At 38.3% G+C, this 144,179-nt stretch overlaps 6 protein-coding genes and 1 non-coding gene across 12 annotated transcripts; 2 read left to right on the top strand and 5 right to left on the bottom strand.

Moving 5' to 3' along the window:
* The first annotated feature begins 7,864 nt into the window (after positions 1 to 7,864).
* LOC133871128 (LOB domain-containing protein 38-like) lies at positions 7,865 to 8,824 on the top strand. The gene is made up of 2 exons (XM_062308503.1): positions 7,865 to 8,114; positions 8,241 to 8,824. Exons 1-2 carry the CDS (start codon positions 7,931 to 7,933, stop codon positions 8,672 to 8,674), a joined length of 618 nt encoding a protein of 205 aa, XP_062164487.1. The 5' UTR covers positions 7,865 to 7,930; the 3' UTR covers positions 8,675 to 8,824.
* A 15,986-nt stretch (positions 8,825 to 24,810) lies between these two features.
* Positions 24,811 to 32,817, bottom strand: LOC133870861 (QWRF motif-containing protein 2-like). Its single transcript, XM_062308106.1, has 6 exons — positions 31,107 to 32,817; positions 28,219 to 28,338; positions 27,627 to 27,743; positions 27,455 to 27,544; positions 25,416 to 25,523; positions 24,811 to 25,220 (listed from the first exon to the last, which is right to left on the bottom strand). Exons 1-6 carry the CDS (start codon positions 32,532 to 32,534, stop codon positions 25,167 to 25,169), a joined length of 1,917 nt encoding a protein of 638 aa, XP_062164090.1. The 5' UTR covers positions 32,535 to 32,817; the 3' UTR covers positions 24,811 to 25,166.
* An 8,658-nt stretch (positions 32,818 to 41,475) lies between these two features.
* On the bottom strand, positions 41,476 to 43,303 carry LOC133870057 (uncharacterized). Its single transcript, XM_062307093.1, has 3 exons — positions 42,867 to 43,303; positions 42,344 to 42,405; positions 41,476 to 41,722 (listed from the first exon to the last, which is right to left on the bottom strand). The coding sequence occupies exons 1-3, from the start codon at positions 42,961 to 42,963 to the stop codon at positions 41,528 to 41,530; spliced, it is 354 nt and encodes a 117-aa protein (XP_062163077.1). The 5' UTR covers positions 42,964 to 43,303; the 3' UTR covers positions 41,476 to 41,527.
* A 218-nt stretch (positions 43,304 to 43,521) lies between these two features.
* On the top strand, positions 43,522 to 43,594 carry TRNAA-CGC (transfer RNA alanine (anticodon CGC)). The gene has a single exon. It is a non-coding gene; the product is annotated as a tRNA-Ala (tRNA).
* A 4,178-nt stretch (positions 43,595 to 47,772) lies between these two features.
* LOC133871347 (small ribosomal subunit protein uS14z/uS14y/uS14x-like) lies at positions 47,773 to 49,066 on the bottom strand. The gene is made up of 3 exons (XM_062308779.1): positions 48,904 to 49,066; positions 48,279 to 48,378; positions 47,773 to 47,950 (listed from the first exon to the last, which is right to left on the bottom strand). Exons 1-3 carry the CDS (start codon positions 48,963 to 48,965, stop codon positions 47,942 to 47,944), a joined length of 171 nt encoding a protein of 56 aa, XP_062164763.1. The 5' UTR covers positions 48,966 to 49,066; the 3' UTR covers positions 47,773 to 47,941.
* A 6,081-nt stretch (positions 49,067 to 55,147) lies between these two features.
* Positions 55,148 to 61,666, bottom strand: LOC133871346 (uncharacterized). Of its 2 annotated transcripts, XM_062308778.1 has the most exons (5): positions 61,235 to 61,666; positions 56,278 to 56,313; positions 56,085 to 56,142; positions 55,796 to 55,920; positions 55,148 to 55,557 (listed from the first exon to the last, which is right to left on the bottom strand). In XM_062308778.1, exons 1-5 carry the CDS (start codon positions 61,592 to 61,594, stop codon positions 55,474 to 55,476), a joined length of 663 nt encoding a protein of 220 aa, XP_062164762.1. In that variant the 5' UTR covers positions 61,595 to 61,666; the 3' UTR covers positions 55,148 to 55,473. The 2 variants fall into 2 exon arrangements, with proteins under 2 accessions (XP_062164762.1, XP_062164761.1); XM_062308777.1 differs by having other exon boundaries at positions 55,152 to 55,557; positions 56,085 to 56,313; positions 61,235 to 61,665.
* Positions 61,667 to 63,293: 1,627 nt separating this feature from the next.
* LOC133871751 (probable LRR receptor-like serine/threonine-protein kinase At1g56140) lies at positions 63,294 to 129,162 on the bottom strand. Of its 5 annotated transcripts, none has more exons than XM_062309164.1 (24): positions 129,001 to 129,162; positions 126,985 to 127,168; positions 122,631 to 122,702; positions 122,401 to 122,472; positions 120,945 to 121,016; positions 113,958 to 114,029; positions 113,762 to 113,833; positions 113,550 to 113,621; positions 113,296 to 113,367; positions 112,552 to 112,623; positions 112,352 to 112,423; positions 112,202 to 112,273; positions 112,059 to 112,124; positions 93,286 to 93,351; positions 78,924 to 78,968; positions 78,157 to 78,218; positions 74,947 to 75,329; positions 74,613 to 74,808; positions 74,351 to 74,512; positions 72,024 to 72,142; positions 71,678 to 71,888; positions 69,958 to 70,189; positions 64,071 to 64,221; positions 63,294 to 63,983 (listed from the first exon to the last, which is right to left on the bottom strand). In XM_062309164.1, exons 1-24 carry the CDS (start codon positions 129,122 to 129,124, stop codon positions 63,576 to 63,578), a joined length of 3,129 nt encoding a protein of 1,042 aa, XP_062165148.1. In that variant the 5' UTR covers positions 129,125 to 129,162; the 3' UTR covers positions 63,294 to 63,575. The 5 variants fall into 5 exon arrangements, with proteins under 5 accessions (XP_062165148.1, XP_062165149.1, XP_062165151.1 ...); XM_062309167.1 differs by having other exon boundaries at positions 63,295 to 63,983; positions 128,929 to 129,046; XM_062309165.1 differs by lacking the exon at positions 93,286 to 93,351.
* Between the last annotated feature and the right edge of the window lie 15,017 nt (positions 129,163 to 144,179).

Here is a 144,179-nt window from a genome sequence, read left to right as displayed (position 1 = left end):
CCCCGGCATGGTTACAGGCTCGCGAGGATCTCGGAACAGACGATGACACATTGAGATTCAGAGGGTTCGCCATTTCGAAGGAAGTTAAAGGAGGCAAGAAACAAGTAGATCTGGTTTTCTCTGAGGGTGAAAAGCACAGGCAAAGTAAAAAGTGAAAAATGAAAGTGAATCAGTAAGAAATTTATAGGGGGAAGGAGCTTTAATGCTCTCACACGTGCCCCAAGAAACGCCATCATTAGAGAATCTTCAAAAATCCGAAACGCCATCTTTAATGATCTAACGTTTGGATTCCCCACCAGAGCAACTCCTCGAAAGTTGAAGCTCGAAGTCAGAAAATCGGCGCCTGCATTTTACTCAAAATCTCAACATTTAATATGACAGACACCTAGCGATTGACAGGTGATGGGCACGGATATCAAAAAGATTTTCTGAAGATTTAAAATTCAATATTTAAATTCACTTATTTTCTAAATTCAAATAAATGAATTGGGGGTAACTGTGGGTGAAATAAACAATTACTGTGAATAATGGGCCCGAAGTCCAAAGACATCCATACCAAGACACCTCGGTCCGAAGACCATCTCTGGTTTTGAGGGAATCCAAATGAAGGATCCGCCCCGAGAGCCGAATCAACTCGGACAGGAACCTTTTTCGGGATCAGGATCATCTCGGTCAGAAATCAAATCAAGTTAGAAGACTTCGAGCCCTCTAGCACGACCTTATAATTCCAGAAATCTTGGTTCCATCAAAAGGCAACGAAAGTCCCGGATGATCAGCAGTTATCATGATATCACGATGCCCCGAAGTTCTGCATATTACAACCCACGTAGCCACCAACTGAGGAGTTCCAAGAATTCAGGAGGGCGAACAGGATTTCAAACCCACGTAGCCACCAACTGAGGAGTTCCAGGAATTCATGGCACTGAACAGATTTATAACCGCCACCCAAATCCTATAAATATGAGGTATCTATGAGAATAAAGGTAAGCTTCTTCTTTAATATAAAAGAATTTCTCAATTCTCTCAAACAGTCTCTAACTTAAGCATCGGAGTGGAATCGTTGGCATCCCCCGACGCGTTCTCTCTCTTTTTCAGATACCTCCAGGGAGTAGATATATATATATATATAAGATCACTTCATTAACTATATATATGCTAAATAAATCAAATCTGTACTGGATTTTGTTCTCTTCTTGCATTGCACTATGAGACAGCACAAAACAAAGCTTCCAGTCCAGTCCAGGAGGTTTGGGATGATGAACATGCTATCAGACCATCAATGTGCTTCAATTATTTTCCTTGTAATTTTAACACACTTGTGCTTCAGTATTTTACTGGGTTTTATGGAGGATGTTGCTGGTTTACTTAGTAATTTGTTATTGTCATCTTCAAAAGAGATCAAATCTGTGGATAAACTTTTTTTTATCTCCTTCAATCTTGCCCCAAGCTATCGAAGGTGAATTATAATATTGTCTCTTCTCTGCACCTTTACCTTATTATGTTCCATAAAATCAATATGACTTCTTTTTTTTTTTTTTTTTTTTCCTTCTGTGTGCTTATTCTGAAGCATTTAGTTAAATTTTGAAGGGGAGGGCCTCTGCAAACCGTTTTGAAAATGTTCAATCTTTGTTGCCACCAAATTCATGGCTGCAGGGATTCTATCCAGTTCCTGGTAAGTTCGGCTTGATAGAAGCTATTGTGGTTTCTTTTCTATTTAAATCCATGAATTGATGGATGCAGTAGCTAGTTTAGGCTTCTGGAGTTGTGGAAAGTGTGCTATTTTTCTTTAAAGTTTATACTCAAGAACCCCTTTTCTACTATAATATTCTAGAACAATTTTTACATTTAGCTTAAGACTTGGGCTAGCTTACTGTTGGCCTAATTTAGGCATTTCTGCTTCCTGTTGGTGCATTTTAATAACTTTTTCTTCTATATGATTTCCAGCCTCTTCTCTACTACTTACAAAGGTAATTTCGTTGCAGGATTCTGCGGGATAGTGGTGCAGCTGGTGCTGTTAGAGTGAACAGAAGATGTATAGCACCCCCAATAAATCCAACAGATCCAGAGTGCTTTAACATGTTAGTGGGATCTTAAAAGAGTATAGCCTCTTTTTCTTTTTGTATGTTTTTTCTTCTTTTAAGGAATTCATTTCAAAAGCTTAGAGGGTAATTAACACGTTTTAATTCGCTATTTACTGTTGATTACTATATATCTTTGTACGTCAAAGTTGAAAACACGTTCTCCAGCTCAGTAAGCTAATTAGTATTAAGTGTAAAGTGCAGGCTTTAAAGTGCCTTGATTTAGATGTGGTGTCACGTGTTAATGTGAGACTAAGACTTTGCTTTGCTTTGCTTCTTTAGATAAGGATTCTTAAGGCTTTATATAAAAATAGATGACTTTTTCTTTTTCCCCCCACTTTTTTATGTAGTTTTGGAACTTTGATTAATGTGAGTGTTGTGTTCTTGAGAAGCTTTTGATTGAATACTTGTATGATGTAGGAGTTTTAATAATTAGTTGTTTTCTATCGAGTGACTGCCAAAAATCAATGGCAATTGAAAATTATGTGAATAAAATAAAAAATTTATAGCGATGACATAGTGCGTCGTCGCTAATAATGAGTTATCAATGGCTAATAATTATGCTGATAACTTATCATCAATGAAGACATGTCAGTTTAAGTACTTAAGCTATCTGCGATCGACGACGTCAAATATTGTCGTCGTTGATGACCTTTTTAGACGGAACAACTGTAACGACTTATTAGTGGTGACTTTTAGACTTAAAGACCAAAATTCTTGTATAGTGTGATTTTATATGAGTTATTTTTGTATTGTTACAAACCAAAGAATATAAATGATCATTCTATTCTAGCTTCTTGTATTCGTGGTAATACTCATTTCTTTATTAAGTAATCATCTTGTGAGTTTATCAAATGTATCCTTGTACTTAGATCTTTTGAGCTTCTATGGCCGGGCAATTATTTGCATTAAATTTTGAACAAAATTTTTAACGCAGAGGTTTATTTTCACTCTTGAATTTAGAAGTAATTAAAATACAAATCTAACAACTATATTTTTCATGAGAGAAATATAAAACCAATATTTTGGATGATGCTATTTTTGTATTCATTCTTAATTTCTTAATCAAAATACATACATGTACAATGTGTACTAACAAATTATGCTGTGGCAAGAAACAAACGAACCTAGCTAGTGGGTCATCATGTGTAAACAACAGTGGCAGAATTAGAATTTTGGTTCCTCTTTTACAATGTGATGTTCCAACTAATCAGTATGTTCTTTGAACGAAATTAGATTAAAATGACTTAATATTTTTTCAAATTGTCTTTGTAGAAAATTATGTCCTCAAATTTAGTCTTTGTTATTAAGATGGTAATTAGAAATTTTTCTTAGATGTATTGAAAAAAATCACTAAATTTACCTTGATACGAGCTCGTTTAAAATTCCGTTGGGATTTACTAGAGTTATTGTTCTCCATAAAATTTCAAGTAACTAAAATTGTATTTTTCATACAAGCAAAATATGTAATATATATGCATCAACAATTTTATATTTATATATAATAGTAAATTTAAAAACAAATCAATATAATAAAAATCTTTGAAAAACTTCACTAAACCCCCTGGACTTTCATCACTTTTGCAATTTCTCTCCAAAGTTAAAAAACTCTCCATCTAGTGTATCAAACTTTCAATTTTTTACAATTTTACACAAACTTTTATTAGAATTTTCTTTTAAATCTTAATAGAGAACATGAAAATGACCAAAATATCATAAATTTTTTTTTTTTTAGGGGAACGATATGGTAATTTTGTAATTTTATAAAATTTACAGGAATATAAGAGTCATTTTACTATTTGACCACTCACCTAGGTCCGATCTGCTTGAGCGCAACTTCTCCAAGTATCAGTTAGCGAACAGACGATCATTCCCATAACAGCTCACATAACAACATTCTCCCATACCCCCACTGATCTTCCTATCTGCTCGGGGAGAGTAGAGGCACCCTAGCTCATAGATGGATGCCAGGCCATGACCTCTCCAAAAAACCCTAGAAGACTCTAGAAGATTCTAAATGTGTGTATACAAGGCCTGAGGTACGCATTCTACACATTAGATCACTAAGCGAAACACCACACACCTTTCCTCTGAGTGCTCCCTACTGACCCAGACGTCGAAGCCCCACCAGTCCTCTGGTCAAAATAAATTTACACAAGAGACCCTTTTGTTTTTCAAGGTGGACAATCAAATAAGTCTTGTTTTTCAAGACGGGCAATGAGATCGTGTAACACCCTGGTCCCATATTGTGAAGATTGGTAACTCATATAAAGTGGGTGGTTTATAAAGATAGTCATGAGTACTAATTAAGTCCCACATTGCTTAGTTATTAAGTAAAACTTATAGGTTTTATAAGGAATTTTAGGGAAACTCTAAATTGACTAGTCCTTTTGAGGGTGATAGCGTAGATATGATTAACGCTTTTCCCTGAAAAACTCTAGCCGTTATATCTTTGTCCCTCCAAAACTGATATCTTTTAAAATCACAATTTGATTAAAATTTAATAGTGATCGATGATCTATTATAAATCAAACGGTGAATTAAAAAGCACATCAATTTTAATAGAACACAGAAAGACATGAATATAATTAGGGTTGACAATTCGGGTTAGCGGGTCGGGTTCATGCCGACCTGGCTGACCCGATTACATATACGGGTTCAACACGAACCCGACCCGATTATTAATCGGATCAGAACACACAACTCGATTGTGAACTGGGTAACACGAACCCGACCCACTTAAACACGATTGAACTCAGTGTTATTTGGAGACCCGTTCTGAACTTCTGGTGGATCTTGTTTCTTGTGGTCATGACCCCAGACCCATCATCACCCACGGCTTGTAAGGCTCTGTAGGAGATGCAATTGGGTCATCTGGTCCTTGGAGTCTTGCAGATTGTCTGGGTAGGAACACTGATGGCAAATAATCTCTCACACCGGTGAAGGCGCAGGTGGTCGTCGAGGACCGAGAGAGGGATACCCAGTTGGAGGGCTTGCTCCTCGATGCGTTTTGAGGTGGGAATTCCAACGATGTTGGATAGCTGACCGGTTTGGAGGAGGTGGCCGAGCTTGGCGACGACAAAGGCGGTGGTGGATCCGGAGCCGAGGTCGAGGACCATGCCGGGCTTGACGTAGTCACACGGCCTTGTCGGCGGCGAGCTTCTTGAGGTCGTCTTGCGTGAAGATTGGAGCGGAGAGGGCTTTGATGGAGATGGGTTTGCTGTTCGCGGTACTGGGTGTCGTGCCGCCTGTGCGTAGGTGAAAGGGGTTTTGGGTTGCGTGGGTTAAGAGGGCTGGAAGTTTGGTAACTTTGGTGGGGCAGGGAGGAGAAGTTGGAGAACAACTGGGAGAGGGACAAGGAGGAGGCCATTTCTGGGTGGAGCATTGGAGATGAGAAACAAGAGAAGCGTGGTGGAGATTGTGGTTTTGAGATGGGGCTGTACTCTGTAGTCTGTAGGTGTGGTGATGAAAACACTGAAAATGGCCAAAAGGAGTGCGGTGTGAGAAATCTGATTTGAAATTCTGAATTACTAATTTTTTATTTCTTTTTGAAGGATTCGTGTCATAATTGTGTTTCGCGGGTCAACCCGCGAAACACTATTATAAACGGATTGACCCGATTATGATCCGAACCCGATAATAATAAATTCAAACCCAGTTTTTTCATGTCGTATTTGTGTCAGATTTGCGGATCGTGTCAAAAATTGTCAATCCTAATTATAATGTTTAGAATTACCATTTTTAGTGGTTACATATCGTTTGTCCCATCTTGGTCCCCACTAACTCCGCCTACGTTACTAGGTGTAGAAGCAGTACACGTGGCTGTATCAGCGGCGCAGCAGTCAGTGAGTCCTGATTCTTTAGCGTCGTTATCCGCATGGAATAGCTGACCAGGTGTTGTACCGAAGAGGAGTACCCGCATGCAGTTGCTAGCTGGGGACTGGGAGTGGGAGGGCAGTGAGTGAATGGAACAAATGGATAAGAGAGGCGGGTCCCACCTATTTTTATGTCTTTAATTATAAATTAATTATATATGGAAACGAAATATGTGCGGTGCACGTCAGCCACCCCTCCTCCTATGGAAGTAGGTTCCACGGCATCCTCCACCAATTTTATTAATTTCTTTAGGGAAAAGCTATGGAGAATATTAAATAATATAATAATATAAAGTTGAAATAAAATTGGACAAGGACGCACACCACAAACAAAAAGATATGGCAGATGGCTTCCAATCCCATTCGTTTCGCCGCGTCTCTCACCTCTGGATCCGACAATACCTTACCCGAGGAATAATACCCGGTCAAAAACGAAAAATCATATTTTAAGGTAAATGCCTCCTCCGAACCAATCAAATATTCTTTCCCAAATCAAAATTAATATTGAGCCCTCCTTGAATTGGTAAATTGTCTTTCAAACCAAGTATATATCCTGATTCTAAATAACATGATAATTAATTAATATAAGATTATGGTTTTTACTCTTGAAAAGAATGACAAATTGTTTTCAATAGTCTCTTAAAGGTAAAATCAGATATTTAAATTAGGCCGAAAGAAGTCCAAATTAAGTTTAAAGCTATTTATGAAAAATAATATTTTCACAGAAAATGTATAATTTAGCTTGGAATGGCACCAAGAGTACTAATGATGCTTTTATCATATTCATTTATTCCGGTTGACGTAGAGTGTTTTTAAAACACTTTTTTTTTTTTTTTTAGCAATTGATATAGAAAGCCACTTAAACACCTCGCGTTAGTCAATATAAAATAAATATAATAAACAAGTGTAAAGAATAACATTACTAGAGAGAAAAATAGAGAAATGTGCGAGTAAAAATTAAGCGGCCCGGAAATTATTTTACTTTGAAATGATTCAAATATACAAATCATGCTATAAGTGGCTTTTTATTTATCTTAAAAATATCTTTTTACCTTGCCAGAGATGTTATTAAATTTCTTTTCAATCTTCCTTTGTTTTCAGTAAGTAAGAGAGTAATTACAATGTCCATTTTCTCTCCTTATTCTACACATCAAATTTGTCATTTAGCTACTCAATTTCCACATAGGTCCTGTAGAGTGTAGATCAGACTGATTATACAATTAGAATTAGAATCACAAAAGCATTTTTCTTTAATGAATAAAAAATGACTAAAATATTTGAATATATATATATATATATATATATATATATAAAGAGTAACATCAAAGTGGGACAGTGAGGACACTACACCAATAAGGCGTAAACATCATCTCTTCATAGGAAGGCATGTCATAGGGCTGCTGCTAAACTCCAATAGATTTGCTTCTTACAGCTCACCTGCCTCCTACTCGAGAGATTTTACAGAAAGTCCCATCGATTTTTTCATGGACGGTGGAAAACAAGCAATCCAGTGGGGCTCCACTGTCCACTTTATGGGACTTGGGAATCTTCACCCTGCTCCCAGTTGCTACACAAAATTATCAGAAGCAAAATAATAATAAAGAAAGAAAGAAGAAATCCAACGGTGTGAGTTCGTTCAATATCTATTACCATGGCTGAGATCCAACGATTAGATGCACATGAAAGAAATTGCGGAAACACGGAGCCGCTCTTGCCCAGAGTTTGGAAGATTACCCTCGACCTCGACCTCGACAACCCCACCCCCGCGGGCCCCGCCACACCCCAATGCCCACCCCACCGTACACAAAACAAAAGTCCTTCGTCAAACTACCTTTTAACTCGACCATAGTTTGTTTTTAACTCAACCAACGCACGAACACCAGTACTCTCTCTCTCTCTCCTCCTTTCTTCTATTTATTTAATGCTTAATTCCGCACTCTCGCCCGCTTGCTTGATCGTCACGACTAATCGGTCAGAATGAGCTGCAACGGCTGTCGAGTGCTGCGAAAGGGGTGTGGCGAGGAGTGCGTTCTCAGATCGTGCCTGCAGTGGATCGACTCTCCGAAAGCCCAAGGCAACGCGGTCCTATTGCTCGCCAGGTTCTTTGGCCGGAGCGACCTCATTTCGTTCGTCTCCGCCGTCCCCGAATCCCAGAGGCCCGGTGGGTATTATTACTATTCTCTCTCATGACCTGACTTTTTCTCCCTTGGAAAAAGAAAAGAAATAGCGTGTACGTTACACAATTTTGGTTAACTTTGGTCTTTAATTTTGTGTTTTAAATCTTCAGCTATGCTCCAGTCCTTGCTGTATGAAGCGTGTGGGCGTACGGTGAACCCGGTGGACGGTGCGGTGGGACTTCTATCACGTGGCAAGTGGCACGTGTGCCAGCAGGCGGTGGAGACGGCGCTCGCCGGTGGTTCTCTGACGCCTTTGGTGGAGAATACTAGCGCATTCGGTACCGACGAATCTGCGGTGAAAAATCTCTCCTGTCCATCCGCTCCGTCCATGCATGAAAATCAGCCGTCCGATCTTCTCACTCTCTCACTGGCGCCTAAGTTCTCCAACGAGATCCGTTCTGCCCTGAGACCCGGCCCATGGAGTGACTGTCAGAGAGTCAAACGGTCGAAGGATGTGAAGATGTCGTCGAATTCCGAGGAGTCCATGATGACGAGCTTTGGGAGTTCTGGCAACGATCGGAAGCTTCTTAATTTGTTTGTGTGAGAGAGAGTTAGGTATAGAGAAAGTTTTTGTCTCCGATGAAACCCTGCGGTTTAGAGGTGACTGAGAGACGATGTAAGAGAGAAATAATACTGGTAATAAGAACCTTTTAGCTTCATGTGCCGGAAAGTTCTCCGGCGAGTTTTTGGACAAGTTTCACGGGAATGTTTGTTGTTTTATGAGTTTTTGGGTTTGTTGAAAATTATGACGTCTGACGTTGTCGTTTTATAAGTAGCGTTGTCTGCTTGCATGGATTTGTGCGGGCCGTACATGTCCACTTGGGGGCATTGGGGGCACCTGAGGCGAGATAAGCCGGTGGTCCCGGCTAAGATTGCGCAAATGGTTCAATTAATTTTAGCCATGTGATTTTTATCATGGATTTTTTTTTTTTTTGAAACGATTTTTATCATGGATTTTAAATTATAAAATAAAACAAAATAGAAGAAACAAAGCAGAAAACAAGAGATTTAGGTGGCTCCATTTTATAGAATGGATAATGTTTCATAAGACTACATTTTTATGTATTCCAATAGATTTTTTTTTTTTTTTTTTCAAGAGCCAATAGATTCTATTTATAGAACACAAAATGATATGGCAATGTTGGTTACGAGTAATTTTAAATGTCAATCAAATGTCTATCAAGTGTCTATCAAATAATGATGTGGTTTTTAAAATCATCATTGAGCGTGTGATTGAACAAATGAAAATTTGATCAAATTGTTATTTTAAAAACTACCTTATTATTTAATGGATACTTAATTAATGGATATTTGATTGACATTTAGAATTACTCATTGGTAAGTCTTAGCCATTGGATCCAAGGTAACTATTTATAAAAATAAACGTGGATATTAGTGTACACGCACCTTATATTCTTCACTTCTTTTTTCAATGGTGGTACGTCACACAACATTATAATTCTAATTGGGAACATAATTTATTTCATGAGTATCACAATAAATATCAATGCTTTTTCATGTCAACATTTATAAAATATTTGAGCTCATGACATATTTTCAAGAGAAGCATGCACGTAAAAAAAAAAAATGCACAATTTCTAGGTGAAAAATTCATGCTTGATGATAATTTATTTTGGTATTTTCATAGACGATTGCTTATCTCGAGAGCTAAAATTCTCACGTGAGCTTCTTGTGAAGATACTAGCTCATTACTCTGCATTACACTTTAATATTAGACAAGACTCTAAGCAAAAATCCGAATCTATGCTTAAAACTTGATTTACACATTCTACCATAAAAACGTTCGAACATTCCTTGAGTGTCGTTGGAACAGTCTGCGCCGTTGGAATGGTGCTTGACACCATGTGGACATTTTTGTCTCAGAATGTGTTTTTCCCACTTTTTATTTAACAAGAATCTGATCTACCACTCTCCCTTCACTCCAAGAGGTTCCACAACCCTTTGAGGTGGTCCTAACGCATGAAGCAACGTTGAAAACAACCAAGGTTACAACTTACCTATCAAGAACACAACTTTCTTCTCATTTCTGCTATCTCCTATTGTTAAACAACCTATGAATGTTTTATATGTGTTGAAAGTTAAGTGTTTAAACATTGACCTAAGGTCAAAACAGAGGCTATTCCTCAAAGTTTTGACCTTTCATGCAAAGGCCCAATATATCTACCTAAAGGACCCGACATTTAGTGATATTAAGAAAATACAAGCACGCATACATACTACTACCAAAATTAGGGCTCTAGTATGAAACATAACACATAAATCAAGACTAAATCAAGGTTTCTTACCTCAAAGGTGAGAGCTCTTTGTTCTAAGGACACAAAATCCCAAGGAAAAGCCTCTCTCATTCTCTCATTTTCTCTCTCTAGGGTTGCTGTAATGAGAACCAAAATGGCTACCCTAGGGTTTCCTTAAGCTTATATAAGACCTCCATATGTTTCCTTTAAATTTGGACGTATGATAGTCGCATGCACAATGTAACCAATCGAATGCTTATCCTCAATATTTAGAACAACTTTCCCAAAAATTTCATTACCTAATACTAAGCACTAGTCGAACGTTGCACGTAAAACTTGGAAACCCTAAATTTTTTATGTCCTTGAATCAAGCATTTTAACGCCTTAAGACTCAATTGGGTGTTTTATTAACACTATCTTCTACTTTTGTATATAAGGTAATATATTTATACATAAAAATGAGATTTGTCACATTTAAAAAAGAAAAATAGGTCATACACACGCGCCCAAACATATTTAAAAAGATAATACATATATACAAATGCTTGAACCGGTTATTTGTAAATGAGAATTGTCACGTGTTTGTTCGGGGTATTATATATATGATGGGTAACAGAAAAATAGGTCACAAGGAAGTGGTTATGATACTATGTTGAATTATAAAATAAAATAATGTGACCACATCGCCTGGGAATGAGGATGCATGTGCTTATATGTATAAATACATCATTTATAACACAACGCGTTTTAAAGCCGTGATGATTATGAACCTATCAGAACTCCGCAGTTAAGCGTGCTTCTGCGAGAGCAATCCCAGGATGGGTGACCTCCTGAAAAGTCTGATTTGGGGAGCCAAAAACGGACAATATTGTGTAATTGGGGGGTGGGTCGTTACAAAATAGCATAAGAGGATTTTGGAGAAGAAAAAAGAAAAAAAGGAAGACAAGAGGGTTTTAAGTGGTAAGCCTTAGAGACCTACATTTACCATAAGTAATACCTTGTTAAAATAAAAACAAAAAATGAAATTAAAGTACATGTGGATGAGTATTTTTGGGAGAAGAGAAAATGAAAGGAAACAAGATATTTAAGTTGGTTGCAAGTAATTAATGCCTAATAGGACTATATTTTTTTTATTTTTTTTTACATGATATTTTTATTGAATTGCTTGAATATATTGTATTACAATACATCTTATTTACAAATAAGATATTGTTATTGTTATTGTTATGTGAGGAAAATATTTATTTATGACATTAACAAAGGACTTGATTGGTTCTTGTTAGATACGTTAGGATGAGAGAAAATAGATTTGACATGAAAATGCAAAGATTATCATTTACATCGATCAAGATGGAATAAGAGAGATGAGTTGGGAAGATAGAACACAAAGAATAATTTGGTTTTCTTATTGATGGCATGGCTTACATCCATGACGCACAAAATGTTTCAAAAAGTGGTTAATTATATATTTTTTATTCACTTTAAAATAAATACCCATATAATTACAATGGCACAAATAAGATATGTTAGACATCATTATACAAAATCACAATATTATTAGAGATCGATCATGATTGAAAATATCAATGATATTATTTAGATATAAAACACCTACATCTTTGAGTTTAATTTGTTGGAAATTTAAAAGAAAGAAATCCAACATAATTATTTAGATATAACCGGCTCTTTCTAAGGAGTAATGCTATAAGGAGTACCTATGTCTTATTTTAATCATTTCAAAATTGATGTGGCTTTTAAAATCATCATTGAATCAAAATTTTTAAAATGATCTATCACACATCTAATGGTGATTTTAGAAGCAACATCAATTTTAAGAGGGTTTAAGAAAGACATAAGTCTTCCTTTTAATTAGTATTGTTCCTTTTTAGGTACTATATATAATATTTCCTAAACGTGTTTTGGCACATTTATACAATTATTGGGTTTTCGCAATTTATTCCATCCCAAGACAAAAAACAACAAAACAATTTTGTTGCTTCGAGTACATCGAAAAAGGCATCTCATCTTTTTAGAATATAAGAAAACGTGTCAAAAATATGAATGCCGTAGAAAGTTGCTGGCCATTTTCTGCCATCGTTCGGTCATACTAACCATAACCGTCGCCATGCATGTCTAGGTTGGGTGACGCAACCTAACCACTTTTTTCTGTTCTTTTTTAATTTTTATCCGACGAGCATAATTATGTTTTTATGTTGACGGGTCTCGAATTTAGAATGTGTTTAAACTCACATCTTAAATCTATCAAATTGAAAATTGAAGTTTTAAAGTCAAAATAGTAAAAAATACAGTGGGTTTGTGACCCGATTTCCTTAATAACTTCCTTTCCAAAAATAATTCAATTAATAACTTCATTATCATGAATACATCAAAAAGAAAAAAGAACAATAATTTTTCAAAGTATATATTGTCTATACTGTCATCAAGACTTATCTTAACCATAATGGAATAACAATATTGGCATGGTTGTTTATTTTTTTTAGGAAATTTTACATTGTATTTTTTTTTTTTTAAAAGTAATTTGAAATTTACAACTTAATATTTAACACATGATATCCTATATGCGCAAATTGGTATTGATGTCATGCATGACAGAACTACTGTTGACTTTGGGGGCACTACCCCTTAAACAAATTTTAAATATTTTTATTTCTAATTTTTTATTTTTTAATGAATTGGACCCCTTAAAACTATTTTTTTTTACGTCATGGAATTTTTTATTGTTTTTTTTTTTTTTTTTTAATTATTATGAATTTGAATAAACCCTAATTCCTGCTCACTAAAAAAGTGGAAAAGGATCTTCAATTCAATCACGGCACTCCAAAGAAACGCTTCTATAAAGTTGAGGTGCTTTTTGGAGTGATGCTGATCAGATGCTCTTTGTATTGTAGCCAAGCAGGGAAATGTAGAAGGGAACACCGTAAGCATGCGTGCGTACGTGCGCGCCTGAAATGGGGACCCGACCCACGAGGATTCGGATTTGAAATGGGAAGGAATACAAGGACCCCGAAAATGGGCGGCGTTTGTAAAAGACGCAGTTCTCGTCCACCGGTAATGGGTCCCACGGCATCTCCACGTGTATGTATGACGAAAGCTGACATTTATGAAAAGGACGCCCCACTCAAGTCTTCACATCCCATTCGCACCGCCGCGTCTGCTGTGGACCCTACCACCCAACTCCTCCTCCCTTAGATTTTACGTGTAAATGCTCGCACCAATCAATCATCTTAACTAAGGATTAACGTAAGCTACATGCTCATACCTCTCTCTATATAATAATTGTTAATATATATATATATATTTCTTTTCTTTCTTTTTTTTCAATTTTTAAGGAAATGGATGATTTAACATAATATTTCTTTTTTAAAAAAATCCTGAATTTGAATCTTATGTTGAGTTTTACTTTTTAAAAAGAGATTTGAATCCACACTTGAAATCAAGGGTCAAAATACTAATTAAATAATTAAATTCACCTTTTTTTGCTAGTTTAATCTTGAGGAAACTATGTGTATCCCATCAATCAACCGCCTAATTTTCAATGCCTACCAAATCTTTGAATTTGGTTAATGTACTATACTAATCTACTATTAGGTTGGAATGTCTCCCCTTTTTCACCAAAATCACAAAAATATCCTACATAAAAAACAAAAAAGTGATATTTTATGTTTTGTTTTTACTGATTTTTTTTTGGTCTTATGCAGGGTATTTTTGTCATTTTAGGTTACAGAATTGAGACATTGCAACCCAATAGTAAATCATCAGTAGGGTACGTTAACTAAATTAAAAAATTGAAAAATATTATAAATTGAATGATAGCTTGAGGGGAATGTAGTTTCTCCTTTAATCTTTTAAAAGAACCAGTGATTTAATACGAGTAATTCTACATGTCACTCTATATTCTCTCAAAATTAATGTGACTTTTAAAATTTCAATTATTTCAAAAATTTAAAATTCAGTTTTAATTTATCATAAATTCAAAAATAATTTTAAAAGTCTCATCAATTTTAAAAAAGACATCAGGTGACATATATTATTACCCATTTAATTATAACAAAAAATTTAATAAAGAGGGTCGTCGTTGTGCATCAATCTTCAATTACCACAAAGGGTTCCTCCATCATGATTTTCAAAGGCCACGTAAGTAATGAAACTTGCCTTTCAAAAAAAAAAAAAAAAGTAATGAAACTTGCAACACTTATCTACAAGAATTGATAAACTATTATTCTTTTACGCCTAATAAATTCTATACACGAGTGGGTGACGGCAGTAACCATAACAGGTGAATTTCTATTTCTCTTTCTTTTGTTTATTTTTCATACTTTTTTTCTTTGAAAATAAAAATAAAAAATCAATCATTAGGTTCGCAGGATCTAAACCTTCACCCATGTGGGCCATAAAGATTTAATGGACGATTTTTATTTTTTAAAAAAACTGTATAAAAAAAATACAGAAAAAGAACATCCAGGGCCTTCCAGGCTTTATTTCATAAAAAATAAAAAATAAAAAATAAAAAATAAAAATGCAGAGAATTAAGAACAGTCAAAACTAATGCTATTCTTTTTTTCTTTGCCCAGAAGAATTCAAGAAAATAATGTATTGATTTTTCATTTTGAAATTAGTTTTTAGACACATAAAATTATTAAATTTCCCAAATAAAGGATAACAAAACATTTTTAAAAACACAATCAAGTAAAATCACGACTCAGCATTTAAAATCACGGTTTGACTTCTAAAATCGTGTGTTGTTAAAAACGCACATCTTTGCCTATAGTTTGAAAATGTGAAAAAAAAAAAAAAAAAAAAACCATGTTTTCAAACCGTCATTTTTTTTCAAAGGCACTCCCAAACACAATATTTTCCGTAATTTAGTTCAAAAACCCATTTTTAGCTTGGGGGCCAACACACCCTTAGAACCTAGAACTTTGCACACATAATTGAGTTTTAAACCTATAAGAAATATATTCAAAACTGACAGGCATTTTTAGTAAGAAAAGATTTGACTTCTCTCTAAACTCCTCACCCTAACTTTTTGCCATTTGTCCCAACTCTATCCCTATCTCCTTTATTCCTTTACTTCCATACCTCCCCTTTTTTCTCAAACCATCACTATCTTAGTACGAAGTAGGTTGATTCTATCCCACCATCATTCCTTTTTCATTCACTATGGCTTTGGCCTCAACCACTCTACAAGCACTCATCAAGGTTACTGCAGCTATTAACTGCGATGATCCGTTTCCCCTTGAGTCAGTGCCTCTCACTCTTCCACAAATAGCAGGTTTTCGTCTACTTGGTCATCTCATATCACCAAGCCCACCTTCAGTTTTTACAGTACGTGACTTTCTTCTTCATGCTTGGAAATTTGCTAATCCCTTCACAGTTGATCTCCTTTCGGGTGATCGTCTGCTTTTTACTGTTACTTCTGAGGATTTGGTTGGAAAGATTATGAATAATGGACCGTAGAATGTCAAAGGGGCTTTGATAGTGGTTAAACCATGGCCACCAGAACTCACTATTGAAGAGGTTGATTTGTCCACTTGTGCCTTTTGGGTGCAAGTTCAAGGCCTACCTTTGCAAAATTTGATAGCAGTTAATGCTATTAAGATAGGGAAGTTTATTGGTATAGATGTGCTTAATGTTGAAAATGGTGATAAAGAGGGGATTATTGCTCACCATCATCTCCATATCAGAATTTTGATTAATGTTTTACAGCCTCTTGTTCTAGGTTTCTTTCTACCTCGTCAAGATCTTCCCTCTATTTGGATTAAATTCAAGTTTGAACGTTTGGCAGATTATTGTGGTTTGATTGGTCATCGAAAGTATTTTTGCCCGGGTCTTATTCCACCATATCAACAAGAGTTGTTTGTTCATACTCTCAGGGGGTATGTTTATCCGGGTACAAAGTTTGCACCTTCCCGACCAGCTCAAACTCCAGCAACGTTTTCTACTTCATCTTTGCTCTGCACAGAGGATCTTGGCACCCTCTTTCAGACCCATCTGGAAGCTTCTCATCGAGGTAAGCGATCTCATTCGTTTCTCCTGCTTCTTCCCTGCACGTTGAAAGTGTGTTGCATGGCCCTCCTTTGGCCATGTCTTACCAGCCAGAGTAGGACAGGTGTCCCAAAGGAAAAGAAAAAATCTCCTCTCACTTGGGTTCTCAATCGGGGTCATGCTGAGTATTTTACCCATGCAGGTCTGGATACCTGGTCCATGAGCAGCCCAGTCTCACCTTCTTCCCCACTAGGCTTTGGACCACCTCATATCGCGTTGGGGCCTTCTATCACGGGCCCTATTCTCCTCCGGCCAATCGATCAACACAGCCACACGGGCCATTTGCAGTTGGCCCAGCATCTTACAGGTGTGATGGGGCATTCCTCTTCGGGCTTAACTCTCGTTGGGCCGTCAGCTCTTCATTTCTACCAAGGTCCACCATCAACGACCCTCTCTCTTTTGGATTCGAAGCCCATGATCCCAAGCCCTCTAATGACTCGTGACAATCAAGTAAGTTGGCCCACACCTTCACCTTGTCCATTTCCTAATATGATGCCTGATATACCTGTTCTATGAACACTCCCATGCATGCTCAAAATCCGGTTTCTCATATTAATCCCATGAATGTAGCACCCCAAGTTTACACCAACCCCATCATCTCCCTGCCACATTTACCATTTCAAATTTACACCACACACCCTACTAATCTAGCCTACCCGAATGCACCAACCACACACAAATTGTCCTCTCCATCCTCTAGGTCAACCATCTGACATCACCCCTACCAAAGGAAAGGACAAGCTTTGGCTACTCGGGAAAAATCACAAATTGAAGATATCTATCCGTCTCCTCTCTCAGAGTTGAGCAAAATTACTGGTCAGAAAAGGATGGTTGTTTCTGAACTTTTCACTAATCCGTTCAAAAAACTAGCCACTTCTAGTAGCTTCTAGGACAGGATGATGTTCGCTGCTCACTCTCTTTCGGCCTTGAAGAACTCTCCACCAGCTCCAAATACACCAGTTCTTCAAAAGGTATCTTCGGCCAAGGATTTGGTTCCATTTTCTATGACTCAGTCATCATATGCATAGTCCTTTCCCACAACCAGAGTTGACACCATGGGCCTCCAAACTGCTCTTATGTCTTCTACTTTGGCAAGGAAAGTGTATAAGGCAGTAAAGAAATCCAGATGTGTTACTCAACTGATTTTGATGGATGCAGATTCCGGCTAAATCCTCTACACATTTTGAGGCGGCTGGCTCAGCCATGCCCCCTCCAGATTTATGATCACTTTATCCTGGATTGTAGAGGTTTGGCCCAAGCCTATACAATTCGCAGTCTTAGGGTCCTTATTAGGAAACATAACCCTGATATTTTATTTTTATCTGAAACAAAGATTGAGCCTTTTGTTTCTACCTTTATTTTTCACCAACTGGGGTTTACTTTAATGGTTCGTGCCCTCTGGCTCTAAGGGAGGACTTTTGCTTGCTTGGAAAACTGACATAAACATCGTCAACTTTTATGTATCTTGTAATATAATATGTGTTTGGTACTATTTGGATGATCCTTGCATTAAATGTTTGCTTACTTTTGTGTATGGCCCTCCTTACAAGAATCTATGTTCTACATTTTGGAATGCTATGGATAATATTAGGGCTTCTTATAATGATCCATGGGTTTGAATAGGGGATTTCAATGCTATTACTTCGCCTGATGATAAATTAGGTGGTCGGCCTTTTGACTCTTGTTCTTTGAATCTGTTCACAAATTTTATGGATGGTTATGGTATGATAGATTTGGGTTTATGTGGAAAAGTGATCATAAATCTGGAGGGGGCATGGCCGAGCCAGCCACCTCAAAATGTGCAGAGGATTTAGCCAATGCATGGGAACCTGCATCCATCAAAATCAGTTGAGTAACACTTATGGATTTCTTTGCTGCCTTATACACTTTCCTTGCCAAAGTAGGAGACATAAGAGTAGTTTGGAGGCCCATGGTGTCAACTCTGGTCATGGGAGAGGACTCTGCATATGATGACTGAGTCACAGAAAATGGAACCAAATCCTTGGCCGAAGATACCTTTTGAGGAATTGGTGTATTTGGAGCTGGTGGAGAGTTCTTCAAGGCCGAAAGAGAGTGAGCAGCGAACATCATCCTGTCCTAGAAGCTACTGGAAGTGACTAGTTTTTTGGACGGATTAGTGAAAAGTTCAGAAACAACCATCCTTTTCTGACCAGCAATTTTGCTCAACTCTGAGAGAGGAGATGGATAGATATCTTCAATCTGTGATTTTTTCCCCGAGTAGTCGAGGCTTGTCCTTTCCTTTGGTAGGGGTGATGTCAGATGGTTGACCTAGAGGATGGAGAGGACAATTTGTGTGTGGTTGGTGCATTCGGGTAGGCTAGATTAGTAGGGTGTGTGGTGTAAATTTGAAAAGGTAAAGGTGGCAGGGAGATGATGGGGTTGGTGTAAACTTGGGGTGGTACATTCATGGGATTAATATGAGAAACCAGATGTTGAGCATGCATGGGAGTGTTCATAGAACCAGGTATATCAGGCATCATATTAGGAAATGGACAAGGTGAAGGTGTGGGCTGACTTACTTGATGGTCGCGAGTCATTAGAGGGCTTCGGATCATGGGCTTCGGATCCAAAAGAGAGAGGGCCGTTGATGGTGGACCTTGGTAGAAATGAAGAGCTGACGGCCCAAAGAGAGTTAAGCCCGAAGAGGAATGCCCCATCACACCTGTAAGCTGCTGGGCCAACTACAAATGGCCCGTGATAGAAGGCCCCAATGAGATATGAGGTGGTCCAAAGCCTTATGGGTAAGAAGGTGAGGCTGGGCTGCTCGTGGACCGGGTATCCAGACCCGCATGGGTAAAATACTCAGCATGACCCGATTGAGAACCCAAGTGAGAGGAGATTTTTTCTTTTCCTTTGGGACACCTGTCCTGCTCTGGCTGGTGAGACATGGCCAAAGGAGGGCCATGCAACACACTTTCAACGTGCGGGTAAGAAGCAGGCCGAGTTGCACTGTGCTTTGCCGGAGGTGGTTCAAGGAGAAACGAATGAGATCTCTTACCTCGATGAGAAGCTTCCAGATGGGTCTGAAATAGGGTGCAAAGATCCTCTGTACAAATCAAAGATGAAGTAGAAAATGTCGCCGGAGTTTGAACTGGTCGGGAAGGTGCAAACTTTGTACTCGAATAAACATACCCCATGAGAGTATGAACAAACAACTCTTGCTGATATGGTGGAATAGGAACCGGGCAAAAATACTTTTGATGACCAATCAAACCACAATAAACACAATAGTCGGCCAAACGTTCAAACTGGAATTTAATCCAAATAGAGGGAAGATCTTGACGAGGTAGAAAGAAACCTGGAACAAGAGGCTGGAATGCATTAATCAAAATTTTGATACAGAGATGATGGTGAGCAATAATCCCCTCTTTATCACCATTTTCAACATTAAGCATATCTATACCAATAAACTTCCTTATCTTGATAGCACTAACCGTTGTCAAATTTTGCAAAGGTAGGCCATGAACTTGTACCCAAAAGGCACAAGTGGACATATCAACCTCTTTCAATAGTGAGTTCTGGTGGTCATGGTTTAACCACCATCAAAGCCCCTTTGACATTCCACAGTCCATTATCCAAAATCTTTCTAACCAAATCCGTAAAAATAATAGTAAAAAGCAGACGATCACCCGGAAGGAGATCAACCGTGAAGGGATTAGCAAATTTCCAAGCATGAAGAAGAAAGTCACGTACTGTAAAAATCGAAGGTGGGCTTGGTGATATTAGACGACCAAGTAGACGAAAACTTGTCGTTTGTGGAAGAGTGAGAGGCATTGACTCAAAGGGAAACATATCATCATAGTTAAGAGTTGCAGTAGCCTTGATGGGTGCTTGTAGAATGGATGAGGCCAAAGCTATAGTGAGTGAAAAATGAGTTATGGTGGGGTAGAATTAGCCTACTTCGTACTAAGATAGTGATGGTTTGAGAAAAAAAAAGGGAGGTATGGAAGTAAAGGAATAAAGGAGATGGGGACAGAGTTGGGGACAAATGTCGAAAAGTTAGGGTGAGGAGTTTAGCTAAATATAATCTTTGGTCTGGCCAGTCGATGAATGTGGATAAGTCAAACATTATGTTTAGCCATATACTACTCTTTCCACTGAGGCAAGCATTTTGGAAATTCTTCCCTATGCTGAAACTCCTTTCTCGGCTAAGCATTTGGGTCTTCCTATGTTTTTTGGCAGATCTATACAGTCTTCTTTCATGGACATTCTGGAGAAAGTGAAAAGCAAAATAGAAGGTTGGAGATCTAAAACCCTCTCTCAAGCTGGAAAATCTGTCTTACTAAAAGTGGTGGTGATGTGGTCTTTTGTTTACCAAAATATATTAATAATAAAAATAACCACTCACAATAGGACGAATTCTTGTAGGATAGGGCTATATTGAGGGTGTCGAACTTCAATGACTGCGTAGGAATTGCTATCGAGTTTTTCAAGATTAAATATAACTTAATTTAAAAGATGTTTGATTTGGATTTTAACTAAGTTAAATGCATAAAAATAAAGAGAGTTGTGATGAGAGAAAGAATAGGGGATTGATTTCACCACTCACCGCATAACAATTGTCAATCATAAATTAACAAGGAAAATTTATACTATGCCTGATATAGAGTTCGTCTCACTCGAGTAGTCAAGAAATTACCTCTAAAGAATAAGTATAATCCATTTTTGGTTGGCACAGACCGTCTACCTAGCCACTAAGATGCGATACGACCCGTCTTCCCTAGGTATGGATTAGCTACGTCTTTAATAAGATACACACAATCAATGGAATAGTATAACCCATCTTTGGTTGGTACGAACTGTCTACCTAAATTACACTAAACTAGGGTGTAGTACAATCCGTCTTCCCTATGCATGGCCTATCTAAACCTCTTAATCATATGTTAATTAAAACCGTTGTATAACAAACATTCACATAATCACAGAAAATATGACGGATTGAATTCAATCAATATGAAAGACTTTCTAAGATAAGATAAGAAATTCATAATGATTGAATATAAACATTAAGATCAATTCTCACAGTTATACAACCATCATACATAAAGAAAATCCCAAATTAAAATACAATTAAACCATTATTACTTGGAAAGGGCTACATCAACACCCTTGTATGAATTTAGCCGCTCATCGTGGTGCTGAGATGGCCTTCTGCCATGTTCTTCTGCCATGTTCTTCTCCTCTTTAACTTGTCAAGCTTCTAAGAAGAATTTTCTGTCTAAAACTAAGCACAAACACCATTCTCTTGAAGCTTAAGGATCTATTTATAGAGACTAGGAGAGACCTAAAAGCTCTAGAAATCTAATAAAAATCGAAACTTAGTCTCTTAGTCCAAGTAGGAGATTGAAAATTCAATCAAAGTAGGAAAATGATTCCAAATTCATCCAGATTTGCAATCTTTTATTGCGGGAAAATTTTGACATAGTAATCGTCCGAATTAGGAAAGAGATATTTCTGACATATTTGTTGAGTTTTTTATTAGATTTCCAACACCACCAATTTCATTACAATCTAATATCTGAGTAGAAAGTTATGATCAAAACACTGAGATGTGTGCAGAATCCAAATTTGAATCCAATCCGATTTTGGCTCTTATTGGAGAAATTTCGATTTAATCATTCTCTTGATTTGATTAAACTTAACCACATCATATAGGTCTTCTATTATGATTGGCTAAGCTTAATCATATCTTCTAGGTCTTCTCAAAGTGTGCTTTAAGCCTAAAATCAATTGAATTAATTGTATGTTTATTTAAAACCTGAAAAATAATAAAACTACACAAAATCAAATAAATAATAATGCTAAATAATTAAAATATGCAAGTTAAGGGGCTTGATTGTGCATTATTCGATGCTTATAAGGCGGCATCTTCTATTCCTTCATATGTTATGAGTTCTTTTATGTTCTCGGATATTCTTTGTTATCGTCTTGACACTGCTTTCAAGAATTTTTTGTGGGGTTTTCCCAAAGGAAAGAATCGGAATCTCACCCTAAAATCCTGGAATTCTTTATGTTTGCCTAAGGATCAGGGTGGCATGGGTTTTCGTTTAATGAAAGATATCAATGTTTTCCTTATTACCAAACTTGGTTGGAATATTCTTTCGAATCATGGTAGTCTTTAGGTTTTTCTATTCAAGAAAAAATATGTCAAGTATGGTCCTTTGAGTTCGGGCTGCTATGTTTGGAATGGAATTAAATCTATTGTTCCCCTGTTGAAATCAGGTTCCTGCTACATTCCACATGTTTTGTGCTCTCTGGCCATATGGTTTTCTCCATGGATTCCTACATTGCCTAATTTTCGACCTATTCCACGAGTCTCAAGATTGATTGCTCATCATCCTATAGCAATTTCAGATCTTACTAATCCTGATTCTTTGACATGAAATTTGTCCCTCTTAACATTTCTTTTTGATTCCTCTACTGTGACAGAGATTTTAAGTATTAAAATAAAAGCAAATTATGATGCTCTTCTTTGGACCGCTTCTTCCTCGGGGAGTTTTACTACAAAATCAGCTCATCATCTTTATACTTCTCATAGGCCTCTCCAATCTTCACCGGTGATTTCTACAAGTTGGAAGGGTCTCTGGAAACTTAAGTTGGAAGGGTCTCTGGAAAATGGTATGGAACATTGTTCCTACAAAGGATCGTATTTCTTTATCCATCAATTCTGTGTTGGATACATATTGTTCTCTCTGTTCCCATTCTATAGATTCCCTGCTTCATTTATTTTTCTCGTGTCCTATTGCACGAGTTATATGGAGAAATTTTTTCTGGCCTCTGGATATTACAGCTTTGCGTATTTCTACTATGTCTGACTGGTTGAATTTTATTTTGCATCCGGAGACTATAGGTATTCCTCTGGCAGATTCACACATATTTCAAATATTTGCTATGGTTGCCTGCGATCATATATGATTCTTATGCAATAAAGCTTTTCATGAAGGCTTGGTTCCAAATGCATTATCTATATCTTCTGCGGTTAATCAAGCCTCTCAGACTCATTTCTCTACCTGGACAAACAAAAGTATCTTAGTGAAACAAGCATGGAAGAAGCCAGAACCTGATTGCTTCAAGATTAATTATGAAACAGCCATCAGGATTAGTTTCTCAACACAAGCTGTTGTTTGTAGGGATTCCAATGGAGCCATTATCCAATGTATTACTAAGATTAGTCCACCATTCATCCCATTGTATGGAGAAGCTACTACAACCCTTTTTGCTGCACAACTCTGCCTTTCAATGCAACTGTCTCATGTCATTTTCAAAGGAGATTCTCTCACAGTCAACCTTGCCATCAACAATCCGACAATCACACAACATTGGCGTATCTCGTCAATTATCTCGGATTTCACTTCCGCCATCCCACCTTCAACTAGCTGGTCAGCCAGTAATATTAACCGAAGTTCAAACTTCTATACCCATCATGTGGCAAATTAGGCTGCGACTAAATTTTCTTCTAACTACATTCTCACCTCTTCTTTATCTTTACTTTCTGCAACCATTCCTCCATGTTTTGGGATGGACTTCTAAAAGAGATTTAGAGTTCCTTAACTTTCTATTTTTTTTTATTTTTTTTTTCTGTTGTACTTCGAAAGAAAAAAGAAAAAAGAAAAAAGAAAAAAGAAAAAAGAAAAAGAAAAAACCCTATAAGAAATAAGGAATCAAATGTCCATCCTACTTATGATCATGCCACCACCAGCATATGGCTGATATTTTTATGTTTACATATGGAAAGCAGAGAGGGCCAAGGCCAAACTGGGCTAAGAGATTGATAGAAGCATATTGAGGTCTCTTTCAACTCCAATGATTTGGAGGGGTCTGCAGTTCCAAAGATTCAAACCATTTATTTGAATGAACGGTTTGGATTTAAACACGTAAATTAAAAAAAAATATATAAAAAAAAAATAAAAAAATCAAAAGAAGCTAATTGGTGGCTGGACCATTCTTTCAGGTGGTTTGTCATCCATTGAGGGAGTGGTCAGCCACTCCAAAGGCGTTGTTGGGATTGGCCAAACCACCCCTAACTAAGGGGATGGCCAACCACACCCCCTCAAACTTAAAAGGGGTAACCAACTACTACCCCTCAAAGGTTGAAGGAGGGTGTAGTTGGGGTAGCCGATCACCCCAATTGGGTTGTTGTAGTAATCCGACCACCGCCTCAAAGGGTATAACAGTAATCAGTCACTTCTCAATGTTTAGAATTACATCGGACCTCAATCCAATGGAAGCACCGTAGTAGCCCATAAAAAAATGATTTTATTAAAACGCTGTTTGTAACTAAATTATATACAAAGAGAACATTAGGGCAAAACAGAGTAGGAGACAAAGTGAATGAGAATTTAAGAAAAGAACACTATTGAATTAATTAAGGAAAGCTGGAACCATCATTACACAAATTTACATATACATTCCTCAGGCCTATAAGAAAATACATGTATGCGATCTAATTTCGATATTAAGAACGTCCATTTCCTGCCATTCATAGGAAATACCATCATACCGCTAAATTTTATGTACCAACAAAGGGCCAAAGATCAGCACTCTTTTATGCCACAACCAAACATAACTCTCTTTTATTGCCTCTGATTCCAAGGATCCAAGGAAAAAAGGTGTGATGTGATGTTAGGTATTAAGGTAGGCAGTCAAATGGTAGGAGCTTTATACTTTCGTTGTCAGGTTAGGAGCTTTATACTTTCATTGTACACGCTTTACTTGTACAATATGTGTTCTCAGGCTACATTCCGTCACCTGGCCAAAATTTACAATTGTCATGACAGATATGTTGTTTATTCAATGAAGAAGCAAATTAGACTTTTACTTTTTCTTGGGTTTATTGGGAATGGCGGCTACTCGCACAGCCATGGCGGCAGGGGGACATGGCTGTGGGAATAGCTGTTGCCACGTTCCCGGGATTATGCAATGACTACAAAATAGAACAATTACCTGCATGGCTGCAACTGTTGACAGGAAATCCTTGCACTGATCAAGCAACGCCCGCTCTTTGGCACTTACATTTGCAAGTTCGTCAACCAAAGAGTTCACATCCCCAACCTATATCAATAACAAATTGTTTTAGGCTTAAGGAAAAATAAGCTAGGATTGTACTAAATGATTCCAAACAGGACGATTCAAAGTTTGTTGAACTAGGGTAATATGTTGTCATTCACAAAGCGAGTGGCAACTTTATCTTGTCGGATGGACTAAAAAAAGAACTCGCAATTGTTCTTTATCACCTAACTAAACTGAAATATATATATATATACATATACACACACACATCTTTACTTCTAAGAAATCAAAAGACAAGAAAGATGGGATTAAGTTGAGCATGGTTTGCTGCATGTCCGTTGTGTATGAGGACTTTAAGGTGCTAATAAAGGCCCATGATTGCAGGTGCTAAATGAGATTGCTAGACTATAAAATCTTTTGGCTCCTGCAGTATAGATGATGAATGATAAACAGCGTAACTTCTTTTACTAGAAAGAATTGCATAGGTGCACACAGATTCTTGGATAAGGCTAGTTGGTGTTGAACAATGTTTTAAGTAGCAGGCTAATTTAATTGCTAGACAAAGTAAGACTTCAATATCCCAAATCATTAAAATGGAAAAGAATTTGAAGAATATACAAGGATGAAAATTCTAAAGGAGAGAAAAAGTAAATTTGCAGAAGACATTTGCAATATCCAAGACAATGTAAGCGCACACACTCACACAGATTAGCAGTGTGTTTTATTTTCATTTACCTTCAAAATTTCATTATGTTTACAGTGTTTGTAAAAGCCAATGTATGTGGCTGTACAGAAATTTTACATTGAGGGACCGATACAGATTAATTAAATAAGTTGAATACATCCGGAAATTAAATCAGACACATGCATGTGCAATATAAGTGCTTGTGTGAGTGTTGCAAGCGTAAAAGCATATACAGTATGCAGATAAGATCGCTGACTGGAGACAAAATTGACATACAACATGGCATTTATGGATTAAAATAACTCCAACTCCAATTTGGACTTATCAAAAAAATAACTCCAATTTGGCTGTAAGGAATCCTTTGCAGGAGATGTCACAAGTTGAAATGTAAAATAAAAAACAATCTAACCAAATTAAACAAATAAAAAAGACAGATAAAAAAAAGGAAAAAAAAAAAACTAGAATTGTCTAGTGTTATTTCGGAATGACATTAGAGTTTCTTCCCCGGGGGGGAGGATATAAGGAACAAATTGAAGAGATACGAGGAAAAGTGGAGGTGCCATTAATTAAAAGAAGAAAAGCAGAAAAGTTGAAACACCCACAACGAAGTAAATGACCTCCACATCTGCTGATATAAGAATCCATGAGGACCAAAAGAGGAGGATATAATAAGGAATAAATTGAAGAGAGGGTGTGTTAAGAGGAAAAGTGGAGGTGCCATTAATTAAGAGGGTGAAAAGGCAGAAAAGCTGAAACACCCGCAAGGCCGCAACGAAGTAAGAAGATAGGATTTAGATGGAAGTGACCTCAAGGGTTATAGTTATAGCACCCACTCAGAGAAGAAAATGGTCTTCACTCAAAGAATCCATGAGGACCATAAGAGGAGGATAAATCAGTCATGTATGAACAAATTATTACATCTCCATGGACAAAATTATCTGTTGCTCACATCTTCACCAAGGCCATGGAGATCTGATTAATGCCATTACTAGGGAAAGCAACAGATTATTTTATAACCTACTATTTCAACCATGACATATTCTATAAAATTAGTTTCTTAGGGATTTTATATTGTATTTAACATTTTTGCTAGGCAAGTTTCAAACCTTAGACCTACCACAACCACCACCTATGCACACAGCTTAGCTTATGCTCCATTTAAAATTAATACAACATGCAATGTTTGCAAATTCCTGCATATAAAATCTTTCTATTTTTTCCCCCTCTTAAAGAAGAAATTAGATGCAACAACCATAGAACAACTCGGGATTAAAAAAAAAAAAATCACCTTTGATAACAATAAACAGATTGAGGATGCCATAGCTTGCAAAACATCAAGAGCTGAACAAATAGCATCCTTCACATTTTGGACATCAGCCTGTAGAAACAAAAGAACCAAATGAAATTTTTATTGCCAAAATAATGACAACTTTTTTGGCAGCAGAGATGTTAATGCTTACCTTTGCCCCAGCAACAACTGGAAGGCGGAGAGTGCTAGCCTTCAATGCTTCAGTAGCCCCTGACAGAGAACTGCAGTAATCCTGGTCCACAAGACCCCACTCTTCCAAATATGTCATCTGCACTCATCAAGCATAATTAGAACAAAATGCAACACTTAGACAGAAAGCAGTGCTAACAAACCCTCTTATTTACAATCATGCCTCATCTCAACATCTTCATGACATCAACGGGAGAGATTTTTTTTTTAAAAAAAAAAACTAAGAGTTAGCTGTTGTTAACATTTTTAAGCAAGCGTGAATTATAGAATTGCATTCAAGCCAATGACCGAGGAGAGAATTAGGTGTATCATAGACCGTTTTGTAAGAATTTGCTTCCCTAGCTCATCCAGCAATTATTCATATTTTATCAAATCATTCAATACCAGTTGCATACCTATTAACTGAATCATTCACAAACAACTATGGAAAACATGGATAAGCCAAACTAAAAATAAACTAAATGACAACGGCAATTCTCTTAAACAGTAAATGACATTTAGGCACATTTAACAGTTGATTATATACATAAGAAAAGTGTAGTCACAAAACTTACTTGCCCCTTTAGGATGGAAGTTAGCTTCAAACTTTGCTTCAGCAGTTGTAACTCAGTTCTCTTGGCTCTAACAGATTCCCGTAGTTTTAAGGTAGTTACTCGTGCGTTATAAAGGCTTCTCTGATACAAAGAAACATTAATACAAGAAAATTGCTCTTAATAACTTGAGATGTTAAACTGAATAGCTAAAAGTAAAACATTCGAAACACTAAAAAAGTGACAAGCAAAACAAGAAAATAAACATATGCTCTGTTTGTGTGCACGAGCACATGTGCATGCGCATGTCACCTCAACAGGCATAGATCTTGTCTTCAAGATATAACCATGGCATATTTGGAAATCCTACATAGCTTGAGTTCTTTGGCATAAACAGAGAATTTTTCCGGGGGGTCCACACACATATGCACAACACCAAGGTTTTGGCTTGCATCTTCTACGAACATAACACAATATGGTGGCATATACATCTTACATAGGACCCAACCTATGCATATAATGCATGGAATGTGAAAGAACGAGACCTATTGAATGCGATCATCACCAGATTACCATTTGTTCATGCACATTTTCAATATGATGCTAATGTCCGAAGCCTATCTGAACAACTAATGACTGGGTTGCAAGACAATCTGTCACAAATTTATTGACCCCATATATATCACACTAGCATGAACATGTGGCCTACTGAGGAGTGATTAATCAAAATCATGTATGTAGACAATAGTTTTAAGCTTAAAAATTAAAACATTAATGATATTATATGGATTATATTAAAGAGTTTGAAAAGTAAGAAGTAAAAGATTTTCTTACGGTGTAAGGGAGGATTCTCTTATACTTATGGGCAACTAAAACGAATAAAGAATGAAAGGAAAGAAAAAATATAAGGGGGCCTAATCTAGAAACTTTAGAGGCTAAGTATAGTGAAGCCATTACAATAAAGGAGGAATTTGAAAAGCCGCAAGGGGAAGGGAGTGCACCGCGCCCCAACCCCCCGGCCATAGGAACACATAATTTAGAAGAACAATGTCAAGTTAATGGTAGGGAGATTAACAGTTCATGGGCAGATCGATCCATTTTGTGAAAACAAAAATGATAACATGCATTTTGGAGAACTAATTTGTACTCACAACAGTTGATGGTAATTATAACAAGATTATTCTGAAATGAAGCCTTCCATATTGCTGGTTATCAGAGGAAATTGAAAATTTTACTCTTTCTATAAGACCAAGATGAAACTCAACAGCTCTAATGAAGGATCAATTTGGAGAAACTAGTGCTACTGATGAGTCACTGATATGGTGCTATTAATAAGGGCCACTTACTAAATGACTCAAATACTGCAAAGTGATTCTCAGTTCTGTTGATTCAGTTATAAGTAAAATATAAGAGCATGAAGTTTTGAGATCACTAGTCAATCCACTGTTGATCACTATTCAACCCTTACTCTTTGCTAACTTCATGTTCGACCCAGATGCTAACTAAAAAACATAGCAGCATGTGCCCCCTTTGACTCAGACACTAATGGAATCTCCAGGTTGCATATTCCCAAAATCTATTCTCTGCAATCATAGATAGCACTGCTTGAAACCTAAGAAAATCTAAGTTTTTCCATCACTCTAAAACATTTTTCAAGACAAAGTTGTGTTTAGAGCCTTATTCCTCTAAAAATAATCATACAAATGCAACACTACAGAAATTAACCACCAAATATTTCAACAAGAATTACTTTAATTGCATGTAATCTATCCATGAACTAAACTTAAACTGGCCTGTAATCTTCTCTCTATATGTACAGCCTATAACATTTTAAGGAACTAAAAAATATTCATTCAGTCCCTTCTCGAAATCACACCTTTACAAAACTGACAATTGATATTAACTCTTAACAGAAGTGCACAAAATATTCATGCTGCTCCTTGTTAACACATCATTATCTAACTCAGGACGAAATTTGTCTCCTTTCTCTTCTACATTTCCATCATCCCCTCTACAACAACTTCCCTCCCCAGCCACCTGAGTTCAGATATTACAATTGTTTTTTTCTTCAATCATATGAAATTAATAAAAGCTTCATTTATGTTGAACAATTCCATTTCTTCACTCTTTACTGCTCATTCACAAATTTATCACCAACTACCAATGTGATCAACCATTTAACAAATAATAGCAAGATGTATAAAAAATTGTAAGACTGCTCTTTTTAAGCCAGATATCCCAAATCTTTGCCTCCTGCAATTCCTACTGCATCAATCTATTGAACACACCTTTCAACTTCTTCCTCAGAGCAACTTCTCCTTATAAACCAATCATTCTCCCTCCTACACATTCAACTTTTTTAACCTTCGACCTCCCTTGCCTCCACTGAACTCTCCACTCCACCATGCTCATTGCTAGTTCCACACAAAGTATTGCACGAGACACTTTTTCTTTCGTTCTTTTTTTTTTTTTGACCCACCTTATTCATCTGATCTATCCAGCATTCAACAAGCATACTGCATATACTATTCTCTTTTTCTCGCCTACCTCATACTGCATCCTTTCTCCCCTTATCATGAGTTTTTCATTTTGAAGATAACATGGTACCAGATCATAATATGGTACAGCTTATACTTTCCGTGGGTACCAGAACATGAAATCAATGCCACACTATATTTTAAGTAATCAATAGTTTTTGCAAGCAAAAGAATCCTAATGATGAACCACAAAAACAAAATAAATTTTTATGGAAAACACAACAACAAAAAGGAAAATTACACCATGTATCAACTGATAATTGAATTTCCACATTCAACAAAAAAAGACCACCATTGAAAGAACAATGTAGCAACAGAGAAAATAGAAATATAATACAATCAACATCAGCTCAGGATTAAGTTCAGGACCTATACCTCTGCATTCGACCTCTGCGCAGAGAGGGCAGCACCAGCTCTAGCATTCACAAAACGCCATTGCAAGAAACGGTTATGAAAGATCCTCAACAAATGCGCATCAACCATCCGGTTGTCCCCAATCCTCCCTCTCCGAACATCAACAGCAAAACTTAAAATCGACGGCGTGTTGCTCCAACTACTATTGGGTGTACCAGCCACCGAATTCCGCATTTGAGACGGGCTCATTCCCCTCAACGGCGACGATGGTCCAAGCTTACTCGGTGACGCTGGCCGAGCCGCCCCTCGAACAGGAGACAATTGTCCCCTGCTATTTGCAACCCCTCGGGGGGAAGATACTGGACTATCAATGGACAACTTCTTGGGCGCAATAAGCTTTGGTGGAGGAGGGGCCATAGTTTTGGTGCCAACAGTCTTTGCCGTTGACACCGAGCAGGGCTCTGGTTGGCGCCGCAACCGGTTGTTAGTCTCTTGCCAAAACCTCGCCGGGACTACTATCCCACGAGGCCCACAACGCTGCCCTTGTGCTCCACCATCACCACCACCACAGTCCTGTGCTCCAGAAGTACTATCAGAAGAGACGCTTTCGGTATCAGAAGCAACTATGCCTGAATCGCCCTCAACAGCAAGCTCAACTGCCTTCTCCGATTCCGAACAAAGTCTCGCGCTAACGTCCACCGTTGAATTTTGCAATGCCCTAACCACACTACCGGCGGATCCATCGACCTTTTTCCTCTCGTTGGTGAAATCCAAGCTCCGACTCATACAATTCGGTTGCCTTAACCTCCCAGGCCATCGCTGCTGATCCGTTACCGGCCTCGAATTCTCGGTATGATCGGCAGCTCTCGCCGGCGTCGTAGCCTTCCTCCTCTCCGGCGTACCCTTCCTCACGCTCGGCGCCGGCGCCGACTTCGTCTTGCTGACCTGGAGCGAGAACGACTCGCCCTGAAACGACACCGATAAGCTCCTCGCCGATGTGAACAACAGCTTCTGAGCCGCGGACACTTCACCATTGGCTCTCAAATCCAGAGAATTAGGCCGCGGAGTGGCCATCCGCCTCCGCTCCACCGACTGAGACCGCTTCGCCAGAGTCGAAACCGACGGCATCGGCGTCATCGTAGCCGTTCTCGAAACCGACGGCGATGGACATCGTCGAGAATTCGAAGCCGAAGAAGAAGTAGAAGTAGAAGAAGAGGAGGACGAGGAGGAGGACATGTAGCGAGAAGTGACTTCTCGGGCTTTGGGCCTGCGGTGAGGAGCGATGCCATTGTCGGGCTCGGAGGGCAACAGAGGTGGCCTTGTAGGGTTTTGCAGAGGCCCACCGCGGGTCGTTGTTTTCGGGTTCAACGCCGTGGACACAGCAGCTACCATCTTCAATATCCCAAAATCAACCCCAATCTCATTCTTCCAAGTCTCCTCAGCTCTCATATACCAGCAGCCGAAACCTGCAAGCTTGGATTGGAAACCGAGCGACACAGAGAGAGAGAGAGAGTAGAAGAAGAAAGAATTAGAGAGAGCGAGTGCGAGCCAAATCTTGATGAGGTTATCAGAGAGGCTTTATTGTAGTAAAAAATTTTAAAGAGACAAATTGACCGGAAATATGACCGTTAGTATCGCCGGCGAGAGAGCGACTGGGAAAGTGTTTAGGCGAGATTTGAGAGCATAACTGTCATACTAAGGAACGGTGCTTGGGCCGGAGATTTTAACTAAATTCTTTTACTTTTTTAAATCACAAGAATGAAATCACTACTCGCGCAGTTTATAAAAATTGGCAACTCGCGTGTTCAAAACGCAACGTGTGTAGGTGAAGGGTATTTATGTAAATGTGGTTAAGTGTTTTGGTGGGGTTTTAGTGAGAGGTTTTAGTCGTTTGCACGGCACACGAGCAAAGCAAATCCCATCCGAAAAGATTGCAAGGAGACCCGTGGGCGTGGAGTGGGATGTCGTGGAGTGTGAATCTTCGGAGAGACGTTACGCAAACGACACTGGAATTTAAATTATTATTATTAATTTTTTTCTTTTGGGGAAAGAAATTAAAAATAGCCGTTTTAGCTTTTGCTTTAAAGTCTGATTCAGACCAAAGCGCCCCAAATTGAATCAATCTAATGTTAATTTGAAGAAATGATTAGTCATGATTATAGTCCATGGCCATCCAATCTACGGCACACATCAAGCTTAACAAAAATAAATGTATGAGATGATGATATACTTAATAGTTAATATTGTGATGTTGTTATGAAGAGGAAAATTAAAAGAATATGGCATGTCTATTTTGATATTATGATTCTATGAATGGTTGCTTTCATACCTTTTTTTTTTTTCTTTTTTTCTTTTTTTCTTTTTTCTCACTATACATTGTAGACATTATTATGGGAGAAAAAAACAAGTACGAAAAAAAAAAAAATCAATTATGACATGAAAATATTTTTGAATAGAGTAATGTTATTCTTCATACTCATTCGGTCACTTAAAACACGTTACATCAGTCAGTGTGATATAGTGTGAAGAGTAACATTACTCTTCTAATTAATATGCTTTTAAAATATGTAAAAAAAAAAATCGAATTGAAAAAGCTAAGTTGGATGTGTTTTTTCAATCCAAATTAACCCCTCAAAAAAAAAAAAGACATAATACATTGTCACCTCAAGATACAATTCCTAATCACATTTGCCCACGTGGTAACTTTTATTTTTATTTTTTATTTTTTTTAAAAGAAAATCTTAAAGCTAGCTAAGGGACCACTTTGCCACATGGGATGTGGTAAGGTGGTCAAGAGTTGTGTTTTGAAGTAGTAAAATATCATATTTAAAAAAAAAAAAAAAAAAAAAAAAAAAAAAACTATAATAGCCAAAGAGATATGATATTTTGCCACCTTAGGACACAACTCTAATTAGATTTAGGGTTTTTTTTTTTCTATAAAAATAAAAATAAAAGTAAAAGTTGTCACGTGAGCAAATATAGTCAAGAGTTGTAACTTGAAGTGACAATGTATCATATCTCATAGCCAAATATTATAATGCTATTCTTTTTAGGTTAAGTTTAAATCGTAGTTAGTGTTACACTATCTAATACCTCAACAAACTCATTCTTGTCGATTATAACACCTAGATGTCAAAAAAAAAAAGAAAAAAAAAAGATTATAACACCTAGAAACAATTATCTTAGAAAATCTATGATTATAATGATTTTTTTTCTTTTTTTTTTTTTTGGGTTGATGGGCGATTATTGACCAATAACATATGCGTGCTAATTTGCTATTTCTTTAATTAGTATAATTACGTTATGAGAAGATTAAGAATGATGCCACCACCTAATTAAACAAGTATAACAAAGTCACTTAGCGTCAGCAACAACCAAAGGCTAACAAACTTTGAATCTTATAAAAGTGAAAAGGACAATCATCCTCCGATCCCATCTTTTAGGTTTAGCAACTAATTCAATATCTTTAAGTTAATCCTAAGCCACACTGGCTAACTGCCTTTCTACCAGTGGGATATCAAACCCAACAAACTCCTTCCTACCCCAAACCCCTACATTTCTAATTACAATTATTATTTTAGATGGAATAGCATCTTTTTCATTTTAAGTTAAATAAAAGAATTCATTTTACGCTCAAGATTTTATTCCGTAGTATCTAATGGTGTACATGTTCTTAAAATTCTGGCTTCGTCCCCGGCCATATGGCAACATATTCGCCATTAAATCGGTGAAATTTAATCTGAAATATGAAATGGACCGGTGAATATCCATCACCAAATATTAAATGCATACTTATATCAAGTTATTCGATAGCTTGACGGCTAATACCAGGATCCATCATCAACTTTTCATTACTAATTAATTAAGATGCCTTTTCTACCCTAAGCATGTAAGTAAATTGTCCAGTTGAATGGCCTACAAGCAAAAATGCCCCAACTGCTCAGAAAAGAAAAGAAAGGCACAAATGCCCCAACTTGCACTGACTACCTACTAAAGAAAAGGGGGGGAGAAGTACTTAAAGCTGCAAACCCACTTTTCCCTATTCTTCCACAAGAGTGCATTTCTTTCTCTCTAGACTGCACACCAACTCTTATCTATCTGCCCACTCTAAAACTTACGAAATTCTAATCATGTCAACTATTTATAACATATTACGTCAGCCGATGTACAATTAGTGTGATAAATAGATGTGAAGAGAAGCATATATTATTATTTTTCCCTATGAGCAAACGGGTAGCTAACCTGTCTTTACAGAACAATGTTCTCCATATGCGTTGAGGATAAATTTGTGCTTCTCAAAAGCCCGGCAATACAATCACCTTAATGCAGCAGTAATAAGAATGCCTCCATTTATGAAAAGTATGTACATGCATCAAGCTCTCTAACTCAACAGTGAGAGGATGTGTAGAAAAATTTTAGTCATGCATAAATATGACACAACCCAGCTGGCCATTTAATTCCATCTTTTACTCATAATTATGTGTGCCCCTTTGATCTACAATTGATCTGATAGATTGTCTATGCAATTATAACTCAACTCTTTTCAGTCTGTGGTTAGTCTGAAAAGATAATTCACAGATCTGCCCACAATATTGCCCAATGAGCTTCCCTGTCACTTAATTAGTTACAGGCTCCATTGAATCTCTTTCCTACCTTCCTAGCTCTCAATAGTTCTCTTCCTTAATTGTATTCTTCCCTTCTATCTGTTAATTAATGCATAATTTGAATACAGATGTTGAGACTGCTTGAATGCATGCGTGAGGTCTATTAACTGAAATCACATATAGTGGACAATAACACCTGCATGAGTGAAGGTTAACGCGTAAAAGGACCCCCCCACATAGTGCTTTTCTTCTTTGGCACTCAATCCATAAAAGTTTCTTCTTTTTCTTTGCATCTATCTGCAAACATGAACCCCATATTCCCACTTCCAGTGAAAGCACGTTTTATTCATCTCTTTCTCTGGAATGTGTAATATTGTGCCACTTCTCATCAACTTTGATACAGATCAAGTGGACAAAGTTTTACTGTTCTGATGATGTTTCTTCACAATTAAATCGCCAATGAAGGAGTTGAAACAATATTATATAAGATCGAGGGAGACCCCCAATTATAAGAAATAAATGGGAAGTCATGATTCATAATGATGATCAGATAGCTTTCTCCAAAAACTACTGATGGCAAGTAATCATTGTTTATGCAGATAGAATCATACGACAGTGAGACATGATTACCTGCCTAAAAGGATGCAACCAAAGCCAAATTTCCTTCAATTTGTTCGCTAAGTACAACACCTGATCCGTACTGTTTTATTGCAAATGCGAGAAACCTGATTACTGTTCTATTGGAACTATAATGAAGCCTAATCACCCACTTCCCCACATGAAGATTAAAGAGGGGCAACACTTCAGTGGCAATGATTTTGCAAGCTAAGCAGAAAAAGAAAAAAGAAAGCATCACTTTCTAGGATTCTCCGTCCCATACTGTCTGTTTCTGTCTCTGCCCCTCGATCTTTCCCCTTGCTTTAATTTGTGACTCTTAGGGGCCCTACGTCTCTCTATTGTCAAAGGCACTGCACTCAGACTCACATATTAATTACTGAATAATTATATTAATCCATGTTATAGCATGTCAACATACCAAATTGGAAGGATAAAGGATGATTGCCACTCGACTTATTCATCACATTCTTACAGTCCTACGAAGTCCAATATTCTCAATCGGCCTAATTGATAGGATTTCCAAAATATTCTCCATAATATTCCCATGATATGTCCCTTAATATTATTCTTCTAATATTTTTCATAATCATAATGATGGCATATTATTGCAATCTCCTCATTTTATGCATTATTCTATAACAATTATTTTCCTAAAATAAGTTGTAATGCTCTCTATAAAATGACATAGATGCCGTATGACAATTTAATCAATGAAAGTTTATTCACAAACTACGTGTTTATCAAAAGGTCTAGGTTCCCTCTAAGAACCTAATTTATTCCGTTATCATTACAAAAATTTCAAGAATTCTGGATCGTTTCAAACTGTCCAGAAATTGCAAAAAACCGTACAAAAAAAGGTCAAGACGGTTTTTTCTAGACGGTTTCAAACCGTCCAAGAAAATGTGTCGTTAATTCGGGTTATGGACGGTTTGGGCCAAACTATCCGCAATTACAGACGATTTGGGCAAAACAGTTTAGAAAAATTCTGAAAGGTTTTGCCCAAAACCGTCTAGAATTTGTTATTTTTTTAAAATAATTTATTATTATTATTATTATTATTATTATTATTATTATATAATTAGAATTATTACTATTTTTTTTTAATATAATAATAATAATTATTATTATTGTCCAGCGGTCAAAGACTCAAAACTTCTATGTTCTACTGGAGTCCGGAAATATCCACCGAAAATTAGTCCCGGTTGCGACCATCCACAATCCAACCGTTCATCTGCACCAAACCCCCATCGAAGCTAGACATCTTCCTCTGTTTCTCTTCCACTCCGAGAGAAACTAAGAGAGACAAGTGGTAGCCCATATCTCCTCCCTCATTGCACAACCCAACAACCACAGCCACAGCAAACACCCCCCCTTTCACCAATCAACCAAAAAATATAGTACCTCAAATAATCAAAACAAACAAAGGGTGTACCTCAATCAATCAATAATGAATTTCAAAACTCCATAACCCAAATCAAATAACCATTGAAATTATAAAACAACCTAGAAACATGGAAACCCACCCCAATTACCAACCCGTTAGCACCAACCCAAAACGACCTAGAGCCGGTTTCGGACGGAAACCCCAACGACCTCGCCAGATCGGCCAGTGTGCGTGGGTTTGACAGATTCGGCACTCCATCTCGGGCACTCTCCCTCCGTTCCGTTCCTGTCGTCCCGATCCCGTCGTTCCGTCTAAATCCCATCGCCTGTCTTTAGTACTCGCCGACCGGAGAGAGAAGAAGAAAAACGAGACCTGTGCACCCTGCCTCTTGGGAATTCTTTGACCAAGTCTGTGAATAAAGTAAAGAGAGATTGTGTGATTTTGGGGTGTTATGAGTCGTTGATAAATTTGAAAGAGACGGTTGAGATGTAAACTTTATTTTGTGGTGCGGATCGATGACATGGAATATGGATGAGTGGTATTTTCGATGAGTGGTGCGGAGTACTCCTTTTTAAAAATCAAATTGCAGACGGTTTCATTAAAACCGCTAGGAAATTTACATTTCCAGACGGTTCATCTAAACTTACAGACGGTTTTATTAAAACCGTCGTAATTTATTTTTTTACGGACAGTTTTCAAAAAACCGTTTGTAAAAATTTAATTATAGACAGTTTTTAAAACCGTTTGAAAAAAAAAACTGTCAATAATTGAGGTTTTTTTTTTTGGAGTGTACGGATTTAATATTTAGGTTCGTGACATACTTCTACTCAATTTCTTCTCTTTGAAGTAATGATTCATTAAACGATGAAAAATCAGATGAAGATATTATGAAATCGGGTCTATATATGTTGAAAATTGAATGTCATGTCGTACCACACCCTCCAGCCGCTGGTTTCTCTTTGAATAATTTAGTACTAATAATAGACAACTCACCAAATGGGTATGTTTAGAAGTGATTTGATTGTCGTAGTTCTAGATGATTCACTAACTCAGATTGGCAACCAAACGATAATCCACAATTTGGTCGCAGAGAAAATGATTAGCGCGCAGAATTTACATGTACATGTGTATATGTTACCACTTCAAGTAAAATCAAATATACTTTGCCGTTTGTTTGGGTGTAAAATATTTTTTTATCAAAAAAATGTTTTCAGTTAAAAATATTTTTCAGAAAAAAGTGGGTATTTTTGCTGTTTGTTTGCAACCCTGAAAATGATTAGAAAGACATTATATATCTAGCGTTTGGTTCGAATGAAAAATCGCCAAAAATTTCTTACTTTCATATAATATGAGGAGTTACGAAGAGGAGCTATGAAGGAAGAGACTGTATGAAAATAGAAGGCCTTCGGCGGTGGGATTGAGATATAGTGTATGCCTACTGAGATAAGAGTTACAAGCACTCAAGAGATAAGAGTTATAAGATGATAAATTAGATTTATTGTTGTTAATGTAGAAGTATAAGAGATTTGTAATGTTCAGACGTACTATTTATCTATAAATAGTCTTGTATACAATCAAATAATCAAGGAAAGATGTAGCTAAAGAAAAGGCTTTGACATGTGGATGTAGGTCATAGGCCGAACCACCTCAAATCTATGTTTTCTCTTTTTCCTTTGAGAAATGATACATACACTTATTTTTCACAACAGCCCCACAACAAGTTGATGTGGCTGATAATATTTTATTATTTTTTTACAAAAAGAAAAGAAAAGAAAACAAAAAAAATAATAAAATATTACCAGCCACGTCAGCCTTTTGTGGGGCTGTTGTGAGAAATGAGTGTAGGGATCATTTCTCTTTTCCTTTATCTCTCTTTCAATTATCATTAGTTCTTACAATGTCCCTATTACTTGCAATTTGAGCAGAAAATTGTGAGAGAGTCATTGTGTAACCCACCTGTCGAGACATGCTCCGGTAGATGTAGGCTTCATAAGGTACATTCTTACAATTGTCTACCCGAGTGTTTGGAAGAGCGGCGAAAAATCCTTAGTCAGCTGAAAACATTTTCAGGTTGATTAATATTTTACGCCACGCCAAACACTTAAAAAATAAGAAAAAACTTCATTAGAAAATAGAAACGTATATATCTTGCTTCAATTTGATCTGCAATCAAGCAAAAGAATTCCTTCATTAGAAGCGATTAAAAAGAATCGGAAAAGTTGACGAGGACGTACAGCATATGGGCGGAGCTGAAATCTGGTATCAGTCAATAGGCTAATTTACTATTAATTTGATAAAGATGACATTTAGTAGAACAAGACCTTTATTGATAAATAATGTTCGTTTGTTAGGAGTTGGAGAGCATCATCACTTGAGAGACACTTCATATTGTAATTGGTTTGTTACTTAAAAGTAACACAATCATAAGTAATGTTTCTGAACTTAAGTATGAAAGTGACTCTAGGCTTAGGAGCAATGATATTCTTGCATGGTCCCTATTACTTTCATGACTGTTTTCACTTTTAGACTAGTGTGACGGTAGGGACTAAAACCAGAAAGACTTCCTTCTAGCAATTCTCATCATGAAAGGGATAAAAGCAAACGAAGCACAGAAGCAGAAGAAAAGCACATAGTATGATCATGTGGATTGAGATGAGGTTCTCAACTCCCAAAAGTGTTTATTTTGGTGGTAAAGGATTGGGTGATGATATTTGAGGAAGAACCAAAATGGGTGGTAGTCTTAATTTGGTGCCTGAAAAGAGCACCAGACAGGAGGGGGTACGTTATTGTATAGGTTGTTATGTCTAATGATTCTTACTATGTTTTCTGATGCTAATTAGGCAGCAGGCAACCGTATTGATAGACAGTCTACATCTATTTATTGTATGTTTCTTGGTGGTAATTGTGTTATTTGTCTTAGTAAGAAACACGTTCCGGTGCGGAAGCTCAATACGATCGATGCCAATACGATGCCACGACTCATATGCGTGTGAGATGTTATGGGTTCGCTCTGTGCTTCATGATATAGGTGTTGATGTACCTTATCCTATGCGAATGAAATGTGACAATTAATCAGGCCGTTTATTGTTAGTAATCTAGTGTTTCATGAGCGAATTAAAGTTGATTGCCATTTTATTTGGGATCTCTTAATGCAAAAGCAAATTGTCATTATGTCAAAGTCCGAGGATCGATTGGTGACATTCTTACTAAACCATTGGCTCGTTCTCTCTTCAGCAGTCTTTGTTCCAAGTTGGGCATGCTTGATCTCGATCTATGCTAGCTCCGGCTTGAAGGGGAGTGTTGGAGTTAACTAAGTTCTTGAGTTAACGATTATTGTTGCTTAATCAAGGATAATTGTGTACTTCTATTGCTTATAAAGATAAATAAAAGGATGTTTGTGAAGGAAATTATGTCTAGCACAAATTTAGAAATTATTTCCCACAATTCTCAAACCTAACCCTAGATAATAGATATTCAATTTGTGCCTTTTTAACTGAGGATCTATAAGAAATTAATCTCAATAGAATGATTACCCGGCCCTGCACAAGAATCTGTTATTGTACCTTAAAACCATTACCCTTCATCAATTAGAACAAAAATAAAAAATAAAAAAAATCCACATTAATAAACACAAAGAAACTAGTACACCAGAAACATAAGTTGGCCGCATAAAGCATAACACAATATACAAGCAAGGTTTGAACAATAATACGTGCATATTAAGTTGCAAGATTTCTTCTTTTTTCTTCTTCTTTTTTTTTTTTTTGGGAGGGGGGGCTGGGGGGCATATATATCTACTACTCCAGAAGAGATCTTAAATAGGGTAATTAAGTAGATCATCCATTTATGGGTTGAGTAGGAGTAGGAGGGGAAGGTCTTGGAATATACGGCATGAGAGGAGTCCCATGCTGGATAGGTCCGGGTCTTATGGAAGCCTTTGAACTTGGAACTGGATCGATCGGGTGGTAATCATCCAGATTCACATTGCCTACGTGTCTCTTCTTCTCAGAACCCGGATTATTGCCATTTTCCTGCATTTTTTTTTTAAAATAAAAAATAAAAAAATCAAAATAACAGATTCCAAATTTCAATAAAACAAAAATATAATCAGTGTGAAATGCTAATCCAGTATATATAGCCAGACTCTTCTGAGTTATATAAGAGTACGTTTTTTTTTTAAAGAACAATTTAAAATTATTAAAAAGTTTGCGTTTTCAAATCGTAAATAAGGAATTACTTTTTTTAAAGGTTAAATTATAATTTTATTAAACATTTAAACATTATTTTAAACATTTAAACATTCTATTAAACATTTAACTGTTTTTTAAAACATTATTTTTAAATAATACATTTTAAAATTACTATTTTTAAATCGCACGATTTAAAATAGCAAATTCATAAGGAATTTAAGTTGAGACAAGTTGCTGAATAGGTGAAAATGATGGAAAATGCTACACATCTCAAAAAATTTCGTTAAAATTTAATTCTTAAATAATGTGTCACAATCTCATATAATCTTTCATTTTGAGAAATATGTCACAATCTTGATATATCGTTTGAGAACAAAGTTTTGAAAGAAAATTTTGAAAATTCTAGCATTTTTCCGAAAAGGATTGCTGAGCCGTAAAGCCCTGGAGTTACAGTGAAGGTACCTTCAGCCTCCTGCTTCTTATGGTCATTGCCATACCATCACCATGGTGAGCCAATACCGTTTCTGGAATAAATTCAGGATACTGTCAGTACCTTAAAAAGAATAATTTTGAAGTCCTAAATGAGTAAATAGTATGAGAGGAGAAATAGATATGAGATTCCATGTGATCATATTCGTTTTAATTTCATGAATTTGGCCTTTTTCCGAAGAGAATTTTTTCTTTTCAAAAAGCACATGATCATTTCAGCCTGCAAAACCAGTTAAGCCATCACAAACGCCATAGCATGGCTGGCATGTTTATATATATCAACCAACAAAACGTATAAATGATCCAACAAGCAAGGGATCTCAAGACAAAACCATGGTAGAAAAATCCACTAACTGCATCCAACATCTCATCATATATATATCATATGTAATGAGAAACAACAGCAATAAATTAGAGAATGCAGTATTTCCCATTGCATGAATCCTTCACCAACAAAGGAAAGGAACATTGCAGATCGAAAAACAAAAGTATTTACCGGGAATAAAGGAGCCAGTTAAGCTGCCGGAGAAGTTAAGGAACAAGAAAGCTGTCCCAACCACGAAGAACAAGACCCACAACCCAGAAAGCTTCATAATGTCCAAATTAATGTCAGTGAGAATGACCTCCAGAGAAGACTAGTAGTAAACCCTGGGTTTTTAAGCAAGTTAGCCCATCCGGGAAATAGACAAGAAATATCAGAAGCACCGGCCTTTCGTCACCCCAAGGTTGAGAGAACCCGAAAGTCTACCAGAAAATCCGTGGAGATAAGGAGGAGAAGAGAGCGCGTAGAGGACTAAACACCCATACCTTGAAAAAAATATAGTTATATATATATATATATGATTGTTTATGAAGGAGTGGGAAGAGAGAAATAAAGGAGACCATGTGGGTTTCATTGTCTTTCGTAGCCATTGAAGATGCGCAGAGTAGTTATTGCCCTTGTTTAGTGTTTGCAGAAACAGTGGGGAATGTGGCGACTTTAATTGCGCAGAGTTGCGGTGGATTGCGAGCCGTTGGGCACGTCTCGGAGCTGCTTGCTGTTGCTGACAGTAAAGTCAAGCACTTCGCCCACTCCCAAGTCCCAAGCGGTAAAACAACACAGTAATTTGTTGCCCACAAATACGATTGTTACATTAACAAGACCGGCGTGAGGGGGTGTAGCTCATATGGTAGAGCGCTCGCTTCGCATGCGAGAGGCACGGGGTTCGATTCCCCGCACCTCCATATATCCCTTCATTTTTGTTCTGAAAAATATAAGGTTTAGAAAAACAATGAGAGAGAAAAAGGCCCAACATGCTCTTTCTTCTTCTTCTTTTTATTTTTATCATTATTATTATTTTTATATATCTTCTCAGTCATGGAGAAGATATTGATTTAGGGTATGTTTGAAATTGCGATTTCCTAGATAAAAAATACAATTTTAATCCATATCGTCAAAAATTAATCGTTTGAAAATTGCGTTTTTAAAAAATTATTATTTGAAAATGTAGAAAATTTGTTTTTTCAAATCGCAAGCAAGTGAATCCTTTTTTGAAAACACGGAATTTTTTTATGATAACTTGCGATTTTAAAGATTATTGAAATATTAATTAAGTGATTAAATTTACATATTTTTATCTACTTTTGGAATAAGTGGTAATTTAACATGGTATCAGAGTCAAAGGTCTTGACTTCGTCATTCACCTCATTTCAATTATATTTCACGTATTGGGCCTCACCTATTAAAATGTAGTTTGAACCCACATGTGAGAGAGGAAGATGATTGAAATATTGACTAAGTGATTAAATTTACCTCTTCTTATCGCAATTTCGCTAAACGTTTTACTGCGCTTTCATAAATCAATTTTTGAAATCGCAAACTTAAATCGACCCTTAAAGTGATGAGTGTTACCGTGCTACATAACTTATTGACGTAACGTTAAAAATTACCGTATGAAACAATAAATAAAAGTATACTTGGCACATTAGAGTATGGATAGCATTTCTCTTTCCAATAATATGGTTTCCTCTCTTTGCAATTCTCGTCAAGGGTTCCCCAAATCTGTTGGTCAAAGATTGTATAGCGCACCATTGTAGAAATGGAAGTGGTTGAAGCGGGAATGATGAGCGCCACCTCATTACTTCCGGCTTTCATTGTTTCTCACCTCAGGAAGAGGCATTAGAGTTGTCTGGCGGCGATTATGAGCGAGATGGGCATGAAATGGAGGGAACGAAAGGTTGGCTTAAAGTGCGATTATTACGACGAGTCCTCCACTCCTGCAGCCGTAGACCGTAGTGGCTAATGCGGACCCTAATAATGTGGCACAATTTGCGGAACTACTTGACAGTTGACTGTTGGTATACTGTATGCGGATAGAGGAATTTGAGGGAAGGTATCTAATGTATTCATGTTTGATAACAACCATTTAATTGTTAAGGTGCCTCCCAAATTATTAATTGTATTAATATTTTTCTCTTAACTACTAAACAATGTTAATGTCCCCCTAATGACAAAAATATCATTTCTAAAATTATATAAAAACAAAAAAAAAAAAATAAAATTTTGAAAAAAAAAAAAGCAAATAAAATAAAAAACCAAGGTTTTTCATTTTTTTTTTTTAAGATTTTGTTTTATATAATTTTCAGTTTGGCCAGTCCCTTGGATTTTTATTTTTCAATCTTTCAATTTTCTTTTCTTTCTAATTTTTTTTTTTTTTTTAATTTTTTACATTTATAAGGATATATTTGCCTTATTGAAACTTTTTTAAGGCTATTTTTGTCTTTTTGTTGGCTTTAGGGAAAACATTGACATAATTGATAGTTTATGGGACACATTGACAATTGAGTGGTAGTTTGAAAGAGTTATGTATACTTTTTCCCCTCTTAAAATATGCTACGGACAACAATATAATCACAAATGTTTTTCACTATCATATTAATAATGTAGGGCAGGAGTGATAAAGGTGAGGACTGTAAGGTAAGATAAGCTGTTCAAAAGAGGAGCATATTTACACTGCAGATCAAAGTTCTTCGTCCTGACATGCTTATGACATAATATTTTATTTTATTTTAATTAAAAAAAAGGCAGGCAAGAGAGACCAATTGTAACTATTCTATCTGAGCGTGATCATAATAACACGTACCCACTGAGAGTCACATAGGATGGGCCTAGACACTTAGAATCGTGCACTCCTCTAAATTCGATTGAGCCATAACTTTGACCCAATTACATTAGGGCATCGCTGAAACTTAAGGTAGATAATACTTAACTATCGTACTTAGTTAAAAGTACATATGGGGTACTTGATTTTATTTACTAACATGTTAACATGTAATAGTAAGAAAAATCAACTGGTCCTACTCCGAGTAGGCCCCAGTTTTTATTGCCACACATAGGCATGACGCTGGCACCCCGAGTACATAATTTTGAATTAATTTGCCAATATATATATATATATATATATATATATATAATTTTTTTTTTTTTTTTTTTCCTTGTTTGCAATTAGCTTAAGATGCTACTTACTATTTCCTATTTACGATTTGTTCCTGGCACAGATGAAGGAGCTCTTAGCAGAAGCCTCCAAAACACACAAGGGGTAGGAAGTGAACCGGACTTGGGCTCCAAATGATGCCCATGCACAAGTGATGGGCCAACGCGGCATGGCCATGTAAATAGATTAGGTACGAGTCGTATGACCGCCATTGACCGGCTTCGCCATGTAAAAAATAATCACTATTTTCTTTATTATTTTCTTAAAACTAATTTATAAGTTTTATTTATTTATATTTTGATATATTTATATTTTTTTATTATAATGTACATGTGTCATTTTGTTATTGGATCTGACATGACAAACTAAAAAATTATGTTAACTTAGTAAACAATCAAAATACAAGTTCAAAAAATTATTCGTAATTCTAGTTTTCCACAAAAAAATCTTCCATAAACTTTAATTTGTAATTTAAGCCAACTCTAAAGACCAATAATATAATTATCCATTTTTATCTACCAAAACATCATTTTGAATTATTATTTTTGTCCTTCAAAATGACGCCGTTTGAGATGGCTAAGTGGTCATTGTTCTTGACACATCTCATTTCTCAAAACCTAATCCTCTTAGTCTCGATCTCTCTGATTTCTTTGCCACTCATGACCGACATTACCAACCGCAACTGCCGCCATATTCAACAAGTCGATGACAAAAACATTGATTGGCGAAAAAAGTCCTAAGAAAATTCCAACTTTACCGATTGGGGAGGGAATATGCAAAAATGGCTATCCCGTTACCAAGTTGTTATTTGACTCGCAACCTTAAGTGTACCATGCTCTAAGTTCAAATGAGTGTACCATAAGGCTACCCATCGGTCTTGGCTATAAACGACTGGTGTGCACAAACCTCTACGAGAGAGAGAACATAATGGTTGGTTTGGCAACAGAGTAGAATAATTATTCCATTCGGATTTTTTCTAAAAGCCACCCACCCGCCTAAAAATCCGAATTTTGAGTCCACTCAAGGCTGTCTTTCAGATTAATGGTGGGACTCACGTACAGGAAAAGTAGACTCAAAAAAACGCGTGAGTCCCACATTTAAATAATAAAATATTAATAATTTAAATAAAAAAAATAAAAGAAATTAAAAAAAAAAAAACAGAAGGGTGGCTGCCGGCCGACCTTGGAGAGCATGGCCTCCCCCGACTACTGGGGGTGGCCGCGCGGCCTCCCCCGACTACTGGAGGTGGCCGCGCGGCCACCCCTGACCCTTGGGAGAGGCCGCGCGGCCTCCCTCGAGTACTGGGGGTGGCCGCACGGCCACCCCCGACCCTTGAGAGTGGCCGCGCGGCCACCCCCAAAAGGGTGGCTGCCAATCGACAACCACCACTTGCTTCATTTTTTATTTTTTTTTTAATTTTTAATTTTGATTTCAATTATTTTTTTTAAAAAAAAATTATTTATTTTTTTAATTAAATAATCAATATATAATAAATTATTATTATTTAAATTATTATTTCACACAACATTTTAACTTCCAATCATTTCTTGCCATTAAAATATAATATTTTTCAATCTCAAAATTCAACACCCAAACACAATTTTTTACCTCATATTTGTAAATAGAATTACAATTCAATTCTATTTCTCAAAATTCAATACCCAAACACACCATTAACCATTCGAGGATAGGATTCCCACGATGGCTTCCCACAAACATCGTCACTTTCGAATATGAGACAGAACAGAGGCCATTCGAGGCCAACTCTGCATTTGTTAGTCGTAGACTCGTAGAGAAGCTGATGCAAACAAATGGCTAAACATCTACAAACATATCAGCCCATAAAAACTATAATGCAACGTAGATAAATTATGTGGCTCTTATTGCAAGAGCTCAACTCTATCAAAACTATAATGCAACGTAGAGAAATTATACGTCCAACAAAAGGCCACTATTAGATAGGATTGGTTAATAAAAACACAACTTCAAGTTCAAGCAAAACCGACTACAACATTTATGGAAGAAAAAAAAGTGATTGGGCAGAAGCTAAGGAGGAACCATATTCCGGGGACGAATACTTCATCAATGTAGCCAGTCTTCAGCGGTACTGCAAACCATAGAAAACAAGCATGAATTCCAGAGAAAATAGACAGATAAACGAATAAATACAAATCAAACAAATGATGGATCATGAAATTAAAGTAGAACGGCCAAACTTCAAGCAATTATATCCACAATATATTTTCTCTGTTAAAAAAAATGACTTCACTTGCCATTTCCATTGGGTTGGAACATAAAGAATTAAAAGTATAACCCCAAAAATGGTGGGTAGTGAAATTAAAGTAAAAGAGCCGAATTTCAAGCAATCGCATGTGGAATAATTCAGTCCATATATTGAAGAAATAAATTGAAACAAAATAAAAACAACAATTTACCTTAATAAAGCCAATTTCCTTGGCATTGCTGCGGAAGCACTGCCTGCAGCACATCAGCCCGTACTTCCGGATCAATCCATGAGGGTTACCGCATACACGGCTGCGAAAGTGATAAAAAATTTCCAGAAATCAGTATTCCATTAAAGGTTCAAATCACATTTAAAACAATATCTCAACACATTTACGAAAACCTTTTCAACAGAAAACAGTTCAGAGACGAGGTAAAATATGATGTATAAGAAGTAAGACATAGTGAAAATCAAACATCAAAAAGAAGAGATTAATCCAAGAAATTAAAAGGCAGCAAAAGTTTTGTCACAGCCTTGTTGCCATTGATCTTGGTTTATATGAAGTCAAATAGAACCAAAACTACCTCAGCTCTTCCAAATGGAACAACATGATACGCAAGCAGACAAATCCATACAAGCAACTTAAACGTAAGGTTCTGCGATGAGTGTGAACTATTAAGATTTAAGCAGTTTCTGATTAATCAACATCTTTCAGAACCTCTAATTAGAAAACTAAAATCAGGGAAAAATAAAAGAAGAAGATTGGACCGACAAAAAAAATACACCTCAATAGAGATTTCAAATTGATAATGGGAATTTGGGAATCAAATAGTTACCAGGTACGAGAACCAGGACCGTAGGTTTTGGGATGCGAATTCCAGACGTTGGTATGACCCATTTTTCCTCAGAGAAACTCCAACGTTTTGCGCCGCTTCGGTAGCTGGAATAAAATGAAGTCCTCTAAAAACCCTAACCCTTTTGGATACTCTTATATACGAAGTCTCGGTTTGGAATAGTAGATACCGCCTAAAGGTCGGCATCGCCAAGCCGAATCGCACCGTTTCGTCTATCTGTCCACAATATGAAACGCATCGTTCAATCCTAGCATTCTCTCTCTCTCCTTTTCTTTTTCTTTTTTTTTTTTTTATATATTTTTTTTTTTTGTAATTACATCACATAAAACGAAAAGGGTTATAATGAAACAAAAATAAAAGAGGGCGAGCGTTCCGACAACAAACCCATACGAAAGAAACCATATCAAAATTGGAAACCAAAAAATAAAAAAGGGTTTATAAATGATCTCAAATGGACTATAAACAACCGATCCTCTATATTTTGAGCAAAAATTAAGAAAATATCCGCATAAAGCGGTACAAGCACTAATATAGAGGACAAACAAGGTAATGACTCTCGTGAAACCTTTCAACCCTATCTGAACTTTCAAAAAAGGAGACCCAAGCAGAGGCATAGCCCTCGAAAGATATTATTTCTGTTTGTTAATACTTCTATTAAGATTTATATATATATTTGAAAAAATGTTCTGACATGATTAAATGTAAAAATAATTTAGAATATTTCATGTTTTGGATTATTTATTAATGTTTTTGTTTTGAAAAAATAGAAAGAATGAAAAAGTATTATCAAACAAAGTCTGTATTTTCTTGTTGCCTCGTAACCTACTTAGAATGTAAATGAGAAACATACCTCTTCTTTGGAATATAAGGTTAGTCAATTTTGAAGAATACATTCCTAATAATGTGTTCTGATCTTTGAATGCCTCCTAATTATAATAGTCATTTTGATATTCAATTCTATGAGTGAATTATTGCACTTTATATCTTTATTTGAAGGGTTATAAACTGTTGTACAGTTTTTAGTATGGTGTAAACATAACACATTCTTCAATGTTCTTTACACTTTTCAAAAATTTGCAAAACAACTAAAACTAAAAACCCTTTTTTAATCTCGTTTCAATGCCTAAATTAGTTTATGAGAGAAAAAGTCTGCTTAATCCAAAAAATAATCACTCTTTATACCTAGGGTATTGGGCTATTTATAGGCTGTGTGATGAGCACTATTACTGCTAAGGTTTCGTGCTCTTTGACTTGAGAATGCCGTTAGAGTCTAATTTAGACTCGGACTCTCCTTTCCTCCAATATTGGGATTCTTTACTTATAAACCTCCATGCGAGATTTTTGATAGAAAACCTGAAATTTATCTTCAATCCCGAACTTCCTAAGGCTGAGTGCGATTCCATGAAATCCAGGTTGCGACTCATTCCTTAATTGGGGCTGATGACTGAGTCCTCGAGACATGCTTGTCTTGGGCCTTGACTAGCTAAGTTGACTTTGAGTTCCAGGTAGTCTGCATTCCCGAGACCTAATCAGAGTATACATTTTGTCGCGTATTTTTTACAATAGCTGCTTAGTGTTTATCTCTCGAAATATGACTTTTCCGGAAGTCTTGTTATTGTCTCTTCTTGGGCCGGTACTAACTTGAAGGTTGGTTTGAGTGAGATTATTCCTAACAAAAACCATTTGGGTTGCATTGAAATTTAAGGATTTGGAATCAAGTGCTTCTCATTATGATTTTAAATTGTCTTCTATAAATTGCTTAATGAAGTTTGACCAATACACGACCATCGAGAAAAGGAGAAAAATAGTAGTGAACGGAAGAATGAGACAAGCCATTGTTTTGACCAAGTCACCTCTATAATGCATTTGAAACACACTATGCATCTACTTCATTCAGGCAGCTTCTAGTAACTTTTACGGCAGTTTGCATAATTGAAGCATGATCCAATCTTCTGTGTAAATATCTTTTGCTTGTGCGATATCACCATAACCCAGAAACAGTAGAGAATGTTCAAAACAGAACAAAAAGGCACCATTCATTATTGAGGGTCATTTTTTACCTATTTCTTACCGTTTGTATGCATTATTTGCACTGTAATTTTCATTTTGGATTTGTTGTTTGAGAGATCACCCTTTTTAGGTCCTCCACTCTCTTTCGGATCAAGAGTGGAAAAGACCATCATTTTAACCTTTTTCCCATTTCAATTGGAAAAAAAAAAAAAAACCATTCACAGTATGCAGGCATAATATGTGACTGTACATACTAAAATATGAAACACTGGCACATAACACATATACTAGTTCATTCCACACCGGAAAAAACATGGAGAGAAGAGATGGTTCATGTCGAACATATCTACAGAGAGCTGACTTGGTAAGGAGAAGAGACCATGATATATGCGGAGCACTTCGATACCTTTTATTGTTGACGGAACAAAATCCACATCCATACCGTTCAGACACAACAAGTGGATTTTGTGAGCTGAGAAGATTCATACATGACACGATCAAAAGCTGCGGCAAAGATACGGAGTACACCTAGTCCACTCAAAGAAATTCAAATAGAATCTCTTCTTGCTCCTTTCAGGCGATGGCTCTGTTTCATTTCTCTTAAGCATCTCCCACATCACTTGCACATCTTCATATTCACAAGCCCTTACATCACGTCGCAGCTTCAATAGCCCTGTTCAATTTCCAGACATTAGCACTGACATACAAAGCTCGAGTGTTACAACAACAGTAGCAGCAGCAACTTTTAATAGCAAGATAACTAGTTTTACAATTCATTACTGACAGATCTTTGCTGTTTAATAACCAACTGAACTGTCAATTAATTTCTTAAATGTGCTACCAAAGAAGAAAAAGGTTTGAAACATATTTCATCGAAATAGATAAATTTAGAGAAAACAAAACACTGATTTAGAAAGGGTCTGAATTGAGCATTATGATAGCTCAAACTAACAGCTGCACAGGCAACATTTATTCTTATCTACACCACCAACATGAACCAGAACAATTTTTTGGTTTAAATTCTGTACCCAATAGGAAACATGATCGCCATATCGAATGCCTTAAAAGCACTCTACCTAGACCATGTTTCCAAATTTACATTCTGCCATCATAACACAATCCCCAACACAGTAACCATTCTAAAGTGTGAGAATGCCATCTACAGCGGAGCATATGAAAGATTCTCTACAATTATTTGTCGTACAGGTGACTATGAGAGATTACTTATAAAATCTACCTGGGTTATCCAATCACTTATCCAGTAAGGTCAATCCATAAATAGTTTTTTACAATAAATTGCCTATTTCACTCAAATTCCCGCAAACAATAGTAAAGGATCCTGAAAGCACTCAGGATGGGTATACAAGGTTTGAATTAACAAAGTCAAACAAATCTAATTTCTATGAAAACATAAAGAACAAGGAACAGTTCCTATGCAGTGTGCACCGACAGCTTCAATAATCCACATGGTCACCAATAATACACTAACATCAATAACGCACCGACACCTAACTTACCCCATCAACCAGTAAGAAAAACAAAACAAAAAGAATAACTAGCCGCAACAATTAAATCAATCACAGAAACATTCTATTCGGGAGTGATTCTGTTCAAGCGCATATATGAACAAAAACACCCTGTTAATTAATGTGAATGACTACATGGCATTACGATGATCGGACGGCAGTCACTTACCGCTTTTGCGAAGACCGAGACGAGTGGCCATGCCGCCCCAGGCTCGCCCCAGGGGAAAAGTCACAGAATCCCACCACTCCATTCCACCAAGAACTTTCCAATACAGTGCGAGGAGAGATCTCTGAAGAAGGAAGGCAAATCGACAATACTCTTGACTCTTAACAGATCAACATATATCTTAAATCCAAACAATATTTTAAACAAACATATATTAAATGCGTAAGAAATCTCTCTCTCTCTCTCTCTCTCTCTTTCTCTTTCTCTCCCTGTGTGAATCTCGGTGGCTGAACTAACTACTACTGGCTCACGTATCCCAGATGACAAAATCGTATCGTCCACGCACGCCACGTGTCGGATCGAATGCTTGTTATATAGCGTCGAAAGCAAAGTATTTTTTTTTTTTTTTTTTTTTTTGTAAGTAGCAAAGTATTTTTTGGCGTGCCGATTTCCCGCTCGTGGTGAGCTTCTGAGGCAGTACGGGGCTCGCGAAGATATTTATGCATCGAGGGACACGTGTTATACGAAAGAGGGGTTGGACGGAATAAATATATGAGTGGTGTACGAGAGCACGCGTGGTCCCTGCACTACGTTGTGGGTCCCCTCATCAAAGATAGGCCGAGCGCCGAGCGCCGAGGCACCCCAGTTGCCGGCAGTCGGTCACCCACCCACCACGTATTTGCTTACCTCTATTTGTGTGTGAATATTAATTTCTCGTTTCTCGACATGACAGTTGACATCCTACCAATCAGCCAATAAATTGATGGTAATTGATTGGTAGGACGTTGAACCATCATCAACCAAAGTAAAGCTATGCCATTTATAGGGATGGGTCGGCTATTTTTATTAATTAATATTAATTAATCACAAGCTTCTCTTTCACTTTACTCTCTTTGTGGTGCTAAAAGATGCCACGACTTTTTCCGATGACGATGCGGCAAACGTTACCGCTATACTCTTAAAACAGTAGAAGCGTTTAAATTTTGAATCAAAATGAGCCACATCATGATCATTATCCTCAAACATTAATCATTTATTTTAACGGTACCATCCGCATCAACGACTTTAACTCCTTTTTAAGTGCTCATTTTTTTTTTCTTTTCTTACGTGATAATAAAAATTAATTTTAAAAGAAATATCAAATAAAAGTACATGTATTATTTAATAGTAATTTTTATTAAAACAATTCTAATTGGGTTTTGGATTTCAGTTTTTCTTTTGATTATGGGTTGTATCGGGTTAGTAGAGTTGAAATCTTAATTGAGATCAAAGAGTAGTAGATTAGGGAGTTTTTTTGATAACTCCACTCCAATTTGGGTTAGAATAAGACTCTACTATATTGGATTACAAGTCTCTCTACTACCTTGGATTACAACTTTAGAAGAGAGATTATGTTAGTATTTTTTTTTTTTTTTTTTTTAAAAAAAAAAAAAAAAAAAGATAAAGAGCTTGAACGTATATTTCAAGAAAGCACTCTACATCTATAATCACTATAATAACCATCATAAGCCTTAGATTTTGAAGTATGAAAATTTTAAAGAGATTGGACGGTAAGACAAACAACAAATCCGACCGGCAAAAGATTCATGTGGAGAGAGAAATATATTGTATATTGAATAACCCTCGTTTTAAATTAAGATTGTTTTCTTTATAGGAGTAGCTAGAACAAGTGGTCAGTTCGCATCTTTCTTTGGCCAAGAGGACAACATTTTGGGTTGAATATTTCACAAAGAATTGAGCATATTTTCTGTAGCTGCAATATATTGGTGGTGGAAATGAAGGAAAGTCGCACCCACACAATAACTCTAGCTAGTCTGTCTTTACCGTAGAAGCCTAAGAGATCGAATAGAGGCTCTTCAAATACCAATAGCGATTGAAGCCCCGTCGGAGGATCTCCGTTGCTTGGGGAAGCTTCTTGTCACTATGGAGAGTCCTTTTTCTTTTTCTAAATCTTTTTTAGGCTAACAGAAGTCGACGTTAATGAAAAGATGGAAAGAAAAAAGAAGTTTCACCGCTCCCATAATCTTAAAATTAAGAAATATAATACGTTTACAACTTTTTTAAAATCAACCGTCGGATGTATAGGACCTACATGTAAGAAAACAGATCCAATGATTATTTCTCATCTTAAAATATACACTCTTGTTCTTGTTTGACAAACCATAACTGCAAAAGAAGAAGCCCAAAAGCCCCCCCCCCCCAAAAAAAAAAAAAAAAAAAAAAAACATAAGTGTATCGCTCTTCACGTTGGATTGTGATCTAGTCAATTACCTACTCGAATTACTTGAACAAGTAGATACTATATAGGCTCTCTTATATTACCTAAAATTCGAATAAATAATTGTCGCGAATTCTTATCCCTATACGGCACTCCCATGCCGACTCTCCCTAGCTCCTGGTTTCTTCTTCCAAAAAAAGCAAAAAAAGCAAATGATAAAAGCGACTCGTCTCCCATCGCATTATCATAATTGAAGTCAACAAGTAAAGAAGATGACCGTTGAGATGATTAAGATACATTAAATTCATGTCATAATCAGTATATCTCCTAATCCGCGTTAGTTTCTTATCAAAATACGTACGGGAATGGTTATAGAATTACAGATTTCTCAATCTACAGCCGACAAATTTCAATTTCAATTTCAACGGCAGTAAAAGGAATTGTGTACAGAAATGTTTGAACAAGTTATAAAATAAAACATAATTCTGTAGAACTAAAAGCATTTGAAAAATAAAAGTAGACATGCAATTTCCGCAAATTTATACCTGAATTGCGTGACCAACAAGCCTTCTTTTCTTCCCTTGGTAACGGATGATATCACTCTACATGAGCAGAAGTCAAAAATCCCAACACTAATTGTTGCTCGCTTTTTTCAAGCTTGCCATGTATGTCAAATAAACTGTCCATACATATGAACACGAACTGTTCACCAATGGCTACAAACATATATTAGGAAAAAATGTTAGCCAATTAGCTTTGAGCTAAGTCCAAAAGTAAAGGCCTTTTTTTTTCTCTGTCTTTTTTTTTTTTTTTTTTTTTTTTTGTGGGTGTCCAAAACTAAAGCTGTTAATTCAAGCACAAGAAAGTTGCAAAAATTGAAATATAATTTTTCCTCAAGACTCTGGTCAGACCAACCATGTAAAGAGAGGAGAGAGAGAAGTGACCTAAACATACCTGTAGATGAACAGGTATAAATTTGAATGTAACAAAATCGCAGATCGGCCAGTATAAAACACCGTTTTTTAATGTTGGCAGCAAATCACGCTTCAATCTTCCAACAATCTCTTGACCACTTTCACCTAAGTTTGGCATCATGATGGTAACTCAGTAAGACCACAGAAGTAAAACCAAATTTACCACAGCAAAACCAGAAAACTTGGTACTTGGTATATCTGGAGGTGGTCATAAACTAGTAATGATAGGAGGGTCCAAAAACTTTAGTAAATGTAAAAATTTTGTTTACCTTGTAAACCTGCATTATAGGAGAAGAAAACAGTGGTGATTGAAGGTCCATAAATAGCCTGTCCCATGAAAATTTTCTTCAAGGTTGTCAGCATATCACGCTCTGGTAAAATCTTTGACAAAAAATTAAACCACAGATGCTGGCTTGGCCCTAAAATTAGCAAGCCGTATGCAGCCATGCGGAATGTCCTTACTTTGTCAAAAGAACCTGAAGGTGGTAGCGTAATCATCTAAAAAATACGTTTCTCATAATCAGTTCACCATTACAAGCTGGGGAAAACTATAGGCTGCCAAACACATATATCAGAAAATGTCGTAATTTAGAACCAGAATCAGAACCAAATATATCAAAAGACTATTGAGCTAAAGAATTTTTTTGCAATGAGAAAGGTTTGAAGGTGGAGATTGAGCAGGAAGTAAATAAACAGATCAAAGAAAGTATTGAAAGGAATACTTGAACAAAACAATCAATTAAGTTGCCCGCTGCTTTCTCACACACTACCACTAGAGCCAGAGCAATCATAGAGAACAGAAGCCAACACAAACACCGAGAGGGTGCTGGTCAAGTTGCTGACTTATTATGTTTTTTTTTTTTTTTTGGCTCATTGAAGGTACTTGGGTCAATGGCATTACAATAAGAGGTAGCTAAATCCCATCTATTAAATCCAGCATTCCCTGTGAAGCAGTATTTGACCCTAAGTCTGGTATAACAGCATAGACATTACATTGCAATTTTTTTACCAGATCTCAAGCATTTTTTCAATGCCAAGAAAAAGGATTTTAAATAAACAAAGATGAGAAAGAAAGATAGTGAGTAATTGAAGACAGAATATATTCTCTCTTTATGCAGATACACTTCTTATTAACTTGTTGTAAAGAAATCTATCCCCTTATAAGGATGAGTGTGCCTTGGGTGGTGTGGATAGGAGCGGCCCTCTAGTTAATGTTTCACCGCCTTTTTGGATTTCAAAGTGCTCCATGGGGAGGAGCCCCCCCCACTGAGCTCTTGCCCTCCACTTGCGATTGAGACAAGTGCTGGGCAGGGGCGGAACTAGAATTTTAAGTGGGGGGTGGGCAGAACTAAAAAGAACACTTTTTGGGTGCGGTTAAAGGCTGAAGGTTTTGTGGAGGTATTCATGGTGGTAGAAGATATTGCAAGTTCGAGAATATGTGGTTAAAGGCCGAAGGTTTTGTGGACAAAGAAAAAAAGTGGGGGTCTTCCTATCGTTTCCAAGGCTCCCTGTGTTTCATTTTGGCTCGCAAACTCAAGGCATTGAAAGCTGATTTAAGAGTTTGGAATAAGTAAGTGTTTGGTAATGTTGAGATTGAGAAGAAGAACCTCTTGGATGAGCTACGTGTTCTTGATGGTATGGAGGAAGAGAGAGCCTTATGTAATGAAGAGAAGTTGAGGAAAGAGAGAGTCATTAGTGATTTGGGGAGGGTTAACCTATTGGAAGAGACGAGTTGGAGGCAGAAGTCAATGACGCTTTGGTTAAGAGAGGGTGACAAATGTCTAAAGTTCTTCTATCAAGTGGCTAACTTGGGGAAACAACTCCATCAAGTTGCTATTGGTAAATGGCTCAGTTACGTCCGAGCAAACTCAGATCATGGATCACATTGCGCAATTCTATGATAGATTGTTTACCAAATAGTTTGGTTGGCAGCCCAAGCTGGATGGCCTTGCTTTTGATACCATTGATGAAGACGAGGCCACTTGGTTTCAAAGACTGTTTGAGAAGTGTGGGGTTCTTGAGGTGATGAGAGGTATAATCAGTGATAGGGTGCTGGGTCCTGATGGGTTTACTATGGTTTTCTTCCACGCTTGTTGGGATGTGATTAAAGAAAATATTATGAGGTTGTTCCATGATTTTCATGCCAAAATCCAGTTTGAAAAAAGCTTTAATGCCACTTTCATTGCTCTCATCCTGAAGGAACCCGGGGTTGTTGATGTCAAAGATTATCGATCTATTAGTCTAGTGAGTGGAGTTTATAAGATTCTTGCCAAAGTCCTAGCTAATAGGTTGAAAATGGTTGTAGAGAAGATTATTTTGCAGCCTCATAATGCGTTTGTTAGAGGTAGGCAAACCCTAGACTTCGTACTTATAGCTAATGAATGCCTGGATAGTAGGATTAAATCGGGAGTTCCAAGGGTGCTTTGCAAATTGGACATTGAAAAGGCCTATGATTGTGTCAATTGGGAGTCTTATTATACTTGTTGAGGAGATGTGGTTTTTGGGTGAAATGGCGTTGTTGGAAAGCGCATTGTATTTCTTCAATGCGATTCTCTGTTTTGGTAAATGGTACTTCTTCTGGATTCTTCAGTGGCTCCCGCAGTCTAAGACAAGGGGATCTTTTGTCTCCTTTGCTCTTTATCATTGTCATGGAGGCCCTTAGTAATTTTTTTTTTTTTTGGCTACTGTAGATGAAGGCCTTCTTTTAGGCTTTTTTGTGGAGTCTAGGAACATGGGAATGCTTCACATCCCCACCTCTTGTTTGAGAATGACACCTTGATATATTGTGGGGTAAACCCAGAGCACCTATGCTATATCTGTGCCTTATTCTTATGCTTCAAAGCTATTTCCAGTTTTAAAATAAATATGGCCAAGTCATAATTAGTTCTTGTGGGTAATGTCAATAATGTTGTTGGATTGGCTAGTATTTTCGGATGCAGGGTTTCTTTCTTGCCTATGAAGTATCTTGGCCTCCAATTGGAAGCTTTTTTTAAGACCAAATCTATTTGGGATGGTGTTATTGAGAAGATAGAGCATCGGTTTGCTGGCTGGAAAAGGATATACTTGTCTAAGGGTGGAAAGATTACATTAATCAAAAGTACTCTATCTAATTGGCCCACGTATTTCATGTCTTTTTTTCCCCTACTTGTTGGTGTTGCTAATCGCATAGAAAAGTTAAAGCGGGATTTCTTAAGGAGTGGACTAGATGAAGAGTTCAAATTTCATCTGGTAAGCTGGTCCAAAGTTTGTTCCCCGATTTCTTAGGGAGGGTTAGGGGTTCGAAACTTGCTTTTGTTCACCCATGCTCTTTTTGGGGAAGTGGCTTTGACGCTATTTGCATGAGAGAGGCCTTGTGGAGAGTCGTAGTAGATACTAAATATGGTAGCACGTGGGGTGGGTAGTGTTCAAATAAGGTCAACGGTCCTACGGGGTAGGATTATATATATATAACGGGATATCTGGGGCTTCGCCTCGACTAGATCCCCGGGATACCAAACAAAGCACCCTTTCCACACGAGTTTGGTAAAGCTCGAGCATTCGCCTACGGGAGTGGCCCCAATGAATTGTTTGCACTCAAAGGGGGTTGAACTTTAGATCAGATTATTCATGAGGCACCAGGATCAAGTGACTTACCACTCGAGAATTTCTCTATTCATACCAGATTTGAGGTGAGAAATGACTCTAAGATTAGATTCTTGCATGACTTGTGGTGTAGGGATCGGACCCTTAAGGAAGCTTTTTCGGTTTGGTATAGTATTGCTTGCGTTAAAGATGCTTCCTTGGCAGATTACTTGGAGTTATCTACCGATTAACATAAGTAGAATGTCAGCTTTCTCAAAGCTGCTCACGAATGAGAGATGGATGCATTTGCTTCGTTCTTTAACCTGGTGTACTCCCTTAGATTGAGACAGGTTTGGCCCCTTCCAAGAGAGGGATGTTTACCGTTAAATATTTCTTTAATGTCCTTGTACCTCATGAGAGCACTCCCTTCCCTTGGAAGTGTATTTGGTGGAATAAGGCCCCATTGAGAACGGCATTTTTTGCTTGGACAGCTGCCCTAGGAAGATCCTCACCATAGATAACCTTAAAAAACATGTCATTGTGGTTGATTGGTCATGTATGTGTAAGAAGAATGAAAAGTCTGTGGAACATCTTCTACTCTATTATGAGATTGCCAGTGCCTTAGAGAATGCTATTTTCAGCCATGTTGGGTTAGCTTGGGTTATGCATAAAAGAGTAGTAGATCTCCTTGCTTGTTGGAGAGGGGTGTACAGTAGTCCTCAAGGTGCATTAGTATGGAAGATGGTTCCGTCCTGTTTTTTGTGGTGTCTTGGAGGAAAAACAACACACCACAACTCATTAGGATTAGGAGCTTAAGGCCATTGTCCAGAAACTCGTGACATCCCATAGTATTCAAATTCAAATAAACTCTAATTCTAATTAACTAATCTAATCCTACTTATCAAAAAAAATTAACTAATCTAATCCTAATCATTCCAACTCCACCTCTTACCCTAATCCCACCCCTATCAAAAACATGATCAACAGAGACTTGCAACTAAAACCACTAAAATTGATGATGAAACTGTGTACAATAAGCAGCTCCATATTATCACCAACAAACTTCCACAGTCCATGTCTGGCAGAACATTCGATATCACGTTTCTGTTGGAAAAGGGACTAAGGGAGGTTTAGTTCATTTAATAAGTTAAAGTCTAATCCCATGATAGAGGAAGTGACGTCATGTACACTTGGACACCATATTTGCAAACAATGGTCAAGGACAGTCCACGACAATGCTCAAACAAATTGCTGACCCAGTGAATTGGAGGAACAATATGTGGGTCTAAATATGAAAAGAATTTGAAGCACCAACTATTGGGGTCTAAAAAGGTAAGAGAACTCTAAAGAACTTAACCACAAGAAACAGTTGGGAGGAAGATGAGCCAACCAATCCTCGTCTTGTCCCCACTACACCCCCTGGCTCTTTTAAAAAATCTAAATAATGTGACAAAATGAACACAGTTATATACACCAATTTTAAATCATGACTTAAACATCTAAATGATGTTATATAATGTACACAGTTAGATACACCTAACTGTAAATCCTGACCCCTGGCCTGAAATGGAGAGGATCCTATTCCCTATCCTCCCTTCTCTAAAGCTTTCGTATGAGAAGTGTCCACCCTTATAAGTTATAACCTATCGCAGTACCTTTTCATCAAACAAAATGGCCCAATTGAGCTCAATTCGCAGTTAATTAATGCGCATGCCATTATCTCAGTTCAAGATTCCATGTTAGAGAGGACTAACATAACACAATAGTCATTATCATCTTTATCACGGATTTCAAAAAAGCAACTTGCTAGAGAACTTTCAAAGACAAATAAAAAGACTGCAGGTTTAGAGTTCTTTACTTGGGAAGTCAAGTCTGCGGCTGTATAAATAAGAGAAGATGAGATGCATTTCGTGATAAGTGGCCAAGATTCAAGCTTGCCCAAATACCATCCCACAAAAGCAGCCTTTGAATACGAGGAATGGGATGAAGCCGAAGACGAAGGCGACGAGGAACATGGACGTGAAGGCGATGACGAAGTGTTGGCACCTCTGGTTTTGCTGGGTTGAGTAGGAAATCGAGCATAGGCTCGCCACTGTTGGTGTTTTGAGAGGCATTGAGCTTCGGCCGTGAAACTTCCGACATGGGCGATAAACAATCTTGTCTCGTGCACTCGGAGTCGGCTCCACTTACTGACGTTCCTCAAGAAATTGCAGCCCATTTCTGCACGAGGATCCCAGAGGCCTAAACATTGCCCACTATAAGGGAAGGATATTTAATGAAACAACAAAAGTATGATGGATTATTTAGTTTCTCGGATTTTTAATTTGAAACATTTTATGTGAAAAGAAAAAAGAAATAATGATGCAGCAATTAGATTATTAATAATAGTTAGGGATGGGCACGGGGCGGGGTGGACTTCCGCCCTTTTTGCCTCGCCCTACACCCTTGTGGGTTGAGAATTTATCACCCGAAATTCACGTAAAAATATTTTTTCTAAAGATATCAAAAACTGATTTACATCATATATATATATATATATATATATATATATATATACATCAGAGACTTCTCAGTATTACCTTCTAATTAATAAATAACATGGATGCTTTGTATTATAACTCATACAGATAATTAAACTTATCATGATTGGATTATGATCTCTTACAATTTTAAAGAAATTGTAAATTTTAAAATTATGTGAATTCAGGTTATTTCTTGCATCAAAATACTACATATTAAAAATGTGGCATATTATCGAGGCAGTTAAAATAAATTTTCTTTTCAAAACATTTTTTCTTAACTTTTGAAGAGATGCTTCTTTTTCATAAAATTAAAAGATAGTCTTTGACTCAAAACTTTTTTACGACATAAAGCGCAAAAACCTGATGAAATTGAAATATACTAAATTCTCATTGATATCATGTTACTTTTTTAATATGTATCATTTTTTCATGCTGTTCGATACAAGAAATGATTTGAATTCATATAATTTGAGAATTTATGATTTATTTGAAATTGTAGAGAATCATTGTCCGGATCTCTTTTCATTTTATTGTTTTGATTATGTTGTCTATTTGTTTTATTGGTTGTGTTGATTTCAACGTAATTTTTTTTTTTTTTTTTTTAATCAATTTTAGATTCTAGAGGAATTGAAAATAAATATTTCAATGTCTCTCTTTATCAAAGTTAATGGTTATTTAAATGGAAAACACAATAGAGTAATGCCATATATCATGCAAACACCCCATATATATCCTACAAAGTTGACCTGGTAAGATATAATAGTCATTAGATTTTTTCTTTTAGTAAAGGCTAATGCAAAGGCTATTAAACCTTATCAGGTTAGCTTTATGGGATATTTGTGGGAGGTTTACTCAAACACCATTTATTTTCTTTCCACGTGAATTGACCAAAATACTTTCGAATAATTGTTTAAAAATGTTCAAAAAATACCCGCCAATAGTTGGTTCTAGTTTTTGTATCCGACAATATTGAAAATTTCAAATTAAAAAAATACTGTCAAGTAAACAAATTATGGATAAATTTCAAAATTGAAAATTAAGTAAATCAAACCTCAGAAGATTGAATCTATTTTAAAATTATCTGAAATTATTGAACTATTTTTTCTTGCAAAGTAAAAAAAGAAAGTAAGGAGAAGAGGGCCCTGGAGAGCCTTTCCCATTATCCCCTCTCCCGAGAATTATTAACTAATTCTCTAGAGCTCGTGCAGAAAACAGTCTGCTTCTTGCCTTTGAGCATAACACAAATATTTACTCCCCTGAACGGGGCAAAAACATCGGGAGTCCAAAATCTTTGAGGGAGAAGGCTGACCAATAACCACATTGTAGTCTCTTGAGCAAAATGACCAGAACCAGATTTACTAGCGCTCTATAAAATTTAACGGAGAAATAAAGGATTTCTGAAGTACATTGAACTTTTGTACAACAAACATGAATAGTTTCCTTATTAATGTAACATATATTTGGCATACAGATTTCTGTACAAAATCAAGATATGTATAAACTCCAGTAGTGGTTTAGAACGCTGCTTATATGGGTTGCAGTCTATAAACACATGTTTCCATTTGCAGATACTTAAAAAGGCAACCAGTATGCATAAACAGAAGCAGAAGTCCTCCATGCCAAGGCAAAGGGAATACCCATGAGTGACACGATTATAAAGCAAGGACGAGATACCTTTCACCTTCCTTCTCCAATAATATCACTGATCATTGATTTTGGGATGTTTGTAGGTGAGGGCATTGGATCATTCGTTAGGTTTAAGTTGGTTGTGTTGCCATCTTGGATTTTCGGCTGGCTGTTACCACTAGGAGTAGCTAACGGAGTAACTTCTTGACTTAAAAAGTTGCTTGTTACATCTTTGAAATTATATTCTGTTAAATAACTTGGCTTTGATGTAACGGCGCCCACTTCAATATCTCCAGCAAGCATGGCCACGACGCGTGACATGGGTGGGCGCATCATTGGTGATGCTTGAGTGCACAAAAGAGCCACTCCTATCACTCGAGTGGCTTCATTTTCATCAAACTCCAGTAATCTGGGATCCACCAGTCCCAAAGCCTGGTTATTTTCATGCAGAGCCCATGCCTGAAAAACATAATAGAGATTTTATCACAAGAAAAACAAGTTTTCAATTAAGTAGTAATTTGATAGAGAGATACTCATGTTGTATACCCATTCTAGCAGATAAATCTTTTCGGTCTCCACGCTATTGTCTGTGTTTGGCCTCCCACTGAGGATCTCCAAAGCAACAACACCAAAACCGAAAACATCTGCCTTTTCTGTCAAGTGCCCACGCATTGCATACTCTGGTGCTAGATAGCCACTACAAGAATAACATCAATTAAAACAAACGCCGAGTGAAGAAATTTTGGATGCTATCTCCTCAATTACATGGTGAAGTGTGGGATAAGAGGCTCACGAAATAGCAGGCTTAAAGATCAAAATCAAAATACCGAAAAGCATTGTATAATTTCGAATTTGGGGCCTAGTCAACACACTCTGCAGGCAAATCTTAATTTGGGGCCTCACCGGCACCATCTGTAGGCCATGCTAGTTACTTTAAGTCATTTTCATGCTTCTTTAGCATTAAGCTGTTGGTTTAGTTTATTTATGTTTCCTTAGGTTTTTAAGTTAGCATTCCCAGAACAGCTCCACGGAGTAGTATTGCTATTCTCTTTCTTGCTTATTTCAAAGCACAAACCATTCCTCTCTTGTGACACCATAAAATAACCATAAACCAATATACAAACCATTCCAACCTTTTCCCACAATAGATCCTAACCTAGCTATCCCAAAACCCTAGAAATAACCTGCTAAACAATACAATTCCTGCAGGCTCAATCTGAATAGCAATCAAGACTCAATATTTCCAAGCCCTTTTAAAGTTGCATACCCATATTCACTGCTCCCTTATTTGACCTTTAAAGCCACAATTTTTTCCAAAGATTTTGCACACCATATATGTCAATTCGTAGGAAGCATATTGAATAACTAGTGCTGTACTATATCAGTCAGATTGCTGTGGACAGATTTGGAAAATAATTCATAAATATGACCAATGCTATACCTCTGAAACCCATCCTATTTTTACTTACAAATGCAATGTGATCAGGTACCTGGTCCCAAAAAATGTAGTAATTTTTCTGAACTTCGAAGTATCAGATGACTAGACAGCTATAATTAAATTAAGGGTAAATGTATCATAACTCCTTGAATCGGAGCGCGATTTGAAAATTGTCACTTGCTTTCTAAAAATTAATATTAACTCCTTCAGTTTTTCGCAAATTTGAAATCAGTCCTTTCCATCACTTTTCCGTCCATTTTCGCAACTTTCGTTAGTGCTACGTCAGCATTTTCGCCACATCATCTTAAAATATTATTTGTTTATTATATTATAAATTTAAAAACTTAAATGTTATTTTTTAAATGAAAAAAAAAATTGGAAAAGGGGGGGTTTTGGGGGGTGGAGGTATGGGTGGATTCAGGGAAAAAAAGGACAAAAAGAAAAGAAAAGAGAAGATGGGTATGAATGTGATGGAGGCCGGCTTGATGGTGGTTGTGCTTCAGGAATTTTGTGGTGTTGCAAGGATCTGGAGTTGGATTCTGAGACTCTAGCAGCTTCACCAAACCTTCAATCTCAGTTTTCTTCGCAGATGGGATTCCAAATATACCTCTATTTACTCCTTGCGAAGATATTTAGATGAAATCCATGTTAAACTTCACCTCAAATTGTCCACCATTTTCGTTACAGTAAAGCAATATAAAAGGAATTATATGTATTTGATCTGGGCAAGTGTTTCATCCCCAACTATGCCATTGCCAGAGCTCTGTTCTGTAACTTTGGTGGTGTAAATGGGAGTAAACCCAGATGGGAAGTCGCCGAAGATTGTGCTCTTGGTCCATGGATGTGTGGCTGGGAGAAATCTCTGAGTTTTAATCATTTTTGTGGTTCTTGGGTTTGGAGAAATTACAGGGGAAGCTTGGATTGGTGGCTGGAGAATCTTAATACAGCAAGCTCAGCTTCTATTGAGGTTTAGTCAGAAGGAAGAAGCCGAAGGTCATGGCCAGCAAGCTGGGAGGATGCGATATCTTGCTCGCTATAGGCCAACCTGAACTTCCACTCTCGCTCTCTCATAGAGCTCACTCTTCTCCACCTCAATTACCAGCTACGAAATGCAGCTCAAAACCCTAGCTCACCCTTCCCACACTCCCATCCCAAACCCCAATCTTCAACGACGGCTCTCTCGCCCTTCAATATCCTTCAACACCCAACTCTCTCGCCGCCTCAGCAACCCCATTGCTCCGCCGAGCATTCGCATCTCTCCGACGAAGATTCATCACAACAGGTTGGTAACTGCTTGCGTTGGTGCCCATAGCAATGAACTCATCGAAGATGAGCTCGAAGCTATTGTGAGTGAGAGTGATGGTGATGGCAATAACAATGGCAATGGTAGTGTCGTGGGATCGAAGAGTGAGGAGTTGGCGAATCAGAGCTTATGGAGCAAGATGAAGGAGATTATGATGTTCTCGGCCCATGGGGGTGGCCGCGAGCCACCCTAGAGGTGGCGTAACAAAAGTTGCAAAAATGGACAGAAAAGTGACGGAATGACTGATTTCAAATTCGCGAAAAACTGAAAGAGTTAATATTGATTTTTAGAAAGTGAGGGACAATTTTCAAATCATGCTATGACTCAAGGAGTTATGATACATTTACCCTTAAATTAAAGGGGTAATTACCTTTTCTCCCATGAACTACCAGCATGCGTCAATATGCTCCCACGAATTGACACTTTCACCACCTGACCGCATTGAACTACCATTTACTTACCAAAACTCCCCTTCCGTCAATCAACCACGTTAAAAAACTTGAAATGACTCAAATACCTTAACTTTATAATCAAAATTTACAACCCTCAAAATTAAACAAATAAAAATAAAAAAAAAAAAAAAGGAAAAGAAAGGGGATGGCTGCCACCCTTGGGGGAGGGGGCTGGCCTAAGAGCCACCCCTGAACACGCCACCCCCGGCTTGCATCCTGGTGTGGCTAGTGGTCCACCCCATAAGTCAGTGGTAGCCACCCACTCTTTTTTTTAAAATTTTTTGAGGTTTGATATTTTTCATATATTTGTATATTTAGGTTTGATAATTTTTTATTAAATTATTTTTTGAGGGTGTCTTTAAACGAAATTTAACGTTTAAAAATAGAATATTTCATCTGATTTAACAAGATTCCCCAATGGCGGGGGGTTTTGGTAAGTTAATGGTAGTTTGATGCGGTCAGGTGGTGAGAGTGTCAGTTCATGAGGTCATATTGACAAAGGCTAGTAATTCATAGGAGAGAAAAGTAATTACCCCCAAATTAAAATACCCCGTAACCTTACATTTGTATATGATGGTTACATAATTATACTGCTAATAAAGCTATTTTTCTTATCTTTTTTATTTATTTATTTTTACATTTAGTGAAATATATAATTCAAAACAGTAGTTATGAACTATGTGGACCATCCCAATGGGGTGGTGAAGGGAAGGACAAAATTGGTAGAAAAAGAACTTGCAACCCCTTGGGATTATCCTGCACTTCAAAGAAGTAGAAAAAGAATCAAAAAAATAAGGGGTAATTACATTTTTTTGAGTAATACTACACATCATTCCCTTGTCCTCCTTTTGTCCCCCCAAAATTGATGTGGCTCTTAAAATCACCATTGAATTTTTGATATATCACTCTTGGATTTTGATCCAATGGTAATTTTAAGAGCCACATCAATTTTGGGGGGACAAAAGGAGGACAAGGGGATGACGTGTAGTATTACTCCATTTTTTTTTCCCCACGAACTATCATCTCCTCTTCTCTCTCTCTCTCTCTCTCTCTCTCTCTCTCTCTCAGTTTATTTCTCTCTCTATCGCTTTCTTCAAGAGATCGTGCTCCAGAGCGTCATTCCTGGGAGCGAAGATGGCGATGTTGCTCTTCCAATCCAACCCAAATCCCCCTCTTCCATCCCCACTTTCTTAATAGACTGAGCAGAGGACTGAGACCCACCAACCCACACGTGAGACTTTGCCGTAGCTTGGAAGCTCTTTGCCGGAATCTGGTTCTCCTTTAGCGACTTCGTCTGAGAAGGGTACATCATCGGAACTTGACGGTGCTCCACCGTAATTGTAGCTGGTCTTACCGAAGCTTGGGTTCTCTTCCCCAGAACCTGGGATGCCTTCGACATCATCGTCTGAGAATGCGTCTTCGCCTCATGATCAATCGGCCCTGTGGCTGCCCTCGCCTGAGTTTGAACATTCTCCACCAGAGGATGGAATCTCTTCACAATCTTCGACAAAGCTTCCTTTGATCAATCTTGTAACCATCTCGGCACCGTCGCTAACGGCAACGAAGAGAACCCAAAGCTCTCCTTCATTTGTGGCAGTGACGCGGACAAAATCTCTGCGTAGCTCCTCTTGCCCCTACCCTCCTCAGCCTTTGGGTCTTTCAGCACGTCTTGGTCCAAATGAAACTGGTTAATGGCCAGGCGAAGCTCTGAAGCAAGGCGAGCCCAGCCTTCACCATTTCTCCCTTCCGGCATGAAGACCGATCCACTCCTTTTCCTTCCATTGAATTCCTCTACCACCAGGAAGTAGCCATGTCACCAAATCAAAAAGAGTATCAAGCAACCACTATGTCTCATCTCTACCCAAAACAATGGACCGACGAAGACCTTTGCCCTTTCACGGATCCTCAAACCTGTATCTCCTCCCACCACCATCTCATAATCCTTGGATTCTACGGACCACAAACTCGAATACCTCATATTTGTTGAAGGGGGTTTTTCTGATCACTCCCTAGCAGTGGTTAATGTTGGTGAGTTTCAAGCTTTGGTCCCAAACACTTTGAGTTCTTTGGGTTTTGGGCAGAGCATGATTTGTTTTGTCTTGGGTTGAAGAAGGTTGGAGTTGTATTGTGGATGGTATTCCTATGTTTCGGGCTTATAAGAAACTTAAAGCTGTGAAGAAAATTTTGAAAGCTTAATATATAGAGGTTTTTGATGGTATTAAGCAGAGAGTTTTACAAGCAAAAGCTAGGCATGATTGTGCTCAAAGGGAGGCGTTGCTGCAACATGGGAAGGCTGGCTGTGTGAAACGTGAACATGACAACTCTTTTATTTATAAGAAAAGAAAATATTGGCCGGTTCATGTGTTCGTTGAGCCTTTCAGATTTCCTCCACAGATGCCCTTTTTGACCGCGTGACTCCACTAGTCTCTAAAGAGCAAGAAACAGTTAACCTCGATCGGACTTTCTTTTATGCTTAACGTGAAGGTTGTGAGATTGAAAGAGAGGCTTGTGGTTGATGCCTTGGTGGGAAGGGAAATAACAGTGAAGGATCTATTTTGCAAAAAAATTATTTATGGTGGTGTTGGTGGCTTTGCAAGGATGGGTGGCTATGGGGTGCTGGGGGCCTAGGTGGTGGTGCAGGTGGTCTGGCTGGTGCCGGTTAGCGTGTACATATAATGCAGTGAATGAGAGTATATATGTGCTGCATGCATTTCATTTTTCCATGGTGACCACATCTACAACACTGAGCAAGTGCCTGTATTTTTGTTTCTAATGCCTAACTACGGTACTCTCATGGCCAATTATAATTTATTCGTTCCGTTTTTCGAGAAAAAAGAAAAGTAAAAACTAGTTAAAATGAGAAAAGATGAAAGTGAGGGCAAAATAGGGAGAATAATTTTTTTTTAAAAAAAGCATGTGAAGCACACGTGATGGGTTGACCTTTTGATTTAACGAGGTTGACTGACGGAATGAGGATTTTGGTTAGTAAATGGTAGTTCAATGCAGTTGGATGGTGAGCGTGTCAATTCATGGGGACATATTGACGGAGGCTGGTAGTTCATGGGAGAAAAATGTAATTACCCTAAAAAATAAATAGTGATAATTTGATTCTTTGTCACTAAACAATTTAAAATTTAAAATGTTCTAATTAATATTGTGTTTAATTATACATTATAATACGATCTAAATAAAAACATTAGGAAGAATAGTACAATATAATGGTTGAAAGAGCTAGCTTACATGGTCCCAGCTACTCGAGTGCTGATGTGTGTTTTCTTATCATCGTATAGCTTTGCCAATCCAAAATCTGAAATTTTGGGGCAGAGTTCTACATCAAGCAAAATATTACTAGCCTTGACATCTCTATGTACAATTCTTGGCCTTGACTCCTCATGAAGATAAGCTAGCCCTCTTGCAGTTCCTAAGCATATGCTGAATCGGGTTGGCCAATCAAGATGCAAGCCATTGTTACCTGCATAAATAGTGGCTCCATCTGATAAAAACTTAAAAAATAGTTGCAATTTGTGGTCAATCATTTCTAGCCAAGAATAACTTGGGGTGCAAAAAGCATTGTTAATAATGGCATCTATGTAAACCCTAAATCACTAAAATAGAGGACTATTATCATTTGAGAGTTGAACTACTTCAAATCATGTGCAAATTCTCCATAACCTACAAAAAACACTTGTGATACTTTTAGAAGTTGTGAATAACCCCAAGATGTAGGTTTGAATGGTAGATATATAGAAATCCATAAAACTATAATCAGACAATCAACACAAACAGATTAGATATAAATGATTCGGCTCTTGAGCTGAATCCTCATACAAAGTGTTAAGTCCCAACATCGTATTAGTATATACTTTTGATAAAACACTGGTAAAAAATAGGTTGAAGTCTTAAGTAAAGGGATTCATGTAATACTCCATTGAAGAACTTTTGCGCAAGTTCACGGAGACATCGTCATACATGAATTGATCTCAAACAACTTATGACAGTGACTTAGAAACTTAAGAATTCAACCTTCGGAGGACATATTGGACCACCCCAAGACCTAGGGCTAAAGCATTGTGAGTTGGCTATGAATGGTGTTAGTTTTTATTTTAAAAAAATTTGATTTTTACAAAACTATTCAATGGCATTCGAATGGCATCCTTAGTTTTCTAACTTTTCTTTTAGAAGTGATATGATTTGAGTTGGACTAGGTCTCAAGGTTTTTCCCTACTTAAGAGTTTTTTATGTAAAAAAAAACCGCATGTTTCAGATGTTTGATGCTTTTTACATTATGTGATTTATGCGGTTGATTGTTGATAACTACACATATTAATAGCTAAATAGATTTGCAATTCTCATTCACAATTATTTAAGCGAGTGTTATACCTGTAATGATCAATATTGTTCAATTCTGCAGCATATTATTATTGATTAATTAGCACTTGAGATTCATTTCATTTACAAAAAATTGCACAAAAATTGGTATATAAACCAATTAGTTGGACTTTAGACAAAGGTATAAAAATTCATTATGGATTATGGATACCACAACATGGCTCTCAAGAAGTTCAAACCCTAGCAGTAAACACCTAGACGACTCGTTCTCTCTCTCAAGGTCTAGTAAGAAACTCTACAACAGTCTCTTGTAATAAACCCAAAACCTAATCTGAATTTAATGAATCAATCGGTATAAAGTTTCTTCCCTATCCCTATTGCAACGATAAGTCATAACATTGAATAATTTGTGACAAGACCTGATAACATGAACTTCTGTGGTCTTTTCTTACAAACAAACTACGAGAAGAGAGTTTTTGTAATTTAACTATGCAATATAAGTAAAATCCTTTCTTCTTCCCTTTTTTCTTTTGTCTTAAGAAACAATTGTACGCCAAAAATATTAGTAATATCTGATACTTTAATAAGCACAAAGAATGCTTGATCAAAGAGTGGTTATTTAGAAACATACCAAAGAGTGCTTGATCAAGGCTTTTGTTCTCAAGATATTCATAAACCAGGAGACGTCTATCTCCTTCGATGCAGCATCCATACAGAGTTACAAGATTGCGATGTTGTACTGCAGATATGGTAGCAATCTCGGCTATAAATTGACGATTCCCTTGGTGAGATAATACTGAAAGTTGCTTCACAGCCACCACCCTCCTGTCAGAAAGTTTACCCTATAACATAGCACAATTAAGAAACATAAGACAGAGGCCCTCTTGGTGAGATCTAAATGTTGAAATAACTTATTTTTCTTTTTGAAATGTTAAGTCATCATGTATAATGTGGTTTTGTAGTAAGATGAAGTTTACCTTGTAAACAGGTCCAAAACCCCCCTCTCCTAGCTTGTTAGAAGGAATAAAGTCTTCTGTAGCAGATCTCAGCTCAGCATAACTAAAAGTAGTTGGTCTGGGGCCAATGCCAAGAAGCTCTGCAAAGTCAAGCAAGGATGACGTGAGATATAAGTTCTAGTATAAGGTACATAAAATGATACCTGTAGCACTCATGAGGATTTTAAGGCATATATGTGGTTCATCAATGATTGGTACATAGATCCTGCACATTAGAGTGTTATTTTTTTGGATGAATAAATATTATTAAAAGAAAAATAAAGAGAATACAGAAACAGCAAGGCCACACATGAAGCCCCTAAGCTAAACTCCCACTCAGCAGGGTGACAACCCAACCACCCAAAGAAACTACAAGGGTCAAACAGCACAAAGGAAAACTACCACCCTAAGAAAACAATCAGTAGGGCCACACATGAAGCCCCTAACCTAAACTCTCACTCGGCGGGGCAACACAACCACCCAAAGAAACTACAAGGGTCAGACAGAACAAAGGAAAACTACCACCCTAAGAAAACAATCAGCCAAGCACAAACATCAACTAATAACATTCTCAGAAAGGGAAGACTGGATCCCAAGCAAAGAATTTATCCTCAATCTAACCCAGAAGAGGATGTCCAAGAGCACATTGACTACATTTCTAGTCTTTCCACATAAGATTCTAGTGTTTCTCTTACTCCATTTTGCGTCCACAGCAGCCAAAAATATCAACTTGGCAACAAACATAGAAGATAATTCTATTAAATCACCAATTATCCAAAAGCTTAAGCTGACAAGGGATGAATTTAATCATTTAATATTCTAACACTCTTAGTCATGTGTGGTTTGAAACTCCCCCTTTATAAGTGAGATCGAACACGAAAAATATTTAATTGAAATGAGAGATGAATGACGGAGACAATGTTTTTTTTTTTTTGATAAGTAAGATGATTTCATTAAAAAAAGCGTTAGGCGTCCCTAAGTACACAGGAAGTATACACAAGAACAACTCAGCTAGCCCACGTAAAAAACCCAAGAAAACCCACAAGGATCTACATACCCACAACACCCAAAACCCACATGAAACCCAAAAACAAGAAACCCCCAACAAACACCATCGACCACCCAAGATACAAAAGAAAAGAAGCCCCCATAATACAATAAAATCCCCTATCAAGTACCCAAACCTGTCCCGAAAACCCCCAAAACCCATACAACACCCCGAAAAACCAACCACAAAAACCACAGGCCCAAAACCCACGAGAAACACCCAAAACCCGAGCCGACCGAACCCGAATTACAAAGCAAACCCAAATTACATAGTAAACCCAAAATACAAAGCAAAGGAAAAAGGAAAAGAAAAAGAAAAAAAAGGCAGTAGCGGGTGTCCACCGGTGACGGCGCGAGGCCGCCACGCACTCCAGCGATGCGCGGAACCACCCGGGGATGATGCGGAATCAGCCGGAGAAGCCACCTGAGATGCGTGTGCGCAGAGAAAATGCCCCAAACACCGTAGATCTAACTCCCAAGATTCAGAACCTCTCTCGGCCACACGTGCCAGTATGGCACGTGGCGGCGGCCTGCTGCTGCTCCGACGAAGGGGAAGGGCCGGAACACGACGGAGAGTGCCCCGGTGAGGCATGAGCTCGGAGAGGAGGTCCCATTAGCCGTAGATCTACCACCCAAGAAAAAGACCCAAAATCCACCAACACCGGCACGGCGGCGAATCATAGAAGCAGCGTCGATGGAAGCAGGCCGGCGAGGCCATAGGCGGGACACAAGAACGCTGAAGAACACCCAACCACTGCATATCTAAACCCAAAAACAGAGAAGCCCAAATCCAAAAGACCAATAAGCAGAAAAGAGACCCCTAGACCTAAACCTGGAAGAAAACAGGAAGAGGATGGAGGGAGGAGAGGCCTCTCCTCCCTCCACACTAGACGAAGATGGAGAAGTTACCAAGAGATAGGCAGAGAGGGAGACGAGAGAGAGAGGTTCAAAGGACGGAGACAATGTTCCAACTCAAAACCTTGCTTGATACCATATTAAATCACCAATTATAACAAAAACTTAAGCTAATAGGAATGGGTGAATCTAATCATTTAATTAATATTAAAAAAAAATTCTCTTGCAACTTCTAAGAATCTACTAGATGGATTCTTCCCAGCTTCTAATAAACCAAGGGAGGTTGCACTGGTCACAAAGGATGCACCAGATTTTATAAGAGAACGGGATGAGGAAGAAAAAATGGTCAAGTATGGGAAAGCTAGATATTCCAAGGCTTTGTGTGAAAGAAACTACTATGCTCTTACCTTCCTCATCACTGCTGCCTGATTTTCTTTTCAGAAAACAAACTGCAAATATCAGTATCAAGCTCACAACTCCTACAGGGACTGCAATACCAACAATCAATCCTGTCCTGCTCTTCCCTTCAGTAGTACTTGGTGGAATCCCACTAACAGTTGGCTGGAAATCTGAGCAATAAAAGTTAGTTAATGAGCGGTAGCAGTTGCCAGTAGATAAGTAAATTATACCATCTGATACATAAAGATCTGCAACTATCATATACATTACCTGAAACAACATGGAGGGCTGAAATCATTGGCCCATAGTCACCTGTAACTGGTGTGCAGCAGGTCCCCTTACCAGCCCAAAACAAATGAATTTCAAGGTAGTTCTCAGACACAGTAGCATTGAAAACCTTTGAGATTGCTTTCTCAATACCACCTGCCTCCTTTGATATGTCAAAGTCCTTTTGTCGAAGACTCCCCTATAGAACCAGCAGACAGGAGCATAATTGATATATTCAATTCTAAGAATAATTTGCTGAAACTTTTATTTGACGAAATATTTGAGAGTTCCTACTTCAATATTGAGCAGTTTAGAGTTTTGTTTATACTGTTCTTACCTGAATATAGATATCAAATACACGCCGTCCTAGACTATCCCAAGTTTGTGCACTTTGATCTTTAAAGACTGTTTCTGCAAATAGCATGTATACAGTGTAAGGTCCATTCTCAAGACCCAGGCCATAGTATCTAAGTGATCCAGGGGATATTCTCGACGTCTGGTAAAGCCCTGGGGTGTCCGTCCCAGTTACTTGTGCATAGGTATATTTCACATATTGTGGATTTTCGCGGTTAAAAAACAACCCCACATTACTCACTGCCCATTTTTGAATACTGGTGACATTGAATGATGCTGCACCAAGAGATGTGTTTTCAGCCTCATACACTATGCCATCAGCAGCTCTAATCATTTCGCCGCCACATTTGATTGAGAAGTTCGCGTCTGTAAGATTCAATATGAAAGCATTTGTGTTGATCTTATGCATAGGTAAACCAAGGTGGACTGACACTCTGAGAAATCAAAAAGGAATTCCAAATTCTGGTGTAACAAATATGTGTAATAGAAAGAATGAAACTCCCAATTCCTACAAATCAATCATATAAAAAAGTAATAATAAAAACAACTGAGAGCCACCGCAATCCATTTCTAATATAAACCTTTTCTTTGTCTATACTGAGTTATAAAGTATGCCATGCTTGCGTCTAGATGCCCATAGTGAATATATTATCATATATATATATATATATATAAAAGCTGAGTTCTCTTTTGGAGAGGGCCTAAATTCTGTACACGTGGCATGAACCGATTATTTTGAAAGGGTGAACCGTGTACTGAACCCATAGAACCGTGCGTGCGTAGTCATTTATGTGTTTCAATAAAAACAAAACACTCTCACAAACGCTCCCTCTCCCTCTCCCTCTCTTTCTTTCTCTTCTATTCTTTTTCTCCTCTTTCTTCTTCTCCCCTATTCTTTCTTCTTTCTTCTTCTGTTTTCCTTTTCTTTCTCCAGACACTCCCTCTCCCTCTCCTTCTTTCTGTTATGTTCTTTTTCAGGGCAGATTCTGGCAACTCGTTGACTGTTCCATTGATGACCTTCCGGTGGGTGATTTAGAAGAGTTTTCCGGTGATTTTTCCTAAGTTTCAAGCATGAAATTATCAAAGGTAATCCTAACAATTTCTCTTGATTCTTTTGGGTTATTGAAATATGAAATGCGTTTTGGTTTGCTGATTGTTGGATTTGTGATTCACGGCTGGGTGTTACGGTTGAGCCATGATTATGGGTTGATGGATTTTGGGTAGAACCCGTTTTTTATCCTCCCATCTGCATTATCCATGTGATCTGCAGAATTTGTTGGTTCAGGATTTTCTGCTGCATGACTTTCGGGACTCTTAGTTGCTGCTGTCTGAGGCAAAATTCTGCTTCCAAAATGTTTTAAATTTCATATTCAATGTGAGTTTCAAATGACATACAAATACAACGATTGATTTTTTCTATTTCAAACTCTCATTTGAATAAATTGTTGTAACCCTTTTTAAAAAAATTTGGAGGGGCCGGGCCTTTATCCTTTTTCTAGGTTCATTGGGGTTTTTATTTGTTGGAATTTCCAGTTATCTTGGTAGGAATTTTATATCTTTATTTCCGTCTCCACAAATAATTTTTTTTTCCACAGGGGATTGTGATGTCTTTCTATGGGATTGCAGGTCTCTTTACTAGCAAACCTTGATGAAAGTTTTCTGAGAACACGCTGCAATCTTGGCTATAGAGCAAGTCGCGTATTGAAACTTGCTCAGGGTATTGTTGAAGGCAGAATTCAACTAACACAACTTGAAGAAGCCTGTAAAGGAGCAAGCTTATCCAGCTACAATATGTTGGATGACCAGTTGAAAGGAATTGATGGATTTGGTCCTTTTACATGTGCCAATGTGCTTATGTGCATGGGATTTTACCACGTCATTCCAATAGATTCTGAAACTATTAGGCATTTAAGACAGGTATTCATTTGGTTCTTCCTCTGGCTTTATCAGAAGTATTGAAAATGTGCCTGATATGATTGAAGTTTTTCTTAATAAAATGCAGGTCCATGCAAGAAAACTCTCAAACAGTGTAGAGAGATGTTGAACATATCTATGGGAAGTATGCGCCATTTCAGTTCTTGGCATACTGGTATATGATACAACAACTCTAATTTCGTATGGACTATAGCTTCTTCATATTTTCCTATCATGCTTTTGTAATCCTTCATAATTATTTTTTTTGATAAGTAAATATTCAGCCTACATATAATTGCAGTTGTAATCCTTCATAATTAGTTTCACTACATAATATCTCCTCTGTTTTCTATTAGGTCTGAACTCTGGCACTTCTATGAGAAAAGATTTGGTAAGCTAAGTGAAATGCCATGCTCCAATTATCACCTAATCACTGCCAGTAATATGAGAATCGCAAGTGAAATGCCAACTCTCTTACATTTTTTTTTGTTTATTATTACCAAAAATAAAATGATGTGAGATTACATAGAGTTCTATAAAAAAACACATGAATGAATATTTGCAGTAGATCAAGAGAACCAAGTAAATCTAAGATTACTTGGTTATTTATTTGAAGTTCAATGCTTAATTATTTATTTAGTGTTTCAAAACTGTTTCTATTCTTTTTTTGTACAACCGTTTCTATTCTTTATTTTTTTTTATTCAACTGCCTTATTTTTCCTTTTGTAAATTTTACACTGAATTCAGAGAAATGATGGTGAGAGAGAGAGGGAGAGTTTCTTATCATTGTTTGTAATGCACATTGTTTACATTCTTAATTGATGACCAACATTAGCTTTCAAGGTTTTATAATGTATTATGATTTGTTTTTATAGTTTTTTTTATGTTCGTACACCAATATAGTTCATTTCGTTTTAGACTACATCTATGGGAACAATTATTTAACATGTTCCAATTTATAAGGATATTAAACTTTATAAATTTTTAAATTTATTTAGTATGTGTGTTTATACTATTGAGTGAAAAATTGTTGTTCAAAATGATCTTATAAACAATTTTTTTTATATATTTTTTGGTAGCAATTAGTTAAATGAGTGAAAAAAAAAAAAAATTTGAAAACTAATAGTCCCACTCTTCGAGCGGGTTTTAAGCTAGTGAATATAATAATGCAGTAAAAATGGGAAAGAAAAGTATAGCAGACAAGCCGTTGCTTTTCCCACGAGTTGGTATTTGTTAATTACCCAATCTAAAGAATTAACTTTAGAACAAAACAGCTTACAGCGTGGAGAATTCCTATTGCACGGAAAGTTCCTCTGAAGACAATCCAATCCTAGCAAAATACTGCAAGCAGAGAGAATTATTAATGCTCAATCTAGACTGAAATGCCCATTCTTCTTCTTCTTCTTCTTTTTAAATTTTAAAAGGAATCATCACCAAAAGTAAAAATTGCAGTTACTCTGTGTAGCTCCTGTTCTTAAAAGCAGTTTTTACTCTTAGATTCACAAAGAAATCAGTGCAGAAATGCGTAACAATGCATTTTGTTAGAAGAGTTTATTAGGGTTAATATGTTACATTGGTATTTTGGTTTTTGTATTCTATTTTACAATATATATATATATATATATATATATATATATATATATATGGATTATGAGGGGAGAGAGGCTACGCGAGAAAACTAGCCTCCTTCTATTTTGCATGGAAACCTCTTAACACAAGTTTTCAAAATTATTATTCTTAAAGACGGCCTATATCAAAGAACATCATTGTGATGTTTTCTGTTTCCTTCTTCTGTCCCATTCAGGATAGATGAAAGCACTAAAAAAAATGTTTTTGAAATCAGTGCAGAAATGTGTTACCACACACCAGGTATAACCTAAACCTAAACTTCTAAATCTTCGTCTTGTTTTGTTTTCAGAAAACACCCTAAAACAGGTTTGCTTCTAAATCCTATTGTTTTTTTTTTTTTTGGGTAAATAATCATTCATATAGTTAGTACTGGTTTTGTTATGAATAGATAAGAGATACCATAACTCAATTACTAACCTTCTGTTTGAGCTATCAAAAATGAAATTGTTGGCCACCAAGTTCCTGCACAATTCCATGAAAGGACAATATATTACTGTCTAAGCAATAATTCTTAAAGATGCAAGGACAAAGAAATTGATTAGGGTGCATCTCTTAGAATTAGTACTCTAAAAACCAATTTAAAATTTGACATTATTTCAGTAAAACCATTTTATTTAGAGAATCTGAATATTTTTGTTTAAGCAATTATAATTCATGAGATGAATTGCTATCCTCAAGTTATATTGTATATGATTTAGGTGCATTGAACGTGACTCACACATAGGAGATCTAAATCACAAATTCCTTGTAAAACTGTGTTCATAGTCAATTGTTGAAGATAGTGACTCATATTCACGAGTGTTACATTATTTCCTAGGTTAAATGGAACTTACGGCATGTTAAGCTGTAACGACCCAAAAAAAACAATAGCCACATCTGCGCTATCACACCCCAAAAGGACTAGCCAATTTGGAACTTCCCTAAAATTACTTATAAAGCCTAGTTTCATCTAGTAAGTAAGCAATGTGAGACTTAGCACCTATAAGTGTCTTTATAAACTATCCACTCTATGTGGGCTACTCATCTTTCCAATATGGAACTGGGGTGTTATAATCTCCCTTCCTTAAACCCCTGACGTCCTCGTTAGAGCCACGTTAAGCAGTGCTCTAGTACCACATAGCGTATGACAGCAAGTTTTGAAGAAATGCAGCTTCATGACAGCAAGTTTTGTTATTGGGGTATGAAGTCTCTTCTCGAGGAATTCGAGTAGATCAATCAAAGGTGCAGGCCATTCTAGATTGGCCAACTCCTACAAACATTCATCAGATACGAAGTTTTTATGGTTTAGCTTCTTTCTATCGGTGTTTCATTCAGGATTTTAGCTCTTTAGTTGCACCTATTACTGATTGCATGAAGAAGAGGGCATTTAAGTGGGTTATTGAAGCTGAATAAAGCTTTAAAATCATCAAAAGAAAGCTGGAAGAAGCACCGGTTCTTTCTCTACCAGATTTTGCTAATGTTTTTGAATTGCAATGCAATGCTTCAAAGCTTGGCATTGTAGGAGTACTTAGTCAAGAAGGGAAGGCTGTGGCATTCTTTAGTGAGAAGCTAAGTGGTTCAAGGCTGTGAATTTCAACTTATGACGTGGAGCTCTATGTTCATGTGAATCATGTTATCTACCATTGGAGAGAGTATTTATATCAGCAGGATTTCATTTTATATTCAGATCATGAGGCTTTAAGGTATCTGAATGGGTAGCAACATTTGAATCGTAGGCATGGGAAATGGGCAGTTTATTTGCAACAATTCTCTTTTACATTAAAGCATAAATCGGGCGCACAAATCGAGGTGGCTTTAAGTAGGTCTCTTTTGTTATCAACTATGCAGGTTCAGGTTGTTGGGTTTGATAGCTTCAAAGATCTATATTCAACTGAACCCTACTTCGGACAGATTTAAGAGGAGGTTTCCAATGGCAAAGGGAGGCTTAAAGATTTATGTTTGCACTCCGGTTTTCTCTTCAAGGGAACAAGATTGTGTGTTCTTAATTGTTCTCTTAGAGAGATCCTTTTTCAGCTGCATAGTGAAGGGCACTTTGGTAGGGATAAGACTTAGCATTGGTTGTGGCAAATTATTTCTGGCCTAAGTTAACAAGATATGTTCATCAACTTACTAATTGTTGTCACATCTGCATTGGAGTGTACAAACCCTACCAATGCTGGTTAGTACACACCATTGCCCACTCCAACCAGTTCGTGGACTAATGTTAGCACGGATTTCATTCTTGGTTTGCCTCGAACACAAAGGGGTTGGATTCTATTCTTCTTGTTGTGGATAAATTTTCTAAAATGGCACATTTTATACCATGTCGAAAGACTATGGATGCTTCAAACATTGCCAAATTATACTTCTTTTTTAATAAGTAATTGACAATATCATTAAAAATGTAAGGCGCCCCTAAGTACATAGAGAATATACAAAAGGAACACCTAACTAGAAGAAGCAAAAAGAGTAAGGAAAACACTAACGAATCAACAAATGAGTTACATAAGCAATTGTCCACAAATACAAAGTTCTAAAGAATAAAGATAAAATCTCCTCCATTGTCTTTTTCCGGTTCTCAAAACTTCTATCATTCATTTCCCTCTATAAACACCATAAAATGCATGTAGACACCATCTTTCACATTGCTCTATGGACTGCCAGAAATCCACAAGCAAGCATACACAACACGTCAAAGCATAACCCACAACAACCCAAAACAACTGAAAAAAGCAATCCAAATGGCATAAGCAATGTCACAATGAAGAAGGTGGTCTGCGTACTTCCCATTCCTCTTACACATGCAACATATGTCCATCACAATGACGTGTCGCTTCCTGAAATTTTTCATGGTAAGGATCTTACTTAGAGTCCCAGACCACGCGAAAAAGACCGCCCTTAAAAGAAGCTGAGTCTACCACAAACTCTTCCAAGGAAAGTGACTCCCTTCAGTACAAGCCAGGGAGCTATAAAAGGATTAGACCTTAAACAACCCTCTTTTGGATGGGATCCACCACAACTTATCTTCACTTACTATTTTCACTCTAGCAGAGTGCAACACTTGGAAGAAAGAGGCAAAGATATCCACCACCCAATTTTGCGCCGCTCTAGCAAACCTCACATTCCACTGGTTAGAACCACCAAATAACTCCAAGTGATCCGCAATAGATGCATCCTTTACACAAGCAATAGCATATAAAACTGGGAAAGTTGCCTTAAGAGCTACATCCATGCACCACTTATCATGCCAAAAACTAATCCGGGATCTATCTCCCACCTCAAACTTGGTATGACATGAGAAATTCTCCCATACTTTCCTGATATTCTTCCATAACCCCACCCCGAACACACCAGCAGGCTCAAGAGAACACCACCCATCCCATAAACTGCCAAATTTAGAGTCCATCGCAACTCTCCACCAAGCTTCTCTCTCAAGCCCATAATGCCACAACCAACCCTCCATCAAATTCTTAATACCCAACCCTCCCTCAGAAATTGGTGAACAAACCTTGGACCAACTCACCAAGTGATATTTGAACTCTACACCTAACACACCCCACAAGAAATCACGCTGGAGCTTCTCAATGCGTTTAGCAACACCCGCCAAGAGAAGAAAGAGAGACATAAAGTACATAGGCAAATTAGCAAGGGTACTCTTAATGAGGATAACTCTGCCACCCTTTAATAAAAATACATCATTTTCCAACTAGCCAACTGACACTATCTTTTCAATAACGTCATCCCAGATATGCTTGGCTTTATAGAAAGCCCCCAACGCCAAATTGAGATACTTCATCGGCAAAGTGGAAACCCCACAACTTAGCAGTCTCACCAACCTTTCCACCTGATCCACATTCCCCACAGGAACCAACTCTGACTTGGTTAACTTAACCTTTAAGCCCGAGGCAGCTTCAAAGCAAAGGAATAAGCTCTGCAAAAGATGCAGATGTTTTGGAAAAGCACCACAGAAAATCAAGGTATCATTAGCAAACAAAAAATGAGAAAAACCAATGTTGCCCACTGAAAAACCATCCAACAGCCCCCACTAATTGCAACAGAAATCATTCTACCCAAAGCCACCATCTCAAAAACAAACAACAAGGGGATAAGGGATTCCCTTGTCACAAACCATGGGAACTACTGAAGAAACTTGTTGGAGTGCCGCTAACCAAAACTGAGAAACGCACAGAGGATATGCAATGAGCTATCCAAGGGAATCATTTCTCCCCAAAGCCACACTTCCTCAGCATATACAACAAAAAGTCCCAATTCACATGATCATAAGCTTTTTCGAGATCCATTTTGCAAATAACACCTAGCTCACTAGATCTTAATCTACTATCAAGACATTCATTGGCAATAGGGAAAGGATCAAAGATTTGCCTACCTCTAATGAAAGCACTCTGTGACTTAGAGATAATCTTCGCCATCACCATCTTAAGCCAATTTGCAAGGATCTTAGCAATTATTTTGTAGATAACCCCCACAAGGCTAAATCGAGCAGAAGTCCTTGAGATTGATAGCCCCTGTATCTTCGAAATGAGAGTAATAAACGAAGCATTGAGACTTCTCTCAAACTTGCCTCTAGCATGAAAGTCACAAAAAACCTTCATGATATCTCCACTTTGACCACATTCCAACAAGCTCGGAAAAACGCTATAGAGAAACCGTCAGGGCCCAGTGCCTTGTTATCCACTACCTTCCTCACCTCCTCTTCCTCAAACTCTCTCTCCAACCAACTTGCCTCAGTCTCCAACCATCCACCATGGCCTCCAACCACCTTGCTCAGAATATAACTAAAGATAAAACCAGCTAATGTGCACGTTAATCTTTGTCTGATTGATAGAGAGACTACCACCAATCAATAAAGAGTCTATAGAGTTCGTCCTTCTATTGGAATTAGCTATGGTGTGAAAGAATTTAGTATACTTATCCCCCTCCCTTAACCACAACACCCTAGATTTCCGCTCCCGCCAAATACACCACATTAAACACAAAAGAACTAACCGCCAAACTTCCTTTGCTGGACCATACCCAAACGACGCGCCCCAACTAGTCAACAAGTCCAACACCATTTGTGGCATAACCCACTCTACCCCAAATAAAGTAAGAATATAACTCCATAGATCTCGGGCAACTTCGCAATGAAGTGACAAATGTTCTATTGACTCCCCACTCTTTTTACACATACAACACCATGACATTCCACTTTCGCAAATTGTCATGCGTCAAAATTTTACCTAAAGTTGCTGTCCATACAAAGAAAGCCACCATTACCGAAGCCTTAACACCCCAGATACTCTTCTATGGAAATGAAGGGTCATCTTTCCTATTTAACACTTCATAATAGGACTTCACATCAAATAAACCCCTTTTGGAGAGGTTCCAAATCAATCTGTCATCCTCTGTATGTTGAACCGAAATAGAATAAAGTCGAGCGAAGAAAGAAAGTACCATCTCCATCGCCCAATCCTGAACTGAATGCATAAGAATAACATTCCATTGAATAACTCCATTTTGAACAACTAAGTTTTTTGCCACCATCGCATCTTTATTCCTCACAATACTAAAAAAATCTGGAAAACATTGCTTCAAAGATTTCTCCCCACACCATCAATCATGCCAAAAACTTACATGAGACCCATCCCCAACCTCAAAATGAACAAAGTTGCTAAACTTATCCCACCCCCTCCTAATATGTTTCCACACACCCAAGCCAAAAGTACCCAACACCTCTTTTGAACACCACCCACCCTTTAGACTCTCAAGTTTGACATCAATCACCAATCGCTATAATGCGTCTCTCCCTACCATACCACCACAACCATTTCCTCAGAAGAGCTTGATTAAATTGGATGGAATTGTGAACTCCCAACCCACCTGAATGCATGGAGTACAGATCTTGTTCCAATTCACTAAATGAAATTTGGCCTCATCTCCAATGCCACCCCAAAGAAAATCCCTTTGAAGTTTATCAAGACAATTAGCCACGCCCACTGGAGCTAGGGTTTGTGTCTTCTTTAGATCTCTTTCCTAACTTAATATAAAAACCTCATTTTAAGGGGTGGCCTGCCACTAGAAGCACAAGACAAAACAAAAATTCTTTTAACAAAAATGGTCAACGTGAAAGTGAAAGAAGGAAGAAGAGAAGAGAGCCCGCTGTCTCTTGGTCCAAAAGAAATTGAGACTAGAATAAGTATACATTGCAAATTGCGTATAGCGGCTGCTTCGCATACAAATTTGTACCCTCAAATGTAACATAATTGGTGGGTGGGAGCCATGCATCAGAATTCTGTTCGTCAAGTTAGTTTCTGGCACGGGGAATACCATTTTCTTGGTATTGTGATGGGTTATTTAGGTTTCTGTTATGTGGACTCTAAATCCTTTGAATTTCGGTATGATGTTAGCGACGGAGTGCGACTAGCCGAGAGGAGTAGAAGCATTTTCCCGGCGGTCATCCTTGGGTGGTCAAGCATAGTATGGTTGATGAAAGCAATGGAGGGATTCACTAAGGGTGATGAGTCCAGTGAGAATTGGCGAACCTTTTGTCTAGGAAGTACCACCTATGTTGTGCTACGAAGGACAAACAAGCATGGTCAGTATATTGAGTTGTCGGAGTATGGAGGGGGAGGAAGACGTAGTTTTGTTGTTATTCTAAAAGGCAGCGATGGGAAGGGCTGGATGGATTGTAGGGTTCAATTGCAGAGGTTGAGAGCATACCATGAGAAAATACGTCTAGGAAGAACATCTGATAAGATGAAGCTGGCTGATGCACCAATGACGACTAGACTACGAAGAGAGGGGCATTCGTATGTAGCGGCGGTGGAAGGCAAACCGACCAACGACATGCGTCCAGTTGATGGCAGGGGTAGTCTGGGCAATACGGGGACTCAGCAAGCACCAAATATGGTAATCCCACAATTGCAGGCCGGCGATCATGCTACAGGAGCGGGTGAATCCTCATTCAAATTAGGAGACGTTATGCAGTATAATTTGAAAGGTGCAGAAAATCTAAAAGAAATGAAGAGTTTCCTTAGGTGTTTTAAGGTGGAAGCTGAACGCTGGTTGGGCTTGTTGGGGTTGGGCCGTGAGCATAAAGGTGAGGAGAAGTTAGGTGGGCTGCATGTTGGGGCGGCAGGTGTGGTCAAGGCCTAGTGTGAAGCTCGGTTGAAACTTAAAGCCCCAATGATCATTGACACACGTGTAGCAAACCCCACGAATAATTGGCAAGTATACACTCGGTGGTCTTCTCGCAAGGTGATGACACAATGGCAAGCTAAATCGGCCCCAATGATCATCGACACACGTGTAGCAGAGCCCACGAATAATTGGCAAGTATACACTTGGTGGTCTTCTTGCAAGGTGATGACACAGTGGCAAGCTAAACCGGAAGTGCAGGGAAGTTTTCGGATCCAAACCATCAGCTAGGTATGGAGGCGATGTAGTCAGAGAGGTCCAACCTATCTCCGGGCAGTAAGACCGAAGTGGTTGCTGGTGGGCTGATGTTGGCAACTTCGAGTTCCACTGGGAATCCGGCAAACAACACTGAGAAGGGGACAGAGGATGCTGACGAGCTGTTTGAAGGAGAATTACTAGCCGAGGAGTTAGAAAATGAATTGTCAACACGTGATGGGGGTATGATGGAGGTCAGAGGTTGTGGGTTGGGACTACACAACACTGCTACTGAGGCAAAACAGAATGGGGTACTCTCAGACCTTGCCGTAGGGGCGATGGGGAACTTTGGGGGAGATACAAACAAAGTCGATGTCAATGTTGGAGGAGTTTTGACACTGGTGCCAGAAAATGTGGGCTTGTCAGACGCGACTCAGAGTGAACAAGACTAGGTTGAAGGGAGAAAGGGAGATGGCAGTTTGGGGGGTGATTTTGAAGACCAACAGTTGTCGGGCCAGAGGGGAGAATTATTTCCTAAGGGCCATCCTAGAGAGACGGAGGGGTCTAAGTTTTTGTCTTCTATGGAGGTTTATGTTGTCAAAAATGAACCCCTCTTACAAGATGTGGATGATGGAGAAGGAGAAGAATTGGGGGACAGTGGCCCATTATCTCTTGTACCTTTGGTAGTAAGTGTGGGCACGGAGTCTAGTTCTAGTGAGTCTCCAATATGGGTGGTTGAGCGGGTGAAGGGTTTCTACAAAGTAATAGGTTTGTCATGTGATCCGTTTGAGGATAAATTGATGTCACTGTTTGAAGAAATTGAAGCTACGCGGGATCAAACAATAGCTGAAACTATGGCTATGGCTACCGCAGTATCAAGGATGAAAGGCCAACGGGAAATAAAACGATTGGATTGTTCCATCAATTATGATAAGAAGGGGGATCAATCCAAAAGAAGGAGAGCCAAGGGAAGGGGGTATTCTTGTTTTAATGAAGCCTAAAATCATAACTTGGAATGTAAGAGGGCTCAATGAGTTGAATAAAAGATTATGTATTAAAGGGCTCCTTAGAGAATGGAAGGCAAATTTTGTGTGCTTGTTGGAAACAAAAATGGAAGTCATTACTAGGGCGGTGGTCCGAAGTTTATGGGGATGTCAACATGTGGATTGGTGTTATATGGGGGCACGTGGGGCCTTGGGTGGGATTTTGATTATGTGGGATAGGAGGTTTGAGGAGAAGATTGATGAGTATGTCAAAAGATATACTATTGCTTGTTCTTTGCGTAACACCGAAGACAATTTTATGTGGGCGTTTTAGGGGGTGTATGGGCCTAATGATGATGGGGAGAAGAGTGTTTTGTGGGATGAGATGGCTGGTTTGATGAGCTGGTGGGATATGCTGTGGTGTTTTGGGAGAGATTTCAATGTGGTGAGGTTTCCTAGTGAGAGATCGGGTGTGACTGGATTCCCTGCAGCCATGGAGGAGTTTTCGGAGTTCATTTTCGTACAAAGATTTGTGGTTATACCTCTCCAAAGAGGTCAATTCACTTGGTCCAATAATCAGGTATGGTCTAAAATTGATAGATTTCTATTATCTCTGGAGTGGGAAGATCATTACCCTGAGGTGTCACAACCAAGATTGCCTAGAATCTTATCGAATCATTTTCCTTTACTGTTGGATTGTGGGACGGAAAGAGAAGGGAACAAATATTTTAAAATTGAAAATATGTGGCTGAAATCTGACGGTTTTGTGGAAGACATATGAGTTTCATGGCCTGCCGAGTTATGTTTTGGCAAACAAGTTGAAAGCTTTAAAGGTGGATTTAAAGAAATGGAATGCGGAGGTGTTTGGTGATGTAGGGAAGAATGAGGAGTTATTGGAAGGTATTCGAGAATTGGAGTGTATTGATGAAGGTCAGGGGTTAGTGGAGGAGGAACGGGTGAGGAAGACAAACATGATTAAGGAGCTGGAAAAAACGCTCCTCTTTGAGAAGGTAAATTGGAGACAAAAATCTCGGGCTTTGTGGTTGAAAGAAGGGGACAATAACACTAAATTCTTCCATAGGGTGGCCAACTCGCATCGTAGATACAATCATGTGGGAGCATTGAGGATAAATGGGGCTATGTCTAGTGATCCGGTGGAAATCAATGAGCATATTGTACAATACTATGACAAATTGTATACCAAGCAGAGTACGTAGTGGCCTAGGGTGGATGGGCTCTCTTTCTTATCCATTGATGCGGAGGAAAGTATCTGGTTAGAACGAGAATTTGAGAAGCCGGAGGTGGTGCAGGATCTGAATGGTGATAAGGCGCCGGGTCCGGATGGGTTCACTTTCTTTCAAAAGTGTTGGGGGTATTGAAACAAGATATATGGCTGTTTTTTCACAATTCCATAATAGACGCCAATTTAAGAAGAGCTTTAATGCAACTTTTGTTTCCCTAATTCCTAAGAAGGCAGACGCTGTGGATGTAAAGGATTTCAAGCCTATTAGCTTGGTGGGAGGGGTCTATAAACTCATTTCTAAGGTCCTTGCTAACAAGTTCAAATCAGTGTTAGGGAAAATTATTTCTAGCTCTTAAAATGCTTTCGGACAACAAATATTGGATTCAATTCTCATAGCTAATGAACGCTTGGATAGCCGAATGCAGTCGGGGGGCGGGCGGGGGGCGCTGGATTATTGTGTAAATTGGATTTGGGGAAAGTGTATGATCATGTTAATTGGGACTTCTTGCTCTACATGCTTCAGAGGTGTGGTTCTGGGGAGAGGTGGAGGGATTGGATAGAATTTTGTATTTCTACAGTAAAATTTTCCATCTTAGCGAATGGCACTCTGTCTGGTTTCTTTCAGAGTTCTCGTGGGCTTAGGCAAGGTGATCCGCTTTCTCGTTTGTTGTTTGTGGTGGATATGGAATCGCTAAGCCGGATGTTGAATGCGACTATACTCCAAGGTTTGTTGACAGGTTTTTCTGTGGGAACCAGGGATAATGAAAAATTAGTGGTGAATCACTCGCTATTTGCGGATAATACTTTAATTTTTTGTGATGCACAGGCAGAACATGTTCGCAATTTGAGGTGTACTTATGTTTTGAGGCCGCATCAGGGCTGAGGATCAATTTAAGTAAATCCGAAATTGTTCCCATAGGCGAGGTGGAAAATGTTGATTCTTTTGCTCATATTCTGGGGTGTCAAGTTGTGTCATTGCCAATGACTTATTTGGGTTTGCCGTTGGGAGCATCTTTTAAATCTATTTCTATTTGGAGTGGAGTTCTTGAGAAAGTGGAACACCAGTTAGCTAGTTGGCAGAAACTTTATTTATCCAAGGGTGGTCAGGTGACTCTGATTAAAAGTACTCTCTCTAGCATTCTTACTTATTATTTATTGTTGTTCCCCATTCCTATGAGTGTAGCTAAAAGACCGGGGCGACTTCAACGGGAGTTTTTGTGGAGTGGCATGGGGGATGAGGCTAAATTTCACTTAGTAAATTGGCATAGAATTTGTACTCCAATTAAGGAAGGTGGTTCGGGAGTTTGAAATGTGATTCAATTTAATCAAGCTTTATTGGGGAAGTGGATGTGGAGGTTTGCTCAAGAGCGCGAGGCTCTATAGAGATCGGCAATTAATGTTAAGTATGGGAGTGTGAGGGTTGGCTAGTGTTCTTTACCGGCGGTGGGGTCTTTGAAGTGAAGACTTTCTATAGAGCCTCAACTGGTCAAGAGGCCGTCTCTTTTCCTTGGAAGAGTATTTGGCGTGACAAAACTCCAAAGCGGGTGTTTTTTTTTGTGTGGACAGCAGCATTATGAAAGATTTTGACACATGACAACTTGCGTAGGTGTCATATAGTGGTGGTTGAGTGGTGTTGTATGTGTAAGAAGAATGGGGAATCCAATTTTTTTTTTTATAAGTAAGAAGCCAATCTCATTAAAAAAAAGCTTAAGACGCCCCTTAGCACACTGGAAGTATACAAGAAAAACACCTACCTAGAAAAAGAAAAGCGAGAGAGAAAGGAGTACATTGTGTAGACAGCAACATGGGGAATCCATTGATCACCTTTTACTTCACTGTGATGTGGCATGGGTTGTTTGGAGTTTTTTCTATAGTTGGTTCGGGGTGAAGTGGGTCATGCCAAGAAGAGTGCTAGATTTGTTGAGTAATTGGGGCACTTCGCTGGGTCGTGGTCAAGTTACGCAAATGTGAAAGTAGGTTCCTTGTGTGTTATGTGAGGTCTTTGATGTGAGAGGAGTTCAATGCTTTTTGAAGATGTGGAATTACTGGTTTTGGAATTGTGTCAAAATGTGCTTAATATGTTATATGTATGGGTCTCGGCTTATAGCCCGAGTTGTATTATGTTTGCTGAGTTTTTACATTTATGTTCTTTTGTTTCCTATGATTAGGGGCATTTTTATATAATTCATGTGTACTAAAGTTGCGCCCCTCTATGCTTTTTAATGAAATTTTATTACTTTTAAAAAAAAAAAAAAAAAAAAATCGACTAGAAAAGAAGATCAAAAATTAGTTGTGTAGAAAAACACCAGGATTAGAGGTCATTGTTTTGCATAAGTCACAACTTTTCAAAAATCAGATTTTTCTTCAATAAAACATGATTAAAATGAAGAGAAACCTACCTTTTTGGCTTTAATCACCAAAATGAAAAATAGTTTGTGCGATTGAAACACCTTAACTCTTCTCCTCAACGACTATTCAAAGGCCAAGAGAGTGGGTTCACTTATCTGTTTCCTACCTAGTATGCATATAAACCAGAAGAGAGAGAGAAAACCGTTTTCTCTTCTCCCTAATACCCTTGCCGTGCACTCCTTGGAGAGAAAAGCTTTAGTGGCCGGCCAACCATAATTGAGTATGATAAGTGTCGAATGTTGTACATTCAAGCTCCTTAACTTGCATATGTCAATTCCTTAGCATTGTTATTTGTTTGATTTTGTGTTATTTTATTGTTTTCAAATTTTAAATAAACATGCAATTAATTTCATTGATTTTGAGCTTAAAGCACACTTTGAGAAGACCTAGAAGATATGGTTAAGCTTAGCTAATCATAATAGAAGACCTATATGATGTAGTTAAGTTTAATCAAATCAAGGAAATGATTAAATCGAAATTTCTCCAACCAAAGAGGGGAAATTTCTTTAATGATGGTATTTTCTTCATTACTCAAGTGAGACAAACCCTATATCATGCATAGTATGAATTTCCCTTGTTAATTTATGATTGACCATTGTTATGCGGTGAGTGGTGAAATCAACCCCCTATTCTTTCTCTCATCACTACACTTTTTACATTTATGTCTTTTACTTTTATGTATTTATTTTTAGAGAACAAAAATCAAATCAAACATCTTTTAAATTAAGTTATATTTAATCTCAAAAAACTTGATAACACCCCTGCAGTCCTTGAGGCTCGACACCCTCTCTATAGCCTTATCCTTTAAGGATTCATACTATTGCGAGTGATAATTTTATTATTGATATTTTTGTATACAAAACGACCACATCAGAGTATTTAAATAGCTTGAGGGACTTGAGGAAAAATTAAAACCTACCTCCAATGAGCCTTGGACTCGTGTTAAGTCATAACCAACCAAAAGTTACCATTAATTATATTTTATTCCATTATAAAAATATAATTGCATTTAAAGATTTATTTCATTATACAAGAGCTCCTTGACTAATAAATATTGCACTTTACCCCTCCATTAAATATTCATAGAGAAATAAAGTCAAATAAAATCTACTATCACTTTATTTTTTCTACCTCTTGATTCCTAGAGTACCCACTTTAATCTCTTGATTATTCTTTTACTCAAATTCTATAGAGTAATTTTATTTTAGTAACTCTTTACTAAAATACTCAAGCTTGAGACTTGGAATATGTTGACATTCCGATGGATCCTAATCAGAAATTACTAAAGGATGAAGGGGAATTATTTGAAGATCCTAGTAGGTATCGTCGTTTGGTTGGAAAGTTGAATTATCTTACGATTACTAGGCCAGACATCTCATATGCAGTTGGTGTTGTTAGTCAGTTCTTACAGGCTCCTAGGGTTTCAAATTGGGAAGTTGTTACTCGTATTATTTGATATTTTAAAAGAGCTCCTGGACTCGGGATATTGAATAGCCGAATAAACACCTTCGAGTAGAAGAATTTACTGATGCCGATTGGGCAAGTTCTCCCTCAGATAGACGATCTACTACAAGATATTGTACATTCTTAGGCAACAACCTGGTCACTTAGAAAAGTAAGAAACAGACAATAGTGACACGGCCCAGTGCCGAAGTAGAATATAGAGCAATGTCTTAGACTGCCAGTGAGTTGACGTGGTTACAACATTTTCTCCAGGAGATTGGACTCTCAACCCCTACTCCTATCCCGTTATTTTGTGATAACCGAGCTGCTATACATATTGCGTCTAATCCCATTTTTCATGAAAGAACCAAGCATATTGAGGTTGATTGTCACTTTGTTCGAGATATGATACTCAGCGGAGATCAGTTTGGAGATCAGTTAGTTGATAAGTTTACAAAGTCCTTGTGTTGAAAGAAGTTAGCGTTTATTTGTTCCAAGCTGGGCTTATATGATATATATGCTCAGCTTGAGGGGGGGTGTTAGAAGAGTTTATTAGGGTTAATATGTTACATGGGTATTTTGGTCTTTGCATTCAATTTTAGAATATATACATACATATATGTAGTATGAGGAGAGAGAGGCTACGTAAGAAATAGCCTCCTATTTTCCTTCTATTTTGCATGCAAACCTCGTAATAGTTATTAATCTCATTAATACACCTAAATCACATACAATGTAACCCACATTCATCAAATAAATATGCAATTTCCAAATACTCAAGTAATTCTCAGAAAATAAAAAACTTTTATTAATTGAAAATGTTGTACAACTTTGTTTTTAGGCACTATCCCTAACAATTTGGAGATGCCAAATCAAAATATTAATCATTATGTGAGTCTTAATTTTTCTTCCATTTGAGAAAAAGAACAATCGATTAGTGTATTTTTTTTAGAAACGCTATAGCATCAAATTTTGACTACTGTAAATCTATGTAACATATGAAACTACACATAACCTACGCTCCATTAAGAGAGAGAGAGAGATTTAGTCACTGGAAGGAATGCAAGCATACAAGGCAAATAAGGATGTTTAACATTATTTTCTATTAAACAAATGATAAGTAGGAACGATAAAGTTAAGTACTCAATATATACACAACTGGTTAGTGCAAATTCTTCAGTTGACTCTTCAATTACATTCTTTCAAGATAGATTAAAACAAGCTAGAAAAGAAGTTCTATATGAGCACCTGAGTGCATGATGTTTTAAAGCAAAATGTAAAAGCTGAAAAAGATGAGAAGGAGAGATGTATAAGAATTTAAAAGACATACATTTGTAAACTAGGGGTGGTTATCCATGTCGGAAAACTTCCTGATAGTTCATTGTAAGATAAATCTCTGTATGCAAAAGCATGTTAGAAGGAGTAAGTAGGCATATAATGCACCAAAAATTCATAATGAGAAAGAATTTAGAAAGCAAGTAGATTGATTTCATTCTATCGCATGGACGAGGTCCTGCTGGCTTGCATTTTACTGAGTAGATATACATCCAATTGGTCTTTATAAAGAAATTTAACAAGAGATGAATTTATTCTGGCACCTAGAATGCTTATGAGTGTCCTGTTGCAGGCAATTAAATCATGCCACATGATTTCTGGACAGACTTTTCTTTCCGTGAAATTAATGGGTAAAGCAACCTTGTCACCATGGTTCATACTGCAAAAGCTGTAAAAGGAAAAGCATGCCCAAGATAATCAACATATTTCAAGGATATTCAAATTGTGGATGGGACTGAAAACACATTGATTGCCAATGACATTCCCAAATAATGATTCTCTTGTGGTCTCTAATAGACATGAAAAAAATCAGCAAATATAACAATGAATCTCAGCATTTTTATGGTAATCATGGACTATCTCATGGAAATCACTGCAACATTTTTTTCTCTTCTTTTCTTTCTTGTTTCTTCTTGCATCATAAGCAATTCAATCTTCAACTCTCTTGTAACGTACATTTCCAGCACACCCTCTCTCTCTCTCTCTCTCTCTCTCTCTCTCTCTCTCTCTCTCTCAACGGCGCGTGAGAGCGCGTCAAGCTAGGAGATTCTTTCTCTTCGCCTTCCTACTGTTCGTTTTGCTGTTGGGGGTTGAGCTTCGGGTTTCCAGTTCTTGGGTCTCGTTTGTATCACGCGTAGGGGCTCAACCTGTGCCTTCTCTTTATGGGTTTCTCTCTTCTGGCGACAATGTGTTCTTCTTCTGAGGTGGCCGATTGAGTGTTGGGTGTGTGTTGAGATGGAGAAAAATTTTATCGTGGAGTCGAAGATTTTTGTCTTCTCGGTGCTAGATGGGGCGTCGATGCTGAGGGTGGGGGAGAAAAGAAAAAGTTTCTCTCAGGAGATCATCATCAGTTCTCAATGCTCTGAGTGGCTTGCATCGACATTGGAGATTCTCTTGGGTCATCCGGAAGATCAAAAATCCTTCAGGGAAGGGTCAAAAATCTTGATTGCTTGGAGAGGTGGCAACCAAGCAGGCCGTTTCTTAAAGGCAACAGCATTCGGGATGGGTGGCCGGAAAGGGTTTATCATGATCCCTGAGGGGCGTAGAGGGTAGGGTTGGCTCAAATTCTTGGACAAGCTGAGAAAGGCCAAAGATTATCTCTCTGCCAAAGCGGGTTGCGGGTCTGAGTCCTCGCTTGCGTCAATCAAGACAGTGGAAGAAGAGGTTAGGCCAGGTTTGGCTCCTCTTTGGAAAGGGCCCTCCATCGTGGAGGTGCTAAGGTCTGGTTCGGTCTCGGCCGTGAAGAAAGAGCCCATCGTAGGGGGTCGTCATTCAGGGTGGATGGCGTCAGAGGAGGAGCAGTGTGCTCTTGACCTTCTTCCGATGGTGAGGCATGTAGAGGTTGAACTGAGATCGGTGGTGGATTGCTTCTCATTGGAGTCCTCGCCGCTAGAGCTGTTGGGCAAAGACCGGCATTTTCGTCCAAAGGGTAAGAAGGTTCTCTCTCGTTCGAATTTGAATTTTGAAAATTCGAAATCCGAATATTCGAGAATGCATACGTGGAATAAGCTGGGTTCCAGGTTTTATGTGGCCTTGGGCCGAGCTGTAAGAAAACTTCTAGACCGGTTTTCCGGGTCGGGGATGGGTCGTAAACATTAAGGTTTCCGCGTGGCTCGTTTTTGGCCGAAACCTAAAGCTGCCCGTCCATCCAGATCCCTGCCGAAGACGACGCCGGAGTGGTCTTCTAGGATGCTTTTGGTTCGGTCTCCTCCTGGGAGATTGGTGGGTGATGCGCTGGTAGCCACAGAGGGAGCGGGTCTAGCGTCGTCAGCTTCTCTAGCCTCAAAAAAATTTGGGTTTCCCCTTTCACCGGCACCGGAGCTTGGTTTTCTGACGGCTGCTTCTCCAGCGTGTCCTCCAGATCCTGTGTTTAAGGTCTCTCCTCTGAGGCTGCTTCAGATTCCTTAACCCGGGTTTGCCCCTCAATCTCTCGCTGGAGCGGCTGTGTTGGCTGAGAAACTGCGTTCTCCCCTCCCCATGGTGGTTTCTAAGCCTTTTTAGTGTTACTACAAGAGGGTGAAGGTGCTAAGGGAAGGGCAATCTGTGAAGTGGAATGAGGAGTTATTTTCTGATTCTCTGGAAGCCGCGAAGATGACTGTTGGCTGCTCTGTTAAAAAGGTTACGGCTGCTAAGCCTCCAATGAAGAAGGCTACAGAGCCACCAGTGAAGAAGGCTACAGAGCCACCAGTGAAGCAGGGTCTTAGGAAGGGATTTCTCAACCCTCGCCCGAAGGTGCCAGTTAATCCCACATCGCCGCAGAAGGTCACCGAGGTCGGGATGGTAGGACCTTCATTCCCCCCGAGAGGCTGTCTCACTCCTTATTCCTTTGAAGGAAATGATTTATCCCTATCTCGCAATTGGCATGTCGGTTTTGATCATAACGAGGAGATTGTGGCTTGGGAGGAGGACGATGAGTTTTGGGATGGCTTGCCCTTGGATCGGGCTTTGGATGGTGCTTTTGAGGAGGAGGCCTTGGCTATTCGGGACGTCATGGAGGAAGAGTTTTTAAGAGAGAAAATGTTAGCACGCCAAAAGTCAAAAGGCAAGAGGGAGTTTCTGAATCTGCAAAGCTCCATTAATTATGGCGACGAGTTCTTAGGAAAGGATAGGCCCACGTTTTGTAGGGTTCGCTGTTGCTTTGGTGGGTTGTGAGTTGTCTCTCGGGCGTTTAGTTTTTTCTTGTAACTCGTTTTGGGCTCCTTTGTGGTTGTTTGGTTGTTCTTTATTGAGTTTTGGGGTTTTTTCAGTTGGTTTTTTTGGTTGTTGCAGGTTAGCTTTGGGTGTTTCTAGCGTATACTTCATGTGTACCTAGAGGTGCCATTACGCTTTTTTAATAAACCTTTTCTTACTCATCAAAAAAAAAAAAAAAAAAAAAAATCTCTTGTAACACCCCACATCTCCAAAAATTAATATGCACAGGCCTCTCTCCCTTCTGCTTCAATACCACAATTATGGCCCACACCCTCATGTCCCCACACCATGGGAACCAACCCCCCACCCCCAACAGCTTCTCTTTCTCTCTCTCCCTCTCTCTCTCTCTCTCTCTCTAAAGCGTGGCGTGGCGGGAAGCATAATCCTGTTCGTCAAGTGAGTGCTCGGTGTCTGCTGTGCACTCTCCTTCTTTGAAGGTCTCATCTCCGGCGGCTTTAGTGGAGGTGATTGCCGCTGCTCCGGAGCAGTCAGACGTGGGTTGCAACCCGACGCTTTCTGCAGCTAAGCTGTCTTCGGCATCCTTGGTGAGATTCGCCCTAGGTGAGGATCCTCTATTGCCGTCTTCATCTAAGGTTTATTGCGATTTGTTGGCTCCTTCTCCGGCTCTAGATGGGTTTGGTCCAACCCCCGGCGTTTGCTTATTAGAAGCGGCAGCCCTTGGTGAAAGGCTGCGTTTTTCTCTTCCTGTGATGTCGGAGTCTGGAGCGCCTATTTACCCATCGGAATCCAAGTCTGTGCTTAAATACTCCCGGAAGAATAAGGTTGGCAAAATGGATAAGCTTCTGCTTGAGGAGGCTATTGTGACTTTCGGTGTTCCCAAAGCTCCTTCCTTGCCGTCATTTGGGGATGCTACCAAGCCCTTATTTGAACCATCAAAGGATGGATTAATGTCTACTCCTGCTCTTGTCGAGGGTTGTCAGCCTTTCCTTCAGCATGGCTTTCTTCTCCCAAAGGGCACGGCTCCTTCTCCTTCAGAAGTGGGTGAGTCTTCCGGGGCAGCTTTTGTTGATGATTCTTCGTGGGGAGGTGGTCTTGAAAAGCTTGGTGGTTCTCCCGGGACAGCTATTGATCTTAGCCTCTGTTTTCAAACTTTGGGGGTTTCTCACGAGGGGAATGAGAATGCCTTTTTAGACTTCATGGCTCTAATTGATGCAGAGCATCGTCTAGAGGCTCCAGTCCCCACTCCTAAGTTTAAAGGGTGTCGTGAAGTGAAGAACCTAGAGTGCACTATTAATTATGATGCTAGGGGTTTTAGTTCTAGCCAGGGCAAGACAAGAGGGCCTCTGATGTAATGTTTTAGTCTCTGGGTTTTGTGGGCTAGTTTTGTAGGGGTCTTTGGGTTTCCTTAGTTTTTGGGTTTTTCGGGTGTTTTTCCTCTCTCCTCTTGCGCTCCTGTTTTGCTTTCCTCTTTGTATACTTCCTGTATGCTTAGGGGCGCCTTTTACGCTTTTTATAAAATTCTCTACTTATCAAAAAAAAATATAAGTAAAGCATATCATTAATAAGTGCAGAGGGGTGCAACCCTAGTCCACAAAATGTATACAAAGAGAGTCCCCATTAATAACTAAAAGACTAAAAGAAATCCACAATTTTTTTATTTTTATTTTTTTTTAAAAAAAAGGAAGAAAAATATAAGAAATATTAGACACCTATGTCCATATATAAAGCGATTTGACCAAGTTATTCTTGAGCTCTTCCATCAACTTCTCACAATCTTCAAAACATCTTGCATTCCGCTATCTCCATATGCTCCACATTAAGCACAAAGGGGATATCCTCCAAGTGGCTAAAACTGAACAACTTCCCAATTGACTTCGCTAACAATCTAACAACTCTATCACTCTTTTAGATATGACCCATCCACTCCGAAAAGGCTAAAAATCTCACTCCATAATTCTCTTGCCACTTCACAATGGAGAAGAATATTATATATTGATTCCACGTTCCTCTTACACATGCAACACCATTCCACCACTATCACTCTTCTCTTCCTCAAGTTATCCAAATTCAGAATCTTACCAAGAGTCACTGTCCACACAAACAAAAAAACTCACTCTCAATGGAACATTTATTTTTTTTTGATAAGTAAGAAAATTTTATAAAAAGCGTAAGGCGTCCCTAAGTACACCAGGAGTATATAAAGGAACAACCAAAGCCAGCCCACAAAAAGAAAAATCAAACAAACCCATAAGGAACAACCCTAAAACCCAAAGAAGCCCCCATCAAACACCCAAATCTGCCCTGATAGCACCCCAACCCAACAAAACCTTCAAAACCCACAAGAAAACCCGATCAACCCACCCAACCCTACACCATGTGCGCCTTGCCTTTCCTGCGTCGGGAGGAAGCACAAGAATCCCCGTAGTTGATGGACCTTGCCAAATTCAAAACTTCCCTCCTGCCCTTGGACTTTGGGCGCGCTGCCTTAACTCCCCGGTGGAAGTTCTCTTCAATGGCATCCAATATCGCCAAGGACGGGTCCAAACCCTCATCACTTTCCAACTCCCAATCTAAAGCCCAATCGGGAGGAAAAACACCCAAAGGGAGAGGGAAATCGCCATCCTCCCCATCCCATAACCCGTCGCCCTGCTCCCGCGCAACCACCTCCCTCGACGGACCAAAACCCACTGGCCACTTTTGAGATTTGGTCAAACTAACCTCTCCCTTAATGGCGATAGAAGAACTCGAAGCCGCCGCACCTTCTTTAACAATCGGAATCGACACAGGGCTCGGATTGAGAAACCCCCGCCGAGGAAAACCCCTCATCAAAGCGGAAGAACTACCCTTATCCTTCACGGACACTGCCAGAACAGCAGAATCCTGCTCTGGAAGCGCAGGAGCCACTGTCTAGACTGGCTCTCTAGCAGGCGGAACCCTAGAAATAGACCCAAGCACTATAGCACCTGGCCTCAAAGCTTCCAAAGCATCGGCTAAGGATATACCGTCCAAATGCATTTTTCTGGCTTCCCTAGCCTTCCAAAAGTACTTCCGAAACGGCTTAGAATCCAACAGCACAGGGGAAGATAGACGCAACCTCTTCCCCAACTCAGCCGCCCCTGAAAGAGAAGGAACCGGAGATGTCCCATCAGATCTGGTAGGAGCTACTAGGGGTGCTGAAGAGAAACCCAAAACTACCGGAGAGATCCCCTCCAACCTGGAAGAAGCTACAGGGGGAAAATAAAACCTAGCCACCGGCGACGCTAATCCTGAAGACGCAGACCCCAAAGTCACAGGATCCTCAGAAGAAAAAGAAAACTTCTTCAAGACAACCTCCGGGGCAGGAACCACCGAAGGAATGGAAGAGGAATGCTCAACAAACGCCGGAAAAGTAGGAGTCGAAACGCCCACCGCTTCCGGTGCCGGACAACCCAAATCCAGAGACGAGACCCTCCCCGAAACCGACTCAAGAGCTGATTCAGCAGCCCTCTTGGCACTGGGCTTAAGCACCTTAGTCCCATCCTGAAACCAGGACCCTTTAATAGCTGCCTTGCATCTCTTAAGCATCTGGCCCGCCACAAAACGCAACCTGCGTTTAAGCCCAACAGAGGACTTAAAGCCCATTCTCTTCGAAGACCCACAAGCCCAAATCAAAGCACTAGATAGGCGCCCAAGGATCTCTAGAATCTGCCCGAACACTCCAGACACGCTTTCCTTTTGCAGTGAAGTGTCACCCTCAACAACGGCTACCCCAGACACGCAAGCCGAACAACTGACGCAAACTCAGGAACTGAGACTCTCATCAACACAAAGGTCCTTACCCAGGGGATTAGGCGCTTGCTTCTCCATGGCGGAGCAATCCATTGGCTGCTGCTTCTTCAAATCACACCATTCCGCCATTGACCTTACGTCAACGACCTTTGCCGCATCCCCTGAACCCGACTTATGACTAGGAGACCGGCAACCCAAGGCAGAGACGGTTGCACCCGAGCGCACCACCTCCGCGAACGACGGAGGGCCAGTTCCCTTTCCTAGCTTAACACCCGTCGGAGAACCACCAGAAAACAGAGACCCTTCTGTGGCTCCAAGAGAATCCAGACCTGTGCTCAACTTTGTCCCTTCTACTTTCCCATCCTTCTTGTCCGACGCAGACAAACCAAGCCTGCAACCCACAGAGAGAGAAACAGAAACAATTCTCAACTCACCGGAAAACTTATGCCAGCCCCATCCACCGCGCCCTTCGGGGATCAGAATGAGCCCTCTCCGACCACCCAACCCATAGGCTGCTGCCTCTAAGAACCAGCCAAGTTTATTTTCACCTCTACGGGCAATCAGAAGTTTAGACCCTTCCCTGAAGGATTTGACGAAGTCATGATCACCAGAGAAACCCAAGAGAGTCTCCAATGTCGATGCAAGCCAATCTGAACATTGAGTGCTCAGGACGATTGCCCCGAAGAAGCTTTTTCTCTTCTCCACCCGCACCATCGAAGCCCCCTCCAAAACCGAGAGAGAAAAGGACTTCGAATCCACCGTAAAGTTTCTTTCCATCGCAGAAATACCCGATCTTATAGGACCAACCCAAAGAATGAAAGCATTATGACCGGCGAAGAAGACCACCCAAACGCAAAACCCACCGGCATACACCCCAGCACGAAACTCCCACGAACAGCCCCTCAACACCGCCAGCCAAAAACCAGCACCAAGCGCGTTCGGTTGGCAGCGGCTGATGAACGTAGAAAAAATTTGCACCAAAGTTATAGGGTCAATTCGGCTGGTGAGTCAAAAAATAAAGCTCCTATGGTTGATGAGCGTAGAGAAAATGTGTTTAAACTGAAAAGAAAAGGGACATGTTGCATGGCAATGTCCAAAGGAACTTATTTGCTGATACTAATGGAACATTGACTTTCCAAATACTCTTCCAAGGAAAAGATGAACCCCACAAACTAGATAACTCTTTAAAACTTCAAACTTCCTCCTTTTTGAAGGGATCCACCGAATACGATCCTCACCACCTTGTCTCAATCAGAGGGAATACAACAAATAAAAAACGCAATTACCAAATATACCTACCAATCCAGTACAGATCTTATAAAAGATACATTCCACTTAATATCACCATTGGAAAGCTGCATATTATCCGCAACCCACACCTCGTTACAACAAGCAATACTGAACAACTCCGAAAAAGATTCCTTCAGTGGTTTATCCCAACGCCATAAGTCATGCCATAACCTAATCTTAGATCCATCTCCCACTTCATATCTGACAAATCTCAAAAAAACTCCCCTTTAACAAATATAGCCTCTTCCAACCCTCCAACCGCCTCTCCATTTTTTTGACAATACCGTTCCATATAGAAGTAGACTTGTAAGATGCACCCAAAGGGAGACCCAAATATTTCATCAATAACAAAGCCACCCTACATCCAATAATTCTAGCCACACTTTCTACATCATCCACCTCACCACTTGGGATGATCTTTGATTTCAATAAATTAATCTTTAATCTCGATACCCCTTCAAAGCATAAAAACAGACATCTAGATCAATGTGTCCTCTGCAAACATGAATGGAATAAAAAGAAAGACTATCCAGCTTTGGCCTCCAAATATATACTATTCTGAATACAGTTGCATATAAAACTGCACAATATGCTCCCTTATTTCTATAGAATCTGACAGTAAGGAACTACTAACAAATAATGAATCTACAATGTTATTTCTTCTATTCGAATTTGTCAACCGGTGAAAAAACTTAGTGTTCTTATCTCCCTCTCTCCACCAAAAGAGCTCTAGATTTCTGCCTCCAGAAAACTTCTTCATAAAGAAGAAACCTCTCCAACTCTCTAGAAATATCCTCCTTTTTCACCCTTTCCTCCTCAAGCAGAATTTACTAGCACACAAACTCAACTCTCCCACAAACCCAATAAAAATCAAGGAATTGCAGGAAATTGAAGAAAAATCACTCTCTGAGTGTTTCTTACTGAGAAAACTAAAAAATACAACCGAATGTTGGCCAGGCCGTCCTTATTGAGCTTAAATAGTAGGGTTCCAAACCTGGAAAAATATTAAACTTCCCTTGTCGCAAGTTCGATCGATTGATCATTAATCAAGGATCGATCCATCAAAAGATCACATTTTTTATCGATCAAACATCTATTGAACTATCGATCGAATGTCTCGAGAATCTCTAATGAGCAAACCTCATCACTTCGATTGATCAAACTTCTCGGGAAATTCTAGCAGCACCATCTCATCCTCTTGATCAAGCAAAGCTCAATTGTGGCTCGAATGAACTGTCTCGCTCAAGCGGCTCTTGAGCGAAAATCAATCCAACTCTCGGGTACCCTTCTTACACTCAAACTTTTCTATGAAGTCATCGGCTAGCTAATCTCTCTCTCTCTCTCTCTCTCTCTCTCTCTCTCTCTCTCTCTCTCTCTCTCTCTCTCTCTCTCTCTCTCTTTATATATATATATATATATATATATATACCCCTCTTTAACCACTTCCACTCTCCATACTCTTCCCACACTTTCTCACACACTTCTTCCCTTTGTGCCGAACACCAACCCTTAACACTGTCAGCTGCCTCATTCCTTGTCATCATAAACACTTTGCCCAAACTTTCTCACACACCTCTTCGATTTGTGCTGAACACCAACCTTTAACACTATCAGCTACCTCATTCCTTGTCATCATAAACAACGAAAAACCACCACTTTCGATCGAACATCCAAGAAACCTGCAAACCATTTCTCTCTTTTCTCCGTTGAATTGCATGAGACTTGCTCTCAACACCACTTCCTAGACCCAGCAACTCAATCTGGGTCATTCCCAAAGCAGCCGGCCAATGATTTTGCGAGGATTCCACTAGAAATTGCGGTTATGATCCAAACTTGACTAACTCTAATTTTGGGGTTTTTAGTCAAATCGAACGACCCCAGAAAGTTATCGAGTGTAATCTTTCATGTTATGGGGTTAATTTTATTTAAATTCAATTGTACTAAGGTGATTTGGAGAAATGCAAAACCTGGTCGTTCGGTAAGCATGATATGGAGATTTTGTTGATATGGTTGTGTTTTCTTTGAATTGATTGTGCTACTATAAAATCGAGGCCCTAAACCTTCAATTGAGTTTGGTTGTGCTCCAATTAAGATTACTTGAGAATTAAGGTATGGGATTGCACTTAATTTAATGCCTTCACAGGGTTGGTGGTTGTTAAAGCACACGGACTCTTATCCAAGAGTCCAAGCATTGAAGGACTCTTATCATGAACAAACCGTGTGTGTCAATTCAAGCACCAACCTTCTAAACTCCATTGGCAAGCAATCAAAAGAATCCTCCGCTACTTGAAGAACACAATTTCTCACGGACTCCTACTTACTCAGTCACATGTATCCACACTTGAAGCCTTCTCGGATGCAAATTGGGTGGGGTGCCCCAATGATCGAAAATCCGCTGGCGAAAATCCGCTGGCGGCTATTGCGTATTTCTGGGATCCAACTTAATCTCATGGAGCTCTAAGAAACATCCTACGATGTCCATGTCAAGTACGGACGCTTAGTATAAATCTGTTGCAAACACCATTGCTGAATTATTGTGCCTCCAGTCTCTCCTCCGTGATCTTGGTGTCTAACTTACTTCCCCCCCAAAGTTGTGGTGTGACAACATTGGGGCAACATATTTAGCAGCAAATCCCATGTTCCATGCCAAAACCAAACATGTGGAAACCGATTTCCACTTCGTTCGTGACCATGTTGCTAACAAGTCTCTTCAAATTTTATTCATCCTGAGCAAGGACCAATTGTCTCTAATCGGTTTAACTGGTTCTGTTCCAAGCTCAACGTGCAACCTTCCCCATTGATCTTGAGGGGAGATGTTAAAGCACACGGACTCTTATCCAAGAGTCCAAGCATTGAAGGACTCTTATCAACAACCGAGGATAAGAGCACACAACCAAATACTTCATATATCTCTTTATCAGAGTATAAAGAGATATAACGTAGCTGGAATTATAACAGAAAAGCATATAGATTAAAACTCTACCTATGTATATCTTTACTCATGTACATCTCATAGTTAGAGTATATCTCCATCTCTATAGCTCTCATAGGTAGAAGTAATACCGATAACAAACTCTTGTAATCCTTGATTATAAATACAAGTGCAAAGCAACCAATAGAGATACAGTTGGAACAATATTCAAGAGAGAAGTACAGTTTTTATAGTGGTTGTCTCCTCAAATTTATGGCACAAACATGAAACTGAGGTTCCTAATTTTATTTTTTATTTTTTTTGATAAGTCTGAGGTTCTTAATTGAAGGCTTAAAACTCAAATTTGGTCAAATTGGCATTAGATTATGATTTTTGAGAAGTTATATTAATGAAGTCGGGGTTCAGGAGTAATTTGGGGCTTCTATCAATCTGCTTATTGCCTGGTTCAGTTTAGAGTGCAACTATGGAATTGAGACCCCATATGAAGGTTTCCAATTTTAATTGAGTTGAATAACAACTGACTTATGCTGAAATGTTTTGAGTATATTGTTATAAGTCAAATGAGAACCCAACTTTGGTGGAAGAAGTTCAAGGAATCTTGGAGCCACCTTAAAGAGTTGGTGGTCCAAACGCATAAATCTAATTGTTCAGCCTTACATGTGTAATTATTGAACCTATCTTAATAGGTTTATTCATTCTTGTTAAGACTTTGAATTAGTCCATTTGAGGCATTCAAGGGAGATTGTTGGATTGAGTTTGCGAGTGAGGTAAGCAGCTAGTTGATTTATTTAAAAATAAATAAATATTTGTTGCATGGAAGCATCTCTTGGTTAAAGAGCATTCTTAGAATCTTATTGATGGGATCTAAGCCCTTTTGTAGAATATTTTCTATGTTCTCTTTACTTGATAATATATGAAAAAAGCATGAACATGGATAATGCATGATTTCCTTTATGCCACATAAGGAAATGTATGAGTTGTTAGCTTGAAAAATGATAAGCATCATTGATCATACCATTTGATAATGGACTTGATTATTTGTTGGACAATTTGCTTATTTAAAAATATATTTTGTCATGAATTATGCAATTTAGGAAACTTGATAGAAATCCTATTTATGGAACTCATGTTAAAAATGCTTGGAAACCTTTAAGATTCTTGGATTTGGAGAGTTGTTATGAGATAATCAAAAAAGAGACCTTGATCTTTTTGGTCCTCTGCACTTTGAAAGGTGATGTGCTCTCTCTCTCTCTCTCTCTGCTCTCATGCGTAGCGCGTGAGAAGCTGGGGAGGCGCGTGAGGAGTGTACTGTAGGAGTTTTATTCAGATTTTACCATGGGTTATGTCGGATTTTTCTACGTTGAGGCGAAATCCTTCGAGATTCGATCTGAGTTTAGTGTTGGGGATGGCATAAGGTTAGCAGAGAGGAGTAAAGGTCTCTTCAGGGCAGTGTTCTTGAATAAGTTAAGTGTAGGATGGTTAAGGAGATCAATGGAGGAATTGAGGCAGGGCGGGGAGATACGAGACTTTTGCAGGACTTTCCGGGTGGGTTCTATGGTGCATATCCTGCAATAGAGAGGAAATGCTCATGGAAGATTTTTGGAGCTGTCAGAATATGGCTATGGTGGTCGACGGATGTGCGTGATTTTACCAGAGGGACGAGAAGGTATCGGCTGGGCCAATTGTCTTGCACAATTGAGGAAGTTAGAGAAATATTTTGAGAAGAAAGCTGCTGGGGGGGAAAATAGGTGGAAAGTTACCAATTGCCCCGATGAGGGTGACGAAGCCAGCGATCCATGACGGCCGAACGTTTGCGGCGGTGCTGGTAGGGCAAGGCAGTGAGCTAGAAAACAGAGAATCAAGCAAGGGCACTTTGGGAACTTCCGGAGAGCAACCCATGTCGATTTTGGCAAGAATGGAAAAGAAGGCGACGGATATGGCGGGAGGAGATTGCTGGAGCGCAATCATGTTAAACAGCTCTGTGGGAGAGGCAACTACAATTGGCAAATTTTAAACCAATGCTGGTCTCTATTCGAGAAGAAGCTACTAGATGGCTGGGTTTATTCGAATTGGGCATGTTGAGGTATGAGGCCAAGCCTACTGAAAGCCCAAGACAAGGTCAAACAGACAACGAAGTGGGTCCGGAAGGATTGGGCCTTAAGAAGCAGGATCAGAATGTGATCAAGGCTAAAGGAAAAGAAATAATCCACCAGGAGAACTGTGGAAGTTCGGTGATAACTTATAGTCGCCGGACTTGGCCCAAGCAGATGGTCCAGACTGGAGTGACGACTTAGACGTTGGCTGAAACTGTCGAGCAAGGTCAGAAGACGCCGATGACGACGCTGGAGGTGGTTCCTGAACCAGAGCTTACCAGTACCATGTCAGAAATGTTGGGGAATATGTTGTGCGACTGGTGAAGATAATGGAGAAAAACAGGGCTGAATCAGAGGATATCGATGGTGTCACTGGGGGTTTGAGGAAGGCCATAGATGAGATTATATTGCATGAGAACCATGATTCCTTATATACAAGTCCTGGAGTGGTGGAAATAGAGAAGTTGGAGGAGCAGATTCACGATGGAGGTGAGACTAGCGTTGCGGTAAGTACCAGCTGGTTTCTGTTTTGAGTGTTGGTGTAGGAGAGGATAGGGATGAGGGTGATCAGGAGAGTGAGAGTCCGAGGAAGGCAGAAATTGATTTGGTTTGGGAGAGATAGAATCCCCGAGCAAGGGATTAAAAGTGCAGGGAATTAGTGGGGAAGTGGCTGAATTAGGGTGTGAAAATGAATTACAGGAGGAAGGTGAGGGAGATAATATTTTAGCTTTGGTGACCCGAGCAGATGATGTTATTGGGGGAAGTGAGATGCTGGATATACAACCGTTGGCAGTTTTGGAGGAACAACTAGGAGATGACCCAATGTCCACAGAATGGGTGATTAAGAGAGTTAGAGGTTTTTGTAAAGTTGTAGGAATGTCTTGTCCAGGCTTTGAAGATAAGTTGATGGATTTGTTCAATGATATTGAAGCACATCGGTATTCCGATAGGGTGAGGCACGACAATAATTTGAGAGCTAAATTTGGGAATCGTGGACAACGTGAAGTGAAGAGGTTAGAATGTTCGGTGAATTATGATGGGAAAGGAGGTCAATCGTCTAGGTTGACTAGGAAGGGGAGGGTTGGCAATTGTTAATGTTGAAGCCAAAGATAATTTCATGGAATGTACGAGGCATGAATGAGCTCGAGAAAAGAACGAAGATTAGGGGGTTGTTGAGGGAATGGAAGGCAGATATTGTGGGCTTACAAGAGACAAAAATGGAGGTAATTAGTAAGGAGGTGGTCTAGTGTTTGGGGTTGTGTTTATGTGGATTGGGTGTATTTGGGTTCTAGAGGGGCTTCAGGAGGCATCTTGTTAATGTGGGATAGAAAAGCAGTCGAGAAGATTGAAGAGTATGTGGGGAGGTATGTGGTAGCTTGTGCATTCCATAGTGTGTCAGTAAATTTTGAATGGGGTTTTGCAGGTGTTTATGGACCTAATGATGATAGTGATAGGAGAGGGCTTTGGGATGAATTGGCAGGTTTGAGGAATATTTGGGAGATGCCTTGGTGTATGGGGGGGGGGGATTTTAACATCGTTCGGTCTCCGAGCGAAAGAGGGGTGGAAGCGAGATCATCTCAGGCTATAGTTGAGTTTTCTGAGTTTATTTTTAAACAGGGTCTCATCGATATTCCTTTGGTTTGGGGGGAGATCCACTTGGTCAAATTGCCGCTCTTGGTCCAGAATTGATTGATTTTTGCTATCTACAGAATGGGAGGAATATTTTCCAGATGTGTCTCAAAGACGTCTACCTCATATTCTTTCAGATCATTATCCTATGCTTTTGGATTGTGGAGTCGGGAGACGTGGTAGGGGGTCGTTTAAATTTGAAAATATTTGGTTGCAAGCAGAAGGATTTGAGGAGCAGGTGAAGAGATGGTGGGGATCTTATATGTTTGAAGGTACGCCTAGCTTTGTGTTTGCCAGTAAGTTAAAAGCATTGAAAACTGATCTTAAACAATGGAATGAGGAGGTGTTTGGGAATGTAGGGGTTCAGAAAAAGAAACTGGAAAAGGGTTTGTGTGAGCTGGATTTGATCGCAAAGGATAAGCGGTTATCTGAAGAAGAAAAGTTCAAGAGAGAAGAGTTTTCTAGAAACTTAGAGCGGCATGTTCTTCTTGAAGAAGTGAGTTGGAGACAGAAATCTAGGGCATTGTGGTTAAAAGAGGGTGACAGTAATACCAAATTCTTCCACCGGCTGGCTAACTCTCATAGAAGACATAATACGATTGAGGCTCTAGTGGTGGATGGACAATTGACTGATGATAGGACAGTTATCCAAGATCACATTGTGGAGTTCTACAAAAAGCTATACAGTGAGCAATATCAGTGGAGACCAAGGGCAGATGATTTATCTTTTCTTTTCATTGATGAAGATGATAGAATATGGATGGAACGTGAGTTTGAGGAAGATGAAATTTGGGCAGTAATTTAGAATTTCAAAGGTGATAAGGCTCCTGGGCCTGATGGTTTTACTATGGGATTTTTTCAAAAGTGTTGAGAGATCTTGAAGACTGATATTATTGTGGTGTTAAAGGAGTTTCAAACCAGTGGAAAGTTCGAAAAGAGCCTTAACACTACCTTTGTGTCGCTGATTCCAAAGAAAGCTGGAGCGGTGGATATCAAGGATTTTCGACCTATCAGTTTAATAGGTGGAATGTACAAAATCATCTCAAAGGTCCTGGCAAATAGGTTGAAGTAGGTGTTGGGGAAGATTGTTTCCCATTCTTAGACTACTTTTATCAAGGGGAGGCAAATATTGGATTCTGTTTTGGTGGTAAATGAATGTGTGGATAGCAGGATTCGATCTGGAACTCCAAGCATTATTTGTAAATTGGATTTGGAGAAGGCGTATGATCATGTAAGTTGGGAGTTTCTGCTTTATGTTTTGAAGAGAAGCAATTTTGGGGAGAGATGGTGTGGCTGGATTGCTCATTGTATTTCTACTATTTGTTTTTCCATAAATGTCAATGGGTCGCCTTCAAGGTTTTTTCGTAGCTCACGGGGTCTTTGACAAGGGGATCCTTTGTCTCCACTTTTGTTTGTGTTGGTGATGGAGGCTTTTAGTCGGATGATATATGTGACGGTGGATAGTGGGTGCCTATCGGGGTTCTCAGTGGGATCGAGTATGCAAGATGCTATGATGGTATCCCATCTTTTATTTGCAGATGATACGTTGATCTTTTGTGATCCTATTGCTAACCAAATCCGAGACTTGAGGTGTTTGCTGCTTTGTTTTGAAGCAGCTTTGGGCTTGAGAATTAATTTGTCTAAATCTGAGATGGTTCCGGTAGGTGAGGTAAGGGATGTGGAGGAGTTGACTAGTATTCTTGGGTGTGGTGTGGCCTCACTTCCGTTAAAGTATTTGGGTCTGCCGTTGGGTGCTAAGTATAAAGACGCTCATATGTAAAATAGCGTTATTGAGAAGATGGAAGCGAGATTAGCGGGGTGGAAGAGGTTAACTTTGATTAATAGTACTCTTTCAAGTTTACCTACGTATTTTCTGTCTCTCTTCCTTATTCTGGTGGGAGTGGCAAATCGTTTGGAAAAACTTCAGAGAGACTTCCTTTGGGGTGGTATTGGAGATGAATTTAAATTTCATTTGGTTAATTGGCATACGATTTGTTCTTCAAAGGTTTCGGGGGGACTAGGAGTGAGAAATATGGTTATGTTCAATAAAGCTTTGATGGGTAAATGGTTATGGAGATATGCTTTGGAGAAGGATGCTTTGTGGAGAAAGGTGGTAGATTCCAAATATGGAAGTATGGAGGGTGGTTGGTGCTCTAAGGAGGTTGGGGGTTCTTTTGGGTTCGGAGTTTGGAAGAGTATTAGGAGGGGATGGGATGGGATGCTTTTGCAGCTCATGTGAGATATGAGATCGGGAATGGTTCGAAAGTTCTATTTTGGCATGACGTGTGGTGTGGGGAGATTCCTTTGAAGACTCTTTTTCCAGAATTGTTTCTCATTGCTAGAGGCAAGGATGCCTGGGTGGAGAAGAATATACAGAGACAAAATGGCACAATTCTGTGGAATATTTTGTTTTCTCGCCCAGTTCATGATTGGGAGGTGGAAGGGGTTAGTAGATTTTTTGAGATGTTGTATACTCTTAAAGTTAGAAGTGAGGGAGAAGATAAAATGTGTTGGATTCCAGCGCGAAAGAAATCTTTTCAGGTAAAGTCTTACTATAAGGTTTTATCTAGTCCTATTCAGTCTTCTTTTCCGTGGAAAAGTATTTGGAAAGTTAAGGTCCCCCCAAGAGTGGCATTCTTTGTGTGGACGGCAACTTTAGGGAAAATCTTAACTTTGGATAATTTACGAAAGAGAAACATTATTGTGATACTCTTCCAAGGAAAAGAGACGGCCTCTTGACTAGCTAAGGCTATATAGAAAGTCTTCACTTCAAAGCTCCCCCTCTTAGAGAGATTCCACACCAACCTGTCAACCTCTCCATGTCGAATCCGATTAGAATACAAATGCTCATAAAAGGAAAGAACCATTTCCACCTCCCAATCTTGAGCATAACGCGTAAAGACAACACTCCAATGAGCAACTCCATCTACCACAGACAAATTATCAACCACCCAAGCGTCTTGAAAACAAGCAAAGCTAAACAAAACTGGATAACAGAGCTTGAGCTGCCTATCTCCACACCACAAATCATGCCAAAAACGAACATGATACCCATTTCCCACCTCCAATCGCACAAACTTAACAAAAGTATCCCACCCCCTTCGAATATACTTCCATACACTCACACCATAAGACCCCACTGCTGGTAAAGAACACCAGCCACCCCACACACTCTCATACTTAACATCAATCACCGATCGTCACTACTTAGCATATTGGCAATTACCTATTAACATTTATATGGCGTATTTAACCTCTAGCTTATCATGAAGCTTAGGATGAAAAATCCTATTTAAAATTGGTTAAATATTTTTTATATCTCATGTATATTCAGTAGTTCATGAAATGTAAAGAAGCATAGAGCTACATTGTTTCAGCTACTCAAGTTACGTCCTGACATTGCATATGGTAATTAACATCTCCTGTTTAAAAACTCATATACTATACCATGTTTTCTAAATATTTCTTATTATGATAGTTGCATTATCCTTAGCCCATTATCTAAGCCAATTACTTGGCTTTGGCTCACTCATGATTGTTACCAAGATTTTTCACAGTTAGACGGTGACCCCTCGAGTTGAGACTTATTGTTGGTGGCTGCCTAACTTGTGGACGGATAATACGTAAATTAATATGAGAGAGAGTCTATGTGGCTCAGCTATCTGTGCTTTGTGAACTATAATTTTTATTAATTTGGAAGTTTATTTGGCTATTTTGTTATTTAGTTGTTTTTTTCTATTGGCATTTGAGTTTTGGAGTTGTAGACTACTCCAGGTGTCTTGAACCCAGATTTGCTTTAGGGCTGAAAAATCTTGGAGACACTTTTAGTCATTGGAATTATGTTGACATTTCTTGTACATTTTATTTGAAGATATGATTTTGATGGCCTGATAAGAGCAAATGTTTATAGAGCTCTAACTAAAATTTTGAAAAGATTTTGTATAGGGTAAATAGTAAATTACCTAGATAAAATAAACTTATATTGAAATATATTGCAGAAAGGTTTCTAATGAGTGGAATTTTAGTATGCACCAAGCCCATTTGGGGTTTAGGGTGTGACAATTTTAAGCTTGCCTTTTCTTGTGGCCACCTAAAAGAAAATTATAACACAATATGCAGTAATATTACTGGTTGAGAGAGTGCTAATAGATTAAATATAGAATACTCTACGGCATTAAGACTCACATATTCTGAAGCATTTCACTTTTTTGGCTGGGAAGCGTTCCAGAAAGACTATTGTTTCCAAGAAACCTGACCATTGCATATTCTTATAAGTGGATGAGTGAAGATTTTAAAGCAAGGGAGGAAACAGAGAGTAAGATTTTTACAGGTGTGTAAGAGAGCCCATATTGAACAAATCACTAGGTATTTGGCCGGTTAACTTGTTGAAACTCAAATCCCTGCATTTGAAAGAACCAAATAAATGAAAGATAATTCCAATTACAACATTTGACATTTCAGACGGAATTAGAACTTACAATTTTTGTAAACTTTGGTATTCTCCAATATCAGAAGGAATATTTCCAGTGATCAGAGCATTTCTCAAATATCTTTGGAGTGAAAAAAGAAAATGGAGTACTTAGTGGCTAATACAATAAGATTAGATGTGAAACTAGACAAAAACAAAAACAAAAAATATAGATACATTTAGCGTTTACAGAGTAGTATGCTAACTTACAAGTCCGTTAATTGCTTCAAGCTCCCGATGAAATCAAGGGAAGAGTTCACATTGTATAAATCACTAATCTGTCTGCACAGTTATAGCCAAACATGACTGAAATAAATATTTCTTGCAATGTTCGTTTTCTGTTTTCTTTTTTCTTTTTTCTTTTTTGGGAGGGAGGGGGGGGGAATGGGGAGAGAGAGAGAGAGAGAGAACTTTAGGTCTCGTTTGGTTTGTGGAATGAGTATTCCATTGGAAAATAGAATAGTAATTACCAGGAATAAAAGAAAGTGGAATGGAATGGTTATTCCTAATTTTTATTTTGGTAATAACTCATATACTTTAATTTGAATCCAATCAAAATTACTAAAAAAGACCCCACATTATTAAATAAAAAAATAAAAATTGCAAACTAGGTGGGTGGCCGCGGCCACCCCTAAGCCATATGTGGCTGTTGTAAAGGGGGGTTGAGGTTTTCTTTCTTTTTTTTTTGTTCTTTTTTGAAAAAAAAAAAAATAAGAGTGATTTTTTCTGGAAAATGTAGTCTATTCCCGTTGGAAGTTATTCCACTCATTTTTTAGAGGAGGAGGTATTCCTCTTCGTAAGGGAATAGTTATTCCAATGAGAATAGTTATTCCAATGGGAATAACTATTTTAAGGAATAAACCCCTACTAAACAAATAAATGACTATTCTTCCATTTCAGATGTCTATTCCGCGAACCAAATGAGACCTTAATTCATTACAAATATTTACTTACAGAGAAATCAATGAGGTCAACATAGAAAAACTAGATGGTATTGGACCTTCAAAAGAGTTCCCTTGAAATCTCCTACAAAAACAATTGGCTGATATATTAAGAAGACCAATATCCATCGCAGACACAGTAGTTTGCCTTTGCTTTAATACAATTTGATCAAATCTAGATAGAAATACAATAAAATATGCCTTATTATCAACAAAACGCATTTGAAGATGAAAGAAAATAAATAAATAAAAATTATCATAGCTTACAATTGCTTAAGTGCCGTCCAGTTCCCAATAAACTCAGGTATCTTTCCTGTGAAAGGAGTGTCTGATGCCCAACTGAAATTGGAGAAGCTCACTAAAAGTAAGACAAGCCCCAATATACTATAGGAAGGAAAAATAATAATAATAATAAAAATAAAAATAAAAAATAGGCAGATTAAAACATATAGAGGGGGCGCAGTAACACTCTTGCTTACAGGATTTGCATGTTTCGAAGGTTAGCAAATGTTGAGGGAATTTCACCACCCACTCCAGAACTGTCTACATAACTGTAACATTCATAAGCCAAAATATCTTTCAAATGATCTATACAGATGTATCGTTTGAAATGTTGACACATGCATAGACGTGCTTATACTGAAACAAAACATAAAAAGAAAAATTCGAACTTACAGTTTCTGTAGTTTGACTAAGTAACCAAGTTCTCGAGGGAGTGTTCCAGAGAAATTGTTATTACCAATAGACCTGTATAATACACATCCCACGACTTATTGGAATGAAAAATCATTATTGGTTTTATGTATAGTTAATAGTTTAACTTAAAATAAGAAAGGAAGCAAATTCTTTTTCTTTTTTTTTATAAAGTAATGATTTAGTCTTATTAAAAGAGTAAGGCGTCCCTATGTACACCGAAAGTATACAAAAGGAAGCACCTAACTAGAAAGAGAAAAACGAACAAGAAAATTGACAAAACTAAGCGACAAAGGGGACACAAAGGTCACCGTCTAAAGATACAAAATATGAAAAAACGAAGCTAAAATATCCTCTAAGGACATCTCTAATTCCTCAAAACACCTACTATTTCTTTTCTTCCAAACACATCAAAAAAAGCAAATAGGCACCATTTTTCAAACCGCAGCACTCATCGGCCTTTCAAACGTCCACCAACAAGCAAACAAGTCAATAACTCTTCTAGGCATAAGCCAAGACATACCAAAGCGAGAAAAGAGAGCATTCCACAGAGCGGAAGCCACATCGCAATAAAGAAAAATGTGATCCACTGATTCTCCATTTCTCTTACATAAGCAACATATATTCACCATAATAACACCCATCTTCCTAAGGTTATCTAAAATTAGGATCTTGCCTAGAGCCACCAACCATGCAAAAAAAAGCCGTCCTCGAAAAAATTTGAGTCCGCCACACACTCTTCCACGTGAAGAGACTACCTTCAGAACAAGCCAATGAGCTAAAGAAGGACTTGACCTTGAACAAGCCTCTTTTGGAGGAGACCCACCACAGCCTATCTCCACCACCTCCTCTCACAATGACTGAGAGCACCACCTGGAAAAATGAAGTAAAGACATCCACTTCCCAATCATGTGCCTCTCTAGAAAAGTTCACATTCCACTGATTGGAACCACCCAAAAGCTCCAAATTATCCGCAATAGAGGCATCCTTCACATGAGCTATCCCAAATAAAACAGGAAAAGCTTTCTTAAGAACCGTATCCCCGCACCACAGATCATACCAAAATTTGGTCCTAGCCCCATCCCCCACCTCAAATCTAAAAAAGCCTGAGAAAGTCTTCCACCATTTCCTGATGTTCTTCCATAACCCCACCCCAAAAGCACCTACAGGCTCAAGGGAGCTCCACCCTCCCCATACACTGCCAAACTTAGCATCCACTACAACTCTCCACCAAGCTTCTCTCTCAATCCCATATCGCCACAGCCATTTACCTAATAGAGCCCGGTTGACCATAGCCAAATTCCTGATACCCAGCCCTCCCCTGAAATTGAGGTGCAAACCTTAGACCAGCTTATCAAGTGATATTTGAACTCTTTACCAATCTCACCCCATAAAAAATCCCGTTGTAGCTTCTCAATGCGAATAACAACACTCACCGATTGATGAAAAAGCGACAAATAAAACGTGGGTAAATTGGCAAGGGTACTCTTGATAAGGGTGACTCTACTGCCCTTGAAAAGGTATAACCTTTTCCAACTGGCAAACCGATGTTCAATCTTCTCGATAACACTGTCCCAAAAATATGAATAGACTTTTCTTTTTATATAAGTAAGAAAATTTCATTAAAAAAGTGTAAGGCGCCCCTAAATACACAGGAAATATACACAGGAGCAACTCAGCTAACCCACATGAAAAACCCAAGAAAACCCATAAGAAACTACATACCCACAACACCCAAGACTCACATGAAACCCAATATACAATAGAAACCCCCCAACAAACATCCAAGATACAAAGTAACCCCCATAATAAAATAAAACCCAATAGAACCCCCCATCCAACACCCAAGATACAAAGTAATCCCCCATAATACAATAAAACCCAAGATTCAAAAGAAACCTCCTCATCAAACACCCAAGATACAAAAGAACCCCCCATGATACAAGACCCAAGATACAAAGTAACCCCCCCTCATACAAAAAAAACCCCCAAAGAAGAAAACCCCCCCAACCCAACAAAAACCCCAAACAATACCCCCAAAAATATGAATAGACTTATAAGAAGCCCTTAATGGAAGACCTAGATACTTCACCAGCAGAGTGGCAACTCCACACCCAAGGATTTTGGCTAAACTTCCCACTTGATCAACAGACCCCACAGGAATTAAATCTGATTTTGCAAAATTAACCTTCAAGCCCGAAGTAGCTTCAAACAAAAGGAAGAGAATCTGCAAGTAACACAACTGAGAAGGACAAGCACTGCAAAAAAATCAACGTATCATCTAGGGGTGGGCAAATTATCCGCCTACCGCCTACCGAACCGCCATCAACCCCCTACCGACTCTACCGACTAATTTTCGGTTCGGTAGTCGGTATAAAATTTTATTCCGAAAGCTGGTTTGGTAGCCGAGCCGAACCGAACCGCCTTTTAAGCGGTAACCGAACCGAACCGCCTTTAATTTTGAACCGATTAACCGAACTAACATAAAACGAAACGTTTGATCTTTTTTTTTTTCCTTTAAAAAAATCAAAACGACATCGTTTCATTACCCATGTTAACCGAATATTAACCGATTTAACCGACTTAACCGACCACCTATTAACCGCTTTACCGACTTAACCGACCGTCTATTAACCGCTTTACCGACTTAACCGACCGCCTATTTACCGACTTAACCGACCGCCTATTAACCGCTTAACCGACTTAAACCGACTGCTTATTAACAGCTTAACCGACTTAACGGAAATAAATTCACCGACTGCATTCCGACAAAAGTCGGTTAACCGACCGAATTAATCGACTTAACCGCCTACCAAACCGATGCCCACCCCTAGACTATCATCGGCAAATAGAAGATGCGAAAAAGTAGCATTGCCAACTTTAAAGCCTTCTAGCAAACCCCCACTAACCACAGCAAAAATCATTCGACTCAGAGCCTCCATCACAAAAACAACCAACAAGGGTGAAAGAGGATCCGCTTGTCTCAACCCACAGAGCTATTGAAAAAACCATTAGGAGAGCCATTGACAAACATCGAGAACCGCACAGAGGAAAAATAGTGAGCTATCCACGAGCACCATTTTCCCCCAAAGCCACACCTCCTCAACAACTACAAGAGGAAAACCTAATTTACATGATCATATGCTTTTTTCAAATCAATTTTCCAAATGACGTCTAGCTCCCCAAATCTTAATCTAATATCAATGCATTCATTGCCAATAAGTATCAAATCGAGGATTTGCCTACCCTTGATGAGGGGACTTTGAGATTTGGATATGACCTTCTCTATTACGGTCTTCAATCTATTTGCTAGAACTATAGAAATAATTTTGTAAATACCTCCCACAAGACTAATAGTTCGGAAATCTTTGAGAGCAATAGCACCTAAAATCTTCAGAATAAGCGAAATAAACGAAGCATTGAGGCTCTTCTCAAACAAACCTCTAGAATGTAAGTCACTAAACATCTGCATAATGTCCACAATACCTTATCTCTATTCAAACCTGTCACTACCTTCCTATCCTCCTCCTCGAAAGCTCTCTTCAACCAACTGGCCTCAAACTCCAAAATAGAATCAAAAGAAATACCTTCCACCATAGGCCTCCACCTACACTGCGCAGTAAAAGCTTTTGGTAGAATTTGACAATATGCTCGCCGATTTTTGTCTGATTAGAGGGAGTATCGCCAATCAATAAGGAGTCCAAAGAATTGTACCTTCTATTTGAATTGGCTATGGAGTAGAAGAATTTAGTGCATTTATCACCTTCCTTCAACCACAACACCCTAGATTTATGTCTCCAACAAACCTCCTCCATAAGAGAACAACCTCTCTAGCTCTCTGACAATCTCTGCCTTTTTCAAAAGCTCCTCCTCACCTAAAACCCTACTTTCTTCAACAGTATCGAAACCCTGAAGATCCACAATAAGCTTTCTCTTGTTCCTCTCTACATTGCCAAACACCTCTTCATTCCATTTCTTCAAATCCAATTTCAAAGCCTTGAGCTTGCGTGCTATCACAAAACTAGGCATACCTTGGAACGAAAAGAATGCCACCATTGTTTCACCAAACCCACAAAACCTTCCGCCTTAAGCTACATGTTTTCAAATTTAAAAGGCATACTGCCCCTTGAAGCAATGCCACAATCAAGAAGGATTGGGAAATGGTCCGAATAAAGGTGAGAGAGCCGGTTTGAAAACACAGTAAACGGGTTTGAATACCGATGAACCGGACCTATAAGGCACTGAACCAGTTTTAAAAACCAAAAAAAAAAAATACCTGAACCGGATACAAAATACCAAGAACCGGTCTCTGTTTGGATGAACCCAAAATGGCTTGAACCGCGGCTAATCTTATCCCGGGTAAGAACTGTAGAGTACCTGCAACCAAACGGAGACCTTCGTCTCCAACAGTTCGCCTGGATCTTGCCGGCGACGACCAGATATCACCGAAAAACGACCACTACACACCAGAGATACCAGCTACAACCTCCAGACACATTAGAACACCTCATATGTTGACGGAGATCACAAAAAACGCCGTTAAACAGCACAAAGCAACCTGGAACTTGCCGGAAACGTTCAATTAGCACCGTAAAACACCACGAAAGGCCGTCAAGAACTCAGAGCTAGTTGGCGACACCAACTACTACTGCCAAAGAGCCAACCGACAATCACAAATCAACTTTTCAAGGACAACCCAATCTGCCACCGTCGACATAGCCACGACAACTCTCTCTAGCCACCATTGACGTCACCAACCACCACAGAAACCTCCGGAAGGACATCAGTATACCTAACAACACCACAAACGTTGCTAGAGAATTAAAAAAACCGCCAAATGAACTCCACGGATAAATTGATGAGTAAAGATTTGATGCGATGCTGCCGCCCAAAAAAAAAAAGAGAGAAAAACCAAACTAGGGTTTGGCTAAGGATCTAAACCTGGTCTAATACCATGTAGAAAAGTAGAGAAGGAGAAATATTATAATTGCTTGAGAACTTGATATTGTGCCATAAGACTACATTGGTTAAATAGAAAAAAACCTAGAACCTAATATGGAAAGGAATAATAAAGTTATTACATCGTAATCAAATTAATATATCAACCTTACAAACGGTGGACCAAATATTCAGCAAATCTTCAACACGAATTGCCCCAACTACTCAACAAATCCAGCACCCATCACGGCATAACCCACTCCACCCCAAACAAAATTAGAAAGTAGCTCCATATATTCCATGCAACATCACAGTAAGAGGTGGTCAATGGATCCTCCACTCTTCTTGCACATACAGCACCACTTAACCACCACTATATTTCGCCTATGCAGATTGTCATACGTCAAGATCTTTTCTAAAGCTGCTGCCCACACAAAAAAACAACACCCACGACGAAGCCTTAACACGCCAAATACTCTTCCAAGGAAATGAAGAACCCTATTTACTAGCTAAGGCTTTATAGAATGACTTCACTTCAAAATGGCCCCTCTTAGAGAGACTCCAAACTAATCTAACATCTGCTCCATGCCGAATCCGATGAGAATACAACTGCTCATAAAAAGAAGGACCATCTCCACCTCTCAATCCTGTGCAAGGCACGTAAAGACAACATTCCAGTGTGCAACTCCATCTAACACAGACAAATTATCTACCACCCAAGCGTCTTTATATCGAGCAATACTAAACAAAATTGGATAACAAAGCTTTAACGGACTATCTCCACACCACAGATCATGTCAAAACCGTACATTATACCCATCCCCCATCCCCCATCCCCCATCCCAAAGCGCACAAACTTATAAAAAGTTTCCCACCCTCTTCTAATATGTTTTTGGACACTCACACCATAAGTCCCCACAACCTCTGTTGAACACCATCCACCCCTCAAACTCCAATACTTAATTTCAATCACCAATCTCCATGAAGCCTCCCACTCCAAATCATACCTCCACATCCACTTCCCCAATAAAGCTCAATTAAATTGAATCAAATTTCGAAATCCCAAACCACCTACCTTTATTGGAGTACAAATTGTGGACCAGTTTACTAAATGAAATTTTACTTCATTCCCAATGCCACTCCATAAGAAATCCCATTGAAGTCTCAAAAGTCTAAGAACCACACTCACAGGAATGGGTAACAACGACAAATAATACGTAGGAATGTTTGCCTCTAAAACCCCTACCAATTTGCCTTTATCAACACATATAACCGGACATTCTATCACCACAATAGCTTCACTTCTTTTTGCACTAGTTAAAATTATGCAGAATCAACTACTTGCTTCTCATCATCAGCCTCTTTTCACCCAAATGATGAGCAACCTTCCTACCACATGTTGAAGTAAGATGTCAAAACACTTTACATTTAGTGCAAATGGCTGATTCCCACTCCTAATCCACATAAATAGGAATCCAGTCCCCATTGTCATATTGCAGATCAAATTATTTGACCAAATCCTCAGAGGCATCCATCCATGCACCCTAAAGCATAACCAATCCTCTTCCTTGCCGCAGTGACCTCATCAACATGTAGAGGCCTACACGCAGCACTTGCAACATGACGCAGTCCAGAGGGCATCCAGTTATTGTCCCACGAAGAATGCTAATTGAGGCAAAGGTCAAACATACGTTTGTCTAACAAGCAAGGAGTAGAACTTACAAAACAATGTTCCGTCAACATAGTTCTTCTAGTACTCGAGTTCCCAAGGTACTGATTTCCATTCCTTTTTCCTTGCTTTTATTTCTTTTTGCCACTCCTAAAAAATATTTGAGACTTATTTTGTAAAAAATTTACACATGATTCAAATACACACGCACAATATGATGTATCTGCGACATACTTTGATCTGAAAGGCATGATCTTAATTTACAGGATGCAAGTTATTGTCTACAAAAACAAGATTTCTATTGATGCTTCATGCTTTTAATTAAATTATATTTAATTACAGAGAATGCTTTGAAGTCTCACAGCTCTATCAACTGCTTAAGGTTTCCAAGCTCCTTTGGGATGGTCCCATGGAATGCATTATGGGCAATTGACCTGAACGAATAGAGAAAAAAATAAAAAAAATTAATGCCACATGTATAAACAACAAAACAGGAAGGAAAAAAAAAAAAAAAAAGAGCAATAGCAGGAATTAGAATTCAAACAAACTTGGAGATTATCAAGCGGTTTGCATGAGAACATATGGAGAGGAAGAGGAGGCTCGTAAACATACATAAGCTACCTCATACATTTTATTATATATGTAGAAAAATATACCAAGCTGATCAAAATACCCAAGTAAACTAAACTGACTAAAATACCCATATAACAAAATCTCAACTCTTCAAACACTCCCCCTCAAGCTGGAGCATATATATTATATAAACCCATCTTGGAACAAATAAACTCTCATCAATTACAACACAAAGATTTGACTCCTCTCTTTGGGAATGTTAACCAGAACTCGACTAGCAATGGATATATGCCCGAAGGGGAATGCATTAAGTAATGACGTCACCACCTCTGATTCTTCTAATTCAGAGTGACCCCTTGACGTGAGTAAACACGAAAGGATGGGCCGCGCAAGCGGTATGAGACTCTTAGACTCCTAATCCCAAGAGTGGAAAATATTGAAGCAGCCACATCGTAAATGAGTGAACGAATGATCCGCACCGAAATAGGGAAGTGGTCCGTACGAACACCATCACACATGAAGCCTTTTGAAAACATGTTAGCCAATTGGTCTCCTGACTTCACGAATAGAGAAGAAATATCTCTATTTATGTTGCCTCGAATGAAATGACAACCAACCTTTGTGCTTGGGTCTTTCAAGGAAAACCAGGATACATGCAATATGCAACGCAACTTGGTTATCACAAAATAAAGGAATAGGAGTAGGAGATGAAAATCCAATCTCCTAAAGAAAATGTTGTAACCATGTCAATTCACTAGTAGTATAAGCCATTGCCCCTGTACTCTGCTTTGGTACTAGATCGTGCCAAGTGACCAGATAGCCTCCTAAGAACATACAATATCCTATAGTGGATCGTCTATCTAAGGGAGAACCTGCCCAATTTGCATCAATAAAACCTTCTACCCTAATATTTCAAGGAACCTCTTGTTTTCTTTTTTCTTTTTTTCTTTTTTCTTTTTTTAATATGTTGGCGCTTGGATCGTTTCCTCAATAACCTACCTTTGTCTCCTATCTTTTTGCGAGTAAACTTTATCTGCCATTGAAGAAACAGCAGCCTACCAACAAAAACCAATTTTAAATTCAGCAAGCTTAACCTTTTCCTAAAATATCACGAGAGTGATATAAGAAGAAGTTTGTAATTTGCTGAGTAGCTATGTGACTAATAAGCAGTAACTCAAGAACTAAATTGGTAAATTTTTTAGAAAAACTTTCAATAAGAAATGAACGGTATCTCCCTATACTTACAGTTTCTGTAGAGATGTTAAATTTCCCATAAATGCTGGCAAGGTACCCGTGAAGTAATTTTTGTCAATCTTCCTACAAAATTCCAAACAAAAAACAATAATCACCAGGTCCTAATTCTTGCATCTGAGGATAAACAACGCACATCTTGATATGAAAAATAATGTCTCTTTTTTATTCAAAAATGTATAAACAAATTAAACACCAAGAGAAGGTACTGAGAAAATCCATACAAAAATGTTAGATATTTCAAAGCCACAATATCTTCTGGAATAGATCCCCGCTTGTTTAGAGCAAACACTCTCCTGGAAAAATGAATAAACAGTTAGCCTGCAATAAGTAAAGGTGATTTTTCAATTACCATTCAACCTAATAACTAGAATATTGACACACTAACAGATTCTAGTTTGCACTTGAACGAAGTAAATCCATCTTTTGATTTGTATTGGTTGCTAAAAATGGTTGAGAAAATCTTCGACTGCTTCTGTGGTCTGCACTCGGGAGCAGACTTAGAAAACACGCTGTGCTTGGAAGACACGCTGGGTTTTGGGGCCATTGAAGACATAGAGAAATCGACAAAATCTTTTCCTTTTCTATGTGATTGTGCTTTTGTTTTAGCGGAAGATTGAAGGTGCTCCATACGCAAGATTGTTTCTCAGTGATTGGTGTGTTTGATATCCAACACATTCCCTCTCCCCTTTCCTTATTTTCAATCTCCAAAGCTATATTTTAGCTATTTAAAAAGTTAATTTTTTTACTCTAACTACTCATTTTTTAATACAAACTTTAACAGATTATCTATTACACTCTCTATTTTGTTTAAATATTATTTTTTTTATGCTTTTTTATTATTTTTAAAGTTAAATATTTGTTTTCTCTTTGTAATTTAACAACTTTATTTTTTGTTCCTTATGGTTCATTTTATATCGTAGATGGTACCTCGATTATGAATAAACACGAAAATGATACCTCCATCCAACTTTCATTCAAAAATTAACAGAAGTCCATGTCACATGCCTTAAAAAAGTGACACATATTCCTATGTATAATTAAAAATAATAAAAACTTTAAAAAATTCAAAAAATAAAGAGGGATGGCTCAACCACCCCATGACCAGTCGGTCTGGGGTGGCCAAACCTACCTCCAGGGCAAACGAGGGTGGTCGAGCCACCCCCAAAGTTCTTGAGAGTGGTTTTGTCCACTCCCATTTTACTCAGCCACACCCAAAGACAATGGGGTGATTCTGCCACCCCATATTGGTCATGGGAGTGGCTAAGCCACCCCTCTTTATTATTATTTTTTTCAATATTTTTTTCTTCTTTTATTTTTATTTATACATTAGGACATGTGTCGGCTTTTTAAGGCATGTGACGTGGACTTCAGTTAATTTTTGAATGGAAGTTTGATGGATGTACCATCTCCGTCTTTAGTCATAATCGAGGTACCATCTACGATATAAAATGAACTATATGGGGCAAAAAATAAAGTCGTTAAACTACATGGGGCAAAAAAGTATTTAACCCTTATATTTATTTGTCTATCTTTTCTTTCATTGTATCAAAGCTATAAACTAACGCCAATTTTCGATCATGCAAATTTCAATTTATTTATTTTTTATTTAGTTGTTCTCCTTTGGTAGCAACACGATACATTATTTATTAGCTTACATTTACACCTTTGCACAACCCCAACAACTTTTTTTAAAAATCAACAATTGGATATCTCGCCTTCGCATTGCATCTGGGTCCAATGCAAACTTAATTTTCACAACAAATATCATAGTTATGGTGTCAGCTTTTATGAATGAAATATGATCTTTTGCCACTTCAATGCACAACTCTTGATCACCTTGTCATATGAGCGAAGTGGTCTCCTAACTAGCTTTATGGTTTTTTTTTTTTTTGATAGGTAAACAAATTGCATTAAAAAAGTGTAAAGGCGCCCCTAAGCATACAGAGAGTATACAAAAATGACACCATAACAAAAGAAAAACAAAAAATAGAAGAAGAACACCCGAAAAACCCAAAAGACAATAGAAAAGTTACATCAAACCCCCAACTTCTTGCCTCTAACCCTACTGGAACCCACAACCCTAGCAGCGAAATTAATCGAGCATTCTAAATTATTAACCTCTTTTTTCCCCTTTTTCCTTTTTATCTTCTTTTCCTTCTTAGGAGGGGAGTCAGAGTCATAGCGCTGATCCTCGGTCCAAGTCAAAAAGTCCAAAAAACATTTCTCATTAGATCCCAATAACGAAACCCCCATCATGCGAAAACAAGATCTAGCATCTTGCACAACCTTTGGGTAAACCACATCTCTTTCCTCCGGACCGGCCCCCTTTGAAGATTCCCCCACCTCAAAGACTCCAGACGACACAAACTGGGGACACCCATACACAGGGGAGAACAGCCTTGGCCACAGAGGAAACACAACCCACTGAAAAGGAGGAAAGATAGCCGAAACCCCAAGAGGACCTCCAAACTTCCCAAACTGAGGACCCCCACCAAAACTCCTTACCAAGGCAGGGGCATCCGAATGCATCACTGCCTGTCGAAGGAGAGAACCTGAAGGAGTACCAGAAGCAATGCTGCCTACCAAAGGACGCTCAAACTTTGCATGCTCAACACCGCCAGACGAGGCACCATGCTTACCAAACTGATAGTCCTCAAAACCCGACCTCACCAAGATAGAGCTAGTCGACGGAACTGCCTGCCGAAGGATGAGCCCTGAACCGAAAGAACATAAATCCACAGAAGACCGCACCCTAGAAGGAAAATCACTCAGAAGCACCGGAGGAAGCAACACCGGCATCGGCCGGGGGGGAAGAACGGCCTGCTTGACGGACTCGACCACAGGAATGAGCTGCCGATCACTAAATCCACCCCCGAAAGCTGACAGACGCAGATCCACCCCAAAATCTTCCACAGACGTCACCTCCGGCCGAATAGTGCCCCCAAGGACCTCCGTCGAACACAGAAGACTTCCCGGACCCGATCCCCGCCCTGAAAACGCACCAGAACTCGAAGACAGCTTATGGCCCAAAATCGCGTCCAACTTGGCATTAGGCTTAATCACTTTAGCCCCAGCCCGAATCCCTTTAAAAACATACTTAACACTCTTTAGCACTCGGCCTGCCACAAAGCCCACCCTTCGTTTAAACCCAAACAAAGATTTAAGGCCCAACTGTTTCGAAAAACCACAAGCCCAAACTAGGGCCTTGGAGAAGCGACCCAAAATTTCAAAAAACTTCTCGAACACTCCAAACACGCCATCCCCTTGCATCGAAACGTCGCCCTCAGCAGCTGAATCCCTGGACACGCCATCTGATCTACAGACACTACCTCGAGACCTGATACGATCAACTACACGATGGTCCATACCCGAGGGACCAACCGCTTGCTTCTCCAGAGCGGAGCAATCAATCGCCTGACGGACCGCCTCCACCTCCATACCCAGCGGCTGCATCCACTCCAACCCGCACCAGTCCGACAAAGGCCAAGCGCCAACAATCTTTGCCGCAACCCTAGTTCTTGAGTCCTGAGCCGGAATCTGACAACCCAAAGCAGAGATGGTTGCTGAAGAACTCACCACCTCCGCAAACGACGGACGCCCTGTACTTTTCCCCAGCTTAACTCCCGACGGAGAACCACCAGAGGGAGGCAGACCTCCAGAAGATGAAGACCCAACCGTGGTTCCCAGAAAATCCAAAATCTTGCTAAGCTCCCCAGAAACACGACTCCACCCTCGCCCATCCCGACCTTCAGGAAAGAGAATACGCCCTCTCTGGCCTCCGCCGTAAACAGCTACCTCCAAGAACCACCCAAACCTGTTTTCACCTCTCCGAGTGATGGTCACCTTAGACCCCTCCCTAAAGGATTTTACGAAATCCTCGATTCCAGGATTACCCAAAACTTCTTCCACCCTAGACAGAACCCAAGCAGTGCAACTCAACCCGAAAACAGCAGAACCTAAAAACCCTTTCCTCTTTTCCTCCACCCGAAGCTCAGCAGACCTTGCTTCCACTGAGAATCAGAAGGACTTCGCCTCCACAAAGAACTGGTTCTCCATCAAGCCGAAACCGGCTCCCCTACAGGGAACGCATCCCTTCAACCGAACGTAAACAGAGAACCCAAGAAATGTAATGTGAACGCAACGGAAAGACAAATCGCTAAGCGAGAATGACCCCTAGCGGGAAGCGCCTGAACGCACCACCGCGAGGGAGAAAAAGACTAGAAAAGAGAGAGAAGAAGAGGGAAAAATGGTCATTCCTAATTTTTATTATTTTTTTTAAAAAAAAAAAAAAAAAATTACGATTTGTAAAGGTAGTTAAAAATTATATCTTAAAGTGATAATGTATCATATTTCTTTATGGATTGTACTCTCTCTTTCTTCTCAATTTGGTTGAGATGGGATAGAGAACAAGTCTTCAGCACTCGTGGTTGCAGATGGTAGTGGCTCATTTAAAGACAGACTAATTTAAGGTCATAGTAACTAGAAAATTCAAAACAAGTAACCTATTGTTGATGCTCAGGAAAAAGAAAAGAAAAGAAAGTAACATATTGTTGCGAGAGAGAAAGAGAGACGTACAATTGCGTTATGTGACAAGTGGCACCATTGTCATAAGTACATAGACAAGTGATGGCTGGGTTATTCACGGGGTCTTCGAAATTCGCTCCGTTGATGGCAGATCCGCTACATGGCTCTCCACTGATGTTCCACAATTGTGTTGCTGGAGCATCCCACTGTTGGAGTATTGAGTTCAATGCCCTAACTGCTCGCACCATTCAAAAAAAAAAAAAACACAAAATCAATTGGAACATATTTATTATATGTATAAAATCCCATGGGCGGGATAAATATGATAAATTTAGATGAGCCGATGTAACATTACCGTTAGTGCCAAATGAGCTTGGTTTTAGTAGTTAGTAAAAAAGCTAATTTCAATTGTTAGAGTTGTTACTTTGTTAGCCTAAAGGCTATGTGTATATAAGGCACAGGAGTTTAATTGTAGAGGTATTTGAGAAGTAAATAAAAAATTGGAGGTTGAGCACCTTGAATAGCTTTAGGAGACCGGACATTTCGAATTATTCATTTCATTCATCAAATTTACAGATCTCAATTGTTCTTCTATTTCCGATCCCTAATCCATCCTAAATCCATATACAATTAATCCAACTGTTACAGTTGACGGGATTTTTGTTAAGATTTCTTTTGCGATTGATTGAGATTATAATCCATGATGTCCAGTAGTTTTCAAGCCTATATATATATAACTTAATAAACTAAAAAAAAAAAAAAAATCAAGGAAGCCATAGCTTCCCTTAATTTCTATTTAGTTTCGTCAAATCGTAGGGTTAATAAATATCTAAACAAAACAAAGATATATTGGTCTTACAATTTGAAATGTTGGCTCAAACTTTAAATTCTTGGGTTCCTAAGGGGTAGCTCTATTGGCTAGGGATCACGTCTCATAAAATAGAGGTCATTAATTCGAATTCCTTTCTTTTTACTTGTGTGGATATATATATATATAAAAAAAAAAAAAAAAAAAAAAAAAAAAAAAAAAGCCTTCAAATTTGTATATGTATTTTAATAAAACAAGTGCTTAATTTTTGTAGCCATAAAAGCTAACCTATAATTTTTTTAAAAAAAAATAGAGTAACAGTGTGGCCACTCCAGGTGGAAAGAGGGATAAAAGGGGGATAACATCATAACAGGATAAAATCACATGGGGACATGGAGAATGTCTATAACTCACAAAAAACAACAACATAAAATCAAAACAAAAATTAAAAAAACAGCAAATGGGGTGGAGAGGGCTAGCAACAGGGTGTCGTGTGAGGCCCATGCGAGGGTCCAAATGGATGCGTGGAGGAACGATGAAGCCGTGGATGTCGGGATTGTGGCGCGTCAGCGGAGGGGAGAAATGGAGGAGGACAGATCCAGGTTGAAAAAACCCAAATGTGTTCTTCATGGCTGGCGTGTAGGCAAACCACGAGGTGCAAACGGGATGGTGGCTAAGAGTGGAGGCCGGACGAGGAGGCACGATGAGCTTGAAGTGGTGGAGGGGATGACGTTGCTTATTTGGAAGGAAAATCAACAAAAAGGTTAGAAGAGGAGAAAAAAACAGAGGGGAAGGGAGAAGGGAGGAAAAATAATCAATCCCTCTTCCTCAGGGCACTCGTCGCCGTCGGAGGCGGAGGGCTTCACAAAGAAGAGGAAAATCTACAGAGAGGGAAAAGGCTTTTCTCTCTAAAAAGGAAAGAAGCCAATTAAACTAAGAGATGCGTCTAAATTAATAGAAAGTAGCAATTATACATTTAAAGTATGGTGAAATTTGATTAAACTTTATCTATTTGTTTTATGATGAAATCTCATAATATTAGTAGAGCAGTTGTGCTTACTCGCCAATACCTGACTCTTTAACATTCATAAGAAACATGAGCTGGAATTCACCCTACAACTCTGAAATTGAAATTTAAAGGAGTTCATACTGCTAATGATTAAAGGAAAGGTAGGATCGAACCGTACCCTTACTCCTGCATGTATCACTTATTTATGCATGCATGCACATCCACACCCAGAGAGAGAGAGAGAGAGAACCTTCAGATGGGTCTGTAGTAGCATTTTGAGCTTTGGAAATCTGAAACGATGACAAGAAGAAGAAGCAAGAGAGGCAGAGAAAATAACGGCGAGCGAACATGGAATGCTTCAGTCTCAAATTCATCTTCTTTCCCCTCAAAATATTAGATTGTTGGGTTCGGTGAATGCTATATAGCCAGCCATATAGGGTCCATATATGAGTCAATCTAGACCGTGTTTTCAGATTTGTTTTTGCTTGATTAGTTTACATTACTTTGACTGGTGACCGGCGAGTAGCAACATCAGGTCGACAAATCATTACCAACTGTCTCTTTTTCTTTTCATTTTTTTAAAAAAGACCAAATTTAATTGTATTGTGAAATAATTGTTTAAATAATAATAAAAAAATTTATTGATGTGATATAAAATTAAAAAATGCTTTATAAAAAAAAAAAATTTTGTTTTGTAGTGAATATTTTTATTTGAATAGTAATAAAAAATTATTAATGTGATATAAAAAATATAAAAAAATTTAATTTTTTTTTTTTAAGAAGCCAAAAGAAATAAAGGAAAGTACGGATTGGCTTGTCAACCAACCCCATCTTTCTTCTTCATAACGTACGGCCACCGGGCCACCAAAAACCCACAAGCAGATCGATAGTTTTGACAAAATAAAGCCGTCGTGAAAGACTTTTCGCTCCATGCATGTAAAATTTTCAACTCTAGGTTGTTCCCCGTTTCAATGCATGGACTCCATAATTCCTGTCGCTGCGTCACTTCCCACAACCTATAGGAATATCCGAGTTTGACTGGTACCTACCTTAATGTATTTTTCTATTCTCAATCCAGACCTATTTATTGTGAGAGGACTGAGGAGGAGGTGGTTGCGCACAACAACACATTATTTATTTATTATTTCTTCGTCTTAAGGGCATAATTATAATGTTTTTTTTTTTTGTTTTTTTTTTGAATAAAAAAATGGAGGGAGACTTGGATATTAAATAAAAATCTGGATATTTAGATATTAAAATCAAATTGAGAGAAGGCACGGGAGTGTTACTGTTATATATTGCTGTTGTTTGGTAAATGTATGTCCAGAACATAATAATGAGTTATTAATTTTGAAATTAATAAAAAGTAATGATGTGGTATAAAGTAAAAATAATTTGTATAGAAAAGTGAAAAAGTTTTATATTATAGTGAATTTTTTTATTTGAATAGTAATAAAAAATTATTAATATGATATAAAAAGTGAAAAAAATGAAAATATTTTGATGTTGATTATTATTAAAAAATGTAAAAATAAAATTAGAAAAATATAAATAGTAACATTCACTATTTTGTACTGTAACCGAGCTTGCCAAATTTGACCATAATTTCTTTTTTTTATCTTTTTTTTTTTTTGAAGAAAAAAAAAAGACTCTAAGAGTGCAAAACAAGCTTTTCCATGATTTTGAAACTCCGTGCTCAAACTTAATAGATCATCAAATTCAAGCGTATGGAAGACTTTCATCAAGGATAGGAGTGCGGATTTTGGTCCAACATGCTTGTCTGGTTAGCTCTTTTCTATATGACTAAAAGGTTATTTGTTTTGTAATATCATAATCTAGTGGTATGATAAAATAAGGATTACAAACTAAAAACAGAATAAGAAAAACAATTAATAATAATAATAATAAAACAAAAAGCAACAAGGAGGCCAGCTGGGAGGGAACTTACCACGATGTCTCGAAATGAAGAGTCCAATAGTAATTAAGCTCGAGGGGCTATCGACAGAAAAGCCTTTGGAGACAAAAGAGGGGCACATTCAAAAGAAAGGTTGTAGAGAAAAAAGAATAGACAAGTTGTAATGATTCAAGAAAAATTTTAGTCACTATTACTTCAAAATAACTAACTAATTTACAATTAAAGCACTTTAAAATCACTTTAAAGCCTAATTTCATACAATAAAGAGTCAATGTAAAATTTAGCATTCATGAGAACCTTTACATTCAACCCACCTAATGTGATAATCTACTCACCCAATGTGAGACTAACATTTTATTTGGTATCATATTCTCTAGCTCCCACTCAAATCCCAAAAATTCTCATCATGGCCCATGCCATGCAGTGCGTAAGCGCTATATGGTGTTACTAGGTTGCTCTATTATTATTTGTTATGGCCTAGGGAAGTGTTAAACACATCTGCATTATTACTCCAAAACAATTAGTCAAGTTTCAATTGAAGTTCCTTGTAATAATTTACAAAACTCATTCTCACCTAATAAATAACTAATGTAGAACTTAACACTCATGCAGGGCCAACTCTTTCCCTAAGCGACTTAGGGGTCGCCTAAAGTCCTAAGGGGAAGAAGACCACCCCAAAATACACATTTGTAAGGCTTAGTTATAATCTACCCCACAACCACATCTCTTTTGGGCGAAGGGAAGCTCTGTGCTTCCCTCCCCCTCTTCTCTCTTCTCTCCTTCTTATCCGTTACCAGTTTTTTCCACTTCTTATGAGGTTAACCTCCTCACCCAATCATCTACTGCATCAAAGGATTGGGAAGGGAAGCCTACAACTTCTCTATCCCCTCTTTTTTGAACATTTTGCATCTTTTGAGGTGTCTATCTTGCTAGAGCTTTTTCTAACAAAATTTATGTTTTCTCAGTACTTTTTCTCAAAACAACTAATACCGGTTTGTTTCATCTTTTCTCCACCCTGTTTTTGGTATTTTTGGTTTGGTATCTTTGGATCTAGATCTATGATCTTTCGTCAACTATTGCCAAACATGCGCCTCTTCAGTGGGATCACCGGCTTCTTCCGTATCCACCAATGGCCACCGCAACCCCAGCCGACATCCACGTACTGGCGCGTGGCCTGCACACGCCCTGGAGTTTGTTTCCATTTTCGACGCGTGATGGTCATGTTTTTCCTTCCATCCCTTCCCCAACCTGGTTTTAGGTGGTTTACGGTGATTTCTTGTGATTTTTGCTAGAGGGAGGCTTCCCTTTGGTGGCACGTGGCTTCCCTTTGGTGGCACGTGGTTTCCACGCGCCAGTGGCTCCCACTTCCCTCCATCATCCGGTTTTCTGTTATTTTATTATCTGCTATTTTTTTTTTATGTTATTTGGGTTTTTGTTTCTCTTTATAGGAATCTAATATTTTTGAATTTGTGTTAGTTACTCTCTTTACTGCAGTCATATTTCTGGACTTTAACAACGTTGTTACTGTTCTAGTCATCTTTTGGTGGTTGTTGCAGGTCTCAAGTGGGAATGCAGTTGGGCTTGTCCTGATGCGTTTCCTTTCACTTTAATAACCGCCTTGAGTAGCCCCATGAAAGGACCGAGTCATTTATTTGTCTCATTTCCTACTTTCTGTTCATGTTTCTGTGCTATTTTAGTTTAGTTTGGGTCTAATGTTGGGGAGCCAACCCCTTTGTCATTATTTGGATTAACCACTTTTTGTTCCGTTCGAATCAAAAGTGGGACGGATCCTTCTTTGTAACACTTTCCCTTATTCAATTAAAAAAAAATTCTAAAATAATAATAATAATAATAATAATGCATTATCTATTTATCTCTTATTTGAGAGACTCTTTAACTCCCAAAAAAAAATTCAAACACCAATAACACAACTATTAATACCAAAACAAACAGAGCATTAATTATCTCTCTTTGGAAGACTTTAACTCCCACAAAAAATCAATCGTCAGAACACAATAAGTTTGCCAAAAAAAAGTGCATTATCTGATTATCTCACCCTTTAGAGACTATAGAACTTTCCACGTAGAAAAATCAACCATCAGGCCCAAAAACACAAATCTTTTTTTTTTTTTTGAAAAAAATAAGCCACAAATCATACTCTCTAAACAATATCTCTAGCTAGCAAATTACCAAAACCACTATTTGAAACGTTCTACAATTTCCTCCGGCAGCCAGGAGGTCGCTGCTACCAGCTCGTCCGCTTTACCACCAGCCACCCTCGCCTCTAGCCTCTCTACCTCTGCCTTTTGCAATCTCTCGTACACATTGACCCAAGGTTGAATCTGCCACTTCTTTTTCGATTTCTTTTTTCTATTTAAAGGTCTTCTAGACCTTTATTCAATTGTTTCCTTTCAAATATTATGTGCTCTCGGACTAAAATGTCAAGGCAGCAAGATATAAAGACACATTCGGTCATCAAGAACGTGTGGCTGTTCATTTCCTCTCTTTTTGACCATTGGGATGGTGAATCCAATTTGGGGGCCTTCTTTTAATTTTTTACCCCCTTTTATACGAGTTATCATTTTTGTCAACAAAAAAAACTTTTTAAGTACTTACAAAAAACAAAAACTTAACTTGTTATGAATAAGTTTGAAGAAATTCTCGACAATTAAAATGATATATTACAAATTTAATTTTTGTCGAACAATAAATTATGTAGCCAAAAAAAAATAGTTTTATATAGCTTTATTACTAGCGATATAACATTGAACGTGAGAAGATTTTTTTTGTAAATAAAAATATAAAATTAAAATTAAAACAATAATATTTAAATATAAAAAGGACTAATTCTAAATTATCGCCTTAGTCCTCAAAATATATCGAGTCAGCCTGTACTTATGAGTGTTTTTGTAATCCACTTACTTATTGTGGGTAATCCAACCACCTAATATGAGACTAACTATAACGACCATTTTTTTAAAAAAAAAACATGAAAACATACATAATTTAGTCATCACAGTGGCACGACTATTTGTCATTCAGTCGACATAGGGTATACATTCCATAATATGTATCTGATTATCAAAGTTACATCTATGCAATGGATAACATAAAATCAATGTGTAGCGGAACACATATCAAAAGCGAAAATACATCTATAAATACATATCTGTTATACAACAAGAGAGCCATACATGAGTCTATTTACTTAAGGCTTCACATAACATAGATATATAACAAAAGAATAACTTTACAAAAGAATAGGTGACACAAGTGTCACAAGCTATATACAAAAATATACAAAAGAGTTGACAACCCGCGGTCCATCACATTACAACTGTCGCATCGAGCTTTAGTCGTAATATTTTAAGTACAAAGCTACGGGGTCGTCATCCACATTAGGTATACATGCTGCCAAAGAAGTATATCTATACGGTTGTGGTGGTAGCCACATCCGTATAGGTGAAAGTATGAGTTCATCACCTCAGTACATAATACGGAGGCCTTAGCGGTATAATGTTCACTAAGTTTTCATATAGAACTGACTTTTCTTTTAGTCTTATGTTTACAATAACAACTACCCATTTTATAAACATTTGTTTTGTAAAAACACGACGTAGCTGATAAAGCAAACACCGATATTTCAAAAATACATGAAAGCATACTATGCAGCTAAGAACGTATATAAAAGTTCTAGTCATCCCACCTTTGAAGCATCTACATATAAACCCGTCTACAATACATTATTTTTATAATCGGTAGCTCAACTATACAGAAACCCAGCTTTTCCAAATATAGGGAACTCCATGTCTAAGTGCATTAAACCTTCGTGCCGAACAAACGGCAATCCGCCTACATACTCAAAGACACTTGCATTACCCAATATGGTAGCGTAAACATCTAAATATATTGAAGCTCAAAACAATGGCATCTTGCTCAGCTATACAAAGATCCAGCGTTTTCAAATATAGGTAACTCCGTGTCTAAGTGCATTACAGCTTCGTACCAAATGACAGTCCACCTACATACTCGAAGACACTTGCATTGCCCAATCTGGTAGCGTAAACATCTAAGTACATTGAAGCTCAATGCCTTTAAATCAATGCAATCCAGCCGTAAACATATACATATGCGCTGTTCCCATCAGCCTCATAGGCATATAGATACGTTTGGCATGAAAACTACTAGATATCATGAAAACAACTTAAAACGCTTCCATTAAACAATACTATGCATGCTTGTTATCGTTCTCTCTTTATTTTTGTTTCTTGTTCTGTTATCTGATTACCATGGGACGTGATTCTCCCGTTACTCCCTGTCAAATACATGGGGCTTGATTTCCCCAATAATATTCGCTAGGTACTGTGGGGCGTGATTCCCCCACTAATTAGTCCAATTTCTCCTTGTCAAATACCATGGGGCATGATTCCCCTAATAATATTTGTCAGGTACTATGGGGCGTGATTTCCCCACTTAAGGATTGTTTGTTCATGTTCATGTTCATGTTCATGCTCAATGCTCATGCTCAAATACTAGTCCAACACAGAACGAAAAAGGACAATATACGGGATGGGTTGAAGAAGTTGTGATATGTGGCTCGATCCATGATCGGAAACTACGGGATATAAAAGAAGACACCAACCCTAAGGATCCATAGATTTCATTGTGGACCCAACACAACAAAAAGTGTTTAAGTTGTTTTGTTTTATATATATATATATATATATATATTGTTATTTAAGATCCTGTATATCTAGATAAGTACGTATCTATAAAATATATACATATATGTACAATAGTATCTTTGTTTTGTATTCGGCTCAATCCATTTAGTAAAAGATTGGCCCGAGTTTAATTACAATTCAATTAAGAGAACGAGCGGTAATTACTGGATTACACGGGATTACAAAGTATCCATTGCTGGGAGTTCAAATTTGATCTCCTTCCAGACTTCATAAGCGGTAACTAGCTCAGGACTCCATTTACTAGCCTCACGAATAATTTCATTACCCTCATGAGCAAGATCACATCCCTCATTACGAGCTTGTACACATGCTTCTAGAGCTACTCGATTAGCTACAGCACCAAGTGCGTTTCCCACTCAAATAATATACATTTAATTCCATGATCATGTCTTTAACACATGCTTTCCTCATAAAACATAAACAGTTTAACATGTCATTTTCTCAAACAATTTGCATAACTTAAATTCCAACCGCAGCAGGCATCAAATAAATAAATTAAATCCCAACCATAGCAGGCATCAAAACTCATCAAATCATATCTCAAAACACAATTTCATATTCGTAATCTCAAAACACATAAACATCATTGACATGATTCAACATTCTTGAAATTAATCAAAACATCCAAAACATATATTCAACGTATTGTCGGTTTGATATGAAAACAATATAACAATTCATTTCTATAAAATACTTAAAGCATAGTAACATTTTCTTAGTGAGTAGTGGTAGTCGTCTTGACTACATGGATTTTATATTTATATGTTTTACCACTCGCAATAGTACGAATCAATTGTACTATAGTAAGGGTTATCGAACCACAGAGATCAGGGAGTTGTTTTGTATAAAGGGATATTCAAAAGAACGTATTTAATTTAATTTTGAAAATGAAAATTAAAGTAAAGTTGTAGAATTGAAGCTACAATGAGTAAAGTAAATGAAAGCGGAAAATGAAAACAAACTTAAAAGAAAAACTTAAGGTAATGATCTTATCAAATCCTCAACCAATGGAATACTTAAAGTCTAAACAGATCTTCCTAACATGCATGATATGAGCGCGTAATGGGCGTCAACCATTACGACGACCTTGACATGAAAACACTTTCGTTAAGACGTAATGATAAAGCACCTAGTTTCACATCAATCACTTACCACGTAAAGATTTAAACTACAATGAAAAAGCAATTATACTACCATAGGTGTGAATGATTGATACTCCCTAGCTTACTATTCTATAAAAACATCCTAATAAGCATACATAATACATGAACACCCTAGTTAGGCCACAATGATAAGGTATCTTAGTTTCACACCGATCTATTCCATGTAAAGATTAAACTACAATGGAAAGACGTTTTACACTACCAAAGGTATGAAATGACCGGTACTCTCTGGCATACCCTATAAGGTAACTCTAATAAGTAAACACATATCACGAAAAATAGAACCATTGCAAAAGACATCGTTCCCTTTCAAGAACGTTGATTTTATTTAAGAAATCTAAGGAAACTCATAGACAAGTTTAACTATTTTTCAGGAATAAATAGATTAGAATTTTGAAAACAAAACTTTTTAGCATGAGTTTTGAGATCCTCTAGCCCTTCATAATCATCAAACACATATAGAAAAACTCAAGAACGTCAAGAACACTCCATAGTTTTTGGAAAATATTTGATCAACACCATAAGAAAGGGTTTAGCTAGACATAATTGAATATAATCTAAGCATGAAAATTAATCAAAACAGTAAAGAACAAGCTAGAAAATTGAAGAACAACAACTATATTGAAGTTCTAAAATTCGGACTACAAAAGAAAAGAAAAACAAAACTAAATCAATGAGTGATGCATCTGGAAAAACTAAACTAAAACCCAAAAGATACATGAAAAAGAACTCTCTCTACAACCTCCTATTTATAGAGAAGAGAGTTTACAAAAATCTAAGGAAGAGATAAGATAAGAGATATTTCTGAAATATCTTAGGAAATATCTAAGATATTTTGGAAATATCTAAAAATATCTAAGATATTTAAAATATAAAAATCAAAAGATATTTTAAATATCAAGGAAGATTGACATGTCAACATTGTTTTAGATTTTTCCGAAATTATACAGATTCGATCAATCGATTATAAAGTCGATCGATCGCATTTTGCTCGATCGCATTCGTGGTTGCCCTGTCTCGATCGATTGCGTCCCACACGATCGATTTTTTTTCGACTGATGATTCGATCGATCGATTATAAAGTCTATTGATCAATTTGCCTTAGCCGATTCTTTACTTGGCAACTTTGAACTATGAAAATGACCAAATCACCCTTGATATATTTTCAGGTCTAATTCGGGTGTTTTGAACTAGATTTCAATTAAGATCTAAAAATAAGATAAAACACTAAAACACAACAAAAAATCATATTTACAACACAAATTAAGGATAACAAATGTGAATTAAGGGGTCCTGAATAGAATATTTCAAGACTTATCAAGTAGAATACTCACCTTTGGCTACTTGTGGATGTTGGGCAAAACTAGGTTCTCTAGACAACACTTTGCAATGCACAATCTGAAAATTAATACATTGCACCATATTTATTAATTTGAACTCTAAATACCACAGATAGCACTTGAATTGCTCAACAGTTATATCGTCAGAATACCCATAAAATTTCTAGGGCTCCAATCAAATACCTATTGACATAAAACACAATTTCAACCACAATAACATTAACCCATAAGGTTTACTTAGGGTTAAACACACAAAAACGCCAATTAAGCAATTTACCCAAAAGTTAGGATTTGAGAAGCTTACCAAAAGTTCATCCAAAGTTAACCTGGAGTTTGGAGAATCTTAGAGAAGCTCCAAATTGCACAAAACCTAAAGATTAGCAAAGATCAAACTCATATTTCAAAAGATTTAGCCAAAAATCTCAAAAATAAGAGTTTAACGATTTACCTCAAAACGATCGGTTAAAACGTAGATTTTCTCACGTAGATCATGTTTATGAAGTTAGATTTGAGGTATGGAGCTTGAATCCTCAAGAAAATAGGGTTTTCTATCAAAACCCTAAGAAAAACGGAGAGGAAAGGCGACACCCGTGCGAAAAATGAGCAGAAAATGACTCATCTTTGCCTTATATCGCGTGTCGTCAGGACGGAGTAAGTGGCTATCTAGACGTGCGCATGAAAAGCCGCATGATTTCTTCTCTGTGGTTGTCGTCCCAACGGCTACTCCACAAAGCAAATATTTGCTCTATGTGGCTCCCATTCGGACGCTGCATCTTGAAACTCAATTTTCTTAGATTTCTGTGTTTTCTTGCATTCTCTTGACATCTTATTAACCCCCAATCATTTAATTACTTGTACTAGTGTCTATGTTGTGGATCATGACCCCCATTTCATATCAAGATTCCGGCAAAGTCCTCAGTTAGCAATGAGAACAATGTTTAACTTCAATATAACATTTCACTGTCGAACAGATGAACAATTCAAAGAGACTAACTAAACCTACAAGGATATGCTAAGAGCTTGTGTTTTAAACTTTAAGGGCAGGTGGATACAATATATTGCATTGTTAAAGTTTGCCTACAACAATAACTTCCAAGCAAGAATTGGTATGGCGCCCTGCGAAGCTCTTTATGGAATGAAGTGTCAATCGCGCCTGCACTGAGATGTAGTTGGTGAGAGACAATAGATTGGACCATAAATTGTTCAAGACACTCATGGGTAGGTTGCACTCATTAGGCATAGAATTGCCATGGCTCAAAGCAAATAGAAGAGTATGCGAACAACAATCACTAGGAATTGAAGTTTCTTGTTAGTGACAAGGTGTTTATTAAGGTTTTGCATTGATGAAAGGAGTCATTCAGTGTTGTAAGAGGAGTAAGCTAAATACTTGTTACTTTAACTGGCTCATTCGAGATTTTTGAGTGGATTGGTTTGATGGCATACTGGATGGCGCTACCACCAAACTTAACAAGGATCCATAAAGTTTCCCACATGTTCGTGCATCAGAAGTATGTTCCTAACTCGCTGCACATTTTAGAGAGTGAACCACTTCAAGTCCGACAAGATTTGACTTACGAGAAGATGTTCATACAGATAGTCAGGAGGATATAGAGTTACAGCCCATAGAAGATTGTAATGGTTAAGATTATGGAGCAACTGCCAACCACAATTTGAAGCTTCGTGTTTAAGTGACAACTTATGCTTTGATCAATGTATATGAAACAATAAATTTTTTATTGCAACTGGATTCATGTGCATTAATTGTCATCCTCAATTCCTTTAGTTATTACTATTGCTTATGTGTGACACATATGTTTTCAGTATATCATCATTAGAGTCCAAGGTGACTTCTGCATATTGACCAAATCATAAGATCAAACAGACCTGCAGGTATTACGTTGAGACTATCAGTCTATGTTCCCTTCATGTATGTATTTCCGAGCATATGAGGAGACCAGCACGATCATGCAAGGTGTCGCTAGCAAGTTGACGACCAAGCAATCCTCCAAGCACATGCGAGATCATCCAAATGTTGTGAGATGTTCTCTAGAGGTTGGGCTAGGGTCTTGATGGAGAGCTAGTGCCACCTATGGAGTGGCTCGTGGAAGACATTTCACCCCCATTATTAGTAGGTGAATACTTTTGCTTCTTTATTGTTGTTTGTGTTATAGCAAATTTTGAGTATGAAAATTTTATAAGGGAAAAAATTGTAGTATCTCCTACCTTAGTCCAGTGTAATCGTTAAGCAAGCCCAAATGGGTGGGCTTAGAATGCGTATGCCCATTAGTGAGGCATTTGCAAGCTTAATTACAAAGATTACAGGTATTTTAGGTATTGCATTCCAGTAAAGTGAGAAGATGATGTGTAGATAAGCTGTGGTGGAATCTTTCCAAAATAGGTTTATTAAGGGTTAAATCGTTATATAGCTCTTTGGCTTGCTCGGAAGGTAGGAGCTTCCCCTGGAAGAGTGTTTGGCGGAATCATGCTCCTTCAAAGGTAGCTTTTTTTATTTGGTCGGCAGCTTTAGGGAATATCCTCACTTTGGATAATTTTAGGAGGCGGCACGTCATCGTGATAAACAAATGTTGCATGTGCAAGAGGAATGGGGAATCTCTGGACCATGTTCTTCTTCATTGTGATATGACTTATGTTGTTTGGAGTATTATTTTTAATCGCTTTGGGATGTCCTATGTTATGCCTAGACGTGTTATTGAGTTGTATGATTGTTGGCGGTCCTCTGGTAGGCCAATGACTGTTGCAGTGAGGAAAATGGTGCCTATGTGCCTCTTTTGGTGTTTATGGAAGGAAATGAATGATATAAATTTTGAGGATAAGGAGAGGTCTACGAAGAATATTATTTATTTGTTTTTTGAAACTTTGTATCTTTGAATGACAATGTATGTGTTTCATTTGTCGATTAGTTTTAGTGATTTTTTTTTTGTCGCTTTACTCTTTGTAGTTAGGTTGTTTATTCTGTATGCTTCATATATACCTAAATGCGCCTCACACTTTTAATGATATTCATATTATTACTTATAAAAAAATATCACAAAACCTATTAAGTATAGACAAAGATTTTCATTTTCAAATGATATGTATAACAGTATAACTTAATGGTTCTTATGGTATGAGTTTATATGAAGGGTATGAGTTCAAATTTGCATCGAAGCAATATTTTGTTTTTGGTATGATTTTTAATTAATGAAAAATTTATACAATAATCCTAAAATATAAAACACTTTTAAAAAAAAAAGTTTATGAAACAATTTTTTGAGTGGACCCACAAACAAAAAGTACAGTAATCACAAAAATAAAAGTTTAAAATCAAAATAAAAATAATTTGCAAACATCCTTTTATGTTTTTGGGATTATATTCTTTAATTAAAAAAATATATAATTATCTTAATCATTAAAAAAAATGGTAAATGTATAATAAATGATTGAGTAAACGCGCGATTTGAAATTAGCAACTCACTGTTTAAAAATCAATTTTTACACCTTAAGTATGTCGTGGATTTGAAATCAATCATTCTGTGATTTTTCCGTCCATTTTCACAACTTCCGTTAGGGTGAGTCACTATTTGTCCATGTAGGCATCAACACATCTGATAAAAAAAAGACGCAGTTTTAAATGTTGGCTTTACACATCAGCCCAATCGTGCAAAATTTCAGATGGGCGGCAGTTTGAATTTTTTTCTCAAAATCGAGAAGATTCTGAAAAACGTAAGGACCTATCGTATCCATTCACCCAAAAACAATACCGTCTCTTCATTGTCTTCGTCTTCCCTGGCGTTACTGTGGAAAATCTCGTCGTAACCATTCCGTTCCTGTTGCGAGTACCAAAAAACTTATCATCTCCATCGCCTCCTAGGTTGAAGGTAATATCTCATTTATTCACAATTTTTATGTTGTTGTTTCCCCAATTTAGGGTTTTGGGTTAATTTGTTCGGAAATTATGAAATGATGTTGTTATCACCGATGTCCAACAATTTTATATAATTTTGATTTTGAAATTTGTTATTGTGGGTTATCGGCTACGATGTGGATATCTGTTTGGATGTTAGAAAATTTAGGACATGTGGGTCAGATGTGGATGTTGAGATGGCTTGGAAAACTGATAGTGGGAACAATAAATTACGATTATGTGTTTGTCTTTAGGGGTAGTTGAGAATAAAGTAAGCAGTTAACATGTGGGGCAGTGGGGGCCAGGTTTTGTTTTCAACTTTTGGAAATACCAATGACATTGTGGTCCCTCAATTTTTCATATTCGTGTGCATTTTACCACTTAATGTACAGTTAACATGTGGGGTCAAGTTTTGTTTTCACACATTTTGGACATACCGATGAGATTGTGGTCCTTAAGTTTTCCATATTCGTGTGTTTACTCATCAACTTTAAGTTGCTGCATGTTAGTAACCGTTTGACAAAGTTTTGATCATATGCAACGTATAGTAAACCTTGCATGCAAACTTCTCATGTAAACCCTGCCTATTTGTCAACGTCATATTTTGTCTTATGTTAGAATTCCAACAACAAAAATTGTTTGACTTTCATTCATTCACAACTCCATCTATAGATATGTTGGTTGATGTAATCATTCACCATGGTGGAATAGTGCAACGCAATCTTTTTGTGTATGTTGGGAGGCATACAGATGAAGTCAGAGAATATGATGTTGATTTCTTATCGGTTTGGGAGCTTGAGGACCTTGTTATGGATCTTAGGTATGTGAATGACTTAAGATACTGGTATAAACTAGGTGACAATGATATGGACGAACTAGTGAAGTCATTGACAAATGATGAGCAAGTAGTGGATTTTCTAAACATTGTAGAAATTTACAAATGTAACAGTGTTCACATCTATGTCAAATATAGGATTGATGATCTAGAAATTGTTGGGGAACTTCTGATCCACATCTTGATGAGTCAGAGGGTGATGATAACAATGGCCATGGGAATAACCATGCAAATGTTGAGGGAAATGTTGGACACGCTAAGAGGGATGTTGGACATGGGAATGACGCAACAAATGTTGAGAGGAATGATGGACATGCGACTGACGCAGAAAATGTTGAGAGGGATGTTGAAGGGGATGGGGCTGTTGATGTGGAGGGGAATGTTAGAAGTGGGGATAACGCAAAAATTGTTGATGATGTTGAAGGGGATGAGGCTGCTGCAACTGAAAAGTTGAAATTGACTTCTAAGTGTGTGTGTGTGCACAAAGTGTTAACAAAATAATAACAGTGCGGAAATTAAATAACACAAGAATTTTTGTTAACGAAATAGAAAACTCAATATGAGAAAAACCACTCAAGGGCAGCCAAACCCAGGATATCCACTATTTAGAAGACAACACTAGTTACAAAGTAGTAGCACTCACATACCCCTGATGCAGTGGTCGTACCTTGCACTCTAATGTGTAACCCAACACGAACGCCTCCCAACCAGGTCTCCTACCTTAAGGGGTCTTCAATGGAATCCTTTACCTTAGGGCCAACCCCTAAGATAGACTTCAGATTAAGTGCAGCAATAGCACACACAGCAACGGCTTCAGAGAGATCAACTCAGCTCAATAATCTCACTATAGCTTTCTAAGCATTAATGGAACTCAATACTGAATTCTTGCTGTTCTCAAGCCTAGGGACCTCTATTTATAGGCTGACGGTTCAAATGAGCGTCTAGCTTGATAAAAACTAGGCGCCGTCTGGACGATAGTCATGAGCCGTCCTGATGGACAACTGTGCGATCAATTGTTCGAGAATTTCGCTGAAATTCTTTCCTGTTTCTGAGCCGCGTCCAGATGGTGGTGCCCTGTCGTTCGGACGGTCGCATGTTCGCTGCAAGTAATTTCCATATAAAGGCTTTGCGCGTCCGAACTAGGGGGATGATCGTCCGGACGGTTGATTTGATGCATGTAATTTCCATATCTGATGCACGCTTGTCTGGACCATTAGGATCGTCGTCCGGACGTCTGGATTTGAATTGCAATACTTGACTTATGGATGAGCGCGTCCGGACGGTTGCAGCGATCTTCTCATAACTGTGCTTTGGAAAGAAATCCTGAAGCTTGTTGAACACTGAGAGTTGTCCGGACGTGCTGCTGAAACGTCCGGACGGATGCAAGCTAGAGCAGTTCGAAACTTCTCGACACAGTGGAAGGTCCTGACTGAAAGTTCTCGTCGTCCGGATGGATAATGCTTTAGACAGAAGGGCGTCCGGACGGTATGACACGTCGTCTGGACGGCTAACAGGGAACTGAATTTT

Source organism: Alnus glutinosa, chromosome 6 (genome assembly GCF_958979055.1).
Source record: "Alnus glutinosa chromosome 6, dhAlnGlut1.1, whole genome shotgun sequence".
NCBI lineage: Eukaryota > Viridiplantae > Streptophyta > Magnoliopsida > Fagales > Betulaceae > Alnus > Alnus glutinosa.
This window is presented reverse-complemented; position numbering and strand designations above follow the sequence as displayed.

What these genes read in the sequence shown, in the direction of transcription:
- LOC133871128 (XM_062308503.1), top strand. Translation starts at nt 7,931, where the DNA reads ATGAGCTGCAACGGCTGTCGAGTGCTGCGAAAGGGGTGTGGCGAGGAG. An exon ending in CCCCGAATCCCAGAGGCCCG is followed by an intron (nt 8,115 to 8,240) that starts GTGGGTATTATT and finishes TTAAATCTTCAG; the next exon opens with CTATGCTCCAGTCCTTGCTG.
- LOC133870861 (XM_062308106.1), bottom strand. Translation starts at nt 32,534, where the DNA reads ATGAGAGCTGAGGAGACTTGGAAGAATGAGATTGGGGTTGATTTTGGG. An exon ending in CGCAGAGGTCGAATGCAGAG is followed by an intron (nt 28,339 to 31,106) that starts GTATAGGTCCTG and finishes TCTTTGTATCAG; the next exon opens with AGAAGCCTTTATAACGCACG. An exon ending in TCTGTTTATTGTTATCAAAG is followed by an intron (nt 25,524 to 27,454) that starts GTGATTTTTTTT and finishes TTATTGATATAG; the next exon opens with GTTGGGGATGTGAACTCTTT.
- LOC133870057 (XM_062307093.1), bottom strand. Translation starts at nt 42,963, where the DNA reads ATGAAGCTTTCTGGGTTGTGGGTCTTGTTCTTCGTGGTTGGGACAGCT. An exon ending in AACTGGCTCCTTTATTCCCG is followed by an intron (nt 42,406 to 42,866) that starts GTAAATACTTTT and finishes AATTTATTCCAG; the next exon opens with AAACGGTATTGGCTCACCAT. An exon ending in TAAGAAGCAGGAGGCTGAAG is followed by an intron (nt 41,723 to 42,343) that starts GTACCTTCACTG and finishes AAAAAAATGCAG; the next exon opens with GAAAATGGCAATAATCCGGG.
- LOC133871347 (XM_062308779.1), bottom strand. Translation starts at nt 48,965, where the DNA reads ATGGGTCATACCAACGTCTGGAATTCGCATCCCAAAACCTACGGTCCT. An exon ending in GGTCCTGGTTCTCGTACCTG is followed by an intron (nt 48,379 to 48,903) that starts GTAACTATTTGA and finishes TCACTTTCGCAG; the next exon opens with CCGTGTATGCGGTAACCCTC.
- LOC133871346 (XM_062308777.1), bottom strand. Translation starts at nt 61,594, where the DNA reads ATGGGCTGCAATTTCTTGAGGAACGTCAGTAAGTGGAGCCGACTCCGA. An exon ending in CCGCAGACTTGACTTCCCAA is followed by an intron (nt 56,314 to 61,234) that starts GTAAAGAACTCT and finishes CGTATTTTTTAG; the next exon opens with ATGATTACGCTACCACCTTC. An exon ending in TTATACCTGTTCATCTACAG is followed by an intron (nt 55,558 to 55,795) that starts GTATGTTTAGGT and finishes ATATGTTTGTAG; the next exon opens with CCATTGGTGAACAGTTCGTG.
- LOC133871751 (XM_062309164.1), bottom strand. Translation starts at nt 129,124, where the DNA reads ATGAATTTGAGACTGAAGCATTCCATGTTCGCTCGCCGTTATTTTCTC. An exon ending in CAATAGGAATTCTCCACGCT is followed by an intron (nt 75,330 to 78,156) that starts GTAAGCTGTTTT and finishes TGAATCTTACAG; the next exon opens with ACGCGAACTTCTCAATCAAA. An exon ending in TATTTGATATCTATATTCAG is followed by an intron (nt 74,809 to 74,946) that starts GTAAGAACAGTA and finishes CTGGTTCTATAG; the next exon opens with GGGAGTCTTCGACAAAAGGA.